This window comes from Vitis riparia, chromosome 10, assembly GCF_004353265.1.
Source record: "Vitis riparia cultivar Riparia Gloire de Montpellier isolate 1030 chromosome 10, EGFV_Vit.rip_1.0, whole genome shotgun sequence".
In the NCBI taxonomy this organism is placed as follows: Eukaryota; Viridiplantae; Streptophyta; class Magnoliopsida; order Vitales; family Vitaceae; genus Vitis; species Vitis riparia.
In genome coordinates this window covers 6,769,369-6,913,547 of record NC_048440.1, presented here as the reverse complement: position 1 = coordinate 6,913,547, position 144,179 = coordinate 6,769,369, and the positions used below count along the sequence as shown (strand labels likewise).

Here is a 144,179-nt window from a genome sequence, read left to right as displayed (position 1 = left end):
TCAATACACCAAAGGGATAGCAAGGGCATAGTTAAGTCAAACTTTGTTACATCATGTCTTGCTTTTAGGGGCTTAATCCCAACCAACTCTTACTAGCCCCAAAAGTAGACCGTGCACTATAGAAAGACTCTACTCTACGGTCATATTACCTCCTTGTACTATCTCATAATAAGGTAACACTTCCCCTTTATGGATTTTATCTTCTAGTGGTACTTCAGTTCTTTAGACCATTCCACCGTCCAACTATTATCACATAAGAGGATCTTAAATGATATCGCCAAAAGAACCACCCATAAGACAAAAAGCTTCCTTTGTTGTTATGGAAACAACAAAAAACCACTTAGAGTGTCAACATAACCAAAACTAGACTTGCGAGAGTCCTTATTAGACTGAAGTCCAATTTCCTAGTACAAAAGGAGTACTAACTCATCACAAAGACTCACAAACATATAATCCTTCATTATCCAAAGATACTAGAGTATATGTTTGACATCTGCCCAAAGTTCTAATTAGGAAATGGACTAATATCCACTCACTATTCCTATAATAAACCAAATATTTGGTTTAGCACATAGCATCGCATACTTAAGGCTATTCATTGCAGAGGCACTAGATATGACTTTAACACGATCTCTCTCCTTAGATGTCCAAGGACATTATTCCTAAGAAAGACAACTCCAAATTCAAAGAGTAACAAACCCTTCTTGGAGTTTTGCATCATGTGTTTGACCAAATGTTTATCTATGTAGGTGACATGACACAATTTTCCTATTCTTGCAATTCTAAAGGACCCTTAACCCTAAGAATATATTGTCTTCCTCTAGATTTTCATCTAGAACTGAGTAGACTACTGAATGTTAATTGATGACAATATCCTTACTTCACATCCAATGAGTAGATTGTCATTCACTTATAAGATCTTAGAACGTCATCAAGCTTTCTTATGCCTTCTTATACACACAAGGCTCTTTACTATGAAAATGTTTGGTTGTTGTATCTCACAAATGTGACACACTACAATAGATAGGAGTAATTTGATGGATTTGAGTATGGCCACTGTTGAAAAGGTTTTTTATAATTAAAACAAGGTTTTGAACTATAACCTTTAGCTACAATCTTAGCCACATAAAACTTAAGTTTTCCATCTACTTTTGTGTTTCTCTTGTAGACCAACTTACACCTATGAGTTTTATCCTTTTAGGTGTTTCTATAGGAACCCAAACTATGTTGGAATACAAAGATTCTAACTATCTTTCCATAGCTCCTTACCACAAGTCAGCACAAACATTGCTCACCAGTTCATCATAATATGTGGGATATGAACCTCCCACTATGATAAGGCATTAGTGTACTAGAAATCATAGGAATTGTATTTCTTTAACCCTTTGGATCCATAGTATCCTATGCAATGTGGGACTATCTTCTAATATATCCTTTAATATGTGTCACTCTTTGCCTTATTCCTTATTATATAGTCTTTTAAAAAAATCTGATATTTGTGTCAACAAATATCTTCTGATGATCTTGGCTATAAAGGTGATAACCTAAAAATCCTCTTAGTTGTCTTATAAACTGATATACGTCCTAAGAAAAAGATGTATTACACAGTTTATAAAGCATATCCTTAAAAGAATATGAGAAAAGAGTAGAAACCTATCCATGATCTCACCATGTCCAACCAAGTTTGATATCTTCTTTCCAACTCTCCATTTTGCAATGGAGACCCTTGTGCACATGACTAGGAAATAATCTCATGCTTCAATGGGAAAAATCAAACTTACTAGGCATATCACCTTGATTTAATTGAAGTGATTTGGTATACCCAAAAGGTTATCTGATTCCACCTTAAATTTAATGATTGTATCCAAGGCATCGGATCTCCTATGTACATATCCAAACCTAGAGTAGTCATCACTAAAAGTGATGAAATATCCATTTACCCTCCCTATGCATGGACACTAAAAGTTTCATACGTGTCAATATGCACTAACTCTAAACATTCCTTGACTGTAGTCATCTTGGTCATTTTACCATCTATATAGGATTTGTAGATTGAAAGATCTTCTGGAATCAAAGAGTCAAGACTTTACTATTCTTTGGATCCTCTTTAGATTAATATGACTTAGGTCTAGAAACCAAATGTTTAATTAGTACTAGGTTTAATCCTAAGATCTCACTGTTCTCATCACTTGGCAAAGTAATAATGGAATACATGTAAAGGAAGAGGATATTATCTCCCACTAACTTGCATAACTAACCTTGCATTTGAAGCTAAAGTAATTATAATCCCATCATTTAACCTTTTCACTTGTTGAATATCCTATAAGGACTTAGAGACAATGGGCCTAAAATCTATCCACCATAAATGGTAAAATCCTCCACTAAATATTCAACAATGAGAAAATGATGTATACTTTCCTTTTTCCTTCAAGTAAATTGGGCATTCCTTTTCTAGTGTCCTGAAAGGTCACAAAGGAATCACTTACCCTTGAGCTTGCTCTCTTATTCCTTCTCTTGAGCTTTTCTTATTTGGTATTGTTCTTCTTCTTCTTGAGAGATGAACCTGAAGAACCTTTGACTTTCCTTATGAACACCTTATAATCTTTGAGAATCCCCTTAACCATCCTAAAGGAAAATGGAAAGGTCTCTAAGATCATATGAATACTAGTGTTCATAACAATTTTAAGAGTAGCTTATCAAAGCTGACCTACCCTTATTACCAAATAACCATTGCAAACTAGAAAAAGAATACCAAAGTCTCTAGTAATAGACATGTGTTGCTATTGCAACACATTATCCAAAGATCCAAGTATTAGACATTTGGTTTTCTAATCCATCTAATACCACTTTGATATACCACTCTTTCCTTTTGCTAGGCTAGTTCATAAGGAATAGCTAGCTCTACCTAAACTAGTTTTATGCAATTAGTTACTATATCCAAAATAAAATTAGTTCAATTGATTAGTTGGGCTTAGCCCGTTGTGAGAAAGAGTGATAGTGAACTAACATGATATCCATAACAAAGAATATAACCAAGCATATGACATAATTAAGCATTCATGACAATGGGTAATTAATTTAGCAAAAATGTAGCGCTCTCAAACTACATGTCCTTTTACAAGATATCCTAGTGTCATAAGAATTAAGTCTATGTAAGGCAGGTCATGACCTTATTACTAGTTAAAGATCATCTCTGATTGATCTCCTTGCCTTGACTATAAAGGTATCTAAAGGCAAGATCAACATACCTTTTATTTGGCCTATAGACTATGCATGTGGGATCGTGTGAGGTGATTCTATGACTTCATACCCAATATCAAGTGTATAACCATTTTCCTTGAACTATCAATGTCACCAAGTAAAGAACCCCACCATGGGGTGGTCGCTCCCACTACAAACATATTTAGTCTCATCCATGTGGAGAGTCCATATCTCTTAATTCTTTGAGCTAATCCACCATGGAGGTGGTGATGAACCCAAATCAAGATAGACTAAAAAATAGAGGTCGTGGGCTTGCTTAAGGCCCTCTCCCACTTTATCTTTTGAGATAAATAAGAACATTTTAAAAACATTAGTAATTTCCCTAATGAATAAATTATCTACTTTGAAATTTTCAAAAAATATTTATTTCCTAATTGGAAACCTAGTGCAATAGGAGAATACCAACATGAAAATTTTAAATTTTCTATGAGATTAATTTTTAAAAATAATTTTGATAAAATATCCACTCTCAAAAATTTTAAAACTATTTTCATACAATTTTCCTTGTATACATAATTCCAATTAGTGAATATTTTATCTTGGAAATGTTTTAAAGAAATTTATTTCCATCAAATTACTAAGCCTTTTTGTAATAATATTTTAATGATAAATTATCTCTATTGAAAATTTTCAAAACATTTATTTTCCAAATTGGAGACTCTTGTGTAATAAGGGAATTATCAATTTATGAGATTTTGAATAATTTTGAGAGAACCTTATCCAAGAAAGGAACATTTGTTTCTCATATTCAAAAATCCTCATAAGATTTACTTTCCTTATTCCTTACACTTTTCCAACTTAATAAATATTCCAATGGCAATTCAAAAATAATTTATTCCATTGAATATTACCAAAAATAAACCTTTTAGTAATTCCTTAATAGATAAAATATTCTCTATGAAAAACTTCCAAAAATGTTTATTTCCAAAAAGGAATTAAATAATCCATTTTGGAATGTATTTTCAAAATATTTTATATCTTAATTAAATTACTAAAAATTTCCAAAGTTGTTTTTTAACCTTTCTTATCATAAATTCTCTATCATGAGATTTTCCAAATCCATTAATTACTTTTAAATAAGGATTCCTATGCTAAAAGAATTGTTCTCTTATTCTTTATTATTGAACTATCCAAACAAAATGGTTTTCTCCTTTCTAGTGGGGAGAGCCTAGAGGACCAACTATAGGCATAGTTTTCCTTCTTTCACTAAGAAAGAATAGGAAAACCTCCTAAAGTTTAATAAACAGATAGTTCTAAAGAAATAACAATCTTCTTAACAACAACCAATTTTAAAAGATAATCTTGGAAAATATCTTATGAAAATTTACTAAGAATACCAAAAAACTTTTCTTTTGGTTCTAATACTTATTTTAGTAACCATTCTTAATTATAAATTATCTATCATGAATTTCCAAAATTAACTTATTCTTTTTAAATCGGAATCCTGTGCAAAATAGGAAAACTACTATTTTATAAAGATTTGAAAAAATAAGAGTTTTTCCTTAAAAGAAAGATTTTATTTTTAGGGATGTCAAAGGTTTGAAAAGATTTTAAATAAAATTAAAATATCTAAGAATTAATTTTTAAAAAAGCAAGAAAGCTCTCTTTCCAACTTATCTTTTCTTTAAAATAAAATTTCGTAACCATGCACATTCCAATTTAAATAAGTTTTCCAATTTTGAAAAAAAACATGAAAATTTATTTTCAATTAAGAATATCAAAATATCTTAAGGCCACATATGCAATTAATCAAGAGCATATAATAAAACAAGGGAATAAAAAAAATAGAAACTTTTTCCATGGCCTTTAGGGATCTCATTGCATATTTGGTAATTAAAATTTGGATAAAATTCAAATTACCAAAAATAGCCTACAACCAAAAATTGGGTTAGTTAAAATAGAAAACCCGAAAGGCCCAATTTCCACCAAAAATTAAGCCCAAGAAGAGGCCCAAAATTCAGCCCAAACAACAAAGAAGAATTGGACTAATATGCAATCCTGTAATAGCATTGCTCTTTGTGTAGTACAACTTCGATTGGTCATATCTCCCTTATTTCAACTTTGAATTGTAATATGTTTGAAGCATTGGATTCCTGAATTCCGAAGTGTCAAAATCATATGTGATTTTGCCTAAGGAAATAACTAGAAGTAGCCCCAATTTTGGCTCAAAGTTGACATCACTGTGCTGCCATGCACTTTGTGCAACCTTGCTTCATTTGACCATATCTCCATCATTTCAACTCCAAATTGCAATCCGCTTGAACCATTGGATTTTTTACTTCCTAAGCTTCAAATTCGTAAATGGTTTGCCCCAAGAAAATACTAGGAAGTAGTCCCGAATTTTAGTTCAAGTTAATGTCACTATGCTACCAAGGATCTCAAACCAAGAACTTCCAAGAATGCTTATTTTTTATTTAACCACCATAGAATCTTAAAAAGAACCTTCAAGATTCCTTATTTTCTCTTGGATCACCATAGATGGCTATAAAAAACTAAATTTTTTACAATAATAAAAATTCATGTGCTCCTTTAATGGAGATTACAACTCATATATTGAAAAACAAAAATTTTTACAACCAAATAAAAATCCCATACCCCTTATGGGGTATACAACCCAATCTAGAGAACAATAAGGCATAGATCATATTCATTCATATTCATTCAAATGAAAAAAATAACAATCAATCATAATTAGAATCATCGTATTAACATTCATTTAATTGAACAAATAAAAAACATCTCATTCATTCATCCCTTTAGGCCATGACATGAATAAAACAACCTTGCAAAACAGAGTTAGCACACCCTAGAACAGATCTAACATGCTAGAACCTACCCTAGGGCTCTGATACCAGTTGTTGGGAACCTTGGATTACTCTGTTCCCATGCCTTGGATCGTGTAAGGTGCATACCAATCTATTCTAAGCTCTCTAAATAAATTAGAGAATAAAAAGGTATTTGATTCATGCCTAATTGGTGTCTCAGCTGATTCGTGTCCAGCTGGTGCTCCTTGATTGAGGGATTAATCAACAAAATTTATAACCTATTACACCATATACTAGGGTAGCAAAGACAAAGCTACTATAGCATAGTGGCTCTAGGATCGTTCACTGGGATGGGTTTTCACTTCACAAATGATATTATTTCAAAGATGAATTGGTGCCTTTTCATTTCAAAGTTAGCTTTAAAAGAAAACAAAAGGATGTTTGAATGAAAAAGGTTTGGTTTTAAACTAACCAAAAATAGTAGTAATTGGATTTTACTTAGAAAAGTGTTTCTTGGAGTTTAGATCACTGGGCTCAGATTCCTTGTACAAAAAGGAGAGTTCCGGTCACTTGTTTCTTTTCCTTGCATTAGAGAATTAACATATAGTTCCTTCTCCAACTGGTGTTGTACAGATGCTTCCCATTAATGGGTTCAAACACTAAATCCCTCTCACTGATGCACCTTGCAATGACTCATACCTCTCACCTAGCACTTGCCATTCAAGGTGATCTTTAACCTTGGATTACCTGTCAAAAGCTCGCAAGAGATAATTAATGGATGTCTCCTTGGAGTCCAAAAGCTTACCAAGTGTTGGCAATTCTAGAAAATCCTACCTTCAAGTCACCTCCCAGAGGCTCGCAAGGGGTAAACTAGTGAATCTCCATGGACGAAGATCACTTGCCTTACCAAGTGTTGGCCCAGGTGATTTAAAGACGTTTTAAGTTAACTAAAAAGATAAAAACCATTAACGGGTCACTCTTTCTCTTCATTAAAAACTAAAACAACAAAACTTCCAATTTATGCATGTGGAAACTTACCCGGCTTTCCTCACTCCAAGATACAAAGGGCCTAGCCTCTCATCCTCTGAGGAAAAATCCTCAGAGTTTGATTGGCTAGAAAGAAAACTAACGAGAAAACACGAATATATAGGAAAAACAGAGCAAGTGCTCTGTTCGTTGATTCTATATATGATATATTATATGATGGATTATATTTTTTACAATGGATGCAAGGGAGTTTATATAGGAAGGTAATTTACCCTTCCTTGGATACTTCCTAGCTAAGGAATTACATGAGTGGCTGAATACAAGGAGAAAATGGAAATTTAGACACAAAAATATCAGAAGAAAAGATCTAAAAGAGTCAGTGCACAACTATCGGGAAGCTTCAGGACCGTTGCACTGGTGAAAAAGAGGTCTGCGAAATTTCGCAGACAAACACAAAGGGCTGCGAAATTACTTCGCAGCAAAAGGCTGGTTCCACACCGCTGCGAAGTTGGCTTTCATCTTGTGGTGTTTGGCTTCCATCGCGGCGTGAAACTTCAGGGGAAATCCATAGCACTGTGCAAAAAGGCTGCGAAATCATTCCGCAACAAAAGGGTGATTTCGCAACACTTTGCTGAATCCTTCCTTCAGCTTGGAGCAGTTGTCTTCCAAAGGCTGTAACTTCCTCATTTCAGCTCCAAATCGTGCACCGTTTGAAGCATTGGATTCTTGACTTCCTGAGCTTTGAAATGGTATATAGCATGTAGAAAATGGACTTCGGTAAGTACTCCAAAAGTGCGAAGGAAGACTGCAGCTGCTGTCCTCTGTTTTCTTCTTTGCTTTTCTCCTCTTTGCTTCTCTCCTTGCATTCCGGATTTGCTTATGGAAAAGGACTTCAAAGCTTTGGTTCTTCATGTTTCTGAGCTTTCCATTGCTTTGCCAAGGATTCCAAATAACTCTCCTCAATCTTGGATTGCTTTGGTGATCAAATTACTAACAAAAACACCAAAACTTACACAATTTGATTAGAATTGATTGCAAGGGTCCTTAACATGTTAATTGAGTTAAAAGGTAATAACTACTACTCAAAAGTGTTTAAAAGAGTTAATTACAAGCTATGAAATAGCACTTTTTGAGTAGTTATCAGTATTCAAAAACAATATGGATACTATAGAAAACATAGATATAGAGAATAAAGTCACATACCTTTGATCTAGATGTTCATGGATCAATTCCAATTGATGAAGATAACTCCAAAGTCATAATGGATCTCGTAAACACCATCATTCCGCCCAACGACTCTTCTTTGTGTCTAGGCACTGAGATTGTGGAGATCTCAAGGTTGGGGGCCAGGGTTCTCTCTCTGGACTAGAAGAAAAAATGGCAAGACTTGGAAACTCTAACCTTTAAAGGGATATTTATAAGCTTTCTACTAAGCTTAAGTGACTTAGGCTCACCATGGGCTTGGGTCACTTAATCTAACCCAGAAAGGTTGCCAATTGATTAATTAACCATATAAGGCCTAATTAATCAATTAGCCCAATCCAGAGATACAACTCACTTATCCCTATGCAACCTTGCATAATTACCAAAATGTCCTTATGCACAAAAGTGAACTAAAAACTCATCCAACCCCTATAAGTCATGCCAATAAGGAATATGAGCTCGGAGTGAAGACCACTAGGACCCATAGGAGTACTAGATCCCTTATAATCAAATTTTGAAATTGACTCAACATCTCACTATAAAGAGTCACTCTAGTACCCTATGTATATTACAACGAGACACCAAATGCTCTGGTCCATGACCTACTATCCATTACATGCAGACTCCCCATGAACTAGTGTCCATATCTAATAAGGTAGTGCTATCACCTATCAAGATTACCTTTCAAATCCTTGAGTTATAAATCTCACTTATTATGTGATCAAATGACATACTCTAGCTCTAAGAAGCATATGTCAAAGTCCACTAAAAGAATTATTATGGCCATAGATTTCATGATCACATGTCCTTTGGATCACTCAATGGGATACACTATCTCAATCCCATGAGATATCATGGTGCCTTTATTGAGAATACCTATTGCCACTAGCCTCTATCAACAATAACCCAATCCATATATATATATATATATATATATATATATGATCATTTTAGGGTCTCATCCATATGTCAAAGCCTTCTATTGATTTTGGCACAAGCTTAATATCCTCTCAAGGTTGAGAGTCCATGTAATATAGTAGCTTGGTGAATCATGATAATTGATAGCCTTGTGTCATGATTCACTATAGGTCTTGTCTAGTGTATATCACATACACTAGTATACTCACCATGGGAAACCAATTCCGATGGCTAAGACAAGCAATCCCTCCAATTAAGAGGTAGTGCACTATAGCCTCTATTGGATTGCCCAAACCTATGAACCAAATGTGGACAACTTATCTACTTACAAGGAACCAATGACTTGTATCTTTCGTGTAATTCCTAATGCACCCAAGTCATGTACTATGTAAGAGACATGAGTTGAATGCTCAAATCAATGTCAATACACCAAGGAGATAACAAAGAGATAGTTAAGTCTAACTTTGTCACATCATGTCTTGTTTTTAGGGTCTCAATCCTAACAGGAGATATACCCCCAAAATTTTTGTAATTAAATACACATTCTAGATATTTTTCTTTTTTAGGATTTGTTTTATGAATTTTCTTATTCTGATTGCATGCTGAAATTCCCATATAATGCTTGTATTGTTATTTAATTTGGTGTTGTTTGGTATATTTCCACTTGATCTTGACTTTTATATTGTAATATGGACATAATGAGGATATTACTTAATTTTTGTTTTGATGAAATAAGCTTGCTAGATATTTATTTATGAATTATTTTGTAATGACTACTATTATGCCCAATTAATGTTAATTTACTTTCTTTTAGAAATTTGGACACCTCTTGAATATGCTCATGCTTTCTTATGATTATTGATTCATATTGAAGATGAATTATACATATTATTTAGACTTTTCTCCATATTAAAGTTATTGATTTGCATTTTATGTGAATTAATAGAAACATATGAATTAGTAAATTTCAAATTTGAAGACATGATTAATGTAACTTATTCTCTTAAATTATTCATTGTAATTTTTCCTTGATTAGAGGTATATATGCTATGTATATATAGCTTTAGTCTTTAATCTTTAAGCTCATTATTATTCATTGTGAATTAACCTCATTTTTGTGAAAGCGCTTCATATGCTATCAAGGTATGTTGTTCATTCTCTTTTTGTTTCCATTAGTATGTATGTTTAATTCTTATAATTGATTTACTTTTCTTTGTTTGATTCTAATTTTTTTGTATTTATGCTAGGAATGACAATTTTGCGGGTAAATTGGGTCACCCCCCTGCCTCGTCCCTATTGAGATGGGTATGAGAGTGTATTATTCAAGTTTGGGAAGTATGTAAAAACTTGAATCAAGTTTAGGGCCAATATGGGTTTTGCAGTTACCCATCCCGCCCTACCTTGGATATGAAATTACTAATTTACCCTTATAACATTATAAAATACCCAAAAAGTCCTCCATACATATAATCATTTTTTCTAAAATTTCTAAGGTTCTTTTCGTTTGTAAGATAGTAAGAGAGCTCTTGTTTTCTCATTTCTTTCTAAAATTTTTCTTCTCATTTTCACCCTAAAAGCACACCTTTTGCTATAAAATTATAATATTAGATTTGTAGACAATAAATATTAGGGTTTTTGTGGATTCCTCCCTTCCAGGTAAGCAAACCTTAAGTTTTGAGGCTTTGTTAGAAATATGACTTGTTTTTCATATTTTTCAAGTTTTAGTTGATGGATTTGAGATTTTTTAGGTTGTTTATTTGTAGATCTTTGCTTTTTGTTCTCTTATGTGCATTTTTGGTTTTCATCTTATATGCATTTTTGATATCAAAGAATATATCTCCTAAAATAATAAATGATGTAAATAAATATACTTATTAAAAAAAATTTCTAAAACACATGAAGAAAGGTCGTCAAAGATTAAATTTAAGCCTTTATGGCAAATAAAATGTTATTATGATTAAAGTGTATTCAAAGGATTTCAGAATATTGTAAGAGTTCAGCAAAATGACATCAAATGAAAGAATTTTTTTTTCCATGCCAAGTGTTGGTTCTAATCCAACTATAGGTAGTACTTCAACTACTAATAGAACATTGGCTTACAGAAGAACAAAACTAACAACGATTGTTTCTAATGATTTTGAGAAAGTCATAGTAGATGGATAAGATTATGCTATTTGTAAATATTATAAATCAAGGCTCAAGGCCAATAGTAAGAATGAGACTAAACATTTGCATATACATATAAATAGGTGCATCAAACAGAGAATGTTGATATTAATAAATAATTACTAGCATAGGATAGAAATAGTTATGGAAAAGTGAAAATTGGTGGTTTTACATTTGATTAAGATATCTCAAGAGCAAATCTTGTTTGTGCAATTATATTGCATGAGTATTCTCTTTCAATTATTGATCATGTGGGCTTTAGAGATTTTGCTAGTAGCCTCCAACCTTTGTTTAAGATGGTCTCCCTCAATACAATTAAGGATGACATAATGAAGATTATTAAGGTCGAGAAAGAGAAAATGAATAGCTACTTGGAAAAGCTTGAAAGTAAAATTGCTATCACAACTGATATGTGGACATCTAATCAAAAGAAATACTACGTGGCTATTACTATGCATTATGTTGATGAATCTTGATTACTCTAATATCATATTGTAAGGTTAGATATGTTATTTGTTTAATTTTTCAATTTAATTTTTTTTTATCATTTAATGATATCACTTATATTAATAATATATTTTTTATATGTTGTTTAATGTAGTTTTGTCTATGTGCCTCCACATACAAAAAAAGTTCTCTCTGATGTGTTCTTAATTTGGAATATAGATAAAAACATATTTATAATTGCTGTGGATAATTGCTCAAGTAATGATGGCACGATTGATATCCTCTTAAAGAAATTATCTTTGAGTGGTTTGCTTTTATTGAATGGAAAAGTTTTTCACATGCAATGTGCAACACATGTCATGAACCTAATTGTGAAAGAAGGTCTAGATATCATTAGAGTAGCAATTAAAAAAATCCGTGAGAGTGTTACATATTGGTTAGCAACACTATCAAGAGTGGAAAAGTTTGAAAGAAGCTCGCCAATTATGTCTTCCATGTAATAAGAAGTTATGTCTTAATTGTAAAGCACAATGGAATTCTACATACTTGATGCTATCAATAGTTATAACTTATAAAGATGTGCTCCCATGTTTGTAAAGCATATTTGAAGCAACATGAAAAACTTTACACTACAATGCCATAAGAGGAAGAATGCAATATAACAAAGGAAATATATGGACGGTTGAAATTATTTTATAATATAACAAAGTTGTTCTCAGGATGAAATTATCCCACTACTAATACTTTTTTCATCAAAGTATGAGATTAAAGAAGCATTGTATGATTAGATGTTTTCCTCAAATAAAGTTGTAAGCACGATGGCATCAAGTATGTTAGAAAATTTTGACAAATATTGGAGTAGGTGTCATATTGTAATGAAACTAGCAATTGCATTTGACCTAAAATACAATATTAATATTTTAAAGTTTTATTTCCCAATAATGCATGAGTCTAAAGCTTTGAGTGAGACTGAGAAAATTCGTCAAATATAATATGATTTGCTTTTTGAGTACCAATCAAAGTCTAAGATGGGTCAATAAACTTCATCCTATGGTACTTCATTTGGTTCAACTCTCTTGGAATTCAACTATGACGAACAAGATCCTCTTTCTAAGTTTGATTTATTTGTTCATAGTACAATTGGAAAATGTTGTATGAAGTCTAAGTTAGACTATTACTTAAAGGAGCTTGTTTTGCTAAGGATTTTAGATTTAGATGTTTTGAGTTGGTGGAAAACAAATGTCATTAAGTATTTGACTTTATAGATGATTGTTCAAGATATCTATGCCATTCTAGTATCTATAGTTGCATTAGAGTCGACCTCCAATGTAGATGGTAGGATGGTATCAAAACATCGCAATAGACTTCATCTAAATACTTTTGGAGACCTTAATGTGTGCTCAAAGTCGGTTGGGGAATGAAATGGAAGTTAACCAAATTTTAAAATATTTTCAATATTATGAATGTTTTGTATTGAATTTTTTTTAATAAAGTTGCTTATATTTTTGTTATTCTTACTTATATTGGGTAATTATTTGATTGCTAACTCAAGAGCTTATCTCACAAATTATGGATGCAAATGATGAATACTCATGCTTTAGGCTATTTTCTTGAGATGGAGTTAGTGTTGGATATATATTTTGGGATGTGATTCATGAGATGTGAACAATTTAATTTTAATGTATATTTTTTTTATCTTGATGTTGTTATATTTTTTAATATGATAGGAACAATTTATGTTTAATTCTCCCTTTTGTTTTAATGTTGTTTTATTTATGGAGTGATTTTCTATTTGTATGTGTTGTAGTTTTAGTTTTTGATGTGTTGAAATGTTGAACTTTGAAGTGTTTCATTCCTTGTATGTTCTTAAATTGGACTTTATTTTTATCACTTATTTGGGCATGAGCACAATTTCAAAGTGAGATGTGATCTAGTTTTATTCATTAAGGCAGTGCAGAAATAGGAGCTTTCAAATGGAGATATGATCCAATTTTTAGGCTGATTGCTTTAACTTCAACAAGTTTATTTTTTATTCAACTTTTATCACTTATTATGATTGATTACTACTCAAAAAGTGCTATTTCATAGCTTGTAATTAACTCTTTTAAACACTTTTGAGTAGTAGTTATTGCATTTTAACCCAATTAACATACTAAGGACCTTTGCAAGCACTTCTAATCAATTTGTGTTAAGTTTTGGTGTTTTGATAGCTTTTTGATCACCAAAGCAATATGAGATTGAGGAGAGTTATTTGGAATCCATGGCAAAGCAATGGAAAGCTTAGAAACATGAAGAACCAAAGCTTTGAAGTCCTTTGCCATAAGCAAATCCGGAATGCAAGGAGGGGAAGTAAAGAGAAATCTGCCATGAAGCATTTTTTATGACAGTTATATCAGCCACTTTTGGAGTACTTTCTGAAGTCCAATTTATGCATGCTATATGTCGTTTCAAAGCTTAGGAAGTCAGAAATCCAATGCTTCAAACCGTGCACAATTCGGAGCTGAAATGAAGGAGTTACAGCCGTTGGAAGCCAAACACCGCAAGCTGAAAGCCAACTTTGCAACGCTGCGAAATCAGCCTTTTGCTGCGAAGTGATTTCGCAGCCCTTTTTATGTGTCTGCAAAATCTCGCAGACCTCATTTTCACCTGCGAAATGGTCCTTAGTGCTTCCCGATATTTGTGATAGACACTTTGAGATATTTTTCTTCAGATTTTTGTTGTCTAAATCCCCAAACTCTCCTTGTAAGCCACCAATTATAGGATTCCTTAGCTATTAAGTTAGGAAAAAGGGTAAATATCCATGTAATAATTATTATTGTAATTTTCATATAAATAGCTCTCGGGAGCCTATTCCCGGGGAGGAGGACGAACCTTTTGTAAAAGTTTGAAAGAAAGTAAAATACAGAGCCTTTGCTCTGCCTTACCTTCTCACTTTGATTGTATTTTTCATTTACTAGTTATGCACTCTCTGAGGAAGTTTCCCTAGAGAATGAGTAACTAAACCTTTAGTTCTTTGGAGCTAAGGTTGCCGGGAAAGGTTCCAAGTGCAAGAATTAGTAGCTTTGTGGTTTCAGCCATGAATGAAGAGAAAGTGTGATCTTTTAGTGATTTCTATATTTTTAGTTAACTTAAAACGCCTTGGAGTCACCTGGGCCAACACTTGGTAAGGCAAGTGATCTCTGTCCATGGAGATGCACTAGTTTACCCCTTGCGAGCCTCTGGGAGGTGACTTGAAGGTAGGATTTTCTAGAATTGCCAACACTTGGTAAGCTTTTAGACTCCAAGGAGACATCCATTAGTTATCTCTTGCGAGCTTGAGAAGGGAAGTCCAAGGTTAAAGATCACCTTGAATGGTAAATGCTAAGTGAGAGGCACGAACCATTGCAAGTTGCATCAGTGAGAGGGAATTAGAGCTGAAATCCAATTAAGGATCTGTACAACACCGGTTAGAGAATTGACTATATGTTAATTCTCTAATGCGAGGAAATGAACCAACTGACCGGAACTATGTTTTTGCATGAGGAACCTCCCCTGTGAACCTAAATCTCCAAGGAATGTTTTTTTTCTTAAGTAATTTCCATTACTTATTGTGCCGTTAGTTTAAATCTAAACCTTTTTCAACCAAAGTTTGTGTTTTATTTCTTAAGCTAACCTTGAAATGAAACAGCACCAATTCACTTTGAATTGGTATCATTTGTAATTTGAAAACCCTTCCCAGTGAACGATCCTAGAGCCACTATGCTATAGTAGCTTTTTCTTTGCTACCCTAGTATATGGTGTAATAGGTTATAAATTTTGTTGATTACTCCCTCAATCAAGGAGCACCAACTGGACACGAATCAGCTGAGACACCAATTGGGCATGAATCAATGATTGATTTCGATTGTAAAATTTTACAGGTTGGTTGCTTAAACTTCAACATGTTTATTTTGAACATATAGCCTTATCTTAGCTAGGATGGATGTGTTCTATGGTGCTTACTCTGATCTATCAGAACTCTAGTCTTTTTCATTTTGTTTTGCAATATACATTGATATGATTGACTTTATTATAGGTTTTTTTCCAGAGGTGTTGACAATGAAATGGTTGTATTGATGGCCACAAGAGCATTAAGGTTGGAGAATCAAGATACTATTGATGCTATAATTGTTTCAATGTCGGCTGATCTTAAGAAGGTATTGGATATCATTAATTAGAGTATTCATGCAAGTCTACTTAGGAATTGTTTCAATTGTTACTTCTATAATGTGTTGTCTTATAGATCATTAATTCACTTTTATATAAGTTGTGGCATATTTCTATTTTGGATAATGTTTACTTAGCTATTGTGAATTTCTTATAAGCATTTTTATGGCAGTGTTATGGCTATGCAATTTGTTCACAAAACTCATTATGTGTTTAGTGCTAGAAAAAATCACCTCATTATGTGTTAAAAAATATAGTTGAGCAATTTATTCACAATGCTCACTAAATTTTTATTTTTATCCATGTAATTAGGTTGTGACTAATGTTTAACAAATGATACAACAAATGTTCGAGTTTGACCTTGACAATGCATTTGAAAATAGGTATACATTTAAAGAAGAACTTCCAAATAAGGAAACTTTGGCATTGGCTGGGAAGAAAACTAAAGAAACACTGTCTGCAACAAATTCAATTATCGATGATTTAGATACAGTAGATGATGAATTGATGCGTATTTTAAACATAAGGTACAAACATATTCTATTTAATTCTAGACTAGTTAATGAGAAACATTATGGTTTTGCTACATGTACGGTTGTCCAAGAAAAATAGTAAGAAAATAGTTGTGATCATGCCTCAACATTCATGGTTATCTCATGGATTATAGGTTTATTAATTTATAATAAATTGCAAATGTTTGGAAATTGAAAGTGGAAACCATTAGAATTGGCTTAATATTTTGTTGTAGATTTTTCTTGATGAAACCGTGTGTTGTTAGGCATCTGGTAAAGCTTTTTTTTTGCTATTAGATTACTGCTATCATTGTTTCTGTCTTTTTTTTTTTCCAAACTTTTGTAACATTAGTGAATCACATATCATAATTCATTGGTTGTGTAAAAATTGAACTTCCTTAGACTTGTTTGTTTTACAAACAACAAGCTGTTGTTATTTAGAGGATATGTACCAAATTAGAAAAACTTTTGTGTATGCTTATGATATCATTAGGCATTGTAGTCATGGCTACTGCAAAGATTCCCAACCTTAGACCTCATGGGATCTATCTAACAACATTTAAGGTGGTGGATTTTTCCTATGCTTATGCAACGTTCATTTTATGTTTTCATGTATTGGACTTTCAAACATGGCCCTAGATTTGAGGCAAACACTAGAACAAGTTGAGGTTTTTTTAGTAGAGAACAAAAAGTTGTAAAAAAAAATAATTTAAGTGCATTGAATACAAGTTTTGATCACAAAGCATTGATTTTCAACTTGCCAATGATTTTCAGTTTCTTTCATAAGACAACTTTTTTCATGATTTACCTCTCTGTATGTTTTTACTCTTTTATATTTTTAAGTTAAAGACACTTGACACACTAACGATTCATGTTTTGGATCTTTATTCCTCCGACTTTGTCAAAAATTTATTCTTGACCTGGTAATCAAACTTCCTTTATGTCTACTTGTTGCAGTCATAATGTTTCCAAAGAGGGTTAGGGTTAGCTTCTAGTTTAAATCCTTTTCCATTAGGTATGGAAAGGATCCACACATTCTTACTTATATGAAACATTATTGTTCACTAACACAAATGAGCTTGCATGTAATAGGGAATTTTAGAAGGAGAAGTATTCTCATTACCTTCTTAGATCATATATTGAAGACAATAGGAAGGTATATCTAAGACTTGAAACCCTTCAATTTTAACATTTTACATATGCAACGACCCATCAATCTCAATTTTTATTTTTGCATTTATTCCCTTAAAAGTTTCTATGAAAATTCATTGTTACTTAACTATCTAACTATTTATTTTTATTCAAGTATTTGAAAAATGGGTATTGCTTTGAATACCACTTGAATAATAGTCGAAAGTCTAATAGGGAACACCCAGAGAGGGAGTGAATGGGTGATTTAAAATTTTAACACAATATTTGTAAGTTATAACCATTTTTTTTTTATTCTAAGAGATAATAGAGATGTCCCAAATAAATAAATGGTTGTACCTAAAATCTTTACGTACTCAAAATTATGATTTTTGACTTTTAAGGATACCCTATAGTTGGTTAGGGATAAAGATAATATAATTATTAATATCTTAAATATATGTTGAGATATGTTAGAGATAACAATAACCATTATAATAACCAACCTAACAAATTCAACAATAATACCAACAAATTAATCAATAATTGGTTATAGGTATAACCATCAAAATATTAACCAATCCAACAATCTCAACAATTAATTAACCAATCAATTCAATGTCATCAACCAAAATATAAGCATGAATAAATAGATATGTACCTTTTTAAGAAAATCCTACAATATATTAGGATTAATTAATTTGACCTATTCTAGGAAATTCAAACAAAATATAAAATATAAATGATATAAACAATGGGGCGCAACATTTCTACACGAAAAACCCCCACAATCTTATGGAAATGAAAAACCATGAGGTCTAATCTAAGACCTACCAATCTAAATCCACTATTTGAAATCAAGTTACATAAAATTACCTAGTTGTTTTACCTTAAAGACTTACTCTAGATTATCTACAACTTGATCTATGTCTGTTACTCTAGTAGATTCTTTGGTCCCTCCGAAAGGATTTAGGTCTCCAACCCATAATTCAAATAATCGAATCCTTGAATGAGAGATCAAGAATGGTGTGGTAATAAGACTTTCTCCCAAGGAGTCCTTTTATAGAATAAGAAGTCTCTAAACTCTTAAATCTCTATGATCTTTAATGTCATAGCCTAAATCTTTGACCCTCAAAGGGTTACAAGAGAGGTATTTATAGGCAAAAGTCATAAGGATTTCAATATTTTAAGTTTCCAAATTTGAGTATGAGTGAAATTTATTTAAAATCTATTTCTAAACTTGGTAGAACAGTCATGACTACTTGAGCATACTTAGACCGCTTAAGCACTCTACTTGAGCGGTCTTTACCATTTGAGCAGGTTGATCGTTAGAACGGCCTCTACTACTTTTGAAAAATCATTTTAAAATATTTTAAGTTCAAAAATGATATCAAACCTTTTATACCTTAAATAAACCTTTTATGCCACAAGTCAAACCTTTTTAGATGTACATGTGACTTTCTGGTTGGACAAACAACAACCTTTGATCTTCAGTGGAGAGCAAGTCACTATTTAAAAAGACTTCTATGACCAAACATAAATTGGAATAAAATTGCTAACATATAAACAAAAGTCAATGTCTTAATAGTATTTTCCAAGCATAAGCCAATATAATTACTTTTTTAATGTTCAAAAATTTCAAATAGTAATTTGTTTAGGATTTAAGCATGTGATTCTTTCAATAATTTGATAAATTAAAGGGGATCAATTTGGGTCCTTTTTGGTACTTTTATTTTATTTGAGATACTAGAAACTACACCTCTACTTCAACATGTTGTGTTTTTGTGGCAGATTCCCTCTTTGGCCATATGCAAAGTTGATTGCAACTTGTTGATTGGTCATACCTTACTTCAATAGTGTTGCATATGTTTATGAGAATTTTGTGAGATCTTTCTTTGTTAATCCACGAACTATTAACACCTGGTATGTTCAAAGGAAGAAAGATATCTTCAATAAACTAGATGACACTCTAACTGCTATGGAGAAATACATTCAAGAGCATGGACAAGATGCATTTGAGAATATCATTAATAAGGTAAGCCAATAATCATACTTAGTTTTTTTTTTTTTTTTTTTTTGGAAATTTTGCTTATGCATGCTTTTGAGAACTACAACAATTATTGAAAGTAATGAACTAGTAAAAATATTATTCGATGGATTAGGAGAATCATCCATTTCCTTAGTTTATAGTCCTTGAGGTTGAAAAAAAAATGGCAAAGCATATGTGTTAACATGTATAAATATTTCTTTTGACCTAAATTCATCCAGTTTTTCTTAATTTGATGCAAACGAATAAGAAATCCAAGTCTAGGGGTAGCAACCATACTATTTTTTACGAGGACCATAGATATAGAGCCTTCTAGTCACAATATGTTTTATTGTGGCCTAACATCCCGACTGAGAGAAACATTTGTGTCCTGTTGTTATAGTTGTCTTATGTTCCATCTTTGGTTCTTCTATGTCTATAGTCTAATATGGTCTTCTTTCAAAGAATTTTAAATTTTCTTTTGTTATAGAATGTAATTATTATGGTTTGCCTCTTTATCCTTTAATCATCCACACAACTTTTTAATAAATTATGGAAATACAAATACAAATACAAATATGTCAACTTTAAGAAGGTTGCATGTGTAAATTCATCCATCGTTGGCTATGGGTTTTCTCAAGTAGAGAACAATTAGAGCTACCATATTTTGCAATTCTTTTTGGGTGAATTTCTGGCTCATTATTGACCATGTTTGTTAATAATGTTAAAGTGTTTATTCCTACCATTAGGTTGGTAAAAGGAAGCCTTGCAATCTATCAATAGCTTTGTAATCTTTTAGATCTTGAAAATACCTTGTCTTATTGCTTTTTATTCTCCTTTGTGGAATCCTTAATGAACTTTTTTTCACTCTTTTTAGCTACATAACATAGATTTTTTATTTGTGTTTGAAAATTTTTATTTGGGGTAGAGAGGATTGGAGGATTAGAAGAGTGGTGTGTGTTTGTGTAGGGTTTGAATTATAAGTGCACTTAACCTGATGCAATAGTGAGCTCTCTAGATATATTAATGGGTCAGTCAATGTTGCACCTAGTCAATACTTGACCCGCCCCGCCTCAGCCTACCCTAAAAACACATTTGGGACAAGGATGGGAAAAAAAAAAAATTATATAATTGGAATGGGAATGGGGTAGGGGTGGCCAGTCCCAAACCGACCCCATTGCCATCCCTAATCAATGCTCCTTGATTTTGAGTGAAATTCATTTTATGTATGAGATTATTGCTTGTGAACTAACACTTTTGTTTTACGGAAGTGTTCAATATGCTATTAAGGTATGCTATTTCCTTTCCTTGATTATTGTTGTTTTTTAGTGTGCATGGTTTATTTGAGTGTTCCTTGATTGTGCTTTGATATATTCTTTGATTCATAGTATCCACAAATTTACATATCAATTGCCATAGTTACATTAACTTAAATAGTTACGTATCCACTAATTTATATATTAATTAACATAATTACCTTAATTTAGGACTTAGAGGGGAGCTACCTTATAGTATCTTCCCAAAGAGTAACCTGACCCTTGGACTTGGATTTGGTTTTCAAATACATGTTTTTCCAAAATAAGGAGTCATTTTTTTTAGGGTTTTATTTCTTATTTTGTTTTCCCTTAAAATAAAATAAAATAAAATAAGTAGTGACTCCATTTTTTTTTTTATAAAAATACGTTTTTCACTAAAAAAAAAAAAACATCTTATTAGTGAGTAGGGACAAACATGAAAAATACGGGTCCATAGATATAATATAGTAATTGAGGTAAATATTTGTATGATTGAAAAAGTATCATTGGCATTGTATTTTTTTTTTATAGGAGATGTCCTACTTATTTGGGCCTTAAAGAAGCAATTTATTGTGACACTTTGATAGGAATCTTGGATTACTCCATTCCTAGGCCCTAGATCTCATTAAGCGCATGCAACTATTCTTAGGGTCACTAGATTCTATGCATAACGGAAACAAACAACATTAAAAAATTTAATAAGATCTAGATCTATAAGTTAGCAGTGGTTACCAAAGATTTGGATGTTCCCAAATTTGACCCTTGAGGTAAAGAGAATCGTTGAATGTCACGATAGTCAAAGATGATCTTGTAAACCCTTAATCTTCTACCCAATGAGTCTTCCTTGAAGCTTGGCATTGAGATGATGGAAATCTCTGAAGGTTAGAGACTAGGATTCTCTCTCTAAACTTATGAGAGAGAATAAAAAAAGCAAAAGTCTAAAGCCCTAATCCCTATGAGTGAATTTATAGGCTTCCCATCAAGCTTAAGTGACTTAAGCCCACCTTGAACTTAGGTCACTTAATCTAGCCCAAAAAGAGTTTCAATTGATTAATTAACCTAACGAGATTTCAATTAATCAATTAGTGCAGTTCAAAGATATCATTCGCTAACTCGCGTGTAATCTTATGTAATTACCAAAACACTCTTATGCACATAAATGAACTAAGAACCGACCCAACCTTCATAAATTATGCCATCAAGGTAAATGAGTTCAAGCGGGGACCACTAAGACTCATAGGACAATATTGGTTCCTTTATAATCCAATTCTAAAGTTGACTCAACATCCTACTATAAAGAGTCAACTACACTCCTTTACTCTATGCATATTATAATGGGACACTAAGTGTTTGAGTTCGTGACTTGTCATCTATTATTTACAGTATCCTTATGAACTAGTATTTGTAATCTAATAAGGTGAAAGTTATCAACCTCTTAAGATTACTTCTATTATTATTGAGTTATACATCTTCCTATTTTGTGATCAATTGACATGTCCTAGCTTATAAACAACTTATGTCAAGTTTCACTTAAGGAACTACTATGGCCATAACTTACCCGAACACACTTCCTTAAAGTCACCTAAGGAGACACACTATCTCAAAGTTCATGAAATATCATGGTTCCTCTACTGACAATACTTGTCACTACTAGTTTATCAACTATGACTTAATCTATAAGCAATATATGATCACTCTAGGATTTCACCCCTAAGTTATAGCCATTGCTAACTTCGGTACAAACTTAGTATTCTCTCAAAGTTGAGAGACAATACAACATAACAATTATGTGAATTTATAACTATCCAATAAACTTACATCATGACTCACCATAGGTCTTGTCTAATGTGTAACCATACACATTAGTGCATTCACCATAAAAACCTTATCCCAATGACTAAGACCATTCCTCCTTCCAATTAGGAGGTAGTGCACAACAACCTCAAATAGATTGCCTAAGTCTACAAATCGACTGTGAACAATTCATTAACTTGCAAAGAAGTCATGATTTGGATCTTCTGTATAACTCCTAATGCACCCAAGTCATGTACAAGGCAAAAGATGCAGACTTGAATGCTCATAATAATATAATGCATGAAATAAGAATATATAAAAAGTGAAATTGGAATATAATTAAATAAATAATGAACTCCAACAATTTGTTACATCATGTCATGCTTTTAAGAATTCTATTTTAACAACTTTCAACCTAGGACGTGGAATTTGTTTTGGCAACATCATGTGTATGTTGTGCAATTTGGCTCAAAAAATTGTTGAACGAACATGATTTTCCATAAGAGGAACCTACAAAGATCTATGTGGACAAAAATCAGAGATTGCATTCTCAAAATATCCAATTTTTCATTATCAAAGAAAATACACTGATACAAGATAAGCTTATTAGAGAATCTATTATGAAAAAAGAAGTGCAATTAAAATATGTAAAGTTGCATGATCAAGTTGTTGATACTTTTAAAAAGCCTCTTTAGTTTGAAGATTTTAGAAAGTTAAGAATACTACTTGGAATTACAAATATTCAATTTTGAGGAGACATGTTGGAAAGTTAAATTACTTGATTTAGAAAGTTTGTAAAAAATAGAATTTAATTTAATTTATAAGTTGATTAGAACATATGTGTTTATTTTGAGTGTTTGATTTAATTCTAAAAGGTTTTTATATTTTTGTTACTAGGAGTGTCTATATTTTTATTATTAGGAGTTTCTATTTTGTTAGATTTGAGTATATATAAAAAAGATATCACATAATATTTTGAATAAGAGTGATGGAAAAAAATAATTTTTTTTTTCTCAATTACTTATCCTTTTTTATGTAATTATTTGTGTGTTTCTTTCAACTTCATTAGTTGACTCTCTCTCTCTCTCTATATATATATATATATATGAAAGGATTGCTATGTGTTTTTATGTTTTTAAAATACACTATCCTAATCCTTGCTGGTTTTAAACTTAATTATTGGGCTTCTGAATGACCCCTCCTTATTTCATGTTTTTCAAATGAGGACATTTCAATTGGGCAGCTAGACTCCTGACTGTCAATGCAACTGCTACCTATTTAGAGAAGTAGTGGAGTGGATGACTATATTATGTCATGAGGTTTGGGTTGGGCTTTTTTGGATTATTTCAAGCCTCTTAAGCTTGATTAATTGTTGTTCCAGTTAATAGACACTTCGTCTATATTATCCTTTTTGTCACTGATTTTTGTTTCTAATTACCGTCTTGCTGGAGGCTATGGGTTCATATTAAGCTTGGGTATGGTTGAGCTAATGACCACAATTGGAACGACCCGCTCCCAACCGTGTAGATATTGTCCGCTTTGGGCCCAAGGGGGCCCTCACGGCTTTAAAACACGTCTACTTGGTTAAGAGAAGCCTCTACATATATAGTGCCAGAAACATTCTCCCCTATCCGATGTGGGACATCACAAACACCATCCCCCCCATATAGACACAACGTCCTCGTTGTGTCCCATGGGATTACATGGCCAAACAAACAAACACCCCTTATGGGCCAAACAAATCCCCACATCGAGGTCGGGGATCGACTCTGATACCATTTGTAACGACCCGCTCCCAACCGTGTAGATATTGTCCGCTTTGGGCCCAAGGGGGCCCTCACAGTTTTAAAACGCGTCTACTTGGTTAAGAGAAGCCTCTACATATATAGCGCCAGGAACATTCTCCCCTATCCAATGTGAGACATCACAACAATGGTCGTCTGGGTTAGAGGTTTGATATTAAGGCCCATGTCTTAATGTGGTGGATTTGTGAAGTTCCTTCTAGACTTGTGCTTTAGCAACAGATATGGATCTGTCTTTGATCTCCTAGCTTAATCTTCCTCTCAGAAAAGGGACACCAATGTGGAACCTCAAATAAATAAAGAGTTGAGTCTCCTTGTAGATGCCAACAGACAAGCTTGAGACATTCTATTCATAACACAACCTTAGGTACTGTTGGGAATTTCTAAAAGGGTTACGAAACTATATACCCATTTGGAAAGCAAAGTTCAACCTTCCCAGATTGTGATAGTCTTACAGTACTTCAGTGATGCCAATCACGTGTAACTAATATTGTGTGTTACTAACAAAACAATCACAATATTTTCCACAGTTCAAAAACCTTCTTAGAGGGTCACTAGGAGACTAAAACAGATTGGAAATTTTGTATTTCAAATAGTAGGAACTTATTATCGAATTCCTTCTATTATACTTTAATGTAAAATAAAGCTTTCAAGTTACCTTTTGAGATGCCCAAGAATCTCCATTGGTTATTTCATTAACCAATTTTCTTGCCTTAAGTTAGGAATGAAACTACAAATATGAGAACTACTCTATTTCCATAGTTCTTGACTTTTGTTTTCATAGAGAAAAAAGGAAAAAAAACTTCAAAAGAGAACCATTTTTTTAGAAGTGTGTTCTTTTAGATTGTCAAAGAGAGAGAGTCTTCTCACATACTTGATAGAAGGAGTAATTTTAATTGTAGAGGCTCTAGAGATGACAATTAGATCAATTGTGAGTGATGAATAGCTCGTTTGGTAGTGATTTTAAGAAGTGTCTTCAATCTTTCTATAACTTAAAAAAAAATTATCATTCAAGTGTTAAAAAGTTTATAAACGTTTTCTAAAATTACTATCAAACGCACTTGCAGTTTATCTCAATTACTTGATAGTAATACTTCTATTCATTTGAGTTTCAACTTAAGCCCATTAATTATTGATGCTCCTTTGGGACAAAGCTCCAAGGAAAAAAAACAAAACGAGTCCTTCACTTCTGACAGATACACAAGGACATAGAATCCCATCCAACCCAACCCTAATCTATATGGAGTTTGTTGAACTCGTCATTCCATACTACTAGAGCACTTTCTTTGTACCTAATTAAGTTGTAAGGAATGCAACTTGAGCATAACCTTTTCATGGCCATAATCATCAGATGCCTTTGTAATCTTCTCCAAAATCTACTTGTGTTTGTAGCAGAAGTTAATATGTGGTCTACCAATCTGATAGGACATTGATACACCCATACATATGACTAGCTGAAATTTCAAGTCTAGCAGTCTTCAGAAGTACAAAAAATTCCTCCCTGTGATATATTAAGAGGCTCCTGATAACAATATGACCAGAAGCAGTGACAGAAGTTCATCACCAACCTTTTCCCGTAGTGCCATGGTGCATGGATACGGTGGGATTTACAGGAGAAGGCATTAGGTCACTGGCCGATGCAACAGATATTTATCTTGACTGCAAAAACTCTTATCTATCTCTTTGAAATCCCAATCTATTGGACTGCTTGTGGATGCCACAGATGTTTGAGTATCTTCACTCAAAAAGGTGCTTGTCATATCTTTGAAATCGCAATCTGTTAAATAACTGGGTTTTGATGTAACTGTACTTACTTCAATGTCTCCGGAAAGCATTGCAACAACACGGGACATGGTTGGCCGCAACATTGGTGATCCCTGGGTGCACAAGAGAGCCACTCTTACCACTCGACTGACTTCATTTTCATCCAATGCTGTTAACATCGGATCAACCAAATCCAAACTTTGATTGTTTTCATGTAATGTCCATGCCTGAAAACAGTATAGAGATCACCACAGAGAAAGAATACGTTATTTAGCGATGCTGTTTTGGAAAGGTCATGAAAAAGGGAAAATGAAACACCATTTTTTATATACCCATTCAAGAAGATAGATCTTTTTGGCATCCAAGCTCTTGTCTGTGTTTGGCCTCCCACTAAGGATCTCTAGAGCAACGACACCAAAGCTGAAGACATCAGCTTTCTCTGTCAGGTGCCCAAGCATTGCATACTCTGGTGCTAGATAGCCACTGGAAGGTTAAATAACAATGGCTTAATTGTATAGTTGAGATCAGTTAGATGATAGTTTGTAGAACCACTAAATTAGGAATTCAATAATGACCCTTTTAAGTCTTATATACATTAGATTTACCAAAAAGGGGGAAGGAATTCAAATTTCATACCATCATATATCAGAATTTGATTTCTTTTTATTTTCTGGTGCATGACCCTCAATTTGATAATAGATAGAGAAATGAAATAAATCATCCTCAAATTAGATATATATATATATAATTCTATGGTACCAAATCGTTACCTTCCGAATCCCTCATCTCAACCTTTTAATATATGCAATGAAATTTAAGTTAATGGATGAGGATACAAACAAATGAAAACAAAGTATAACTGTATTAGTAAATGACACTAGAATATAAAGCCATGGGACTGAAGAAAAATTAAGGTGTATACATGTGGTGCATTCTCGATAAGTACAACAAGAAGTACCATTTACTATTGTATTCAGATGCTAATACAAGATCGACATAGTTTCATTTCTGTTGAGAGACAAAAGATATTGTATATATTTGCATAGTTTCATTTATTATTATGGAGAATAATATAATGCTAAATTAACAAGTAGAATTTGTAGAAATGGTCCAAGGAGCTTGCTTACATGGTTCCTGCAATTTGGGTGCTGATGTGTGTTTTCTTGTCATCGTACAGCTTTGCTAATCCAAAATCTGATATCTTGGGACAGAGTTCTGCATCAAGCAAAATATTACTAGACTTCACATCCCGGTGTATGATTCTTGGATTTGATTCCTCATGAAGATAAGCAAGTCCTCTTGCTGTTCCCAAGCATATGCCGAAGCGGGTCGGCCAATCAAGAACCAGACCACATTTTCCTGCAAGCAATACTCCCTAGCTGATCAGAAAGCCTAAAATGAGTCATTACAAAGATGAGGGAAAATCTCGGACACCAAATTCATTTGCAGCAAAGAATACTTTAAGATTTTCTGAAGAACATGTGAGCACTTAATAATCATATGTACTTCAGACAGATCTTGAAGAGCATGACAATTATCAGACAACTTGATAGCTTTCATAATATTGGTAAATTGGTGAATTATGCAAGGTAAAATAAGCTAATGTAGAGTTATGTTTACGCTTTCTGTATCCTCTATTTTTGTTGCAAAGGAAACCGACAAAAAATGATCCTCAAATCTATTTATTTGTTGTCCAAAAATTTTTCACCAGCCATGTACGCAGCAGAAACGAATCAGTTTTAATTTGAGGCTTCTCATGAATACATAGAAAATTAAATAGTGCAATAAATAGTTTAACAATTTTCCTTACCAAAGAGAACATGATCAAGGCTCTTGTTTTCAAGATATTCATAAACCAGGAGCCGTCTACTCCCCTTGATGCAGAATCCATACAGTTTCACAAGGTTTCGATGTTGAACTGCAGATATGGTAGCAATTTCTGTAATAAATTGACTTTTTGCTTGATAAGACGCTATTGAAAGTTGCTTCACAGCTACAGCCCTCCCATCAAGTAGAGTGCCCTATGAAAAAACAACAATTCAATAATATGAAAAATTTTCTTTGTTTGGTCAAAAGCTCAAATTGGCTTCCTTAAGCAATTATCTCACTAACAGAAGCTATTGTCATGCATTATTTGAGTGTATAGGAGATTACCTTGTAAACAGTTCCAAATCCACCCTGCCCCAGCTTATTTGCAGGACTGAAGTCTTCTGTAGCAGTTCGCAGCTCAGCATCACTGAAGGTGTTCAGCTTGGGGCCTATCTCAAGAAGCTCTACAAAATTCATACAAAATTATTGGTAACATTTGTTTTCCATCATGATAGATACAGCAAAATATTTTCTTTGTCATACTTTTCTAGTATGATAGACTGAACGTTATCAAAGGATTTTCCAAAGATAATAATAATAATAAGGTTGTTCTCTTCCTGCCAAGTTAATTATTTGGTAAGTACTGTCATCCTGAGTGTAATTAAGCAAAACCATTTTCCCTTCATTTTGGACAAGTATATATGTTTTCATACCACGCACTAACCATGGACAATGAATATGTAACACAAATTACATAAGAGAAATGTGGAAAACCGTGCCTACCTTAATGGACCGGATAAGATAAAGATTCAATTGAGAATTGTATGAAAACTTATAAACACAAAGAATTTAAACGTCACTCTTAATATCCACACCCAAATACAAATTCAAACCACGATTACTTCCATGGATGAAACTTAGATATAAATTTAAAACAAGGTTAATGAAAAAAACGAAGTCTAGTAAGGAAAAACTTAGGGGGTGAACAAGTGTATTTTAAAAAATTTTAAAAATTAACTAATACCTTTACCCAAACAACCAATTATGAGATTAATTTAACCCACTTTAAAAATAACTTAAGCCTATATGACAATATGAATAATCAATGCAAGAAACAATCACATAAGGGACATAATTTTTTATATGGAAAACTGCTACACTAATTGTGGATATAAAAAACCACAGGACTAAAACCTCAAATTTGAAGTCTACTATATAATATCAAGTCACACATAATTACCTAATAGCTTACCCCTAAGACTTACTTCTAGAACTTACAACTTTATCCATATCTATGACGCTGTCATCTCTAATTACTCCGATGAATTGTCCTTAACCCAGTTGAAGGGATGTAAGTCTTTTAACAACCCAAAATTCAAGTATTGGATCTTTGAGGGAATTTGGAATGATATGACAAGTTAGGGTTGAACAATTTTTGAGCGATCCCCAACTTGAGGTATAAGGTTTATATATGACCCAAAGCCCTAGAAGACCATACCTAGAATTTTCCTAAAAGATTTTCAATAATTTTCCAAAAAGGGGAAATCTACATAAATGGTAGATTCTGGAATAGCCACTCGAGTGGCCTTACACTACTTGAGCACCTTGGGTGCTCGAGTGCTAGGTCCAACGCTTGAGTGCTTTGGTAGTTTTACAAAACCACAATTTAATTCGATTTAAATTAAAACTTAACCAATCCTCATAAACCTTATTAAAACCACAACTTGCCAAGGACACTTACCAATTTAGGCATACATGTGACTATTCGATTGAGCGAGCAACAACCTTGAATCTTAAAAGAGAGTAAGTCATTATCTAAATGGTTCCTATGCTAGAAAGTATTAGAACAAAATTGTCAACATACTATATGCTAGATCCATAGTCCTAATAATTATTGTCATCCATACCTTAAATTACAAAAAGTAGACAATTCAAGTCTCACTTCTATGTTCTAATATCTACATCTTAATTGAATAGTAGACGATTGAAGTCTCACTTTCAACATCTGCATTTGAACTCAAGCCATGAACAAACTCATTTTCCATACTTTTAAGCAATGAAACAAACTTATATCCATACCTTAAATTAGGAAGAGTAGTAGACAATTCAAGTCTCACTTCTATGTTCTAACATCTACATCTTAACTGAATAGTAGACATTTGGAGTCTCACTTCTAACATCTACATCTAAGCTCAAGCCACATGAACAAACTCATGTTTCCATACGTTTAAGAAATGAAACAAACACTTATATCTATATCTATATATATATATAGATATATATAGGTGTTTCCTTTGTCTTTTTCATGTCTTCAACTTATGTTGTCAAGTTATTTCTGCAGTTCCCTCTTAAAGCATTAGAATATGTATAGAAATTTTAAAAATAATTTCTGGTTTGTTAACAGATCTTGTATATATAAACAATTCTATCCCCACAGAAAAAAAAAGCTCAAGGTAAATTTTGAGTTTCAAGAAACTCTAAATAAAAGTGATTCCAATAACATTTATATAAACTAAACGAAAGGAAGATTTTGAGACATTCTAACTATCTACATTGTGGCTCCCCTCAATTTAAGCTTCCATCTTTCCTACTACTTCCAGAGATCAAGGCTGTATTGTCTTTGATACATTATGGCCAAGGCCAATAATAGCTACTCTCCAGAAAAATTGTCTTAATAGTACTCTTTGTTCTTTCTCAAAATGATCCTCATATAAATGCCTCACCCAAATACCTACACTTATTTTGGATAAATGTTTTTCACCAAATTAGTAACTTGAGATGGCATTCAACAACATATTTGACATTAACAAAATACCTATAGTTCTTAGTGCTCCCAGCACAACTCAGAGCTTTCATTTTCCATTCGAAGCATATATTTGTGCCAAACACCAGATAATAATAATTAAAAAAAAAAAATCCCATATATATTCTCAAACTGGCTATATTATACCTATATCCTCGTTTGCATGTAGACCTTTCCTTTTCATATAACAAGCTACCAATACAAGCATAAAGCTTACGATCCCAGCAGCGGCTGCAAAACCAATAATCAACCCGGTCTTGTGCTTCTTTGGTGGAATTCTTGTTAAATCTTAACCAAATAACGGTACCCAGTTGTCAGCCATGATAAGAAAAAAGGAGCATCATTCAGAAAAGTTTTTACATTAAATGAAAATGATGAACCATCATTCAAGTGCATTACCTGGTACAACCGTAAGGGCCGAAATGGATGGTCCATAGTAACCTTGGACAGGAATACAGCAGGTCCCTTTACCAGCCCAAAACAGATGGATTTCAAGATAGTTCTCTGACACAGTAGCTTTGAATTTTTTCTCTAGTGCTTTCTCAACCCCACCTGCCTCTCTTGATATGTCAAAGTCCTTATATTCAAGCATCCCCTACAGAGGCAATCAAGAAGGATTGAAACAGATCTTCCTCTTTGCATCTGTGGAAAGTTCTAAAAGGTTACAGTGAATGGTGTTAAATATAGTTCTTGCCTGAATATAAATATCAAAAACACGCCTTCCTCGACTCTGCCATGTTTGTGTACTCGGATCTTTAAAAGTTGTTTCTGCAAATAACAAGCTTACAGTGTAAGGTCCATTTACCAGGCCTAGGCCATAGTATCTAAGTGAACCCGGCGATATCCTTGAAGTCTCGAAAAGTTTGGGGTTTCTAGTGCCTTTCACTTGTGACAAGGCCTTCTCTACAGATGACGTATTATATTCAGATCTGTCATTATATAAGCCCACATTGCTAACTGCCCATCTCTCCATTCTGCTTACAAAATACAATGCTGAAGTGGTGCCAATAGTAATTGAGTTATCAGCCTCAAAGACTGTTCCATCTGAGGTTCTCAACTCTGGTCCACCACACTTGACCGAGAAGTTAGTATCTGTAAAATAGGAATTGATTTTACTTTAAAACCAAAAAGCAGATCTCTTAGAAGTTGTAACTTTTAACACTAACAATGGAGTTGGGTTTTCTCATAGGCCCAGCACACAGCAGTTCATAGGTTTGTTGAGTGCAGATATCAGCGAAGGAAAGAAATTCTGTTACTCAGTAACGTGCCTCAACCCTCTCCTTACAGTTTCTCATCAAATTTGTACACCAACAGTATGGATTTTTTATTAAAATTTTGACCTGAGATTTGCATGTTAAAGTACCAAGATCATGTTTTAGATTACCAAAGCAAGTTCACTCATTGAGGCAATCCCTTAGAAAGGCAAACTGAAAATGATTGTCTCATTATTCTGAAAAAGTTCATTATGCTGGTGCTGGAGGAAAATGCCATCCCTGCCCAGTTTCCCACTCTTGTCGGTCTAGCAGTATCACTATTAGAAAGAATAATGATGCTTGAAAATCCATATTAATCAACCTAACTAGGTAGCCCGTCACATTAAATAAAGAAATATAGTTCAGTAAAAATCACTTACATTGTGGAGTGCCCTTATTGCATGGGAAGTCTCTCTGAAGACAATTCAATCCTTCCAAAATACTGCAAGCAAAAAATAATGAATGCTGTTCATCTACCTTGAAAATTAAAGTCCGTGTTCAACTTTGGAAACTATATTGCACCCCTACATTGCTTCTCATATTTGCTGTTTCTCTGAACTTCCCTTCTTGAAAAACATTAAAGATTAAACAACTCACCTGCTGTTTGAGCTATCAAATGTGAAGTTGTTGGCTACTAAATTCCTGCATAATGTACATTAGTAGTCAATCAGCACCTAGTGAATCTTCCATAACATATATTGAAGCAAAAAGAATTAATTAGAGATACTAGTTAGAGCCATAGATAGGAACATGATTTGATTGTGCTTCAAATCATAATGTGTTCTACTTACAGGTTATATATAAGTTCCACAGGGTAAAATAAGAAATTTCATATTCATATTGGCAAGAGCATTACAGTTTATTAAGACAAATCAAAAGTAATTAGATATGAAAGGCTGCCACATTGATGGGAAGCAAGTCCGATTGTGATAAGGGAATTCCTAATGCAATTCCACCGGGGGTGCAGGAGTCCACTAATGAAAGGCCCCATGACCAGCAAGATGAGATGGTGCTGGTTGCACAGGAGTACTAGAGGGGAAGCTCCAACTAGATGGAAGGCTTTGCTTGGCATGGAAGTTCTAGTTTAGAGAGGAGTCAGGAACATCATATGGCTGTCCAAGGAATTGAAGGTAGCTTATGTCAACAAGGGCGTCGACTCCTTTAGGTGTGGGTTGGTTTGTCAGTACCCGTGTCCTCATCCGGACACTAATGCCACTAAGGGTCCCATGGGTGGGTATCTTGCGCCCATGAGGGAAGCCCTAAGGGAAGGAACAAGATGGTGGAGGGTTTGTGGCATCAAATAGACAGAAGGGTTGCAACACTTGGGTGGGTGCAAGGAGCCAAGTGCACAGGCCACATGCATGGAGCACATGAACAAATTGCATGTACAGGGGCGTGAACATAACAGGTTGCGTGCACAACTGGTCAAGTGCACGATTGGGATGCACGCATAGCAATAGGAGGCTTTTTGGGAAAATTATGGATTTTTGGGAATTATTAAATAAATCCATTATTCCTCGTCAAACATGGATGATGTCTCCTCCAGAAACTTCCAAAACAACTTAAAATGCTCTTTAAGGTGGGGAGAGGGGGGAAACGATTCATAAGAAAAGACAAAAATCCTTTAATGGGATAGGAAACTTGAGAGGATCGACAAACTTAAGAGAGGGATTCAAAATCTGAGGAAGCGACTGGAAGGGAAGCAACTGGGCTAGACTGCTGATCTTCTGGAGTAGTCTGAGCCTAGGAAAGAGAAAGTAATCGCCGACAAGAGGAAAGATATTGTGTCGGGTGACTAGAATCCTCTAAGGTTAGCTGAACAGGCTAACAATCGGCAGTAGCTAACTCAAGGTGAGGCATGGTGGCTTGGGCGTCACCACACCAAGGGACCTCGGTGCAAGGCCTTCAACACAAGCAAGGCACACGGGGCAAGACTTTTTTGGCACCCACACATGGGCTCCACGACATGTGGTGGTGTACAACTAGTGACTGCAACGGCACAGGCTCACATGTAAACTCCCCTCCTGATAGTGGCACAAGGGCACAATGCCATGATCTATTACTTGGATGCAACATGGAGATGTAGCAACAACGAAGCTAAGTCAAGACTTGATGTGGGATGCGACACTTGAGGGCATAATGCCTCATGCATGAAGATTCATGGGCTCAATGCCATGACTCGTTGTTGTGCACCAAGAAAATGAAGGAACATGGAACAGTGCCATAGCAACAACATGAAGGAGTGTGAGCTTGATACACAAGCAAGGGATGGTAGTGACTCTTGCTAAAGCACACAATCATGGGCAAGGAACCAGGATTCAATGCAACCCATGAGTGCAATGACATGGGGCATGGGCATAGAGATGGATAGAAGCCTCGACATGGATATGACTCAGATGTGTGAACCAAAGGGGAACTTGGAAGGTGCATGAGCTATGTATAGATGCATGGGCAATAGCATGAGAGGGATTCCTGATGCACGAGATTTCTAATCATACTCAGAGTTCTAATGGGCATGATTGGTGCCACAACATATGAGGAAGAGTCCTAGTCTAACAAAGGGTGGATGGTAGCCACTTTATAAAAGGGGATGAGAGAGCCTCCTTTAACATGTACATTCACACATACACACAATCAGAGGGCTTTAGAAAGGGAGATCTTGAAAGAGCATAAACTCACCAACGCTATTTGTGGGAATCTTGCTAATCTGTCTTATATTCTTATTCAATGAAGCAATAAAATACAAGTTGGGGTTGGTGCCCTTTAATTTGGTGTGTGCCTGTGTTGGTTCCTTGATTTAATCTCATGTGCTTATTAGAAGGCTGGCTTAGAGGGGTGTCTAAGCATTGCACGAACTCAAAAAATTATACGAGAGTTTTTACGTTGTGATAGTTGGTATCAGAGCTTGATGACTGCGAGGAGTAGTGCCATGGAGGCAATTCGTAAATAGATTGCACACCCAAAGGCATACATGGGGAAATCTCTTGATAGAGACACCACTCTATTGGTAAGAATGGTTAATGCCTCCAATGAACTTAGTGTTTAACGGGATATGCTTAAGAACCGAAATAAGTTGTTGGATGAACAAATGATGACCCTAACAACTATATTGAAGGGGTTCAAGGGCAAGATTGAGTCTCTTAAAGGGGAGATTATGATTCTGAAGCGAGTTGTCGTTCAAAGAGCACCTATTGCTTCAGAACCAACCCTACCTAAGGTGCGAGTTCTTGAACCTAAACCCTTTAACGGGGTACAAAATGCTAAGGATTTAGAGAACTTTCCTCGGGACATGGATTAGTATTTTGTTGTTTCCATATTCCTTCAAAATAGCAAGTGACTCTCACCACCATGTATCTCTCTAGAGATGCGAAGCTATGGTGGAGTACAAGATCGAACAATGATGCTGAATCAGGAAGGCCAAGGATTAACACATGGGAGACCCTTAAAAAGGAGTTGAAGGATCAATTCCTTCACTCTAATATGGCTTGGATGGCTTGGATGGCTTGGGAGTTCCTTAAAAGGCTAAAATAGATAGGAATTGTTAAGGACTATGTCAAAGAGTTTAGCTCTTTGATCCTCGATATCAAGGACATGTTATAAGTTGATAAGTTGTTTGACTTCATGCCCTAGCTGTAAGACCTACCTACAGCTATGGAGGCAAAAGATTGCCTAGTTGATTATCGATTGGATGCTTTGCCTTCTACAAGTCACAAAGGGAAAGGACAACAACAGTAGAGACAAAGCAAAGGGAAATCCAAAAACTCTAAGGGGGTGTTTGGTACAAGGGAATAGGGAGTGGGAATAGACATCTCATTCCTTTTCTCCCTTATTCCTATGTTTGGATAAATGTTAAGAAGGCGGAAATGAAATAAAAAATTATTTCGACAGAAATCAAATTCAACTTATGAGTCGGATTTGCATTCATTAAAAGTAGGTGGTATTCTGATTCATTAAACCTATTTGATAATATAAAATAACCTAAATTACTATTTTACCCTCTTATCTTGTTCTTCAAACCCGATGTTTATCTTCTTTGTAAAGGTAGAGATCCATTCATCATCCACTTCTTATCTTCTTTGCAAAGCTAGAGACCCACTCATCATCTAATTCTCTGCAACAAGTGATTCTTCCAAATTGAATCAATTAAACCTTTCACGATATTTAAAAAAAAAAATCAATTTCTAATTTATAGGGTTTTGGATGTTCATTTTGATTGTTGGATCTAGGATTCGTCATTGTTTGCTGCAACTAGGTTCTGAAAACTCCCTTCTACATCTTCGATCAGGTTTACCTTATTTTCTCTTTCTTCTTCTACTTCTTTATATGTGTTTCTTCTTCTCTATAAATCGATTATTTTTTTTTTTATTAATTTATGTTTGGAATCTTTGATGTTTCTTTATCTTGTATTAATGAAAATTGGAGAGAAAAATTGAAATGGTTGGAAAAAGATTTTTCGATTTCACGTGTTTACAATATTCTTATATTTTTTTCTCTTTTTTTCTTCTTAGTAAAATATAATTCTATAGCTTTTTTTGCATGACAAATTATTTAAAATTTTGATAAAAAAAAACGAATATTTAAAATTTTTTAAGGTTATGGATTTTATCGGATATGATACTTGTTGAAAATTAGAATAAATTTGAATTCTTTTATTTCCTCTTTTGAAAATAGGAAAAACATTTGCTAGCTTTGAGAATTTAAATATTATAATAAATAATTTTTTTTTGAAAAATATAATTTTATAACTACACAAATTATTCAAATTTTTAATAAAAATAATAATTGAATATTTGTGCATTAGGGTTATACGATTTTTTAGGTTAATTTTTTATTTATTGAGTGTATATATATTTTTTAGTCTTATTATTTAATAACAAAAAACCTCTCAAATTTTATTTTTTAAAAATAAAAGTAAAAATAAAAAAATATTTTAAATTATATGTAAGGATATTATTGTAAATTTATTTATTTTTCATTTCCATTCCTATTATTATCAAACATTGGAATGGAAACAAATAATCATTCTAATCTTACATTCCTAAGTTCATCCAAATGCTAGAAATGGAATCATCAAATTCATTCCATTCTACTAAGAAATAGGAAAGGAAACAAAATATTATTTCCATTCCCTATTCCGACGTACCAAACACCCCCTAAGAATAATGGAGGCAAAAAGAGAAACAAGGTTAAGGCAACTCTAGCCTAGGTGGTAGAGAAGTCCACTACGAGACAAGAAACCAAGGTAGTGGGTTGTTTTATTTGCAATAGTTCACATCGGGCTAAAAAATTTCAGATGACTTTTCCATATCTTATTTTTTATTTTGAACTTTCTATATTTGCAATGTGACAACTAATCAAATTACACTTATCCCATTCTTGTATAATAATCATGTTATAAAAAATATTCAGGACATCCTTAGCAATAGGTTTGTGATTCCCCTCAATCTTCCACTTTTGACATGGTATCAAAGCTATATATGTCAATCTTGCCTATGTGGTAAGAGCCATCATGTACCATTTGGCTAGTAGAGTCTTCCAAGCCTAATCCTCTCGATCTTGTTTATATGTATGTCTGAGGACCCTTTCTTATCGATTTAGTCCATAGTTTTAGTTATTATGTTACTTTTGTTGATCATCTTACAAAATATGTTTGGATGTACCCATTGTGTTTGGTTGTACCCATTGGGTCTTAAATAAGATGTACTTTTTACTTTTCATCAATTGAAATCCATTGTTGAAACCTATTTCAAAATGTTTATTATTTCTATTTATTCTAATGGTGAAAGAGAATATACTACACTTAAATCTTTTTCTAGTTCACTTGGTATTCAACACCTTAAAACATTGCCTCTCACATTCCTTAACAAAATGAATTTGTCGATCAACATCACCAATATATTATTGAAATTGGTCTCACCTTATTTTACAATGGCTCTTTTCCTTCTTATTATTGGATATATGCATTTCAAATTGCATTATCTAATTGTCTTCTGATTCTCCATAACTCCTCACAATTTCAAAGGTTGTTCCAAAGTTGTGGGAAATTAAAAGGTTTTTTATTGCTTATGCTTTCCATGGTTGAAGCCATACACATCAAACAAACTTGAACAAAAATCTGAACCTTACATTTTCTTAGGATACTCTCTTATGCCTATTTCTTCTTAGATCCTAAAACCTAAAAAATATAACATCCTATCATGTCCAACTTGTAGAATTAACCTTTCCTATATCTAATCTTTTTCCCAAGTCTCTTTCCTCTCCTCAATATGTAACTCTCATTTCTTCTCTTATTGCTCTTATCTCAACCATCTTTCTAATCCCATGTGTGCCAGGCACCTCAGCCATGTCCCATGCTAATGCTACTTCTTTGCTTGTGTAAAACAAGTAGTTGCCATGCCCTTATCCAATCTCTTTCTTTCCATGCTCAGTGACATTGCTACCATTACCATCCCCTACTCCTCTAACTCCCAAACAAGGTATTACCATGTTGCTCATTCTTCCATCTCTAAACCTACCATACCTACTAGGACCATATCCAACCCAAAACCTTCCCATTGGACCTATTCACCACCTCTCTCACCAAGCCACAACATGGTAACCAAACCTAAAAGTAACAATTTTCAAACCTAAAACTCTCACTGCTCCCGAACACCTTATTTTGGAATCTACTTAACCTACTTATGCAACTCAAGCCCTCCACTCTCCTTATCGGCATCAAGTAATAGCAAAAGAACTCAATTCTCTCTTTCACAATGACCCTTGGGAGCTAGTCACTTCAAGTCCCACTCAGAATGTTGTTGGTTGTAAGTGGGTCTTTTGCATCAAATGAAATCTCGATCGGTCCATTTCCTAGTACAAGCCCCACTAATGGAAAAAGGATTTCATCAATATCTAGGATTAAACTATCATAACACATTTAGTCCATTTGTCAAGCCCATCATAGGATGACTTATTCTCAATATTTCACTCTCTAATGGTTAGCCTATTCATTAATTGGACATCAACAATTAATGCTTTTCTACATGGTACTTTGTCTAAGGAATGTTTCATCAAACAAGCTCCTAGTTTTTTGGATTCTACCTATCCATTACATGTTTGCAAGCTGACAACAACCATTTATGGTCTCAAATAGGCATTGAGGAGTGGTACAATGAACTAAAGGGCTTTCTTCTCTCTTTCTAATTTATTAATTCAAGCAATAATGTCTCCTTATTTATTTATAGATTTACTATTGCTACAATCTACTTTCTTGTCTATGTCAATGATCTAATTATCAAAGGACACTATGAGAGTTCACTACCCATTTTCTAAAATCTCCCTACACCAGATCTTTTATCAAAGACTTGGCTGATCTTCACTACTTTCTTAGTATTCAAGTGTTCTCTACACCCACTCGTCTTCTTCTCACTTAACTATATTCATGACCTGCTCCACAAAACTAACCTGTTACGTGTGAAAAAAGTCACAACACCCATGTCTACTTCCCTGCCACTTACACTTCATGATGGCTCACCTCTTTCAGATCCTACTTAGTTTTTTTAAGTAACCAGTGCCTTAACCTTACTATAATGTGCCTTTACATGTCCTATATAGTAAATAAACTTGCCAAATTCATGCTTTCAGCAATTGAAACTCACTGGCTTGAAATAAAAGGTGTACTATGGTATTTGAAGCATAAATTCCAACATGGCTCATTTCTCAAAAGAAATCATGGTCTTCACCTTACTGCCTTCTTAGATTCCAATTGGGTGGAAATTGAGATGACGACACCTTGACAACTATATACATTGTTTACCATGGTGGCAATGCTCTTTCATCGTGCTTAAAAGAAGCAAAAATCTGTTGCATGGTCTTTTACAAAAGAAGAATATGAAGCCCTAACCTCATGTGCTAGTGAAGTTCTCTAGCTTCACAATCTTCTTAGTTAACTTGATGTGTCTCTAACTTAAAAACCCACCGTCCATTGTGACAAAATTGGTGTTACTTATCTATTAGTAAGCTTGGTGTTCCATTCCAAAATGAAAATCATATCTAGATAGCTATTATATTGTATGAGACAATGTTGCTCGTAGCTCCATTGGCTTGTCCTATATCTCTTCCAAAGATCACATGGCAAATACTCTCACAAAGCCTCTTATCATCTCTGTTGTTCTAGTTTGTACACACTAAGATCAATATTGCTCATGGGATGAATGTTTTGCAAGGGCATTTTAGAGACTCTCATTCTAGTTCCTCAACTCAAGGGATTTGATTTGATTTTAATTCAATTGTGGTTACATTTAATTTGAATTAGTCCATGTGATATTCTTTGTAAACTAATTTCCTAGTCTTTAGGCATGTATTCAAAAGCTTACTATAAATAGACTATAGCTTTAATATAAACATCTAGGCATCATCGAATGAATTGCATAACATTTTCTCAACTCTCTGATTATTATTAGATATACGCTAATGATTCTTCATTGACCAAACTTAGCTAAGGGAGGACCTATGATCTCTGTCCAACCCAGATGAGATCTTGTTTGAGTGATCTTCCCTTCTTATTATGATTTTCAATTGTTGTGTATAGCAAGTTAGGTTTATTTTCTCCAGAGTGCAATCAATGATTGTTAGGTCCTTCTATATGTTGGTCAGTAGAAGATGGTGGCACAATTGTAACAATTGACAATGTAATAATGTTAAATGCATTCAATTATTGAGGAGGTGAACTACTACACTGGGGCGACAAGCTATGATTTCTAGTGACATTTAGATAATAACTAAGATGATACTCAGTAAGTGCTGAGCAGTGAGAGATAAGAGGGCACGTGTAGCGGTGAGCTTCATATTTTCCTTCACAACTAGTGAATTTCACTTCATCAACTGTAAAATCCATGGATTTTAGCTCACCACTTCATCAACTATAGCTGGATGACGCCTTCTTCATTAAGATTAAGATTTGAGATTGAATTTTAAGCTTTACAAGCCAGTAAATTGATAGGTAAAACAGCTTGATGAAGATCAAGATGCTCTTGTCTCAAGTAAAATCAGTGCAATAAAACTAAGGAATAAGAGTGTACATCAGCACACAATACCTCATTAAGAGAGCAAGTTATAGTATATATCTAGAAAATTAAGATGAAACAAAAAAATGCATCATGAGTCAGGAGACATACAATTGTAAATCTGAGTTTAGCCAAGAAGGAAAACTCCCTGATATTTCATTGTATGACAAATCTCTGCATGCAAAAAATATATTGAGAAAGTTAGTAGGTCTATAAGTGCGGCATAAACAAGAATATTGAAGATATTTGCACAAAGGTTGTATAGCTTCTACAAAAGAGAACAAGTCAGAAAACTTGGTCAAATGCTGAAAAGATATCTGAGGAGCTGGATCTACAGTATTAATGAGGACTAGTTTCAACATCCAACAGTAACAGAAGCAGTTCATTTTGGTCTCCAGATCATTTGGTGAAAGTAATCAAATTCTAGAATTGAACCATTGTAGAATAGGAGCTGCTACCATAGTTACAATGTTAGATATCAATTAATTATTGCCAAGTAACATAATAATCTGTATCGCAAATGGGAAAAGGAAAGGAAATTGAGAGAGAACGTATGTATTCATCTGCAACCAATATATTAACATCTGTCCAACGGAGTACATATTATGCCCTGAACATACTCACGGTGAAATGGCATTAGAAAACAGCACTCACATAATTTGAAGTTTTTCACTCTTCTGTAGAGGAAGTGTTCCAGTTAGTCTATTGTTTCCAAGAAACCTGATGACCATTGAAAGAGTTGTAGAAGAGAAATCAAACAGAAGAGAATGCTGAGTAAGTGGCATAAGCAAAATCTTGCAGCTGAAGCAGGAAGGATTTATTTGATTCTTACAGGGCAGTGAGATTATTCAGCTTGAACAAAGAACTTGGGATTCCTCCTACTAAGTTGTTGAAACTCAAATCCCTACAAAGGTAAATTTAAGAAAGTATATTAAATAGATAAAATAAAACCAAGTTTGGTTAATAATTGACATTTTGAGGGTTAAATGTGCATTAGGACTTACAGTGTTTGTAAACTTTGATATTCTCCAATATAAGATGGAATACTGCCAGATATCAGTGTGTTCCTTAGAACTCTACAGGAAAAAAGATGTATTAGGGATCAGCTTAAGTCAGCTAATCATGTGGATAAGGAATGGACGATTTTCATACAATGAGGTTAAGTTCTTCAAACCCTTAATGGAATCAAGGGATGAGCTCACTTCGTATATATCGCTTATATGCCTACAAGATAGCTCATTAACATCAAAGAAACTAGTCACAGAGAGAGAAATAGAGAGATCAAAAAGGAAAATTTTGAAATGATTGAGGAAAACTGACAGAGTCTGCAGTGAGGTCAAGCTAGAAAGACTGGATGGTATTGGGCCTTCGAAGGAGTTCCCTTCAAGTCTCCTACAAAAACATTTGAGAGACTCCTCACTGAAAACAATATCTCTACTAGCTAGCCATATTTGTCTTGAGAATATGGCTGAACTCTGGAGAGAATAGGAAGAAATTTTGCCATATCATCTGCAAAAAGTGCCTTTAAAAGTTAAAATCAATTATTTTTCATGTAGCTTACAGAGACCAAAGCTTCGTCCAGTTCCCTATGAAGTTTGGTATTTTTCCTGTGAATTGACAGTCTGATGCCCACCTGAAATTGAAAGAGGCTACTCATACTAGGATAGGAAAAACACAAAATTCATATATAAAAGAGGAATTAAGCTTAAAATCAGAAAGTAATATGACTTTCTTACACGGTTTCCAGGTTATAGAGGTTAGCAAATGTTGATGGAATCTCACCACCTGCTCCACAGCTATTAATATAACTGTTGAACTCACAAATCAACATATATTTAAATTCTAATCATATATATCTCCTCCTGAAAGCGAAAGTGAAATATATTTTTAAGAGATGTGTGAGAGAGAGAGAGCGAGACAGAGCTTACATTTCTTGAAGTTTGGCTAACTTTCCAAGCTCAGGCGGAAGAGCTCCAGAGAAGTTATTGGAACCAAGAGCCCTGCACCGAATAAATCAATAAGGTAGGTAGCACAAAAATTCTCAAGATCAATACAAGGTTTCAACCGGAATTGTTGTATTATAAACTACTTCTATAATTTAATTATAAAAATTATATTTTTTAAATTCCTTCCAAACTTAACAATGCGTATACCTTTTATCTTGCTCATAAAAGCACACTGAGATATAGACATTGCAGGTCATGTTGAGTAAATTATTGAGTTAATGCTGACCAACAAACAGGTTTAACAAATATAAGGTTGTGTTTGGTTGTTTAGCTTTTCTTTTTCTTTTTCTTTTTTCTTTTTTTAAATATGAAATCTGGATAGAGTTGACTTGATAAGTGTTTAATTCATTTTTCTTCATTGATGCTTAATATTAAATACTAAATTTTATTAATGTCTGATCGCCATTAAGTGTTAAATATATTTATTTTTAAATGTCAAAAACATATCAATGATGGGATCAGTCATTATTTTTTTCTTTATATAATTAAATTAAATTTATTTAAAAATTAACTAATAATTTGAAAAAAAAAAGTAATTAATATATTTTCAAATATTTCAAAATATTGAAATTTATTAAAACAACAAAATTTATGATAATTATTTGTGTGATTAGTAAAAAAAAATAGTAATATATAGTAATTAGGGTTTTTAATTATCGGTTTCTAAGAAAGTGTTATAAATTAAATTTTCTAGGTTAAGTTTTATTTATATTCACTCCCTTTTATATGGTGTTTGTTCATATTAATTTGTAGATTTGTTATTAAAATATATTTTTTATTGTTGAAATTAATTATAATTTTTGGATTTTCAATTTGTAGAAGTATATCAAACCCTAACTTTTAATTTTTTATAATTACAAAAAATTATTGATTCTAGTGGATATTTAAAAGAGTATTAGTTATATTATATTTTAAAGTTCTAATAGGAGAAATTTCATGCCCTCAAAGACAGCAGTATGATCTTAGTATTCTTTTTAGCCTAACGATCTATAGTGTTCTTAGCAAAACCTTGAGAAGAATAAAACACCTTTAGAAAGCACCTAACTAGGTATTCAAAAAGAGTTTCTATCACAAATCTAAAGCAAAGGGATAATGAAGGAACATGGGGTTGGAAAGGAATATGATGAATTTTTTAGCTCATGCATCAATATTGTACTACTAAGCATATATACATATATCTAAAGCAAAGGGAAATAAAGTAAGGAATTTTATTTTCAACTCCACTAATATTAATCTCATAATAGGGAAAAGTAGGTTTTGAGTCACTAATATGAAAATATATGCAAAAAAGAACCCCAAATTTTTTAAATCAATATTATCTTCATCTATTTAAAAATAATTTGAAATACATACACTCTTTAATGAGTCATTTAATTATTTTCTAAAATGTCTCTTTTACTTACCATGTCATTAACATCAATCGACAACTAAACTCTTCCACGTAAATATTTCTTTTCCTTTTAGATTTATTATTATTATTATTATTTTATTTTAGATTTTTTTCCCTCCAAAAACAAACACCTTATAGGAACAAATATCCCATGCCAAAAATGAGACAATTTGAAGAGTATGGGCATTAGAAGTAGTGAAAAAAAGTCTCAAATAAAATAATAATAATAATAATAATAATAATAATAATAATAATAAAATGAAGCAAACATTCACATGGAGGAGTCTAATTGTCAATTGATGTTGATGATATGACAAGTAAAAGAGGTATTTTAGGGAATAATTAGATTACTCATTAAAAAGTACATGTATTTTAAATTATTTTTAAATATATGAAGATAATGCTGATTTAAAATTTTTCAAGTTTTTTGTTCCATATATTTTCATATTAGTGAATCAAAACCCACGTTTCCCCTCCTAAATTTGTTTTCACTAATTTTGATTCATTGACTACACTTTTGTGATTTGTGGAGGTGAGAATTCCATTTCAAAAGTTTTTAACTTTTGCAATAATGTTTTCCATATCATGCCCACTTAAGCTGGTGAGGGAAATGGAATGAATATTCAACTTGGATCAAAATTGAGGAAACAATTAAATGAAATGGCTTTGGTGAATACTTTAGATATTTGATCATGTGATGAAACAAAGAGAGTAAGAAGACCTCTAATAGCAACCTTTTCTTAAACAAAATGGTATCCAACTCAATGTGTTCTGTAGAATAATGGAACACGATATTGATAGTTAGGTGTAAAGAACTCTTATTGTCACAAAGAAGGTACGAAGGTTGAGTGAGATTGACAGTTATATACCTTGAAGCAAAAAGGATAACTAAATGAACTCAACAATCGTAGATCCCATAGATCAATACTTGACTTCAACACTTGACCGAACTATAGTAGGTTGCTTATTTGATGACCAAGAAATATGATTTGCACCCAAAAATATAAAATAACCAGTAGTAATTCTCTTGATATTTGAACAACTAGCCCAATCTACATCACAAAAACTAGATTGTGAATGAGTTTTGAGCAATATATTGTAAGCCATGTGCCAATTAAGTTACCTATTAAGGTAATGTAAAATCCTTCAACTTCATTTAAGTGCTGAAAAGTAGGAGATTGGAAATGTTGGCACACTTGTTTGACAACATGATAAGATTTGGCTATGTGAAGGTGAGACATTGAATTGCTCCTACAAGACGTCAATATTAAATTGCATCCATAGTCTTTTCATTTTCAAAAGAGAAGAAAGATTTAGTTGCCATTGTGCAGCCATATAAGAGCACTAGCAAAGTTTAAAAGATCCTTGACATATTTTGTTTGCAATAAAAAAATTTCTCCTAAAAAAAAAATAGTTTGTCGAGTTCTTTTAGAACAAACTCTTAGTTCACAAATGAGTTGATTAATAAATACCTCATTGTATTTAGTAAGGATTATATTAGCAACAGATATTTAAAAGAGCAGAATTGTATGATAACTTTTAAACACTAAGAGAAATGAATCATCCTTACAACAATGGAAACAAAACTACAAGAGAAATTGTAATAGTCAATCAAACAAGGCTTATGGAGCTTGTTCAAGCCTAAAAATGATTTTTTTGTAGAAGACATACATGATCTGGAAGTGATGACTTTCAAAAGCCCGAAGGTTGTTCTATTTAGACTATCTCCCTAAGATGTCCATGTAGAAAGATATTTTCTTACATGAAGTTGATGAAGATTCCAATGAGAAGTCACAACAATATAAATGATTAAAAAGACTGTTGAAGGCTTCATAACTAGACTAAAGGTTTCATTAAAGTCTTGTATGAGAGTGTTTAAGAAAATAATTGCGCTAAAAGCCTTGCCTATATCAGTCCATCATCCTATCTTCTTTATATGTAGTTAAAAATTAATAATAATAATAATAATATTAACCCATTTTGAATTGATCACATTAGTGTTGATAGGTCATGGAACAAGAACCCATGTGTTTTTTTTATGCAAACTATCAATTTTCTCTTCCATTACGAAGAACAAGGAGGAATTTTAAGAGCTTACTAGGCTCAACAGAAAAAGAAAGAAGCATCATTTGAGACACCATCTTTGGTTTCATGTGAAGCTTTTACCTAGTAATCATTGGGCGAGTATTGATATAAGTGGGAGTTGTTGGAGCTTGAGGAGTAGGAAGGTCTTAGGAAAAGAAAGATGATCAACAATCAATTAATCATCTTTCCATTAGGATTTTGCACATTGAATTGAATAGAAGAATTGGCATATGAGTTGATGGTGGAAGGAGTGGACTCATTACTAGGGAGCTCACTTATGAAAAAGATTGCATCATTCACCATTATATGTAAAGGCTAATCATTTGTAATCTCATGATTTTCAATGAGAGTCAAGAAATCTATGGATGAATTATTGACTCCGATGCATTCTCTTTAAGCAAAGGTGAGGCATAAATCAGATTCCTTAATTGGTTTGATGGCTTTCATAGGCGATTCATTGATTGTCTAGTCATCTAAATTTAGAAACTTAACTATCTCAAGATCTTCCTACAAAGAAGATTATGAAGAATAAGGAAATTTGTTGTCATCAACACAACATGGCCGATTAATAGTTGGGTGAAGACATGTATATTCTTTGTGCTAAGATCTGTATCCAATACAAATACAACGCAACTAAATATATTTTCTCCATAATTAGGTAAATAAGAATAGTAATGATAGCTAAAAACCCATATTCCATTGTAATTGCTTGCCTTTTATACAACTTTTGAAAATGAGTATTTGGGTACAATTTTGAAGATGTTAATTGATTGATAATATGCACAATAGTTAAAAAAGCATTAACCCATAATTTTTGTGGAAGATTAGCATGAAGTCAAATTGTGAGTACCATTTCCACCATAGCTCTATGTTTAAGTTTAACAACTCCATTTTGTTCTAGATTTCCTAAGACAAAAATTTAATGAACGTTTTCCACAATTACTTAAATGATCATTGAAGCCTTTACGCTAAAATTCACACCCACCAACACTTTGAAATTTTTAAATATGCCTATTAAACTTATTTTCCACCATCTTTTGAAATTCAAGAAAGCATTCATAAATTTCTAACTTCCTTTTCAATGGAAAAACCAAGTATGATGAGAGTAATTATCAATAAATACTTCATTGTACTTTTATTTTTATGTAGAAGCAACAAGAGCAGACCCCCATAAATTAAAATGAATTTTGTCCAAAAGAAAAGTTGAAAGTTGAAATTTATTACATAGTGCAAAGTGAAGCCTGCAACTTTTTCTAGCACAAACAAAAGGGTTATTAATCCAACTAGAAACATCAATAACTATCTTTTCTTTCTAGAACTTTAAAAGCATTGAGCGATGATGACCCAAGCTTAGATGTCATATTTTATAATAGGCTTAATTTCTTCAGTCTATGCTTACAAATGCCTTCTTATAGTCTTCATTTAAAGCATATAGTTATCCTTGTTTATGCTTGTCATCAAAAAAATTTTATTGGGATCCTTTATCACAAAACCATTAGATGAGAACTCAAAAGTGCAAGAATAATCATTTGTTAATTGTCCAACTCACAACAAATTCTTTTTTCTATGCCTGGTATCCAAATAGATATAACCAATATGAGAAATACTAAGCTAGTTGTCATTACCAACGTAAATACCATCTCATTCCTTATAAGGCTGGAATTGCAAATTTTACCTGGGTTGTTAGTTAAATGTGCAATTGACCCAAATTTGCATAGAACTTTGAGTTTGATTCTTCCTTCAAACTAAGATTGCCAAGTACTAGTGAGACATCCTTCACTTAATAAGCATAATCAAACTTGTGCCAACATTTTATAACACTGATTAGTTTTTCCACAAATTTGACAAATTAGTTTACCATTAATATTTTCAGAGATTTGACTTAACAAATTGTTATATATCCTACTACTTGTTTGTATTTGGATTCTAAGCAGCATTGTTAGCTAGGGGTGTTTGCAAGACTTCAACTCCCTATAGGTGTAAACCCTCTCCCTTGTGAACTAAAACACTCTCCTCCCCTTCCTCTTGTACCTTGATTATTTTGTCTAAGAATGGCTTGATTATGATTCATTTGGCTTTTATTTTTTTTCATTCATTGCTACCTAAAAATTGTCATGGTTTTGTAGATCCATTGAGAGTTGATTGAATGGTACATTAAGGCAGTTTCGTCAGCATGGCTATTTGAAAATGACTGTACTTTAGTTTGAGTTCTCTACAAAAAGCAAACATTGTGTCTAGATCAAATAATGATTTGTTGATGTCTACTAAACTATCCCTATTCTACTTGAATTTTCATTGGTATTCTTCCATCGATCGAGATCCTTTACTAAAGATTGCAAGTTGATCTTTTAAATGGAATTCTTGTTCCTTTGTCATTGGCAGTAGTTGGTCTTCTGCCAATTGCCATACTTAGAAGGTGGTATTGGTTCCCAGGAATAGACTCAAGGTTTCTTTGGTCATTGTACCTAGAAGCCATGAGGTGAGTAACCAATCCTTGTTAACCGACTTATGATAGTCCGGGTTTGGTTGAGGCTTTCCACCATCATCATTAATCTCCTTGGATAATTTTCTAGCATAAAAAATATGGTGAAAAATATCAAGGTGTTTTAACATTGGCTAAACCTGAGAACGCTAAAGGGTGCATTGAAGGAATACAATGATTTTTTTCGTTCATAGATCGGGTATTGTAGAATCAATATCTATCTATCTATCTCTCTCTCTCTCTCTCTCTCTCTCTCTATATATATATATATATATATATATATATATATATATATATATAATAGAAGACATATTACACAAATTTAGGAGGCTCATAAGGAATTTTATTTCCATTTCCACTTATTTTAATCTCCTAATTTTGCTTCATTGACTATACTTCCAATAATTTGTAGAGTTTAAGATCCATTTCAAGAGCTTTAACTCCTACAATATTATTGTCCTTATCACTAAGAACACTCTATTGACTAACATCCAAAGAGATTTACTAAAGCAAATATTTTTCCACAACTTGACATCACCAATCTAGGAAGAATGCCACTATCATTTCATAGATCCTAGCTAGTATGCTTTCCAGCCTAATGATCTCTATAATGTTCTTACTAAAACCATGAAAAGAATAGAACACTTTTAGAAAGCACCTAAGTTATTCGCATTGTTGAAAAGAGTTTCCATAATAAATCTAAAGCAAAGGGATGATGAAGGAAAATAGGATTGCAAATTTCTCATTCCTCAAGCACATGATACAATAATCTAAGAATCACTAGTATTTTAGGTGATATCCGGATTTCCAAAATAAGTATGGTTGAGAAATATAGAAGAATCAACTCTCAGAAAGGGCTTAAAGTAAAGAATTGGGGAGAATGAACCATAGAGATCCAAATCCAAATACCTTTCATATAAACTCGTGAGTAGAGGAGAGAGAACTTTCAAAGCGTATTTTAATTAACACCTCATAGCGAATACTCATGGAAATTGGAAACTGGTTCAAAGTCTTTTGTAAATAAAGGGTTCAAACTTACACCTAAAAATTTTGAGGCCATCTAGTTTTACCTTGTGAAGTCCTTTTTGAGAATCCCTCACTCTTTCTTGATGGTAGTAATGTCAAAATTGCCTTTGCTAATGCCTAGGTGGATGAGATAAAGAGCCTCCCAATCATCCTTCCTTGCTACTTTCTTTAAATTAAACCATCCTTGTCATCTTATGACTTCTTTTAGTCTTTCTCTAAAAACTCTTATGATTTTTTGAACCAATTAAGCAAGGGCTTTTTCCATGTGCTATTGAGGAACTTGAAATTCAATGAACCCCATTAATATCTTCTTTAATTAGTGTAAAGCTTATATAATCTCCATAAAATGCTTTCTTACCTCTTCACTACCATTGCATTCACTACAATTAACAACTACTTCATTAATTAGTTTGAAACTTCATTGTCTTGACCATTTTTGCTTATTTGTCATACCAAGGACTTCTCTTAGAGGGTATAGTACTTCATTCATAGACAAGCAAGTTTCTAGACCATGACAAAAAAACCTAAAGACTAAGAATGAGAAATATGCATGAGATCTGTCTAAATAGATTAGTTACAACTTACAACTTGACCTCGCAAGTTTTAATGGTTCTTCAATAACCAAAAAATAAGGTTTACCTTCCAAAAATATTTTGGTTCTCTTCCCTACTTTCCAAGTCCTACTTCCACTGTCAGAAAAACATGGTACAATGCACATCCAATACTTGAATAATTTAATTTTCATTTGTGTTGATCCAGACTTAACTAATGACCAATGATTTCTCCATGTAATTAGCTGCCTCTGCTGTTTGATTATCATAGTGGTAATACTCTTTCAGAAAAGTATTGCAAGTTTTGTTTTGTTTTCCCACAATATTTGATAGATAGTTACAAAAGAAAAATATAAAGTTCTCAAAACTTACAGGATTTTTAGCTCTTTAAGCTTTCCAAGATCCTTTGGAATTGTCCCAGAGAATGCATTGTGGGCAATTGAACTGTTCAAGATGAAAACAACATAAGGCATCCACAGATCCAAAAAACAATGTTAAACAGAATTGTAATTTTAAATTAATTGGGCATTCTTTATTGCTCATCAAACAAGCACAATACTGAGAAAAATACATTAGTACTTACTATACATATCAAGTAGGGATACAGATGCGTATTAGAACTATGTCCATAACATATATAGATCAATGCCTCACCATGATTAAAATATACATGACAAAGAAAGATATATAAAGCAGGAGGATCTTTATATTTCGACTGGGAAACTAATAAAATTGCATCTGTACTTTCACTGAGAGGGTAGCCAATAGGAGAAATAAGAAAAGGAATCTCCAATGTCTTTTTTTTTTTCATTTCATGGGCTACAAGATAATTACGAATACTTACTCTTGCATGGCAAACAGTTCTATTGTTACAGATTAAGGATCTTTATTGGTTTGATCATTTGGTCATGGAAACCTTCACCTGGGTATTATATAAGCTCACATGATCTGTCCAAAAGTTGGTTTTCCCCTAAATTATGGATCATTTATAAATGTAGAAAATTGAACCACTCTCTCTATTCCTCAACTCTCTAAAACTTCTCTCAATTTTTCATTAGTTTGTGCTATTATTTTTTATTTCTAATGCAATTGATCATGACAGAGTAGTTAATTTGAAAATTTTCTTCACATGGATGTCTGCAATGCTTTACCTTAAAGTAACTATCGGCCATCAATACTTGCAGCATAGCAGGGAAGATTTTGACTGGCTATGAGGAAGACAGTAAAGATTTATAAAAATATGGTTATCATGTGTTTCTTTGGAAGTAAGTAGTAACCAACTTTTATTACTTCGAATTTATTTCAAGGAAAATTACAACTCCCCCTCATGAGGTTTGTCCTAATACATGAATTTATCTTCCCAAAATTAATCATCCCCTTCTCCAAGATTCTGACCATATAATATGACCTTTTCTTTTCATCCAACTAACCTTAATTAACTTATATGTGCTACAAAAGCTTAGAAGATATGAGGAAGTGTAGGTGAAGAAAACACTAAAAATGGTGTCTAACAAAATCGAATAATGCATATTTCAAAACATTCATATTAAGGAAGAACTAAGAAGGAAAAGATGACATTGGAAGAGATCATCTTCATCACACCACCCACAAAACGATCATCTTTCAAGGTATTATCTTAAGTCCATGCCGTAGATGACCTCTTTTACAACCATAAACACTGATATTTTATTATGACAATTTTAGTGCTAAATTATTAAAACAAAATATCTGTTTGTAGCTGCCATTGGAGACTTGTTAAATCTGTTTAATAGACTCAAACATGATCAAAATAATTCGTATTTGATTAATGAAGTATACTAACAATTTCATTATTATGGTAAACCAACCCACATCTTTTTGCTCCTAAGTCCTAACTGAAAAATAACCTAAAGAGTTTACCTGATTTTGGAATTTAGAGGGTCAGGTTTCCTTCTTTCTTAATAGGTACTCTATTAAAGAATATAAAAAAAAAAAAGTTTCTAAAAGAATGAAAAATCAAGTAAGAACTTACAGAAACTGCAAGTTAGATAAATTTCCAATAAATGGAGGCAAGTGACCCGTGAAGGAATTTCGATCAAGTAATCTGAGAAAAGGAAAAAAAAAATGTTAAAAACCAACTAACACCAAACCATCCATGCTAATTAAAGAAGTGTCAATTTTTTTAAATTTCCAAATGACCTTTCTCACACACTCAAAAGGGAAATCCATTGAGCTTGAAACTTTTCACTACTTCATCTTAAAAGCCATAAATTAATGAGCAACAAAAATTGAGAAAAATATTATTACAAATAGGTAAGGTAAGTCAAAGCTGCGAGCTCTTCAGGAATTCTTCCCCTTTTGTTCAAAGCGTATATTTTCCTGAAAAGACAAAAACATATTCAAATAAAGAGGAATAGTTAGAATGCAATTTATATTTGGAAGACTCTCAAACTAACGGTGTGCTAATAATTTAAGGGTCTAAGTTGCATAGAGTTGTAATTATCCTAGTGTAACAACTCATTCCCTCCCATCTAGGTATTATCCACTTTAGGTGCAATATGTCAATACAGCTTTAAAATACATCTACATAATTAAAAAAAAGTCTACCACATGTACAGTGTATGAACTTCTTCCCCTAGTCGATGTCAGATATCACATTAACTCCTACCCATGTAGAAAAAATTCTCATTGTGTTTTATAGGATTATGAGGCAACTTAGATCAATAAACACCCCTTATGGGGCCAAACAGATAGAAGCCCACATCAAGGTAGATGATTCGCTTTAATATCATTTGTAATTACTTACTCTCTCTCATGTAAATATTGTTTACATGATTACAAGATATCTACTACATGTAGTTCGATGAACTTCTTCCCTTGACTAGTGTGGAATATCACACCTAACTTGCTAGATTAACCATAATTATGAATAAACTCAATTTAATAATGAAAGTACCTTTTTAGATTCCTTTAAATTGATTTGTTTCAAGTTATGTGCTAGCTAAATATTTCTTTCATGATCCTTTTCAAGGAAAATAGATATAAACTAGAAGAAAATCAACTAAGAGGCTAGACAGTAATATTACTCAAGCTTTAGAAAAATCATTTGGGTATGCTATGGTTTCAGAAGTGTTATGAGTTAAAAAATTAATATTTATGTGTGTTAATGTATTAATTTAGGTTGTCAAGTTTACTCGTCTGTCTACCTATTAATTTAGGTTGTCAAATTTACTCCACAAACCAATGGTTCGAAACTACATCAGTTCTAAGATCTTTACATGTCATGTTCAAGTTGAAGACTATACAAGTTTAGGTAATTATATTTCAAATTTGAATTTAGGAAAAAATAATGGTGTGCTAAAATGCACATTTTAGTCCTAATCAAGCATGAAAGACAAGCAATGGACACTTGAAAGCAACCAGAAGCTATATATAGAAAAATTGCACGTGAAGTGAGGAAAACTTTGTCAGACGCTCAAGCCCCACACAATATTTTTGTCTTGAATTTTTTAAAAGAATTGCTAGAAATTTTATACTTTTGTAAGAAGGGCTTTTTTAGTTTGACATGACTAAAAATTTAAGATTTTTCTACAAAAAGAAATTGAAAAACATGTTGTACAACACCCTTATAAAATTCTTAAAGGCATCATTATATTGACCTGGTTTCTAAATTGTCAATCAAGAATTACCAAAGGAAATCTTGAAAATATTTTTAAAGAGAAAGGACAAAAGTTGAGGATTTGATCCATTAAGCCTAAATACAATTTTGAAGTGATCAATTAAGGAGCACAAGAGTCTATTACATCACAAACATGAAGAAAGATAGGTTTTAGATGATATAAGTCTCATAAGATAGGTAACATCCAGACCAAGTAAATTATTTAATTAATTTTCTTTCATATTTAAGGGATTATGGTTGCAATTAATAGACTTGTTATTTTTAGCTTAGTAGAAGTCCAAAATAGTTCTATAGGTGATTTTCTACGTATATTTTGTGACAAGTGTGTGGTTTATGATTATTGGTTTATTTGATTTATCATTGAATACCTATAAGGCTATCTCAATAATCAATTGATGTTTCTTTAGAACATTTTTTCTATTAGTTGAATTTTAATATCATAATATTACCTGAACAAGAGTTTAGATATTACCTCAAGGATCTATAATTTTCATGATGATTTATAGTGGCCTTAAATTTTGATCTTACTTGATCTCTAAAATTTCTACCCCAAGGTTTTTTAATTTTCATTAATAATTTGCAACATTTTTCAAGGTTTAGGTGCACTAAGAAATTTAGTTTCCCTCAACCACTTAATAAGAACAAACTAGATCTTGAAGAATTTTTGGCAACATGAAATATATAAAAACACATAAACAAGGCTAGGGTTTGGAGAACTATGAGAGAAGACTTTGGAATGAGATAAAAATAATAACAATAAATAAATAAATTCTAAAATTTCTTTCTCACTTCTCTTATATAAACAATCCAGAGAGTTGCCCCAACCCACAACTTTATGGATCTTTCCTAATCCAACTAATATTCTATTTATTTTAAAATAAGATACATATTTTTCTAATGCAATATGAACTCACAATTAAACTAACTTGAAACCTATGTTGAAATATTTGATTTGTTCCCTGAGAACAATTTGTAAAAGTCTCCAATTCAAATTTTCAAATAGATACTTACCTTTATGCAAAAAATCAACAATTTATTTAATCAATCCATAGATAAATTTCAACAAGATCTCTCATGTCTAATCCATACCAACACCTTTCTTAACCTTTACCAGCATATTTGAGGAAAAAAAATGCCATATATGAATATAAAATTAATGGAACTAAGAAGAAATCCACCTCTACTAGTGTGGGGACAAAATTCACTAAGTGTACTACATAAAATCCACACCTTAAATTTGCCTAAGGTGAATTTTGCTAGAAAATGGGATGGATTTGGCTGCTTCTTTTCATTTCATCCCCCTTTGATTACAATTGTGATCCCATGTGTTCTTAAGTGTCCTCAATAATCCTCTATGCATCTTCCACGCATAAACATTATTTCAAAACCTCTGTATAAGTTGTGCACTAAACCATATGAAGACAACTAAAGATCTAATCGTCCTCTTATGTTTTGATTTTCTATTGAATACTAACATTCTAACCAAACTTAATGGTCTTGTTGGTACTAATAATAAACTACAGACATATTCTATTAAAATGTTGTGGTCACATTCCAACACATAATGAAATATAATGCTAAGAACCCACTTGTTAGATAAGTAGAAGCATACCCCTTCATGATAATAATCAATGTAAGGGAGTCTAGAGTTATCTTCTTTATTAACTTATTACCCATTCATTCTTAAATCCATGTCTCAAACATGTATTGTCACTAACATAGAACTCAAAATCTTTTTTTAGAAACTATGTATCCTTTATATGTATAATAGAAAAAAAAAATCATAATCCATTTTCCCTATATGACACTACTAAACTCAAATTTATATGAACATACATCACAAACCAAAAGCATATTTCTTGCATGGATTCATTATATGAATCTAAGAAAATAAGGCTAATCTTACATTAGGAAAACACCCAAGAGAGGGGATGAACTGGGTTTTAAAAAAATCTTTTTAAACACAACAAATTCAAGCAAAAGAAGTACAAATATAAAGAGATAGGGTTAGAGAAAGCAAACACATATTTTATAGTGGTTCGACACCCCTTGTCTACGTCTACTCTTCATAAACTCCTAACCGAGTGAGGGTTTCCACTATCCTTGAAGCTTCAACCAAGCTTCTAACATCTTTACACTTGGATTCCAGCTCCAATGAGCTCTTACACAATCCTTTAAGTATTAACCAACTTGAAACTCTGTATTCATACAATCTCATTTAAAAATAACGATGGAAACTCTCAACCTAGCTCAATAGAGGCTCAAATACAACATAAATGCTAGGACGAATGACAACGGTGCACTAAAGAGTATGCAAGTGAGGATTTAATGCACCAAGGAGAGAATGAGAGCTTTTAAGAGAAGAACAAGTAGTTAAACAATTGAACGCAAGTGTTCTCATACTCATAAATAAAGTGGAGCTCTCAATTTATAGGTTTCTAGTCTCAAGAGCTAAAACTACCAAAAAGTAACCTTGATCGGTCGCGTTGTAGGTCAATCAATTGACTATTCGTTGGGCAATAAATGCATGGCAAGTGACTGTTGGGCCTCGACCAATCCTTGACCAGACCTCGATCGGGAATACCTACCCATAGATTGGGAATGAATAGCTACTAGAAGAAATAGAAGATTTTTTGCATCCCTCGATTAGTTCTCGATCAAGAAGGCATAACCAATCGATTGGTACCCTAACCGATCGAGCCGGTTGACTAGTCCCTTGACCAGTTCACCTACTTTGGCCCGAAAACCTATCTTTTTCTATTCCTTTCACTTCTAACACTTAGGCAAGGTCTTTAGGAGTATTAATAAGACAAATTTGAAACAATTTGCCTAAAATTTGTATAAGAAAACTCAGGTTTTAATGGAAATTTGACTTTAATGCATAAACTGAGTTTTTAAAGATGTATAAAAAGATATGAAAATCCTAAGTGCACCCATGCATTCATCTTACATATGTTCCCTAAGATTAAAAGGTCTTCTATATGTCTTGATCTTGCATCAATTGGGTCATTTGATGAATTTCTCGGATATCCTTTTGAATTTCCAAACTAAAACTTTAAATTCTTTAAATTCAAAATAATTAGAAACTTAACTATGGTTTGTTATTATCAAAACACAATTAGGAGAACCCTTGGGTTAACAATCTCCTTTTTTTATGATGACAAACCTTGGTTATCTAGGATGAAAAGAATCTTCCCTCAAACCCAATGTTTTCAAAAGCAGATCAGACATTGAATCGAAAAAGTTACTGGTTCATAATTCACTATTTGGACCAATGGTCAAACCACGGTCGAACCAGTGACATCATAAATATATAATTTTTATTTTATTAAAATTAAAAACAATTATAAGAAATTGAAATATATGTCAAACTTTATATTACATAAAAATTAAAAAACATACTTATAAGGAGAAACAGGGGAAATAATATCTTATAATGAATAGGATAGGAAAGCTTATGAAAAAACTTTGGCTTGGGAAGCTTACATCATGAGAGAGGAAGAAGAGAGAATGAAGAGCTTAAGATGGAGAAAGTGGGAAAATTAACCGTGCTTACAACTGAGGAACTAGCCTCCTTGAATAGTTGAAAGTAAGAATCTTAAATAGTACAAAGTAGATGACAGGGCCCTATATACTCTTTGACTTTGGCTAGGAATAGTAACCATTTGTGAAGTGAATAGTGAACAGTAAAACTGACTTTTACTATAGCACTTTTGACTTTTCGGCAAATGAATCTTGCTTTCGATGGAATACTGAGGGCTGTCAGACTGTTTTTGAACTGTAGAATCACATGTAGGAGACAAACATGCTTTTGGTGCTGAAACGGCTTAAAGCTTGTTGGTGGAGAATCACCTTGTCAGTAGAGAGTCACGAGAAAACTTGAATAAAGTGTGCTTAAGGGATAATATAATCTCTACGATGCTCCTCAAGTAACTTAACGTCTTCAAAAACAGACTCGGTTGGTAAATGATCATTTTTCTTACTGTAGAAAATCTGATGAAAGGAATCTGAAAAGATGAGATAACCCATATTCTTAAGATATGCCTCAAAGTCTCAGCTAATAATCCTAGCCCTCTAGAATTTGATATGGTTAATAAGAGGTTCAACACAAATATCCAAATGTTCAAGAAGGCAAGACAATAAGGTTGGTCTTCTATTATGATATTATGTTGCACTGGTAACAGACAACCATCAGAAACCCATTCAGGAGCTTTGTTAATGATGATGGTATCAACAAATTTTTTGTTCATCTTAAAGCCCTGTAAAAAAACCTAGGGCTAGCTTTCTCCCAAAATTAATAGTTTGACTAGGATCAGAACAAACCAGTTGATGAACTAGGCCATAGTCCAAGAGTAATTCTGGGGTTAGGATTAAATCTTCACCTCTAAAAGAGAGACTGATTGGCTTATAATACTATAAGTCTAAACAAACCCGACTAATAGGGAAATTCGTGTTGTTTTTGCAGAATAGTTGTTTTGAGCCTTGCCGGTAAAGAAGAGGATCTTCAACAATTCGACAAAACTTAGAATTGTCAAATTCCATATCTTTGACCAATTTTAAACTTGGGACACGAAGACCAGGGACGACTAAGAGGTAAATATTAAGATCTTGAAGATATGAGGAGATAAAAACTTGTTTTTCTTCTACCATGGCCTTGATCTTTTCTTGGATTAAGAAACAAACATCCTATTTAAGATAATACAACATCTCTTTCTTATGAAAATACATCCTCATTTTAAAGTTGTTCCACTCATCCTCACTTAATTTCACTTCATCTGCCAGTGGGGTGGATTGCTTATTTCACCATTTTCCAGTGGGGAAAAAGGGGCTTAAATCTTAAGCATATTTTGCTGACCTTGGAGAAAGTCAACCATTTCTAGTTCCCTTTCCAAAGTTTTACATCTTTCCTGCAAATCACAAAGACTTTTGAGATAAACAAATAAATGGTTAGTATTATTAGATGATTGATTTGTAAGGAAAGAATCCTCCATAGAAGGCAGAGAACTCAAACTTGCTCTTTTATCCCTATTAAGGGATGAGGAAATCTTAAGAGTTTCTGAAGGAAGAGAATCTTTGGAGAAACTATAGGATACTACAACATCAAAATGTTCATAGTATAATGACATGAATTTTTCAGAAAGAGCTTAATGAGACTTTTTAGAGTCTGGGGATTTCTTAATAGGCTTAAGAGGTTGTTTTTCTTTTTTGGGGACTATGGTCTTATGAATCCTACAAAAATTCACGAGTAAAGAAATCAAGGATTAAGTTATTTTCTTCTTTAATATACTCAATTTGAAAATCAAAATTACTTAAAATAGCTTGTCATCTAGCAAATATATGCTTAGAAGCTACATTCTTAACATTCTTTTGTAAAAATGATTTTACAGATTTGTAATCAACTCTTAACAAAAATTCTTGGTTTAAAAGATCATCTTGAAATTTTGAAATGCATAAAACAATGCTTAAAATCTCTTTCTTGATGGTGTTGTAATTGAATTGGGCTTTATTCCAGGTTCCTGAAGTATACCTAACCAATCTCTTAAGATTACCATCTTTTTGTTTAAGGATTCCATCATAACCTATATCTAAAGCATTAGTTTCAATAATATTAAAGATTTCAGGATTAGCTAAGGCAAGACATGGTAGTGTCTTAACTCTAGACTTAATGGTCTTAACAATCTTAGTGTGTTCCTCGTTCCAAGGAACTGGATTCTTCTTAAATCTTTGTCTTAAAGGGACACATAATTGGATTATATCCTTAAAAAAATTTGATACATAATTAAGGCTTCCTAAGAAACATTGCATTTTTTTTTTAATCCTTAATTTCATCAGGAAACTTATCAAAAAACTCAATTGACCTTTGAATTGGGGTAATGGTTTCTTGGTAAATATGATGACGTAGGAATCTAATCTTAGTCTGAAACAGGTTAATCTTAATGGTTGACAAGCTTAAACCATTACTCTTAACAATCTAAACGAACTTATTGAGATTTTTCCAATGTTCCTCTACAGAAATAGAGTAAACCAAAACATCATCAATATAGACAATGATGAAATCAGAAAACTTGTTAAAGATTTCATTCATTATGTTCTAGAATTTTGAATGGGCATTCTTAAGACTGAATGGCATTACGTTCCATTCATAATGTCCAAAGGGTACTACAAAGGCAGTCTTATATCTATCTTTTTATGCAATCTGGATCTGCCAAAATCTTGATTTCATATCAAACTTAGAAAAAACTTTATACTTAACTAACCTTTGAAGTAGGTCTTTTTTATTTGGAATAGGATACCTAATCCATATTAATGCATCATTAAAAGGCTTGTAGTTGATAACTAGTCTAGGTGTTCCTCTTTCCAATTTAGTTTGTTTCTGAACATAGAATGTTAAACAACTCCAAGAAGACTTAGACTTCCTTATCAACTTTTTATCAAGAAGATCCTGGATCTCCTTTTCATAGTAACTTAATAATTCCTTATTCATTTGGATAGGTCTGGCTTTAGTGGGAATATTCTTCTCACTAAAGTCTGGGTCATAAGGTGACTCTACCTCATGTTGCTTTTTGTGCCAAAATGCATTAGGAATGTTAGAGCATATTTCTCCAACAATCTTACTCTTAAATTTTTCTATCGCATCTTGAGTTTTCTTAACTTTTAATTGCTCTTCAACTCTTACAAGATTAATTTCTTGTTTTAAAAGATTAACTTGGTTTTCCTTAGCTTCAATCACTTGATCTCTTAAAGTACTTATATTTCTTTCATCAAGTGGATTAGTGAATTCAAATAAAACTTCTTTATCTAAGAGCATTGTTCTTAGACCTTGCTCGTCTACCTTAATAGGATAGATAGAGTTCGAAAATGGGATTCCAAGAAGAGTTTTTTCTTTTAAGTCTCTAACTAGGATGAAGGTTTGCTTAATGCAAATGCTCTAGTTACAAATGTGAGTGTTTGACCACTTATACTTAATTGTAAGTCTTTTACCATTGGCTCCTGAAAGAGTTTGCCTAGTTTTCACATAAAACTGGGTTGGTATAAGACCTTCTTGTAGGCAATTCAAAGTTGTTCCTGAATCAATCAAAGTAACAATATCAAGGATAAATTTATCCTTGATTACTATAGTTAGGAAGACTTCCCACCTTTGGAAAATAACGTTACTAACTTTATTCAAGAATGCTTCTGCCATTTCATCATTAGCTTGTGAAGATTCTGGAATTGCTTCAAGGTTTTCCTAGTTATCAACAATGTTACCTTGATTAATAACAATCCTATTAATTTGTTCTTGGAGGTTTGTAAAACCTAAGCTTGTGAATTGTCTTAAATCTTTAATTTTCTTCTTATACTGTCTTACCTCTTCTTGAAGATCCTTAATGGTTAAGTCTTTGGGAGACTTCTAATTAAATCTTGTCAAGATTTCATTTAGATTATAAGGGCTTACTGTCTTCTTAACCTCTAGCTTACTGACAGATTTCTTAAAGACTTTAAAAAGTTCTTACTTAACTTTTTCATCTTCTACTTTTCTTAAAACATTTAAAACTAGTTCTTGATCCTGGCTTATGACATTTATAGTCTTAGGTTGGCAATCAGAATTACCCTTAATGCAATCATCTTGATCACTAGAAGTCTGGCTTGAAATCTCATCACCACTATCTAGTTGATTAATATCGTCTTCACTATCTAAATTAGTCCTTAATTCAGACTCTAAGGAGTTTAACATTACTTCATAAAGCATGTCTTTTAAGTCTTTTGAGATATTCAAGTTATTAATTTTCTTTCTAACCTTACAATCTTTCTTATAGTGGTCTACCTTACCACACTTAAAACAAACTGGCTTAGATTGTGAAGGTTTCTAACTTTTTCTAGGCTTCCTTGTTCATCCTTCTTTGGATGTGTGTTGATCTCTTGGTTTCATTCATTTTGTACTTCCCATGAGTACTTCTTCTGTTGTGATAAAACTTTTTCTTACTAGGCTTTCTTCCTATTTGTTTTTTCTTGCATTACTTAGAGGGAATGTTAGTTTCTTTTTGGCTAAATCCAAATTGGCTACAGAATGAACCAAACTCATTCTTGTAAATCCTTTGTTCATTTTTCATCTATTTCTTAAGCTTAAAGTCATTGCATAGGTTAATTCCTTATGTTGTGACAATGCTTATAATTTCTCCATAAGTTAGCTTATTATAGGCAATTTGACCATTAAACTGATCCCTTATCTTAATCCTAATCCTTTTAGAGAAAAGTCTAGGTAGTCCTAAGATGAATTTTTCTTTCCAAAAGGACTAATTACACTCTGATCTTAGCATGACTTTGGTTAAGAAAACATCCCTATGCCATCTAAAGTCATGAAGCTTAGGACACTTAAGGTTGGTTAAGAGATCTGTAGTCTTGTCCTTAATCTTTTTAGGATCTTCAATGAAGTGGTTTGATATTGAAAAGATTAGAGTAGCCACCGCATCCTCTATATCTTGTCCTTCTTCATCCTTCACCACTTCATTTTTCTCATTAATCCTATAGGCTTTTAGGATACTGATTACTACTCAAAAAGTGCTATTTGATAGCTTATAATTAATCCTTTTAAAACACTTTTGAGTAGTAGTTAGTGCCTTTTAACCCAATTAGCATGTTAAGGCCCCTTTCAATCAATTCTAATCAAATTGTGTAAGTTTTGGTGTTTTTGTTAGTATTTTGATCACCAAAGCATTATGAGATTGAGGAGATTTTTATGGAATCCTTGGAAAAGAATGGGAAGCTCAGAGGCATGAAGAATCAAAGCTTTGAAGCTCTTTTGCCATAAGCAAAGTGGGAATGCAAGGGGAAGCAAAGAGGATCCAGCCATGAAGCATTCTTGATGACAGTCACTGCAGCCACTTTTGGAGCACTTCCTGATGTCCAATTTATGCATGCTATATGTCATTTGAAAGCTTAGGAAGTCAACAATCCAATGCTTCAAACCGTGTGCAATTTGGAGCTGAAATGAGGAAGTTACAGCCATTGGAAGCCAATCACTCCAAGCTGAAGGAAGGCTTCAGAAAAAGTGCTGCGGAATCAGCACTTTTGTTGCGGAATGGTTTCGCAGCCTTTTTGTACAGTGCTATGGAGTTCCCCTAAAGCTTCACGCCGCGATGGAAGCCAAACACCACATGATGGAAGTCCACTTTGCTAAGGTTTTGAAGCAGCTGCCTGCTATGAAGAAATTTCGCAGCTCCTCTTGTGCACCTGCGAAATTTCGCAGACCTCACTTGTCACCTGCGAAGTGGTCCTGAGTGCTTCCCGATATTTGTAACCGACACTTGGAGATATTTTTTGATTAGATTTTTTGTTGTCTAAATGCCCAAATTCTCCTTGTAAGTCACCAATGATAGATTTCCTTAGCTTTTAAGTTAGGAATTTGGCAAAATATCAGGGTAATAGCTATCATTGTATTTTTGGTCTTAAGGAGAGCCCGAGGAGCCTGTTCTGGGTGTGTTAGAGTTTTGGGTTCCAGGAGATCCTTTGTACAGTTTTGGGAAGGAAGTAAAATACAGAGCACTTGCTCTGTTTTTCCTATATATTCTTGTCTTCTCTTTCATTTTCATTTTCTTGCTAGCCAAACATTCTCTGAGATGTTTTCTCAGAGGATGAGAGGCTAGGCTCTTTGTCTCTTGGAGTAAAGGTAACCGGGTAAGTTTCCTCATGCATAAATTGGAAGTTTTGTTGTTTTAGTTTTTAATGAAGAGAAAGTGTGACCCGTTGATGGTTTTTATCTTTTTAGTTAACTTAAAACGCCTTTAAATCATCTGGGCCAACACTTGGTAAGGCAAGTGATCTCCATCCATGGAGATGCATTAGTTTACCCCTTGCGAGCCTCTGGGAGGTGAGTTGAAGGTAGGATTTTCTAGAATTGCCAACACTTGGTAAACTTTTGGACTCCAAGGAGACATCCATTAGTTATCTCTTGCGAGCTTGTGAAGGGAAATCCAAGGTTAAAGATCACCTTGAATGGCAAGTGCTAGGTGAGAGGCACGAGCCATTGCAAGTTGCATCAATGAGAGGGATTTAGTGTTTGAACCCATTAATGGGAAGCATCTGTACAACACCGGTTGGAGAAGGAACTATATGTTAATTCTCTAATGCGAGGAAAATAAACAAGTGACCGAAACTTCCCTTTTTGTATGAGGAATCTGAGCCTAGTGATCTGAAACTCCAAGAAACACTTTTCTAAGTAAAATCAGTTACTACTACTTTTGGTTAGCTTAAAACCAAACCTTTTTCATTCAAACATCTTTATGTTTTCTTTTGAAGCTAACCTTGAAATGAAAAGGCACCAATTCAGCTTTGAATTGATATCATTTGTGAAGTGAAAACCCATCCCAGTGAACGATCCTAGAGCCACTATGCTATAGTAACTTTGTCTTTGCTACCCTAGTATATGGTGTAATAGGTTATAAATTTTGTTGATTAATCCCTCAATCAAGGAGCACCAGCTGGACACGAATCAGCTGAGACACCAATTAGGCATGAATCAGATACCATTCCTATCATCAAATGTAAGATAGTTATCTCACCATCCTTTTATCTAACCTGTAAACCCAACAACAAGTGTCTGAGCTACAACATGATTTGACATTTTATTGTTTAACTTATAGGTTGTACTAACCATGGTCATTTCTTGAAGCTTAGTGAGTATGTTATACTTGGTCATACCATCTATGTTCCATTCATAGATGGTTCCACTAGTGTAGGAAGCTTGAGTGTACTGATTCCTTTCCTCAAACTGCATATCAAGAAAGGTTGGCCTAGGGTAAAAATTCCTAGTCTTAGGGGCTTTTTGGTTATGGATAATCCTCAAAACTCTTTGATCTGGTGGTTCCTCAAAGATTTTGATTAGTTCATCAACCTCTGCTTCAAAACTAATTTCTTCCTTAATAACATTGATTCTCCTATGAGATGGCTAACGTGTCTTAGGAACAATTAAGTTATCTTTAACTTTTTGGCTAATCCTTTCTATCAATGCTTGATCAATATGAGGATTTTCTTGGAATTTTTTAGAGAATTCAAATGGCTTATTATCATTCTTAACAAACAATGTCTTAATGTGGTCTTGGGTTTCAATGATTTCCTCAAATCTGTTGAGTTGATCACCTAGAGTCTTAAGTAAAATGTTAGTATAAGTGTTTTGTTCTATGATTTTTATAACGTCTATAGCACCAACAGTTCCTTTATTCTCAGGCTTAGTCTTAAAAGGTGAAGATTTTATTATAGTTCCATTAATATTATTTTCTATCTTAGCTTCTAGAGGGTGAATGGATTTTATGACAGTGTCTTCACTAGTTTTCCACACCTTAATTTTTGTGGATGTGTTATTAACATGCTTACCTGGGTAATCTAGGTATTCCTTTTGTTTGAAGAGTTCAAACCAGATCCAATACTTAATATTTTTCTTTTCTTGTCTTAAGTATGTGTAGAATTCTTCTTGGTATATGGTTCTAAAGACCTTAGGGACTCTACTAAAGAACCAATCTCTTCTCTCCTTGTTGGCTTCAAAGTAGAAGTTTTTTCTTAAGAGATCCTTGTTAATCTCAAAATCCTCATTGTCTAGGCTTACAATATTAATCATTTGTGAATATGTGGGAGACATATCCGGAGATTCATCCTGATGTGATCCTTAGGTAGACTCATTTTTCGTCGTGTAAAAAGGTCTAGCAAGGTTGGTGTGACTTCTAACACCTGTTAGCTTAATATTCTTAGGATTTTCTGAAGAGGATCTTTTTTCTATTCTAGTGGTTCTTACTGGGATAGATGAACTCGAAGCTTTAGAGGGTTCATAACCTGAAATTCTTGGATTACTAGAATGTCTAAAAGAGTTAGAGAAAATCAAATCTCCTCCTCCATCAGGATACAGAACAATCTGTTCTACTTTTTCATATCTTTGCTCTAAGTCTGGAACAACATTAGCAAAATGCCAAGTTTCAAGAAACTCAACCGCATTCCACATGATTCTTTTGGGGATTATGAAATTTGATTTGTTTAGGACATCCGAGTGGATGAGAATTGTTTCACCCTTAGGATTGGTCCACAGTGCTCCAGATCCAACGCTTATGGTCATACTCTTATAGGCAAATCTTATGATGATGGAAACATGATTATTTTCTTCCTTGAATTTAAATCCATGGGTCTTAACATGGAAGACAACTGGAAGTAAATAGGACCATCATTCAATGGGTCTTAACATAACTGTTTTAACATGGAAGACAACTGAATCTAAGATGTCGGCATCTCTTAATCTAACTGTGAAGTTAGGGTAACACTGGAAGTAAATAGGACCATCATTCAATCTTGCTTGGACAACCCCAACAATAGAATCTCGATAATCAAGATGTCTATTATCCCTTAAACATATGACAATTGAGGTATTTAAACCTATTATTGTCAAAGGCTTAGCTGCAACTTGATCATACCAAAGTGTATGAAGTTGTAGTCTTTCTTCTATCTCTCTATGGATTTACTATCAAGAGTCTTATCACTTGATCTTCTTGTTCTATGCTTATGATATGTTCAAGAGTCTTGATGGTGTAATCTGTAAAGAACTTAAAGGTTTCTTATAAATTTCTTGATTAGATACCATGGGTAACTTCCAATCATCTAAATCATTTTAGGTCTTAAGATAATTGACCTCTTCACTGTTTACTACAGCATCTTGAGAATTTGTGAATTTCCTAGACATGATTCTGAAAATCGAACTCATTTTAAGGTCTTAATTAATAGCAAATTGACAATCCTAATGAGTAATCACCCCAACCCTTTTACAGCCCTAAAAATGCCTAACATAGGCTAACAATGGGCTCAACCTGGCAGGGATCGCCTCAGGCAGACTACTACTTTTCCTAGGATATATTAAAAACTTAAAACAAAACCCTACTTCCTTTCCCGTGGCTCTGATACCATAGACACCTAAGACTATCACACACGCATCCCTTAGTTGGGCTTTGAACCCGGTTGCCCATACAACCACCAAGGAGTAGCTAACGTGTGTCAAGAGCATATCTAGGTACCTATCAAAGTCCTAGGCAACCCCCGTCAGAGGAATTGCCGTCACCAGTGGGCGGAGAGCCCCACTTCGCTCCAATGACCTCTAGGTCATGGGTGAGAGTTCTTATTGGTGTCACACTTGAATTTGGCAAGTCAAGTTGAGGGCTCTGATACCATAGGCAACTTCCCTTCCCGTGGCTCTGATAATGGAACTCTCACCCATGGGATATATATATATATATATTATTAAAATTCTTAATAATATTTCAAATTTTATATTTGATATATTAAATTAAAAGATAAAGATAAATATAAATGTATTAATATGTTAAAATTTATTAAATGGAATAGGTATAATATTTAAATATGAAGATGAAAAAAAATTATAATATTTAATTTAATTATATATCTATATTTTTTATTTTAGAAATTATTATAATTTATATTATTTTCATATTTATCATTAATAATTTTATAAAATAAATGTAAGTATAAATATTTATATTTTTTTGGATGGATAAAAATTTAAAACAATCATGTATATAATTTAGATCTTTGCCTAATTAGATAACAAAGGGATGAGTAGCAAAATGGTTCACTACACATTTTAATAGTAACAAATCCTAGGTTCAACTCCCTACAGTGCAAAGTTTCCTTTTAATAAAACCAAACTACCTGTCCCACATCGAAAACAAATGGATTCCAAGTGTGGAATAAATACACAAGCCTCCTCAAGCTAACTACAAGTGATGTGTTAGGCTTGCAAGGACGAGCTTGAAAAGAAGAGGAGTGGGGTTTGTGGCTCCTAAAGCCCAATAGAATTCTGGTTAACCAATAGTTGACCGGTTTGTTGGGAAATGGACAGTCCGTCCAGTTCAATGGTCTGACCGTTGGTTTAAGCGGTTCAAAGCTGATTCAGTTGTTGAATGGTCCCACACTCCAAACCAGACCGAAAATACCACCGTAGACGGTTGAACTAGTTGGACCAACCAGTCCAACTCGGTTTTCAAAATAATGTTCGAACCAATCATAAATCATTTGATATTAAGAAAATTTAAAAACAAAATGATTAAGCATGTTAAAGATTATTGCAACAAGAAATCATCAAACAACAAGTCATCCAAGCATCCAATGTAAGTCATCAAATCTATATATAGGCATATCATATATATTAAGTGTATCAATCAATACATCATATGTCCAACAAGCTAAAATATCAAGGATAGCTTGTGTTATACAAGGGTAAGCAATACCAAAAAGCATATGTCAAAATGAAAAATGATGATATATAAACATGTATCCATCCTATCCTCCTAAAACCTACTATATGTCCCCCTTTGGCAACATAAAAAATGAACAATGGGGATCACAACGAATTCTCAATGTTGTGAAGAAATAAGAGGAAACACAGAACGCAAGTAGGTCATCATCTCCTCATGCTAACGCTCCATGCGATCATCAATATGATTGATCCTCTACTATAGATACTCGAACTGAGAAGTGAAGCCACTATGATACTGATTCATCCGATCCTCCATAGAGTAGAAGCGGGTGTCATTTATCATTGACAACTCCTCCATACGAGTACCAAGTGAGCTAATTTGGGTCGATAAGTCCATCCAAGGAGCATGGTTAGAAGCAAAAGGTGCCTGAGGTGATGTTACCTCAATAGAGATGGGCTCGGAGTATGCTGGTCCAAAGAAGATAGGCTCAATGTACGATGGCTGAGTGAATGGTCCCTTTGTAAAAGAAGGCTCAATCATCATGACTAAAAAAAGGCAAACTCAAATTAAACATCCCCAATCTGTGAAGGAATCTTTGTCTGAAGTGGGTGGATATTAAACTTGGGCTTACTTTATTGGTCACTCTGAGGGTTTAGGCCTCCCTAAGGGTTTACCCCACCCTCCATCTATTGAATCTCTACCTTCTCCTCAACTCCAAGGTGTCCTTGTCCCTATCCCTATGGCTCCACAGGTGCCTGTGCCTATGCCTATGTCTGTGTCTGTGCCTGTGATGGTGCTTTATCTACTTTCCTAATATAAGAACCGTCTGAAGCCTTCTAAAATTCCATCATCCCCATGAACTGATCATTATACATGTCATAGATATTAGGTGCCTCAAAGTCCGTTTCTCTACTCAAATCTATGTCGGCCTCCTTAAATACTATAAAGAGAAAGCATCCATAAGGGAACACCCTGGTCATGCTCTCACAACAAGTGATCATATGCATCATCATAAGGTTTCTTAAATGAAGTCGTCTTCCTATAAGGATCGAATCCATTAAGAAAGCCTCATAGTAGGAAACCTCATCTTGGTGTCCACACCGTGGTAAGAAAGTGAAGCATAACATATGATGGATTACTCTGCATATGACAATTAAGTTGTGTGTTGACCGCTTGCCCATGCCATGGACATCGGGCTATCCACAAATCCTATGAATAGCCTCCTTAGGCTCAAATCCCAAAATAGTAGGCCACACCTTGGACTCATACATCTTCAATCCAAAAGTATCATAGAATCCGGTAAATATCATCCTCATCAAGCTCAATCTCAACTCTATCAAGGTACATGAAATCAGACCTCCAACGCGATACCTCGCCTGGCGTAGAATGCCCAAACAAAATTTAGAAAGATAGGCTCAGATAGTGACACAGTTGGAAGTCATCCCATCCTTATGAGAAAATCATGAAATCTAAAGTAGCTCAGTTGAGCGAAGTCGATATCTCTCTCGAGTACCACACGCTTGTGAGAGAAATGTTGCTTGTACCACTGGTACATCTCCACAGCATTGAATAAGAAGTTTTCAAAGCGCGTCTTTCGGCATGCTTCCAATTGGGAAGGCTCAACTAGGCGCTTCCCCTGAGCTCTAGTAGTCGTGAGTCTCATCTAAGGGCTATGGAGGACACAGCTAAAGCAAGGAGAAAAAGAGAAACTGGGGGAGAGAGAATCTCACACTTGAAACCTTAGACACACTAAAATGGATAGGAATCGGAGCCAAAATTGGTTGTGAAGCTTATATGGTGGAGAAAACGACCCAAATCCAAAACCCTAACCTCCAAACTCCTTAAATCTCTCCCCAAATCAGGTTTATCAGTCCAAGGCACACTAAAAATAGTCTCTAGGAGCCAAAACTGATAAAACCCTTGAAGAATGGAAGAGAAAAGTGCAAAGGAAGAGGCATGGAAAGGCTCTTAAAATTCCCAACCCCGACAAACCGGTCGACCGGTTGAGCCTAGTCAACGCGGTCAACGCTCCTTGACTTTCCAATTTTTTTAGGTTTGTTCACTCTTTGATCCTTTCCCTGCCTATTTCAAATGGATTCCCCAATATTTTATGCCCAATGCCAAGAGAATTTTGATTTTTGGTATAAAAAAAATTACCATTTTCTAAGCATGTGTTATATGATGTTCTATATGATACATATGACATGAAATTTCAAGCAATCAAAAAGCATAGTCCTTAAACATTCACAAGCAAGCACTAGATCATAAAGCAATCACCCCTAGTTGTCTTCTAATATCAAAAAATTGTTCTTCACTTAAAGGTTTTGTAAAGATATCGGAAAGTTGATCTTTAGTGCTCACAAATTCAAGTGTTATGTCACCCTTTTGTGCATGATCTCTAAGAAAGTGATGTCCAATCTCTATATGCTTAGTCTTAAAGTGTTGCATGAGATTTTTTTTATATACTTATGACACTAGTATTATCACATTTAATAGGAACATGCTCAAAAAATAAACCAAAATCACTAAGTGTATGTTTCATCCAAAGAATTTGAGCACAACATAAATCGGCTGCTATGAATTCAACTTTCGCCATTGACAAAGCTACCGAATTTTGCTTCTTTCTATGCCATGGAACAAGTGAGTGTCCTAAGAAATGACATGTGTCGCTAGTACTTTTTCTTTCAACCTTACAACCGGTAAAATTGACATTCGAAAAACCAATTAATTCAAAGTTATTACTCTTAAGATACCATAAGCCTATGTCCATTGTCTCTTTTAAATATTTAAGGATTCCTTTTACGACACTTAAGTGAGATTATTTAAGACAAGATTGAAATCTAGCACACAATCATACATTATACATAATATCAGGTCTACTAGGGGTCAAGTATAGCAAAAAAGCTATCGTTCCTCTATACATAGTTCAGTCAATAGATTTACCTTTCTCATCCTTATCAAGTTTGATGGATGAGCTCATTGGAGTCTTCATTGTTTTGGATTCCTCCATGTTGAACCTTTTGAGAAGATCTTTGATGTACTTTTCTTGATTGATGAAGGTTTCTTCCTCTAATTACTTGATTTGAAGTCCAAGAAAGAAGTTGAGCTCTCTCTTCATGCTCATTTAAATCTCACTATGCATGAACTTAGCAAATTCTTCACAAAGAGAGACATTAGTAGCACCAAATATGATATCATCAACATATATTTGAACTAAGAGTATATCCTTTTCTTTGGTTTTTGTGAAAAGAGTTGTGTCAATTTTACGCATTTTAAAACCATTTTCTAAAAGAAATTTATTCATCTTTCATACCATGCTCTTGGTGATTTTTTCAAACCATAAAGTGTCTTTTTAAGTTTAAAACCATGGTTAGGAAAATTAAAACTTTCAAAACTGAGTGGTTATTCAACATAAACTTCCTCATTTAGAAAACCATTTAAGAAATCATTTTTCCTATCCATTTGATATAGAACAAAGTCCTTAAAACATGCAAAGGGAAATTGATTCACCTTGCACTTGTTAAGGAGGGGGTAGTGTCAATGGTGATCTTTCTTCCTTGGGATCCACTTCATTCTTCTCTTGTGATCCTCTATTTTCAATTTCCAATCTTCCCATGTAGATATCCAAACCTAAATCATCATCAACACTCTCTCTTTTTTGGAAAGAATTGTTAGATTCATAAAAAAATAACATGGATGGACTTCTCTACAACCATGCTTTTTTTTGTTGAAAACTTTGAAAACTCATAAAAGACTTCATTATTTTGGCTTAAAAACAAGACTTATGTATATCTAGAGAAGTCATCAACAATAACATAAGCATAAGACTTTCCTCCAAGACTTGGTGTCCTAGAGGGACCAAACAAATCCATATGCAACACCTCAAGTGGCCTAGTTGTGGACATGAAGTTTTTGTTTTTTAAAAGAGTTTTTTATTTGCTTTCCCACTTGACAAGTTTCACAAAATTTATCTTTTTGAAAATTTGTTTGTGAAAGGTCTCTCACAAGTTCATTTTTGTTGAGTTGTGAAATCAGATTCATGTTAGCATGTCTCAATCTCCTATGCCACAACCAAATTTGATCATGCATGCTTGAAAAAAATTTATCATGGTCATCATATTTTGAAATATTTATAGTGTAAACATTATCACATCTATAGCCTATGAAGATGGTTTTGTCATTTTGAATATCCTTGAAAATGCAATGAGATGCTTCAAAAATCACTTTAAAACCTTTGTCACAAAGTTGACTATTGCTTAAAAGATTATGTTTTAAACCATCTACTAATAAAACATTTTCAATGAGAAGATGTGTTAGCACCAATGTTTCCTTGACCAATGATTTTTCATTTTGCATTGTCTCTAAAAGTAGCATATCCTCCATTTTTCCTTGCAAGGAAAGCAAACTTGGATTCATCTCCAGTCATATGTCTTAAGCATCCACTATCCAATAAAAACTTGTCCTTCTTTGAGCCTTACAACATATAACTCAAGTTTATTTAGGTACCCATGTCTTTTTGGGTCCTTGAGGGTTAGTGACCTTAGATTTTTTTAACCTAAATCTTCTTAATTTTTGCATTTAAATTCTTTTGAGAACCATTTCTTAGAGAGCATGTGCTACTAATGTGTTCTTTTCCACAAAAGTTGCAAGTAGTGGAAGGACTTGCATTTTGGATTCATTTACAAAATAGTTCTTAAAATACTTTTGATTCTTTGAGGATTTGAATATTAGCCCTTTTCTTTTTTTATCAAAGATACATTTTTGGCTAGTTAGTATCATTTCAAAATATTTTTGTCCACAAGAAAAGATTGAAAGAAAGGAAGTCAACCATTCATTTTTCTTTCTTAAAATCTCGTTCTCTTTTTCAAGATACGTTTTAGAGTCTTCAATATTTGAAAATTTTTCTTTTACTTCTTTATGTTCCTTTCCAAGTTGTTGGACTTTCTTTTTTAGAGAAGTATTTTTCAACCCAAGTTTTTCAAAATCCTCATACAACTCTTCAAAAGCATCATGTATATCATCATAACTAATGTTAAATTTTACCTCATCAAGTTCATCTATTTTCATGAAGCACATGTTTGCCACGTCTTTCTCTTTTTCTTCTTCAAATGATTCATCTTCATTTTCACTTCAAGTGGTCATCATTGTATTCTTCTTTCTGTTATTGGCTTCACTTTGGTAGAGAAGACAATCATATTTAATATTTCCTGGTTTCTTGCACTTGAAGCACACTAAGTTCCTCTTCTCCTTTCATCTCTCCTTCTCACCATTGGATGAAGATTCCTTTTTAAAGGAGTCTCTTCTAGAAGTGAACCTTCTTCCTCTAAAATTTTCACCCCTCATGAACTTGTTGAACTTTCTTGTGATGAAGGCTAAGTCTTCATCTTCTTCAATTTCTTTTTCTTCTTCAAATTCTTCTTCTTCCTTAGTAATAGCCTTGAGAGCTATGCTCTTCTTCTTTTTGTTTTCCTTTTCTTGTTGCTTCTTTGCCAAAATGATCTCATATATCATCAATGACCCTATGAGTTACTCCAAAGGTAGCTTGGTCAAGTCTTTGGCTTCTTGAATTGTGGTGGCCTTTGCATCCCACTTTGATGGAAGTAACCTTAAGATCTTCATCACCTTCTGCGATTCCTTATAGGCCTTTCCTAAGGCTTCAAGACTGATTCATGCCCAGTTGGGTATTTTACTCAAAAATATTTATAAATCCTATGACCTTATACTAGCGTAGCAAAGCTACTATAGTATAGCAGCTCTAGGGTCAAACTTTGGGATGGGTTTTCACTCTACCAGTGATAGACTCAAGATTAGAAATTGAGTCTGATGATTTCCTTTGTCAAAAACTTAAAGTTTAAAAGAAAATAAAATTTGTTTTGAAAATGGTGTTTGGAACTAAACTAACATAAAACTAGGTGAAAATGGAAGAAAGAAAGTCTCCCGGAGCTAAGGGTTGCTAGGATCAAGTTCAGAATGCAAAGTGGGAAATTCCGGATTTTTCTCCTCGTATTGGGGACAACAACATAAAGGATGGTTGTTTCTTGAACCGGTATAGGTTTAACAATGAAGATTTAATCCATAAAAAGTCAATAGAAATGGAAGTCAAGTTCCATTAATGGCTTTAGACACTATGGGTCTTCACCTTGAGCCACTTTCCAATGGCTCGTACATGATAACTAATGGTCTTTTGTGGATCTAGCAATAAGTATCCACAGAGACCTAAAAGCTTATCATGTATTGGCCATTCAAAGTGATTCTAAGGGATTTAAAGCAAAACTTTAGATTTAAAAGCCATTTATGAACTCCAACTACCTGTATTTAATGTATGAGAGTTTTCTACCTTTGCATCTGGACTTTTCACCTAGCTTCCTTCACTCCAAGAAACCAAAGGTTTAGCCTCTCATCCTCTGGGAAAACATCTCAGAGGTTGTTTGGCTTCCAAGAAAAATAAAATAGAAGAGAGAAAAGGAAAGAAAAAAGAGCTCTATATTTCACTAAGTGTAAAACATATAATTGTTGGTCTCTTGGAAAAAACTCCCCAGAGAGTGTTCTTTAAGTGCCTACAAGAGAGTTTATATAGGAAGGTAGTTTACCCTTCCTTGAATACTTCCTAGCTAAGGAATTACATGAGTGGCTGAATACAAGAGAAAATGGAGATTTGGACACAAAATATCATAAGAAAAAGAGTCGGCACAAATATCCCAGTTTCGCACGTTGCATGGTGACTTGCGAAAATTTCGCAAGTTGATTTCGCAACTTAGAATCCACTTTCGCATGTTGAGATCCAAGTTCGCAAGTTGCAAAATCAACTTCCGCATGTTGGGCTTCACCGCAACTGCACAGCTGCCATCCACTTTAAATTTCGCACGTTGAAGTTCCAATTTCGCAAGGTGCGAAATTGTCCCTCAACTTGATGCAGTTGTCTTCCGAAGGCCATATCTTCCTCATTTCAGCTCCAAATCTTACACGGTTTGAAGCGTTGGATTCTTGACTTCCTGAGATTTGAAATGGTATATAGCATGTAGAAAATGGACTTGGGGAAGTGCTCCAAAAGTTCTAAGGAAGACTGCAGCTGCTGTCCTCTGTTTTCTTTACTCTGTTTTCCTCTCTCCATTGCTCTTTCCTTGCATACTTTGAACGACTAAGGCAAAGGACTATGAGGCTCCAAAGCTTGGTTTCTTCATGAATTTGAGCTTCCAAAAGCTTTTCCATGAACTATATACAGCTCTCCCTCATTCTTAAATTGCTTTGGTGAGCAAAAAGCTATCAAAAACACCAAAACTTAACACAATTTGATTAGAAACAATTGCAAGGGTCCCTAACATGCCAATTGAGTTAAAAGGTAATAATTACTACTCAAGGGTGTTTAAAAGAGCTAATTACAAGCTAAAAAACAACATGTTTTGAGTAGTAATCAAAGACCATTGACAATATTGATGAACCTAGGAATCATCTCAACAATAGTTTAATTATCTTTCATCAAAAGCAATTCATCACTATGAACAAGTAAATTGATTTTTGACTCTTTAACTTGATTTGTTCCTCATGAGTTACTTCAAGTAATCTCCAAATTTCTTTAGTCGATTTGCATTGACAAACTCTATTGTATTTTTAATAAGAAACAACACATGTATATGTTGATAGAAAATAAGTACAATAGAAAGATGAGGAATCCTCCCACCAGAGATGAACTAAACAACACAAAAAGATAACAAGGCACTATACTAAGAAAACTACGAACAATCTCCCTTGACTAAACCATCCTGTTGGAACTACACACTGCTAACCAATCTAGTTGTAACACGATAAGGGGAATGCCCTTAAAAACCGCGGAACAAAAAGCCCAAAGAGAAGCAAGGAAATTAATTGAATCCCAAAGGTTCTTTGAATTCCTACCTTTGTCCTCAAATATCCTATCATTTCTTTCCCTCCACACAACCCAAATTAAAGCTATGCACACATTCTGCCACAAAACCATCTCTCTCTTGGAATTGACAAAACCTTTATAGTTGATGGACATCATGTCTGAAATGCTTCTCGGAGGAACCCAATCCATCTTGGCTAACTAAAATAATTTGTGCCACAACCCCAACGACACAAAACAATGAAGGAAGAGATGATCTACTGATTCTCCTTGCTTCATGCACAACTTACAAATGTCAAGACTAAGAGCTTTGTGGGGTCTCCTCAATTGTAGCAAGTCATTAGTATTTACCTTCTTGTATGCCACAGGCCAGAAAAAGGCCTTAACTTTGAAAGGGACTTGAGAATTCCATACAAACTTAGTAAGGAAAAGTGGAGATAATCCGGGCATTTGTGACAAGGGTATAAAGAATGATTTGACTATGAACAATCCTGAAGAAGATAAGGACCATGATCTCGCATCTGAAGCCGAAGTGGATATATGCATACAATCAAGAGATCGCATGAGACGTTTTAGATCTTCTATCTCAGAATCAGAAAGATTATGACGAAAATTAAAGTTCCATGCAAAAGGGCAATCAGAACCGAGAATTGAAGATATAAGAATATTTTCATCCATGACTACTCTAAATAGCCTTGGATATTGGACTTTGAAAATCTGATCCCCCCACCACAAATCTTCCCAAAAACGAATTCTTACCCTATCTCCTATGACAAACCAATACTTGGAAAAATCTTGAAAGACTTGTGCAATAGCCTTCCAAGGACAACGATGTGACCATCTGACTAAAGTGTTGGCATCCCAACCATTTGAGTGTGTCCCATAAATGCTTTGAATGACCTGATGCCATAGAGTTCTACTCTCCGTAGGAAACCTCCACAACCACTTCCTTAAAAGGGCACAATTCCTTAAAGGAATCTTCCCAAACCCCGAACCCCTTTTTACCATTGGCTTACACACCACATCTCAACTAACAAGATGATCTCTTTTACCTTCCCCAACCCCTAACCAAAGAAAATCCCTTTGCAATCTCTCAATTTTTGCAACCACTAAAGCGAGAATCTTAAACAAAGAAAGAAAGTAGCTGGGAATATGGGAAAGGCATGAGTGGATAAGAGTTATCCTACCACCGAAAGATAAAGAAGTCTTTTGCCACTTGTCTAATCTCCTAGAGATTCTCTCAATCACTGGGTCCCAGAATCCACAAGCAGTTGGATTCCCTCCCAAAGAAAGACCCAGGTATAGTATAGGTCAATCAGAAGCCTTGCATTCAAGCAACAAGGCTAATCTAGAGAGATGATTCTAATCGAGGTTGATTCCAGAAAGATTACTCTTGTCAAGATTGACCTTAAGCCCAGAAATTTTCCCAAACACTAACAATAAACTCTTGAGAGTTTACAGTTCCTCCGCGCAAGAGTTAGCAAAGAATATGGTATCATCTGCAAATTGCAGATGGGTCACCCTAACTCTATTTCTACCTACCCTGAAACCCCCTAACACACTTCTTTCCTCAACTTTCAACAACATTCTACTTAACACATCTACAACAATAGTGAACAGGAAAGGAGATAAAGGGTCACCTTGCCTTAAACCTCTAGATGTCTTGACCCATTCTTTAGCATTACCATTCACTATAATAGCATAAGAGACCGAAGACAAACAACCTCTCATCCAACTCCTTCATTTAGAACTAAACCCCTTTTTCTCCAACATGTGATCCACAAAATCCCATTTCACATGGTCATAAGCCTTTTCAAAGTCAATTTTGATTATAACTCCTTCCTCCCTTGATTGCATTTTCTCATCCACTATCTCATTGGTTATAAGAACTGCATCCAAAATTTGTCTCCCTTGAACAAAAGCACCTTGAGTTAAGTGGATAGTCTCATGTAGAACTCCTCTTAATCGCCCTGACAAGACTTTTGCTATTACCTTATAGAGGCAAGTGATCAGGCTAATAGGTTTAAAATCCGAAATCTTCTTTGACTGACTCTTTTTGGGCAAAAGAACTATGAAGGAAGCATTGGTGTTTTGATTAATAATCCTGCTACTATGAAACTCTACGAACACCCTTACTAAGTCATCCTTGATCACATCCCAACAATCGTGAAACACTGCAATGGTAAAACCATCAAGCCCCGGCGTCTTATCCCTATCTAATTGAAAAATGGCATTAAAGATCTCTTCTTCGGAAAAAGGGGAGTCCAGCCTATAAGCACTTTTTTCTAATATAGGGGACCAATCAATGTCTTCTACTCTCCAAGACTCTCCAGGAAGACTCGAGTAGAGCTTTTTGAAATATAGTAATATCTCCTCTGTGATGCTCTCAGAATTATCCAACACCAAACCTCTTTCATTCTCCAAGAACTTGATGAAATTCCTATTTCGTCTTCCTTTAACCACTTTGTGAAACAACTTTGAATTGCAATCCCCGTCTTTAACCCATTTCACCTTAGCTTTTTGTCTCCAATGAATTGCTTCCCTCAAAATTAATTCCTCTAGCTCCCCTTTTCTTTCAATTCTTTGAGCAAAAAGATCAGAAAAGAGAATCTCTTCTTGTTCAATGACATCAATGTTAGCTATCTCATCCAAGATGGTTTTTTTGCTTTCCTTTAGCAATCCAAACGTATTCTCATTCCAATCTTTCAATTTTGCCTTAAGAAATTGTGACTTCCTCATGAACTTGTGACCTTCCCACCAATTTCCATCAAATTCTCTCCACCAACTACTAAAGCACTCTTTAAAACCTGGATGTTGCAACCACATATTCTCAAACCTAAAAGGTGTTGGGCCCCACTTGAAAGAATTGGTATCCAAAACAATTGGCCAGTGATAAGAAATCCATCTAGGAATAACTTATTGAAGGCTTTGAGGGAAGGAAAGCTCCCACTCCTTTGAATATAGAAATCGATCCAATCTCTTGCACAGCAGTGACTCTTGCACAGCAGTGACTCTTGCATATTTGACCAAGTAAAAGGGGCATTCTGTAATGGGGTCAAATAGTTCACAATCTCTTATAAAACCATCAAAATCCCTCATGCTAGAAGCGACACAAGAGCCACCCAGTTTTTTAAAACTACTCTTTATAACATTAAAGTCACATCCCACACACCATAAAGGAAAAGTAAGGCTAAAAAGGTCTAACAGCTCCATCCAAAAATCCTTCCTAACTAAGGGGCTATTTGGGCCATAAACTGCGGACAACCACAATGGTCCGCATCCATCCAAAAAAAACTTGACTGAGATAGAAAATGATCCAATTACCACCACCTTACTGCTCATTTTCTTTGAGTCCCAAATGATCAAAATCCCTCTTGAAACTCTGCACGCAAAAAAAAACCCCATTCCTTATTCCTAATCGACTAGACACTACCTACAAACCTTCTATCGCACACCTCTCTTTTTGTTTCCTGAAGCATCACTACATCTGGATTCTGGAGCCGTAAAAAATCCTTAACCACCATTTGCTTTTTCCTAGAACCCAAACCCCTAGTATTCCAACTTATGATCTTCATAAAAACACCACATTGTCCCTAAACCTCCAAACCAACGCCAACAGATCTCAAATATTTGTGGCAAATATGTTCTTCCGGCTTGAATACACCTTGATGTCCAATGATCTTAAGACCTCACATACTGTGGCCATTTTGCTGGGGGAGAGACCTTCTATTTGGAACCCACCCATCGAGGGTAACTCTACAACCCCCTGGCTAACAGTACCCAGGTTAGGCGTACTGGGCTTGGTCTTAACAGATTTAAAATTCTCGGGCAAAATATTCAAACTAGCTAACTAGGACACCACAACAACACGGTTAGGATTGCCAACAGACCCAAGACAAAAAGGCCCAATGTTATTTTTTTGAAAAAATTTCAGAAATTACTCGATTTTTCGTAGAAAACTAAGAGTGGAAGGCTGAAGTGGGAAGATCGGGAATAGAAGGACTCGGATATGGAAGAGCCAAGCCAGAGAAAGGAGAAAGAGGAGGCATAGATGGCTGAGAAAATTGATGAGAAAATACCTCGGAATTTTCCACTGTCGTCTTTCCACAGTACCCTCCCCCTCCCCAAAGTTAAGCCCTTTTTCACTAGTTGTAGGAAAATATGGAAAAATAGTGATTGAAGATCCACGATGAGAACAACCCATAAAACCCTTAATACCTGTTCCGTCTACACCTTTAGATAAATTGCACATTTTCTTCTTCCCCTTCGAAAGAAAATGAGCCTTAGGAAGAGTCCTTTGATCCCCATCTCTCCTCATCGATGACGTTCCTTCCTTAGAACACCTTTTTCGAAACCCTAACAAACATCTTGGACTCGCAATGAAGCGTTGATTACTACTCAAAAAGTGTTATTTCATAGCTTGTAATTAACTCTTTTAAACACTTTTAAGTAGTAGTTATTGTCTTTTAACCCAATTAACATATTAAGGACCTTTGCAAGCACTTCTAATCAATTTGTGTTAAGTTTTGGTGTTTTGATAGCTTTTTTATCACCAAAGCAATATGAGATTGAGGAGAGTTATTTGGAATCCATGGCAAAGCAATGGAAAGCTCAGAAACATGAAGAACCAAAGCTTTGAAGTCCTTTTCCATAAGCAAATCCGGAATGCAAGGAGGGGAAGTAAAGAGAAATCTGCCATGAAGCATTTTTTATGACAGTCATGTCATCCACTTTTGGAGCACTTCCTGAAGTCCAATTTATGCATGCTATATGTCATTTCAAAGCTTAGGAAGTCAGAAATCCAATGCTTCAAACGGTGCACAATTCAGAGCTGAAATGAAGGAGTTACAGCCGTTGGAATCCGAACACCGCAAGTTGAAAGCCAACTTTGCAGCGCTGCGAAATCAGCCTTTTGCTGCAAAGTGATTTCGCAGCCCTTTTTGTGCGTCTGCGAAATCTCGCAGACCTTGTTTTCACCTGTGAAATGGTCCTTAGTGCTTCCCGATATTTGCGACCGACACTTTGAGATATTTTTCTTCAGATTTTTATTGTTTAAATCCTCAAACTCTCCTTGTAAGCCACCAATTATAGGATTCCTTAGCTATTAAGTTAGGAAAAAGGGTAAATATCCATGTAATAATTATTATTGTAATTTTCATATAAATAGCTCTCGGGAGCTTGTTCCCAGGGAGGACGACGGACCTTTTGTAAAAGTTTGAAAGAAAATAAAATACAGCTTTTGCTCTGCCTTACCTTCTCACTTTGATTGTATTTTTCATTTACTAGTTATGCACTCTCTAAGGAAGTTTCCCCAGAGAATGAGTAACTAAACCTTTAGTTCCTTGGAGCTAAGGTTGCTGGGAAAGGTTCCAAGTGCAAGAATTAGTAGTTTTGTGGTTTCAGCCATGAATGAAGATAAAGTGTGATCCTTTAGTGATTTCTATATTTTTAGTTAACTTAAAACGCCTTGGAATCACCTGGGCCAACACTTGGTAAGGCAAGTGATCTCTGTCCATGGAGATGCACTAGTTTACCCCTTGCGAGCCTCTAGGAGGTGACTTGAAGGTAGGATTTTCTAGAATTGCCAACACTTGGTAAGCTTTTGGACTCCAAGGAGACATCCATTAGTTATCTCTTGCGAGCTTGAGATGGGAAGTCCAAGGTTAAAGATCACCTTGAATGGTAAATGCTAAGTGAGAGGCACGAACCATTACAAGTTGCATCAGTGAGAGGGAATTAGAGCTGAAATCCAATTAAGGATCTGTACAACACCGGTTAGAGAATTGACTATATGTTAATTCTCTAATGCGAGAAAATGAACCAACTGGCCGAAACTACGTTTTTGCATGAGGAACCTCCCCTGTGAACCTAAATCTCCAAGGAATGTTTTTCTTCTTAAGTAATTTCCATTACTTACTGTGCCGTTAGTTTAAATCTAAACCTTTTTCAACCAAAGTTTGTGTTTTATTTCTTAAGCTAACCTTGAAATGAAACAGCACCAATTCACTTTGAATTGGTATCATTGGTAATTTGAAAACCCTTCCCAGTGAACGATCCTAGAGTCACTATGCTATAGTAGCTTTTTCTTTGCTACCCTAGTATATGGTGTAATAGGTTATAAATTTTGTTGATTACTCCCTCAATCAAGGAGCACCAGCTGGACACGAATCAGCTGAGACACCAATTGGGCATGAATCAAGCGTTGATCTAACTGTGTTCCCACTTCAAAAACATCTTCCATTGGAAGAACATCGATAACTGACTGCACTCTCTCAAACGTTAGAGGCTCGCTTCGACTTCGACCCCCTTGTTGGCATTCAGGACTTCGAGGGAGCAGGGCATTCCACAGCTTCTTTGAACCACACTTCAAAGCAAAGCCCCTCAGTTGAGCTTCAACGTCCTCAAAGTCTACCTCCGCCTTCCCCTTTGCAAAGAGATCAACACTGTGTAAAGGGCCCTTCGCAAAAAAAGCTTGATTGTCTCCCAAATCTCGACCCAACAACCGAATCGGGTCTTTTAAAGAGGCTCACCTCTTCTAGCCCACGTCAAATTTAGACAGTGGACTGGGCTTGCGAGAAGATTGGGCCCTTCTCACATGTTTGGAGGCCTAAATCCCTACCTCAATAGTTGACTGGACTTTGTCCCCTCCAGTCCATGCTCCACCAGCCTGCCTTGGCTCATCAGGCCCTACTCTCAAAAAGTTTGAATTCAAACTGAAAGACCGTGGAGATTGGGACCATCTGTTCCCCACTATCGGTATGTTCACTCCATGTGTCCCCATAGGAGCATTTTCATCCTTTTGACAAGTTGTCCCCTCCTTCGTACTACCAACTGCCCCAATAGAAGACCCCTTTCCAGCTGTTGATCTAGCCTCCTCAGCCCTCTTTTTGCCATTTGTCCGCATGTGAAACTCAGATTTCTGCCGAGTTGACTCACCCATCTCTCCACCTTGCCTGTCGTCTTCCTTTCCAGCCACTGCAACTGAAACTGTGAATTCCCATCCCCCATTCAACACCTCAATCAAAGTAGGGAAAACTGTGAATTCCCATCCCCCACTACTCCATTATTTTCTTCAAGTGTACCTCAGACCATAAATAGAATGGCAAACCTCTTAATTCTATCTAATCTTCCTTGAATTTCCCCTCTACTTCTGAATTTTCCTTTGGCGACCATCTTCTCAACAAGATTGTAATCCCACCCTTAATCCTGATGAACCTTGAAACATGTAGTGAGAAAGCTTCCTCTAATGTTTCTATAAAAAACAAACTTTTTCCACCGGCGAAGGGGACGATAGTCACCACACCTTTATGCCCTAGCCTTTTCGCCATAGCCCTACCGACCTCAACCCAGTTAACAGAACTACTAAGACACTAGCACACCACAATCCTCACCCATCTCCCAACTGGAACAAGGCCACCTTTCCTCAGTCCTTCTTTTCTTACTACATTTGCGAAGATTTGGTACAAAAGACCCGCATGTCTGTGAAAAGTCCCTTTTTTCCTGCATCTATTTTCCTTCTTTTCAAAACTCGAGGAAGGGACCACTAGCATTAAAGACAACGCGGACTTTAAGTGTTGCCATCCCCTGCCATTCTCTCCCTTGGGTATTATCAGGAAAGTTGACTTCCAGTTTGAGGCGAACTCTAATAACCTTATAAACCTGCCATGAACATTGAAACAAACCTCCAATAAATGGACTCTAGTCTTTCCTCTGAATTTCTTGTTGAAACCCATAAAATTCTTCATCTCAATGGCCTTCATCAAATGTTCTATCAACCATCCAACATCCTCCTTTTCAAAGCCTAAGGCGAAAACAGAGCCTTTACTGTGCTCTGTTATCAAACACTAGCTTCCCCCGACCTCACCATTCTTTTACTTTTTAGCAGAATTATAACTTCTCACTCTTGATATAAATTTGACAAACTCTATTGTATTCATTTCAATCTATACCATATTGCTAAGTATAAACAGCTCTAGCATTCAATTGAACATTTCTTCTATCACACTCATCTCATTCTTGTTTGGGTTTTAGAACCATGACCCCGTCAACAAGTTTTGAAGGAATAGATGGGTCATCTTCATTAACATTCCATAAGTCTAAATTGGTTGATTGTAAAAACCAAGTCATTTTAGTTTTCCAATAGGGATAATCAATTCTTGTAAAGAATAAAGGCCTATTAGATGCAAAACTTTCAATATGAGATGAGTTTGACGAATTATCCATTACCTCTTAGATGGTTAAGTCTTAAACAAGAGGCCCGCCTTTGATACCAATTAAGAAAATAAAGCTAATCCTAATTAGGAAAATACCCAAGAGGAAGAGTGAATTGGGTTTTTAAAAATCTTTTAAATACAACAAATTCAAGCAAAAGAAGTACAAATATAAAAAGATAAAGTTAGTGGAAGTAAACATAGATTTTATAGTGGTTTGATACCCCTTGCCTATGTCCACTCTCCTCAAGCTCCTATTCGAGTGAGGGTTCCACTATCCTTGAAGTTTCAACCATTCTTCCAATGTCTTTACACTTAGATTCTAGCTCCAGTGGGATCCTACACAATCCTTCAAGTATTCACCAACTTGAAACTCTTTATTCATACAATCTCACTTAAAAAAATGATGAAAACTCTCAACCTAGTTCAATAAAGGCTCAAATACAATTGAAATGCTAGGAAGAATGACAAAGGTGCACTAAAGAGTATGCAAGTGAGGATTTAATGTACCAAGGAGAGAATGAGAGTTTTTAAGAGAAGAACAGGTAGTTAACCAATTGAATGTAAGTGTTCTCATACTCATAAATAAAGTGGAGCTCTCAATTTATAGATTTCTAGACTCGGGAGCCAAAATTGCCAAAAAGTTGCCTCGATCAGTCGAGCTACGAGTAGACTGGTTGACTAGTCGTTAGGCAATAAATGCATGGCAAGTGATTGTTAGGCCTCGACTAGACCTCGATCGAGAAGACCTACCCATCGACCAGTAATGCATAGCTACTAGAACAGATAGAAGACTTTTTGCATACCTTGACCAATCCTCGACCGAGAAGGCATAATCTTTACTAGTATCCTAACTGATTGAGTCGATTGACTAGTTCCTTAACCAATTCACCTATTTTGGCCTGAAAACCTATTTTTTTCTATTCCTTTCACTTCTAACACTTAGGCAAGACCTTTGGGAGTATTAATAAGATAAATTTAAAACAATTTGCCTAAGGTTTGTATAAAAAAAAAAAAAAAAAAACTCGAGTTTTAATGGAAATTTGACTTTAATGCATAAACTGAGTTTTTAAAGATGCATGAAAAGGTATGAAAATCCTAAGTACACTCATTCATTCATCTTACATATGTTTTCTAAGATTAAAAGGTCTTCTATATGTCTCGATCTTGCATCCATTAGGTCATTTGATGAATTTCTTAAATATTCTTTTGAATTTCTAAACCAAAACTTGAAATTCTTTTAATTCAAAATAATTAGCAGCTTAATCATGTTTTGTTATCATCAAAAAACGATTATGAGAACCCTTACGCTAACAAAATTAACAGACCCATAAACCTAATTCATTGTATACCAAACAAGGTATGACCATACATCTTACTAGTTGCATCAAAGTAAATACAACTATCTTGGACTAAGAGCACTTATTATTGTCAAAATATTGTGTGAATGGCCGAATACTTTGGCCTTGAGTTTTGTATATTATATATAGACTTTACAAGGATGCTATACATGGGAAGCAAATAAAAGCAAATAAATTCCCACATGATTCTAGCCCTATACATGTAAATTATAATCTATCAAATAATGTATGCTAACTGTACAGAAAAATAAATGGAGAAATAAGGAAACGATTGTGGGCTAAAATAAGGAAATAATTGTGGACAGCAAAGTTGTCTTTTGACAACCCCCCTCAAATTGATGCAGGTTGATCAACAAGCATCAATTTGCTACTTAGCAAGCAATGTCGATGACGAGGGAGAGCCTTGGTGAAGATATCAGCAATTTGTAAGTCAATGGAAATATGTGGAAGAGTGATAACACGAGCTTCAAAGGCTTAACGGATAGAGTGACAGTCCACTTCAATATGCTTTGTGCACTCATGATAGACAGGATTGGCTATTATCTTAATAGCACTTGTATTATCGATATGTAGAGGTGTAGGATCAGTCTCAGAAAAATCTAACTCCGCAAGCAAACCTCGAAGCCAAATGATTTCAGAACAAGCAAGAGACATTGCCCGGTACTCAAATTCCATAGATGACTTAGAGACTCTGTCTTGCTTCTTACTTTTCCAAGAGATCAATGCATCACCTAAGAACACACACCAACCAGTGATGGAGTGACGGGCATCCGCACAACCAGCCCAATCAGCATCACTATAAGTAGAAGGGCGAGTAGAATTGCCTGTAGGGAAGAACAAGCCATAAGTATAAGTGCCTTGAACATACGTATGATCCTACGGACAGTAGCCAAATGAAGATGACGAGGAGTCTGAAGGAACTGGTTGACTTGTTGTACAACAAAAGAAATGTCCAATCTAGTAATGGTGAGATAAACAAGGCTACCCACCAACTTCCTGTATAAACTAGGATCAGCAAGTAAGTCACCCTCCTCTTTGCAAAGCTTGACATTTAATTCCATGGGAGTATCAACAGAAGTAGCCCCTTGTGGACCAGCTATAGCCACCAAGTAACCCGCATAGTTATGTTGATTAAGGGAAATACCAGAGGGACTATGATGCATCTCAAGACCAAGAAAATATGTGAGAGACCCAAGATCCTTCGTATGAAAGAACTCGGAGAGATGAGTTTTGAGTTGACCAAGTAAAGCAGAATCGAAACCAATGATCACAATATCATCAACATAAACCAAAAGAACCATAATACCCATGTTTGATTTTCGAAGAAACAAGGAAGTGTCATACTTGCTCTGCCTGAATGAAAATTGTAATAAAGTGGTGCGGAATTTATCAAACCAGACCCTCGAAGCCTATTTGAGACCATAAAGAAAGCAACGAAACTTACACACATATGAAGTCGGAGAGGGAAACAATCCTGGGGGTGGCTTCATATAAATACACTCTTTAAGATCCCCATGAAGAAAAGCATTTTTTTTACATCCATCTGATGTAGTGGCCAATGACTAGAAGTAGCAAAAGCTAGAATCGTACGAATAATAGTCATTTTAGCCATAGGAGCAAAGGTCTCTTCATAATTGACACCATATTCCTGATTATTCCCAAGTGCAACAAGTCGAGCTTTGTAACGATCCAAACTTCCATCAGATCGGACCTTGACTGAGTAAACCCATTTGCAACCCAGAGGAACAATAGTGGGAGGATAGGGCTCAATGTCCCAAGTGTGATCGGCCTCTAGAGTGGCAATTGCTTCCTGCATAGCTTGTGGCCAACAATCATTCTTGGCAGCATGTGAGTAGCATGTGGGAATATCAAAATTGGACAATGCAGCAGTAAGGGTTGAAATAGAATTGCCAGAATTGGAAGAGGGAAATCCATACCTATTCGGAGGTACAGACACTCGAGGAGAGCAACGTACTAAAGGTGTTGGAGGTGCTGCAACTGACTAAATCTGGAGTGTGGTAGGATCAGATATCGGGTGAGCCACCGAAAGAGACTGTGGACGGGAGTGTCTTGTATACACAATACCTGGTTGAAATCGAGAATTGACTGGATGAAGATTTGAGAACTGCTGCTCAAAGGAGAGGAGGACCACAGTAGAAGATGATACAGGAAAGAAATGTTGATTTTCAAAGAAAATAACATTCCTAGAAATATGTGTACGATGTAATGTAGGATCATAGCAAACAAATCCCTTTTCACACATATTATATCCTAAGAAAGCACATCGAACAGATTGAGCAAATAATTTATGTTGCTCATGAGGAGGTAAATGAACAAAGCATACACAACCAAAAATACGCAGGTGATCATAACTACATTGCTTAGCAAATAAACGGAAATAGGGAGACTCCATATGTAGGACTTGAGAAGGTAAACGATTAATCAAGTGAGTAGCAGTTTTTAGAGCCTCTACCCAAAACATGGATGGAACAGAAGATTCTAACAAGAGAGTACGTACCACATCAAGGAGATGACGGTTTTTGTGTTCGACAACTCGATTTTGTTGAGGAGTAGAGGGACATGAACGTTGATGAATAATACCCTTAGAAGCCAAGAATGCTTGAAACTCAGTAGACAAATACTCACCACTAGAATCTATGCGTAATGTCTTAATAGAAGTAGAAAATTGATTGTCAACATACGCTAAAAACTCAGTGAAAGTATGAGAGATCTCAGATTTAGAAAGAAGAAAGTAAACCCAAGTAAATCTGGTATGATCATCAATAAAAGTCACATAATATTAAAATTTCTCATGTGAACTAATTGGGGAAGGTCCCAAACATCACTATGGATAAGATCAAAGTAGTGAGATGCTCTACTTGCATGCAAATGGAAGGGAAGAATTTTAGTTTTACCAAGTTTGCAAGAATCACACTCAAGAGATAAAGAAGAACGATCCTTATTACCAGGTAAATCAGAGTTCAATACATGAGATAAGATCTGAGTATTGAGATGGCCTAAACGACGATGCCACACCATACTAAGATCTGACACATTATTACAAGCAAAAGACTTAATAGAAGAAAGTGGAGAAAATTTTGGAACAGGTAAAAATAGTGGAAACAAGCGCCCCACTTTAGGTCCCTTCGCCATCGGCTCCCCCGTTACCTAGTCTTGCACAACACAACCATTACTAGAAAAATTAATAGCACAATTGTTATCAACTAATTGGCTAACAGAAATAAGGTTCGTGGAAAACTGAGGAGCAAGAAACAAATCAGTGAACTTAGAAGAGGCATCACCGATAGTAGCTATGGGCAAAGAGTTGCCATTGGCACTCTGAATGGAAAATTGACCAGCGTAAGGCCGAACATGACACAAAGCGGTGGGATTATTAGTCATATGATTAGAGGCCCCCGAGTCCACGTACCAGAGTTTAGTAGAATTGTTACCTTGGAACCCCATTGTTGATAATGCTGAAATTAATATCCTTTACACCATTTCTAGGGTGCAGTAATCTGGTGCAGGAGGTGCAGGAACAAAGAACGTAGCTGAAGGAGAGTTGTGTGCTGCACAAGTTGCTATAGGAAGGACAATAACCGAAGTCTAAAATGCTTAGGCTTGACGATCCTGGGGGCGAATACGACATTCTTTGATAATGTGACTCTTCTTCTTACAATGAGAACAAAACTTCTTAGGACAAGTGGCAGCAATATGCCCATATTCCTTGCAGCAGAAACACTGTAAGTTTTTAGAATGCATAGGTGGTCCACGTCCTTGGGCAGCATAAGCTACAATTGTCATCCCAGAACTGCCATGAGATTGCTCCAGAATAGCTTGAGTACTAAGGCGTTGCTCTTCGCGAAGTAACTCACCAAAACAAATATCAAGAGAGGGAACGAGAGATCTATCTAGTAAAGAGAAGCGAACAGATTCATATTCCGGATGTAGTTTCATAAGAAACTAATCAAGCCAGGTAGTCGCGTGAATAGTCTAAATAGTTGAGAGAATGGCAATAGGAACATTCATTGTAACCAAATCAACATATTCATGCCAAAGAGTCAGAAATGCCGAGCAGTAGTCCTGGATGGAAAGACTACCATGTTGAAACATGGCAATCACATGTTCTAACTGAAAGCGACGAGCATCGTTATCCTGATGATAAACTTTCTTCAAGTAAGCCCACATAGATTGAGCGGAGCGATGGAGCCACAAGTGGGTGACAATATGAGGCTCCACTGAACCAAGAAGGCAAGACATGATGCGTGCATCAAGCACAGCCCATGAAGGAGAAGAGTCAACATCCTGAGATTTTTCAAAAGTGGATGGTTTTTCAACATCCGTGCCATAAATATGACCCCAAAGGTCTTTTCCCTTGAGAAAAAGTTCAAACTGAAATGCCCAGGTAGAATAATTTGTTTCTGTAAACTTAACACACACAGGTGTGGAATCCATAGAAAATAAATAGAACCCGAGATTAAAGGATGGACCAAAAAAATCCTAGAAGAAAACTGACCCACGACAGCCACAGAAATACCGAGAAAAATGGTTGTGGTTGGGTGTAGCACGGATCAACATAGACTTGATCGAAAGACACGAGAGGCACCTCCGAAACCGAGAAGACAGAAAAGAATTTGAGAGAAGAAAAATTAACAACCTTGCTCTAATACCATGTAAAAATATTGTGTGAATGGCCGAATACCTTAGCCTTGAGTTTTGTATATTATATATAGACTTTACAAGGATGCTATACATGGGAAGCAAATAAAAGCAAATAAATTCTCGCATGATTCTAGCCCTATACATGTAAACTATAATCTGTCAAATAATGTATGCTAACTGTACAGAATAATAGATGGAGAAATAAGGAAACAATTGTGGGCTAAAATAAGGAAAGAAGTATGGGCTAAAATAAGGAAAGAAGTGTGGACAGCAAAGCTGTCCTTTGACAATTATAAGAATCGTTTAGTAAATCTATCTATTAGGTGATCCCTATCCAACACACAAAGTCTTGATGCACAAGTAACGAACTAATAAAACCACACTTATGACTAAATGAGTTCATAATATAAGTGTAGAAACTAAATACTACAATTGACTAAATAGATTGTCCATTCTCATTCATAATTGTGAACAAAGCTTTAATTTGGAAAGAGGTAACAACCATGAACCTCAATATATATTCTAATTTGCACTATACACCAAAATATATACGATCCAATTAAACTTTAAAAACATTAGTGCATTAATTGCATAGGCATTAAAATTATTACACATTCACCCATTATATGCTAATTAATTCATAATAATCAAATTATTAATAAGATAAATTTATTTTGAGAGGCCTATAATAATCTTAACCATTTTTTTTCCTCTAGATAACTTAGTTAAGAGAAATAGTAACCTTTTGATGTAAAATTATTTTGAGTTTTCGTTCTCTTACAACTAACATTTTTTTAAAATTAGAATATCATTAGTTGATAAAAGTTATATTTTGATCAATATTTTACAGTTACATAGATTTTTTATTGTCTCATGGCTTTGAAGAAGAAATATAATATAATCTATCACTAAAAATGTGTAAGAGAGTAAAGAATAGTTGCAACAAATGAACCATGTCAAAAATTAAATCCTTGATAATAATTTTTGTCATTTTTAATAAAATAATTTTTTATGTTAATATTTGTGAATGTTTCTTATTAGTACTCTAATTCTTATGTAGAAGACATTTATAAGAGAGAAGAGGAGAGAAAGAGAATACATACAATTCAGTTATATGGCAAGTCATATGTGTATTGTAAGTACAATTACACTTGATAGCTGGGTTAATAGTTTGGTCCCATATATAAGTTTCATCTATGGCAGATCCGCTACATGGCTCCCCACTTATGTTCCATAGTTTTGGTGCTTTTGTACCCCATTGTTGGAATATTGAGTTTAATGCTTTTACTGTATCAACAATCACAACATTAATATGCACAATAAGTAGATGCATTCATATATAGTATTTTTACATGAAAAAAACCTCAAATATATTGAAAAACAAGTAAAGAAATATATTAAACAAAATAGAAGTGTAATAAAAAATTCTCAATTATATGAATTTATTTTTATTTCAATCCCCGTGGCACCTTTTAGAGGCTCAAAAGCATACCATTTTTGTTACTAATTTTTACAAGGACAATAATACATGGAGGCAAGCAACTCTTCATAATTTCTATAAAACATTTATAACACCCCCTCTTTAATGATCAATATTACCAAAAGAATATACCTTCTTCAAATCTTACTAGTAAAAACCTAATGAGACAAAAAGCTAGTGAAGGAAAAATAATGTAATATTCTTTTAAATTTTCGAATGCTTTAGATTATCAAGATTGTCTAATTAAAAACCTTGTTATTAAAATGTAATGAAACAAAACTTTTCCAAAGTTAAAAGATTGCAACACACTAAAATTCCTTAGTAATTCCTCCTCATGACAGCATGATTAAGTTTTCTTAAATAACTTTGCCTAAGAAATCTTATAACTTCCTCTCATGGTGTCATGACTATTGTTTCTTAAATAATATTTCTTAATAAATGTTCAAGTTAATGTAATTCAATGTTATGTATTACCTTCTTCAATACAATAGCAATGCTTCATGAATAAATATGTTGGATTATCACTTAATTATATCTATTAAACATCAAGTATGTTCTTATATTAGAATAGAAGAGTAAAACAAATTAGGTGAAATATGTTTCATTTTGTTACCTTTAATATATCTTCCTTTAGCATGGCCTACATTATCTTCATATAATATTTTAAAATTGTCTTTAATCAAGGATAATCTAATGATTTTCAAGTACTTCTAACCATCGATCTTAACCATATGCATTCATGAGTTATCTCATCAATTATGAGTATGTTTTAATAATTTGAAGAATTGACAACTATTGTTAGCTTTACAGATCTCCATAAAATGAGATTATTGGCATACATTTTCTTTTTAAGATTGTGTTTTGTGAGATCTAAAAGATAATTAGCTTGTACATATTTAGGCAACTAAGACTTTTGTCCATGTGAAGAACATAAACCTATATCAATTATTTTATATAGGTAGTCAATATAAGTTTATATTATTCCAATGTATTCAAGTTAATGTAGAGTTGTATCTAACAAGTAAACTAATATTGAATGCTATATCTAATTGTGTATAATTTACAAAATAAATAAGTGTGCTAATTTTACTAAGATATGGTACTCTAGGGGTAAATAGTTTCTTATATTTTTTGAAGAAAAAAACTCATTTTCCACATCAATTGCTTGAACAACAACTAAATAGCTTAATGGTTATGTCTTGTCTATATAAATGCACTTCAAGACTTTATTTGTATATGTTTACTAATAGGCTAAAACTCCATTTGGAAAATGTTCAATATATAGATCAAGAAAATTAGTTCTACTTTCAAGATCTTTTATTTCAAATTCATTTCTTAAGTAAGTAGCCATTGTTAGGAGCTCTCTAGGAGTTTAAATTAATAAGATTGAAATAATCTATTAGATTGAAATAATTTCAACTACAATAGTTAAGTTCTTAATCAACATACATGGAAAAATGAGATTACTCATATATCCTTCTTGTGAGGACTTTGAGTCTTGTTTGTATGTTGGCAATTTTGTTCATTTTAATATTTGGCCATAGAAGTCTTTTTTAGATAGTGACTTACTCTCCATTGAAGATCAAAGGTTGTTATTTATCCAACTGGGAAGTCAGAAAGTATGTCTAAAATGGTTTGGCTTGTGGCAAGTTAGGCTCCTTTGAGGTATAGAGAGAATCGGTTTTGTTTTTTTTTTTTAACCTAAAATGCTTTAAAATTATTGTTTTGAAAAAGGGTAAAACCGCTCAAGCGGCCTAAAGCGCTCAAGTGTTGAAAACTACTCAAGTGCCCAAGGGGCTTAAGTGGTGTTTCAGTTGGCTCAAGCGGTCATGCTGATTCTACTAAGATTTTTCACACAAATTTGATTTATAACTCTTCCAAAATTGAAACTCTTCGATTTTTTGCCTATTAATACCTCTCTATAACCCCTCAATGGGTAAAAGATCATTAAAAGATTGGATATTTTTCAGAAGAGTCTCCTAAAGAGAAAGCCTAATGAGCCACACCATTCACAATCTCTCATTCAAGGATTCAATCTTTGAATCTTAGGTTAAAAACCTTTATCTCTTCAACGAAGCCAAAGTGTATTCACTAAAGCAATCAAAGGTTGTTGCATTGAGGGCATGGATCAAGTTGTAGGTACTAGAAAGTAAGTCTTTAGGGTAAAGTGGTCAGGTAAATCTATGTAACTTGATCTCATATAGTGAATTTAAATTAGTGGTCTTAAACCCTGTGATTTTTTATCTCCACGGTTAGTGTAGGGTCTTCCACATAAAAATCCTTGTGCCTCATTGTTAAATCTTTTGATTATTATTATTATTATTATTATTATTTGTATTGCTTATATTTAATTGAATTTAGAATCCCTAACTACTCATAGGGAAACAAATTGGTAATACATATAAATATTTATTTAAATTTTTAAATACACCCATTCACCATCCCCCATCTTTAGCTCTTACTATATTGAACTTCAATGCTTTTTCAATTGGTATTATAGTAGGATACAAATTTATTTATTTTTGTTCTATTGATTAAAACTCAAATTTTTATTGATAATTTTGGTTTTTATTAACCATATAAGATAAAAATCAAATTTTTATTGATCCTATACATCCAGTATGGAATAATAAAAAACCAGGGCATCTTTGAATAGTCCACTTTAGTTTTATGGGAGTAACTATCCCCACTAGAAAGCCTAAATGAAGTTTTTTCTTACAATGCAAGGTGAACAGGTATAGAATTTAATGGAATATGGATGGTGAACCTCACTTATTCTAGATGTTCATGGAAGATCAACTAAATAACTAAAACCTAAATGAGATTGGGACAAAGTCGATAACGGATGAAGTGAAGCCAATGCTAGGGTTTTGTTTAGTATCTTCAATGGAGTTTATCTAGATGAGTTTCATAGGATTGAAAATTGTACTCGTGCTAAGGAAGCTTAGGATATTCTTCAAGTCACTTATGAAGGTAAGACTGTAGTTGAAGTTTCTAAATTGCAAATGTTTACTAATAAGTCGAGAATATTAAGAAGTATGAAAATCAAAACTTTTCTTCATTTTATTCTAAACTGGGTAATACAGTTAATTTCTCTTTTAACCTTAGAGAACCTATTAAAAATTCAAAGGTAGCTAGAAAAATATTGAGATCTCTCCCAGAGAGATTTAAACCTAAAGTTACTACCAAATAAGAGAGCAAGGATATTGATTTGATGATAGTTGATGAACTTGTTGGTTCCACACAAACATATGAAATGACCTTACGTAGTTCTCAAAAGCCTAAAGATTCTACGTTTAAGGCTTCTAAAAAAGAAGAAAAATATATTGAAATACCATATAACATAACTAGGGATGAATTGGCTCATATGGTTAAAATAATTAAAAAGGTCATGAAATTCAATAAAAAGTTTTACAAAAATTAAGAATCTAGAAAAGGAAAAAGACCTAATGATAAATCCTCTAAAAGAAAGGATAAAGATTCATCCAAAGGTCAGAAAGTTGAATGTTTTAACTATGGAGGTCTGGGCCCCAAAGATATCAAAAAGTCTATGCAAACTATGTGGAGTGATTCTGACTCTGAAGAATGTGGTTCCACAACTTTTGAAAATGCAAGGTACGATCCTAATGATTTTTTTAGCCTTTATTGTACCTGTGGAATATGTGCATGATGTGATTGTGATAGTAATAGTGATAATGAATTTATTGATGATCAAAAGGTTGCTTTCTTGGATCATCTAGTTGTTGAAAATGAAAAACTAATAAAAAAAAATATCTACGAGACCATGGTATACTTGAAGCTCATAAATCTAAGACTAGTGTGCTAAAACAAGAGATAACTAATTTACTTGAAAAAAAAAATAGATTTCTTAAGTATAAACAACATTCTTTCCTTGAGAAAAGTAATGCTTTCACTCAAGAGATGAAAAGTAATAAGCCTACTTCATCTGTGAATGAGATCTTTAAATGAAATACTAGATAAATGAAAAACCTATGGTGATAAAAGATGTTTGGTTTACATTAATAAAAATGAAACTCCCTCTAGTGGAGAAACTATGTTTGTCAAAGGGAAAGATGAAATCCCCAACCAAGTAGCATCCTTTAAAAATCCATCACTACACACATTGCAAGAAAACAAGGCACACTCAATATAGGTGTTATACTAAATTCCTAAAGATATTTGAATCTCAAATGAGTAGGCTTATGAATGATTTCAATTCTATTAAAAATAAAATTTTGAATCATGGGAAAGGGAATAAAACAAATCAAAAGCCTAGAAGTCAACAAATCTTACAATTTATCGTTTGATGGCTCTTTCCTAGACTTTGGCATATGAGAATGGTAGAATCCTCTTTGTAGGGACAAAGGCTAAAGCTCTCTCTTTCTCTCCCTACAAGACAGAATCAGTAAAAATGTTGGCATAAACCCTTAAGGGGGTTTCCATAAGTTTACTTGTGGGCTTAAATGACTTGAGCCCATCTTAGGCTTGGGTTACTTAATTTAGCCCAATGGGTCCTTATTAATTAATTAGTCCTATTTTATTAATTAATTAGTCCTATTAGATTCAAATTAATTAATTTATCCATTCAAAAAAGACAATTTATAAGCTCTTGTACAACCTTCCATTTTTATCAAAATGCTCTTATGCAAACATATGAATAAAAAACTCAATTATCCTTAAAATAATGTTCCACCTAGGAATAGGAGCTCAAGTGGGGATCATTAGGACTCATAGGAAAATATTGACTCCCTTAGAATCCAATTCTAAATTTGACTCAACATCCCACCATAAAAATTCAATTGCACTCAATATCCTATGATATTAAATTGACATATGGAGTTTAGATCCGTAACTTACTAACCACTACATGAAAGCTCCCCGTGAACTTGTGTTTATAATATAACAAGGTGAAAATGATATCAACCTCTCAAGATTACCTCTCCAATCCTTGAGTTTGAAATCCTCCTATTATGTGATAAACTTACTCTATCTCTCTTAGGGCATATGTCAAATTTCACTTAAGAAATTACTTCAACCAAAGTTTTCATAATCATATGTCCTTAGGATCATCCAATGGGATACACTGTTTCAAACCCATTAGATATCACGATGCTTATCTTGAGAAAAATTGTTGTTACCTACCTTAATCAATAATGACCTAATCCAAAGAGAATATATGACCATCTTAGGGTCACCCATAACTTGGATTTTTTGTACAACTTCTAATGCACCCAAATCACATACAATGTAGGTGAAACAAGGCTTGAATGCTTGATATAGATAATGCATGAAAAAAATCATAAAAGAAAAATTGGAATCACAATCTGAAATTAATGAAGACCATTTATTGTTATATCGTGTCATGCATTTAAGGGTTCTATCCTAACATCTCTAGTATCTAATACATGTAAGGTAAATAGTGGTGTTAGCATAAAACAGCGATTGATTCCTCTATAATGTTCTCATCTAACCTCTAGGAGTTGGCTCTCACGTGGTTTAATTAGGCACCATCCCACTCCATCGTAAATTTCACATACTTGGGCACTATCTTTACTACTTAGTATATCCATTCTATATAACAGAAGAAAAGGTTGTAGCATTATTCAAAGTATACAATTAAGCAATAGTAATGGCTTCCAATGAGGGGCTACCAAAAGGGTTGAAGCTATTGAGGTCACTTTCCAAATGGCTCTTTTTTACCATAGAAAGGTTATTCGTTAAGGCTAGAAAATATGCAATGCTAGAGGACTTGAAATTATTATGATCGCATTTATCAACCCTTGTAGTGGATTTATCCTCATTCACTCCTTGTGATGGAGGTCAATAAGACCATGGTACCTAAATAAAAGGAAGATCAAGAAGAAAAAAAAGGATTGCAAAAGATAAATGACCTATAGGAACACGATAAGAAAAGGGGAGGGCTTAGACCCGAACTTAACTATACTTTTCTAAAGATGTTGTATTGAAAAATCTTATAAAGGATTAACCATTGAGAATAATCCTTATAGAATTCAAGAGACAGCTGTTAACCTCGCCTATCTTAGCCAAAGCCAAGCTAAGGGACATCTTATTATTGTACCTTGCAATCTCCATGGTCATGGTGAATACAATTCTAGTTTGTAGGACCAAGGTGAATGCAAATGATTGTTTATTACATCAACAAAGTTCTCAATGGTGTTAAAGCTCAATATTCATATATAAAAAATGTGGCATTGTCCCTCAAGATAGCAACTAAAAAACTATTACATTATTTCAAAGAATACATGATTAAGGTGGTCTTTAAATACCCACTAAGGATAACCTTGCAAAAACTATACCTCTTTATATGTAAAGAATTCAAAGTAAAATATGTTACCCAAAGGGCATCATAGATATTAGAAAATGAGAGCAAAAATCATAGATACTAACAAAATTCTTAGTGAATTTCACAAAGGAAAAAAAAGGTATTGGAAGCTTTAGAAGATTAAATAAAGAACATATGGATACTCAAGTTTAAGGGTTCTCCACCATAGAATTTCCAGGAGCTGAAGTTTTCCTCAACTCACCTAATGAGATCCAAGCACAACAATCTATAATTCTAGCCCTTAAGGACACAAACAATTAAGTTGAATATGTTGTGTTTTTCATAAGATTTTGGTAGGTAGAAAATCTAGGAATGGAAAACTTGAAGATGTACAGTGACTCCCAACTAGTGATCAAGCAAGTATTCAAAATTTTTAAAACCCAAGGACCTACCATGGAAAAATATTTTTATCTGGTTAAATGAAAATTGTAAAAATGTGTTAATATGATGATATCCCATAATCTATAGAAAAATAAAGAACTTGATAACATTGGCTATTAGGGCCTCAAGGGTAATAAATGCTCAAAGAGTTCATTCTATTGGAGCTACTAAAACGACCAAGCATAGTAGAAGCACAAGGGATACACTATGTGTAGAAGATGATCAAGGGTAGAAGGAAACTTCTATCTAACTTTTAGATATAATTAAGAAGCTAAGGGGTTGATAAGGAACTAAGAGGTTGCAGAAAAAGGCCACTCGCTACACCTTGATCAATGGAGAATTTTATAAGTGAACATTCATTGGTCAACTATGTACTATATTAAGGTATAATAAAGTTGCTCTTAAGCTTGGGAATGAGTAACCCAAATTATGATTCTTACATTAGGTGTGTGGGATATGACGTTGAATGTTATAAAAGGTATAACCTACCCTCACTATTCACCACTTGGTTTTCAAATGAGATGATCAAAACCTAATCCAACAATTGGTACCAGAGAAAAAGGTCATGGGTTTGGTCATAGGAGCATCATGTTGGGAAAGGGATTGTTTACATGCAACAATACCACTCTTAAGCTAGGAGATGGTTCACTCAAATGATGGCTCTTAAAATAGGCTCATAGGTTGTGATGTTAAATGCCATAAAAGGTTTGACCTACTCTCATTGAAGATCTATTAGTTTTTGTATGAGATAATCAAAGCTCAATCCAACATATTGATGGATATCCATGAATTTATATGTTGAGAATTTTTTTATTTTTTTTTTAAAAGGCACTCATTGGCTCACTAAGCCCTTTCTTAAGGGTATTACTAATCAATCATGCTAAAGGATGTCAAGCCACATGTATAAAATTGCTATAAGAATCAAAGATTCACAATTATGTTGTGAGCGACTTTAGAAAAGCTCTCACCCCTAGCAACCCCTAGCCATTTATTCAATTGGGTTAAAAGTCATGGAAATACGTGTAATTGTCTCGAAACAAATATATATATATGTTAGTCACCACCAATATCTTTACAAAATGGGTTGAGGTTGAGTTTGAGGTTAAAGCTTATCCTCATATCAATGGTACATACATGAAGAAATTCATGTGAAAAAATAGACCCCAATCAATAATAATGAGGTTAGTTTGATTTCAAAGAATTCAAAAAGCTTTATTAAGTGCTCAAAATCATAAATCTCTACTTTAACCTCAAGTGCTAATGTTAACAAGCATAGATGATCATAGATGATCCTGGGCAAGGACAAGGTAGTAATATTTAAATTCATAGAAAGAGATTCAATAATCAAATCCTCTAGTCAAGAAAAATTTAGAGCTCAAACAAATCTATATCTTCTACCAAGCAAGGGACAGGGCATAAACTAAGACTTCTCCTTATCACCAAAAAGAAGAAATTGTGATTAGAGATTGATTTTTAGCTCCTTAAAATAGATCATACAAAATAATATTCCACATAAATGTCCTTTTTCTCCACACTAATAATAAGAGGATCATAGCAAAAGTAATGAGTCTCCTTCCTTAGTTGCAACATCAATAAAGCATGAGGAGGTCAACAAAGTGGGTTGAATATTGATTGAACTTCATTAGGCTACATTTAACCTCTTACTATTCTTTCAATGTTTCATAGATAATCTCTTATCGAAGGATGTGACCCTTAGGGATAAGCTATGAGGTGTCACTCAATTTCTTTACCTTCCTCTTCTTGGGAAGGGTACTAACCTCCCTTAAGCCCATTCACTTCCATGAGAAAAGAGAAATAAAAATCTTAAGGATTCAAGAAAATTAAGGATAAGGGTATCCATCTACTTAAGAGGAACACCCTTGTGGAGCTAAAAAATGAACTCTTCAAAGTTGAAAATAAGGCCAGGAGATGGATACCCTTATGGTAGTTCAAGTAGTTCAGCCATGAGTTAAACTCATAAGGACATGCTCTCAAACATAGGGAACCTTGCTAACTTGGTTGTTTAAGCTCTATTTGAGGACAAAGAGGTAGCAAGGTGTGTGGAAACTCATTACATGCCATACCTGATGAAAGTAATCATGGATAAGATGAGCCACTTGATAACCTTAAGACTACAAAAATAAAGAAGGTTAGAAAGCAAAATGAGGTAATGAAAAAACATATAGGAGGAGTGGAAAGCCATCCTACCTTCACCTCCCTCTCCCTGGGGCATCTATGGTAAGCTCCACTCACCTACCAAGCCCTCTTAATTTCCCACAATAGGCAAGTAGCCTTGTTCCTTCCATTTTAATTTCCTACTAGAAGCTAGAATTTGATTTTTCATCAAGGGAACTATACTAAGTGCCAATGTTATGCTTCCTTTTCTAGCATAGGAAAAGAACCTTTCCTAGGTTAACACAATATCATAGGGGTTAGGTTCAAGATTACCATGGCCATTAATATGTTGATGACAATATGAAACCCCAATAAAGTTGAAAACGTGTCACAACAAAGAAGGCAAGGGCAATCTCAACCTAGACTTCAAGTGCCTTATAACCCTCTCTTGGATTCAATGGTTACACTTATCCTTATTGAAGACTTTGAGCACTAAAATAGATGAGAGAATATGAAACCTCTAGATGTAACATGAGAGGTCCTCAATAGCCTTTGAAGCCATATCAAAGGAGAACTTGAGCAAAGAAATAACAAGTTGCATAGGACAAGAAATGCGAGAGATGACAAAGCAAAAGAAGAAAGTAATTCCAACATTTAACCTACTTTATATAGGCATGGGGTAGCATTTACATTAGTAATTATGAGACATCACTCATCATGGAGCCTCCATCTAATCTCTTAGGGGGTCACACTCACTGTAAAAAATATGCTTTGATTTTCCTGTCTAATCAAATTTCTCATACAAGAAAAGGGAGAAGAGGAGGAATTGCAGGAGCTAAAAAACCAACTTTACATGTGGTATCAATCACGATGAGCAAAAGATAGGCAATAAGAAACAAGAACTCCTTGAACTACCACTAATAAGGCTAGCCTAGAAGAACAAGCCATGGAGAACAATTATCCCCACACAACCCATCCCCCAACCCTCTTCTCAATCTAAAGCATTAATTGCAAAGTGATTGTGTTTAAATGATCCAGCCTTTAATTATATGTGCAAGAAGTCATGCCCTAAAATCAAGAAATAATGATTCATTACATGGGGAATATTAATTAATACTGTTGAGCTTCAATTGGGCCATTAACCTAACCCTATGGCACATCGTGATTGGACACCTAATATAGATAGCCCATATAAATATCATGGGAAACTCCAAGATATCTCTGAACACCTTTGCATAACTAATGCCCTTGTCTATTGTTCCCCTTACCTTAACCATCATGTTTAACCTTGTAGTCAAAGCGACAGCGATCGTCCTAGCCCCTCTCTATTGATCGTACCTTGTTTCCTCTATTAGTGTAATATAAGGCAAGGCAACCTTGAACAACTCAACATCAGTCGTGAGGCAGCACTTAGCAGACAAATTGGACACCATCCATGTGAGCATAAGAGCTGCCTGCCACTCTGCAATTTTAGCACCTCCATGCATTGGACTTCTACAATTTAAAACTTCCATGAATAATTAAATATTACAAAATTAATGAATTATTGTATAGAATTATATATATATATATATATATATATATATATATAATATTAATGAATAATTATTTATTACTACATTTTAATTTTATGGCATTCTTATTATTTTATTATAACAATTACTTAATGAACTATTTATTTGGGGGTTAGCTTATCATCTTTCTACAGCTACCTCGTGATATCTACTCCTTGATTATATTTGGATTTTCAATTAAGACTAGCAAGTCTGAACAAACCATAACTGACCATCCCTAAATGCAAGAGTTGGAAGGATTATAGAGAAGAAATTGCAGATGAAATGAAAAGCCATGGTGCTTAATTATCACACCACCACAAACCCAAAAGATTCACATTCAACCATGTTTGGAGAAAAAGAGATTGATACGTACCTTCAGATGGGTGTGTGGTAGCATTTTGAGCAGTGGATTTGTGAAACCAAAGGAGGAGGAAGCACAAGTGAGGAACAAGTGAAAGAACTGATGCCCTTATCATTCTAAGCTTCATCGTCAATGCTGTAGGTACATTCTCAAAAGATTTGAATAAGCCTGAGAGAGTGGGCGTACTTGAATTAGATGAAGTCAATGGTCCAAGGTCAAAGTGAGAAGATTTGAGGTTGGCGTTCCACCGAATATTTTCGTCGTGGTCAGCTTCAAGACTCGAATTTGTGTTGGGTGTACCTAACAAGCGGTGAACTCCTGCTTCCAGTTGTCAAAACAGTGTAAAGATATTTCAATAAACAGCCATTCACGCCGACACATTTGATTCCTTTTTGTTGACTTATTTTTCTTAGCCAAGAAAAAGTTTAGTACTACTATAAAATGAGTAAAGTAACATTACATTGAATAATTACTACAATGTGTAACTAATTTCAATTTTAGATTTTAAACTCTCTACCAACCTTTCTCCACAAGTATTTTTACATTTTTAATATTATTGAAAAGGAGATTAAAAAACAAAGTATTGACAAATTTTAAAATTTTAAAATTTTTATGAAAGTTTTAAGATCTTGATTAGGAATGCCTAGAGAGTGTGAACGGGTCTTAGGAATTTTTTAACCTAAAATTAATTATTTTTATTTCTTTCACTCTCTCGTTTGATATAGAGAATAATAAAAATAAATAAATAAGATATTAAGCTTGTACCAAAATCAATAGGAGACTTTGAACTACTCTAAGGTGGTCATAAATCCCTATAAATTGGATCACTATTGATGGAGGTTGATGATACGCAACAAGTATTCTCAATAGAGGTACCATGATATCTCGAGATTGAGACAATGTGTCCCCTTAGGCAATTCAAAGGATATGTGATCATAAAATTTATCATCGTAGTAATTCTATTAATGAAATTTGATATATGCTCCTTAGAGATAAAATATGCCAATTGATTATATAATAAGTAGGATCTGTAACTCAAGAATTAAAGAGTTAATCTTGAAGGGTTGATAACACTACCTTGTTAGATTACAAACATCAACCATGAGAAGTCTAAATGCAATGAATGGTAGATCATCGACCCAAACTTTGTTTTTTGTAATTTCATAGGATACCAGAGTGTAGTTGACTTTCTTAAGTGGAGTATTAAGTTATCTTCATAATTGGATTCTAAGGGAGTCAGTATTTTTCTATGAGTCTCAATGGTTCCTACTCAAACTCCTATTTCTTTAAAGGTATCTTTGGTGTGTAATTTCATAAGTATGTATAAAGGCATTTCGATAAAAATATAAGGTTGCACTAGATCTTATGAATTGTCCTTTTGGATTAGTATAATGTGTTAATTAATTAATTGGAGCCCATTAGGACTAGAACTCGAATGGGTTGGATTAGGTGACCTAAGCCCAATTTGGGTTCAAGTCATTTAAGCCCACAAGAAACCCTTTATAAACCCTCTTAGGGGTTTAAAATTCTAACTTTTATCACTTTCACCATTGTCTTCCAAAGAGAGGAACTCTAGCCACCCTCTAGAGAGAGAGAATCCCACCCTTCTCTCATGCCAGAAACTATGAAGGGAGAGATTGGGTGGAAGGCTCTTGTGTAGACAAGTTCTATGGTGCTTTCAACATCTCCATTGGCTTGGATTCAATCTAGGAACATCTAAATCATAAGAATGAGTGTTATATATCTAGATCTTTGATTAATAATGGTTTTTATTGTCATTTTGTTATGCTACAATAGACTTAGAGAATCTTAGGAATAGTTGCATGCACCTTATGAGATCCAAGGTTAGGTAATGGAGCAATCCAAAATTCCCAACATGGAAAGCATCACTAAAGTTAAATTTCCATTGATTGAAACATCTAGATTCCAAGACTTTTGGACATGACCATAACTCTATTAGATGGATGGACTAACCTTTTATGTAAGGTATTAGGACTAAATGAAACACAAGACCTATGGCAATAAGCATCCTCTTGTTGAATCAACTAAACTTTAACCAACAAAAGGAGCAACTAATGGATTCATAAAGGAATGAACAATTGACTTAGTATAGTTTTTAGTCTTGGGAATATGTAGCTTGTAGAGTCCATCTTCAAGATTCCCTTAAATAGCACTGGTGGTGTTCCTTATCCTTCACAAAACAAAAAGTTCAGAATGAAATCAACAAATACTTTGCTGTCAATAGTTAAACTAGTAATTCTTAACAAGCTCCTTTTAATATAAGGAACCAAAAGCATATTTCTCAAATAAAGCCAAGAGGATAAGAAAGGTATTTTAGCATGGCCAATTTGTAGTGAATTTATTATTGTTGTCAACTGCTAGTTTTTCCTCACCATGGTCTTCAAATTTCAGAGAGAGGTTGCTTAGTTTTGTAATAACATTGCTAATGGCTCCACTATCAACATTCCATGATAATTCAAGAATTAGCTTCGGTTTGGCAACGAATGTAGAAGCTTGGTTGTTTTTAGAAGTTTGGAATGCAAAGAATAACACCGTGCCCAACTTTATTGTAAACCTCGAGCACCTTGTCCGCATTCACCATGGCTTCCTTTGAAGTTGTTCAATTTGGGTACTCTTTAACTCTTCCATTCATGTTCCAGTTGTTGTTACCTCTAACATCCTAATTAGAGGCATAGTTAAAGAAGCATTTGACAGATCTATTGTTATCACAATATTCATTTAATCTATGCGACTCTCTTAGTTTAATAGAAAAGCTTAAGCTTCTTGCCAGGTAGTAGAAGCATGATTAACCACGACACAACGCTAGCCAAAATATGAAGAATGAGGTCCTTGTTTGATGTCAGATGTCCGACAATTATGAGGTTGTCAGTAAGCACCTTCATTTCGATAAGATAATTGTCAATGGACAATGACCCTTTTGTGGGTTGTCTAAAGTTGATTTTTTACTTGCAAAAACTCTAGAGCGAGTCTGGGATGCATACACCATTTCTAGTACCTTCTATGTCTCATGAGTTGTTGAGAGGCCCACAACTTTGGGCAAAACATTCTCTGAGATGGAGGACAATAGCTAACGCAATAGTTTTTCATAAGTTCAAACCTATTTCATATAGGTTAGGCTGATATTAAATCAGTTGTGGAGATTATCTTTTTTGGGATGGGTTGCGTCTAAATAGTGACCCTCCAAGTCATGCCCATTCACAGTTGGAATGATAGACAGATTTCCCAAAGTAGAAATTTATTCTGATCAAGTTTTATCGACAAGCTATAACTCATGACACTATTGAACAGAGAGGAGTTGTTAGCAGTGAAGGATTGAGGCAAGTCAATATTGGGTGCTAATTGAGTTGGATCTGTTATTGTCAAAGCTAGAGGAGGTGAGGAAGTTGAAGTTGTTTGAAGGTGCTTAAGAATGTTGAATTAGTCATAATTTTTTTATTAATGGTGCCTAGTGGCTTTGATACCAAACACAAAATAGAATTTGGAGCAAAAAAATTTTTGGATATTTGAATACAACTCAACATTAAGATGACTAGTCACTGTTCATTCTATTTATATGACAAAGAAGATGCTTTAGGGTTTCTACACCACTACAATCATGTATCATAAGGTTTCTATACAATTTTAATAATAAAAATAATAAATAAATAAAAAGTAAAAAAGCTTTAGGCTCAGTTAGAATTAACAAATGAAGTTGTTGGTTGTTGGTATTAGTATCATCTCAAACAATTCCAAGCATGGAGAAACAAGAAGGATACTAACCCATAGAAACAAATTATATCTTCTCATAATTATCGTCTTTTGTAGTGTTTTCAAATTTATAGGTTTAAAAGGTAATAAAAGGGTAGGATGATATACGGTGAAACCACACAAATGCAATGTTTTTGTTGAGACAATGCATCCCCCCATTAAGTGAAGGCAAAAGTTTGATTACAATTTGTCATTTTTTTATTTTAGTGTAGGTAATTCTCTTTACCCTTTTCCTTTCAAAATAGGGTAGTTAGACTATAATACCAGATAACATTTAGAGGGTGTTTGTCTTTTTTTTTTTTTTTTTTTACTTTTTGTTACAAGTAACTTATTTTCATACTTTAGATAGTTTGTTTGATTGTTTATTTGTTTGTTCTTTTTGTTACTTTTTCTTGACTTATTATTTATTTAAAAAAAAAATTGAGTGCATAAAAATATAACTGCAGTGAATTTATTGATTTTTCTTTACTTCTTAATACTAAGTATAAAAATAATATTAAAAAAAAACCTTAATACTTAACATTATTAAATACTATTTAATTTTAAGTTCTATTTAAAATTAAGTGAAAAAACAAACATCACCATTAACCCATGTTCATTTGGAGCAAGTTAAAATTTTTTACATTATCAAAATTTGTTCCCTTAAAAAAAATGCAAAATAAAATCTTATAGTTATCCAATCAATTATTTTGCATTGTTTGATGGTTCATTACTTTTATAATTATAAATCATAAGATAAATTAATTATAAAATATTTTAAGAACATAATCATTGGATTATGAGACTAGTTTTGCAAGGACATACATAATCCAATTTTTCAATGAAGGAAATAAGTTTTCATTTAGATATATTTCATATTTTTTTTTAGATAAAAGATATCCATATAAAAATAGAGTATTATATATATAAATTTACTTTATATTTTTTAATATTAAAACTTGAGATAGTATTTTTTTTTTTATACATCAATTTTTTAAGAAGCTTGAAAATTTGCGATAGTAAATTTTTTTAACACAAATTTTTTAAATAATTTTTAAAACTATAATTTCTTTTAATATGAGTTTTTAAGAGCTGTTGCCTCTTATATAAGAGTTACTACTATTTTTTATTTTAAAAATAGAAAATAGGAATTCGAATACAAACAACATCGAGTGACTCATCATACAAAGCACACAATTGTTGTACAAGGATTCTAAAGAAGACTTATGCACCATCAAGCTCTTCCTTCTAATGCACCTGATAATGTTGTGATGTAGAGAATGGGCATGGTACCAATTACATTACCAATTCATTATTGGGTTCTATTACTTACAAAAAAGGGGTATAGAAATAAAAATTTTGTTTTCATGAGAATCAAAATCTACTCATGTCAAGATTTTAATTCATCTTTTTTCACAAGGTATTGTGATTCCTATTCCCATGTTTGAAATGCACTCTCAATGCATAAGCAACGTTTTATTAGGAATAAGCTGCTGAGTTGCAGTGAGTTTACATGGTGAATAATCATAGGTATGAGAAATATTAGAAACATATAGAATACAAAATTGATCGTTATCCTCAAGGAACAATGGGTGCAACAGGATCGATTATTTGCTATGCTAGGGTTGCCCTTTTGCCTTTTGCATCCCTTGACTGCAGAGTGAAGCTTTGTGTTAGCAAGAGTACAATGAGAAAATGTATTCATGACTGTATATGATAAGAGGGGAGAGAAAAACCTGTGCAGTTGATTTCTTTGAATCTAGAAACTGGTTGTAAATGGTATACAATCTCTCCTTCTCAGCATCTGAGACGGATGGTCTTGCTTTGGAAGCAACAGATTTCAGAAGGGCATCCGTAATGACTGGCATTTTTCCAGGCTCTTTGTTATCTGCAGTCGCCAGAACCTCATGAACTGCTGCTAGCTGTGCATCGGAGAGAAGAGCTTGGAGATCAGCTCCACTGAATCCTTCTGTCATATAAGCTATGGCGTCCATGGCAACATCATCAGCTAATGGTAGCTGCATAATCCATAAAAAAATAAACATTACCGTATTTTGACATTAAAAATGGGATAAACCAACAAAAATGAAGAGTTTTATGACTCACTACTAGAATTTAATTTGTGTGTATATATATATATTTGTCATGACCTAGGTCAAGTGGGTGAAGCTTTTAGAATATAGGGCTACAAGTGATCTAGTAAGACAAGAATGAAGCAGAATAATTGGTTTATTATCCATCTTCTTACAGCATTGCACTATCTGATAACCTTATTCCTGGAAATATGAGAAGTAGCATTAAAAATTCAAAAATGGTAAGGTTACCTTTTCCTCATGAGGTAATAATATTATTAAATTTGATAGCAGGCAAATTAGAAAAATATTGTTACAGTAGTCAAAAATCAAAACAAAATTATATAAAGCCATGAATCTACCTTGTAATATATATCTTGGACCTCAAGGTATCATTGAAATGGTGAGCGTTTTTTTTGTCTGATTGATCCTAGGGTTTTGGTTTCTCCATTGTTTGGTTTCCAAGGAATAGCCAAGAAAAGGTGACAAAAACAAGATGAGGGCTGTGTTTTCTTATTGCTGTTTTGCTTTTTCTTAGAATAATAAACTCAATTCAACAGACCTTTCTTTCTTTACTTGTTTCCCTTTCTTTTCACTTGTTACTCAGTAAGGTTCAAGATTTGAAAATTTTGATTTTTTTTCTTAGTTACACTTTTCTTGGCAACCAAATGGAGCCTAAGTTACTTATTCGGCATTCCTTTTTTTTGTTTTGTTGCTTTCTAGGGTTGTTTGGTTGTTGAGGAAACATATGAAAAGGAAGGAAAATAGAACTAAATTTTATTGTATACAACTTCATGAGAGTTTTTGAGTGCTTATGCATTCAAATAATATTAGATTGGATGTATAATTTTATATATAATAGATAAGTGCAAAAAGAAATTCTTTCCTTTTGGTAATCCCTAGTCAACGATAGGCTGCATAAAACTCCTGACAATAAGGATTAGAATAAATGGGAAATAAAGATATGTGATAGTAGATAGTGATCTATCTTGATCTATATTTTTATACTTTTCATTAAATTTAATGAAGGGAAACAAAAGAAACAAGGAATCTTATTATTCTTATACATTCATTAGTAACATTCTCTTGATACTTTCCAAGGGTGTTGCTTATATTTTGCTTGTCCATAATGTTTTCTGATTCTAATAAAAATCTCATAAGAACTTGTTTTGTTATAAGCATTTTATTAGTAAGCAACGGTGTTGGACCAGAATTCTTTTTTGACTCTGCGCCAACAATTCCACTATTATTAGTGAGTAATAATGAAAAAAATTCCTTCACAGTATTTGTTTTAGTTCATTTTGTTAGAGTGCATCATATATATCGTCGGTCCAAATCCTATATGTTTAAGCTTTTAAGAAAATTTGTGTTCAACATGGTATCAAAACTTTATTTGGTGGAAGGTCAAGTGTTCAAACCTTGCTATGACCTTGCTATGCATGTATATTTACCCATTTTATTAAACCCACTTGCAAGCCCAAAAATGGAGGTTACAAATGAGGGAGGGTGTAAGAGTGCGTGATATACATTATGGGCTCAAATCCTATAAACTTAAGCTTTTAGGAAAATTGCATGTTTAGTAAGCTACGGTTAAATGGTTTGATCAACTAATCCTACATTTTATTAGTAGATGCATCAATATGCTTATCAGAACTGGATGTTTTCAATGTTGACTCCCTATGCCTCAAATACTTAAATTATGCATATTGTTGCAATGCTATTTTCAGAATTTTCACCTTTCTTTGCTAATTTCAACATTCTTTTCAAATCATCATTGATATTTTGATTTCTCCATGTTTTAGATCCATAATTTGATCAACATCAATAATTTTTTCACGGTTCACAGGGTTCCCACCACATCTAGAAAAATATGATTAAAATTAAATAGCAGCATGTAGAACTAAAATAAACTTTGGGATCTGATGCATATCATCCTGCATGAAATGAAGCATTAGTTCAATAGCCTTACTAACCTTTTTAGAAAGAACTGTAAGAATATCCAACCTCTCACGCCGAGATGGGAAATCACAGAAAAGAAGGCGATCTAGCCTACCAGGTCGCAACAGTGCAGCATCAAGTAAATCTGGTCTACTGCTTGGTATGAGAAGTGCAAAGGATCAATTTGTATCAAATACATGAAACTGGTAAAAGGAAAATAAAAATAATATAAACCTATGCTGCAGTGAAGAAAATTAGATATCTAATAATGACAATATCAGATAACCAGACTTTTGAATAGTTTAGAATACATTACAAAAAATATCCATCAATCAAACACATTCCTAATTTACTCTTTCTACATTGCCCATTAACATTGGAGTTTTGGCACAAACTATTCAATCCAGCCAACATGGATTGGGTTCCACCTAGAAGTATATGTGACATGATGACCATCTCATTTAGAGGTTTGGGGAGTTCCATCAGAGGTTGTTCCCTATGGCAAATCGCTTGTGTGATTGTATCTTGGATTGTGTGGCAAGAGAGAAATGCTAGGATCTTTGAAAAGTGGAGAGCAGTAAAGATGTTGTGGGATCTACTTAACTTCTATACCTCCTTGTGGGCCTCTTGTAACATCACCTTCGGTTTGTAAATCAAATGGGGTGGATTCTAGTTTTGAGGAGATGTTTACCTTTGTTTTTCCTCAAGGGGCCTAAACCTTTATCTACAGTTCTCCTTGTATAGTGGAGACGTTTACTCTCTCTTTGATCAATTATATATATTTCGTGGGGAGGATCCCTCATCCTTCTCTTATACTTTTTTCATAATTAATATATCTCTTGTTTCTAATAAGAAAAAAACAAATTGCTAATTTATGAAATCTCATTCCAATTGTTTCTCCTGATATTAGTTGGAATCTTGCGTCAGAGGGACGCTGTTTTTCTGGACATATAATTTATGCTATGCAATGACATTACAGGCCACCTCTTTTTTTTTTGTAAGAGAACATTTGCTATTTATTTTATGCCATGCAATGATATTACAGACCAGTCGTTTTAAGATTGATTTAATCAAACTAGTGTCATATGTCATGTTTTTATATTCATTTTAAATGTGTTTCTCAATATTTTGTAATCATGCTAAAAACTAGTCCATTGATCATGTAATATGGAAGCAACTATGCACGTCTAGTACAAGCATGTACAGAGGTTAAGCTGACTTAGTTTTCTTCTTTTTCTACCCTCACTTAAAATAGAGCTTCTATGTAAACAGTATAAAATAGTATGCTCAATATGGGGTTGCTTCTACTTCAAAATATGGAGACACAATAGAAACATGATAAAAAAGTATGAGAATAACATTACATATCACATACTGTTTATATCTTTATCAATATCTACAATTCGGAGACCAATTGATAAATAGTTCAACACAAATACCCACATTAACACCTATAATAGCATTGAACATATGTTTAGAATATTTTTGGATACTGAAATTCGTGGCACTAACTTGATCTGAAGCATTGAACCTTGATATCCATGTTTAATTTCTTATGTCAAGAAGCAATTAGTGAATAATTTTTTCTTTTTTCTCTTGGACACAGCTACCCCATCCATGCACAGCAATAGGTTATCTGACACATCTCATACCCATATCTATTGTAGTTTAAATCAGTAATTCACAGATTACGAAGAGATCAAGACAAAAGTTGTATATGAGCAAAACAGAGTCATCTAAAAACAAAATCTATGACTGCACAAGTGTTTTAGTTTAAGGTGTTGGCAATAGGAAACAAACTGAATATCCCCCGCAGCCAACCCAAAGTCAGATAAGTCTTTATTCAGGTAAGAGCATAAGAGATTCAAAAATTAACTAATAAATCATTAAAAGTTTAGAAACGAGTGAACTAATTGGTTTTTTTCTCTTTCTCTTGTCTCTTTTATCTATCCTGTATTTGTTCTTATATTAATATAGTCTTCTTCATTTCTGATAAAAAAAAAAAAAAAGTTGAGCTATTAATCAAAATTTAATGATCAAATCCAAATGTCTATAGTAGTGAACTTTTTGAGATAAGGAACATACCCCCTGTGCCTACCAGATATTTCAAGCAAGTGTTTTCTAATGATTATACCAGTGAGTACTGTGCGTTATCCTAGTAGTTTTGCGCCTCTACTAGGCTCACTTATAGCATGATCTTACATCGTGAAATTAAAAAATGAGCAACATCTTTAGGTAGGCTTATAAAAGGAGCTTATACAGCTATGGTTTATTAAAAAAAAACAACTTTTGCATTGGACTATACCCTTAACGTTGTTGAGATGAATGCCTTCATCATGAAATGAATAAATTTAATATTCAAAGTTGTGCAATTTTAGAGGTAGCAGCTTCCATTTCCACAGCTTGTCTTATTTGTTTCTGCTCCTTTCTTCCAAGACAGTAATAAACTACTAACATGAAAAAATGCTGTCTATTTGTCCCCAAAGTAACTCAGGTAATCTTCACACACTGCAACCGTCAAGCTTAATAACAATGCCTTCGAGTCGAACCATATCCATCTTTAATTCTCAATTTTCTGAAAATTAGCAAGTTGTTTGAATAATATATTGTTGAGATTATTTTCTTGAGTTTTTTTTCTGAAAAAATATCACTCGGTCATCCAATTCTCTCATCTATGAGTTCATAAAATCCTGCAGCACCCATTGATCGATTTGGGTAGTTTATCTCTGCCTTCCTTTTAATTGATCAAGTACGCAAAAATCCAGTTTATTACGGGACTTTATAATAGAGGATAGTTCCAATAGACCGGGAAAGCTTAAGTTAAAAAGGAAAACAAAACCACTTGAAAGTGATCCTAGGCCGAAAGCAATTTCTTGTAGTTAAGGGATAAAGTTTATTCTTGCCCAGGAAGTGCTTTCTAGAAACATAAAAAGCACTCATTGACAAGAAGCTAATTCCTGTCATGGCCCACTATGTTGACCAGTAGTCAGCCTCTATGGCCAACCCTCCACTCAGCAACTAATCACTATAGTTCTCGACTTTTGGTCATAGTGACTGATCAAAGGATGCCCTCCACCTCTCCTTTTCTTCTTGGTTCTGTCACCACAGTTCACTAAACTGTCTCCAGTCAGCTTTCACTATTGAACTAATCTTCTGAAAATAGATGATAGAATTTATGGTCATTTTCTTTGTAACCACCTGATCCCTGTAATATCTGTGTGCTTGTGTCTAATGTGAAGGCCCTGCTTATCCTTTCACCAACTATCTAGCCTAAAACCCATCTTATGTAACTGTAAAATCCAATTGTCATACTGGGTGTAATGATATTTGCAACCCCATTGATTATAGGCACTGATTATCTAAAGAAAAATCCTTGAACAATGCTATTACTCAGTAGAAAAACTGACCTAGTTGCAGCAAACACAAAAACACCAGTCAAAACTTCCACACCATCCAATTCAGTCAGAAACTGCATAAAATGGAAGAAAATCACTTCGAGAAAACCAATTGAGAAGATATCATAAGGAAGGGGAAATCAAAGAAGAGACTGACTTGATTAACAACACGATCAGTGACTCCAGTGTTGTCATGCCCCCTTTTTGGTGCAATGGAATCAAATTCATCAAAAAAGAGAAGGCATGGTGATGCAGCAGATGCTTTTAAGAATATGTCTCGAACCTGAAAACAAAATATGAGGCATTCAGTAGCATGTACTAGAGTTGCTGTTCTATTGTACACAATGGAAAGCCAGACATGCATGTATATATAACTGTGCTTCAGCTTCATAAATAAATAAATCAACATGTTTCCAGAATGGAATTCTGGAAAGCATTCTATTTTAGAAACTACTTGCTTAATTCTCGTGAAGCAATGAACAAATATTCCAATTTCTACCTACATTTTCTATATTGTTTTTAGGACATCCACATATCCAATTAGTTGTCCCTGGAAGATAAGTCACATGCTGTTCAGGAAACTACTCACATATCATTGGAAATCATATCAATCAGCTGAGGTATCAAATGGTCACCTTACATGAGTCAGAGAAACTCCAAAACCGCACTAAGGAAAATTCCTGATTTCAAGTACTCATTACAATAGACTTGAGATCAACAAACTCGAGATGACTTTCCTTGGTCATATTATTTGTGGATGATGCAATATCAGTTTAAGGCAGCAACAATAAGGTATATAAATAGTGAATTGGTACAGTCAAGAAATAGTTTTCCAATCTACAGGTTGAGAAATGTTGAACCTAAATAGCAGCAGTGTGGCATTCTATGGCCTCTGAAAATTGGCAATGAATGGCTAAATATGAACAAAAATATCAGAAACTAACATTATTTAGAAAGGAATTTAGGAAAATAGTAGTAAGGAAAGGTTAATTGCTCACTTACAGCTTGCTCAGAAGCACCAATATATTTATTCAGAAGTTCAGGCCCTTTCACTGATATAAATCTTAATGAACAAGCAGCAGCAGCAGCACCAACAATGTGTGTTTTTCCACAGCCAGGAGGGCCATATAAGAGAACATTTGACCGCAGCCTTAAAGGAGATTGTGCAAAGATACTTGGAAATTTTGAAGGTAATTCAATCATCTGAAATTCACATAAAGGGATTATAGATAGAAAATGAAGTTCTATATCAAACAAATATGTGCACTGGAGAGACAAGCAGAAAAAGTGCAAACAGCACAAGGATGACAGCAGGTTATGGCACCTATGCAGATTTACAAAACTAGAAAAAATATTACTTTACCAGTTTGCACAGTCCCAAAACTAATCATTCAATTGAAACCAACTAGAAGATAGAAGGCAAGTTCAAAACTATCTTTGATTCATTGAACAAGAGAAACCTTGAGGTATAAATAGATCCAAAGCATATAATGGGAAAAATTGTTCAGGAAAGCACAGGCCAACCTCATTTATGCAGGGTGACTGTAACTGTCTTATTCTAGTTTCACATATGACAGAGCATTCATCCCTAGCTTCACTGCATGTTCAGCTAAGAAACAGAAAGACTTCAGGCCATGCTTTATCCAAACTCATGGAATAAATGAGTTTTGAGATGAGCATTAGACAAGCTCAAATGTGTTCAAGCCCCAAAGCAAGTACAGGATCAGCTCACCAGTTAAAACAAAAAATGACCTCAGATAAGATTAAAGAGTTAAACAAAGCGGAAGTCAACTACCTTTTCTCAGAACTCCTAAGACCAAGCAATTTGACCCTCACAATGAAAATGGAAATTTTCTAACAGAAATCTCTCCTGATTGTTTCTATGCAAAGACCATATTTCCCTTTTAAATCTACCAAGATAAAATTAAATTAAGGTGTTACAAGGACTTGAGTTTTAAATGTCATGAGTTTTTTAGCCTCAAAAAGTTAGATTTGTTTATTTTTTAGTTTCATTTTTTTTTTATTAGATGAAACAACAATGAATTATATTAAATTAGAAAACAGGAAATACAAAAGAAGGATGAGGAATCCTCCCACAAATGAAAGCTAAACAAAATGAATACAAAAAGCAAAAAGCTATTTAGTAATTACAAAAAGCAACCTCCCCTTAAAGAGATGGGAAGACTTTTAACTGTGACTATTTTGGATAGTCTTGGAAATTGGGATCCCAAAGGTTGGTTCCCCCACCACAAGTCTTCCCAAAAATAGATTCTCTCCCCATCTCTTACCACAAACCGAGTGTACCTGGTAAAATCTTGAAAAACTTGTGCAATAGTCTTCCAAGGGCAACGATGTGACCACTTGACTATAGTGTTAGCATCTCATCCATAAGTATGTGACCCATATATGCTTAGAATGACCTGATGCTACAGAGCAGAACTCTCCCTAGGAAGCCTCCACAACCATTTCCCTAAAGAAGCATAATTCCTTAGAGAAATCTTCCCAAACCCTAATCCCCCTTTTGCCTTCGGTTTACACACTAAATCCCAATTAATAAGATGGTCTCTCTTACACTCCCCAGCCCTTGACCAAAGGAAATACCTTTGCAATCTCTCAATTTTTCCAGCCACTATAGTGGGAATCTTAAACAAGGATAGCAAGTAGCTAAGAATGTGGGACAGGCATGAGTGGATAAGAGTTATCCTTCCTCCTAACAATAAATAGGCTTTTTTCCACCCATCTAATCTCCGCAAGATTCTCTCAATCACTGGATCCCAAAGCCACAAGCCTTTAGGCTCCCTCCCAAGGGAAGACCCAAACAGTGTATAGGTCAATCAGAAGCCTTGCAATTAAGCGTCAAAGCCAACCTAATGAGATAATTTTTTTTTTTTTTTTTGATAAGTACCAACCTAATGAGATGATCCTGATCAAGGTTGATGCCATAAAGGGTACTCTTGTTAGGATTTACCTTAAGTCCAGAAATTTGCCCAAACACTAACAAAATAATCTTAAGAGTTTGCAGTTCTTCCACATGGGGCACTAGAAAAGAAGATGGTCGACACCCTTGTTCTATTTCTACCTACACTGAAGCCCTCCAACAGACTTCTCTCCCCTACTCTCAACATCATCCTACTCAACACATCAGCTATGATAATGAAAAGAAAAGGGGATAGAGGATCACCTTGCCTTAATCCTTTGGTTGCCTTGACCCACCCTTTGGCATTTCCATCACTAGGATTGCAAAAGAAATCGAGAATAAACAACCTCTCATCCAAGTCCTCCATCTAAGACTAAACCCCTTCCTCTCCAATACATGGTCTAAAAATTCCCAATCCACATGATCATATGCCTTTTCAAAATCAATTTTGAAGACTACTCCTTCCTTCCCTGAGCATCTTTTCTCATCCACTACCTCATTGGCTATCAGAACCGCATCCAAGATTTGCCTCCCCTAAACAAAAGCTCCTTGATTAGAATGGATAGTTTCATGTAGTACACCTCTTAATCGCCCTGATTAGACTTTGGCTATTATCTTGTAAAGACATGTGATCAAGCTAATAGGCCTAAAGTCTGAAATTTTTTTTGTCCAACTTTTTTTGGGCACTAGAGCTATGAAGGTCGCATTAGTACTTTGCTTAATTATCCCACTCCTATGAAACTCTGTGAACACCCTCACTAAGTCCTCCTTAATCACATCCCAACAATCTTGAAACAATGCAATAGTAATATCATCAGGCCCCGGCTCCTTATGCCTATCTAATTGAAAGATCTCTTTACAAATATCTTCTTCAATAAAGGGGTTGCCAAAATAAGACATTTTGGCCCACTAAAATACAAAATAATCTTGCCATCAACCAAAAACTATATTCAAGACTAGAAAACGCATACCAAACACCACTTAAGAAGCTCAACACTACCATGCATTCAGATGTGGATCCAATTACTTAAAAGGCAGAACCAACTAACAGTAGAAAGGAGAAACACAACCATTACAGAGAAGGAAGAGGACAGGATACTCTAAACAGTCTGTGACTGCTCTTATTATAGCTCACAATAATTTAGAAGCCATTATGAGGTATCTAATCACAGAACTGTTTATGGGGTTATTACTGAAACTGTTTACCCTTAAAAAGACAAGAACTTTTATAGAAAAACCTTAATACAGGAACATTTATCCCCCAAAAAATAAATAGGGGAAATAAAAGGTTTCATACCCAAAACATAGATCTTATGGCCTTTGCTTCCACCCCTAAATGAAAACCATACCCAGTCTCAAGATCCTCAGATGCACTGTGGAGTTGGGTTGAAAGCCCACTCCTTGTCTTCAGAATGGTGTCAAAAACTTCTTGTTTTGTTCAATAAAACAAGGATGATCTTGCACAGAAAATCCCCAATGGCTCATAGTGATTTAAGGGAAGAAATTTGAGGAACCAGTTGGAAAGAAAAAGGAGGAAAAGCAGCAACAGGAAAAAGAAAGATAAGGTAAAATAATTTATTCAACTTAGATCTACTTCTCTGATACCATTTTATTGTATTGCAAACACAAAGGAGAAAAGGGGAGAGAGCAAGAACAGAATGAACGAAAATTTTCCAAAACTACACTGTGAACCCAATATTTTGTAACAATTACAGCAATGTGCCAATTGTTCATAACATCTTCCATTAAGGAAATTACAAAATAAAATAGGTGGGAAATTTAACTCAAGTCATATGTTATTAGCATGTATCATATTTATCTTGAGGTTATTGAACTACAACAATGTCTTGTGGTTAGAAGAGGAGAATCCTTGAGAAAAAATTTCAGATCTGGAGAGATTTTTCCAGAAGCTAACCAAACAGACGTGAAAAGTTCTTCCCAAGCCAAGCATTGAGGAGACGAAGGAAATGAGAAAGAGAGGATTGGCTGTTCCTGCTTTAACGAAACTTGTTCTGGTTGCTTGAGACAAGGAGAATGAAGTGCAAAGCTGAAAGGATTATTGTGGAGAAAAAATCTTTTCAGGTAGAGTTTGAAGGTTCGAATGGTGGAACTTGGGTATCGGTAACAGAGAGGAGCCGAGGTTTCGTAGTTTCAATAGGATTTGACATGGAGGAGTTGGATTGGCTGATGGAGCATTTGAAGAAAGCTGTGGAGGTGGAGGCTTCTAGGGGTTTTGTACGAAAGATCAGGGGCAAGACTAAGACCCTCTTGATGGAGATATGCTTCAATAACAGAGGGCGGTTCATGAAAATTACAGAATTTGTTACAAAAAGGAAAACTCTTTTTCTTGTCGTCCCCGAGGGCGTCAAAGGGAAAGGATGGGAAGATCTTAGGAAGGCAATTCTATCAGTGCAAGAGTATTCTGAACGAGACGGAGGAACTTCGAAGGAGAAGAATGGTGATATTCGGATGAATGGGGACACTTTCAGAGGAGGACGGTCATATGCAGAAGTGGTGGCAAAGGCTGGTTTGAGGACTGGAGGTACGTGGTCAGCTAGAAAATGGGCCAGAGCTGTAATATGTGAAAGCCAAGAAAAAGTCCAAGACTGGACTCACGAAGGAAGAGCCATTGCGAGGATGATGGGGATGAAAGGAATGGTGTCCATTAACCCCATTTCTGCTTTTAAAGGATGTTTCTTTGTGAGTTCAACAAGGAGAGCGGAAAGGGTTCACGATCAGGGAAGACTTTTAGTGAAAGGAAGGACGATTCTGCTAAGGAAATGGTCGCCTAAGGAAAATATGGTGGTTCAAGGAAAGTTCAGGAGGGGCTGGCTAGTTCTGAAAGGTCTCCCTTTCCATTTGTAGGATGAAATCCAGTTGAAGTTCATTTTGAAGCAATGGGGGAGAGTAACGAAGGTGGCAAAGGAAACTTTGAAGTTGGTGGACTTGACGAGGGTGAAGCTGTGGGTGGAGATGCTTCCAAACGTCGTGTTACCAGCGTTGCTTGAGGTGGAAGATGGAGAATGGTCCTATACAGTAGCAGTTTCAGTCATCGGAGAAGACGACGATGCCGACGCTGTCACGTCTGAAATCAACCGTAGCAGGAACGAGTGGGTGAGAGTGGGTGGTTGCGTCTCTCAGTTGCCAAAAGTTGCAGAAGGGCTACGAGGCAATGTTAGGGACATCGAGTGCTACAGAAAGAGGAGTCTTCCCGGGCACGTCATCGGCAATCAAGGATGCGTTTGGCAGAGAAAGGGGAGATAGGAGGAGGATGGAGCAGATCGGGTCCAGCTGATTTTATTGGGCCTGAGAATGAGTCCTCCTCTAAAGCCCACAAGGTTAGGGCCCAAAGTGGGATGAGGCATAGCGGGCTTCAAGATGGCCCAGAAGATCCTCAAGCCCACCAGTCTGCATCGACGTCGTCCCTTTCTCCCCAGCGAGATGCTTCTCCTACAAGGGCGATCGCGAAGTTCAGTCCAGATGATGCAAGGGCCGGCGCCGAGGCTTTCTTTGGAGAAGAAGGTCGGGCCGTTGAGCTAAAGGCCCAGTCCCTTCCCAACACTAGGCCATCGTTAGACAACACCGTGGGCTGTAAGTGTAAAGGCCCGTCGGGGTTGGGCCAAATCTTAGGAGGAATGAAGTCCTCTGGTATGGAAGTCTCGTCGCGAAGGGAAGAGATCGAAGCGAGGAAGGGGAAAGCCCCCGTGGTTCACACGAGAGATGCTACGCAGGAGGAAGAGTCGGCAATCTCAAAGAAGACGTGGTCTAACCTCTTCCCTCCAAGCGCCGATCGACGACAGGGAGATCAGTGTCGCAGTGAGCCTATTCTCATACGGGGATCGTCGTCGTCAAGTGAAGACCGCATCATGAAAGAGGAGTTTGGGATGGGTTTTCAGATGGAGCGAGGAATCAGAGTGAATCCTCTCTCTAGATGTCCTCTGACTGGCAATATTTCGAAGGAGGACACCTCGGCGAGCTGCGTGGAAGTCAACCAAGGGCTAATGGGACGAGTGGGGTTTGATCCTCGTGGCTATTCAGACATGGTTTCACCTTCTAAGTCAATAACCAGAGGTAAAGGACCAATCTTTGAGGGGACTTGTGAAATTCCGGGAGCCAAAATCCTGGAGGTATGTCAGCCCTCTTCTTCTCAGCCACCCGAGTCTCCTTCTCTTCCTTTCTGTAGTCCGGATTCTCCCTTGATGAATCCCTCTGGTCCTCTTCTTCCCAATTCAGTCCCTCTTCCTCAGTCTCCTACGGAAAATCAAGGCATCTCAAATTTTTTTTATGAAAAAGGTGGTGTTGACTGTTTAAAACCTGGTGACATCCCTGACCGTGTTGAGGTGGAGAACCAGTGTGCTTTATCTAACCAGATGACCGAGTGTTGTACCCCTAAAGAATCTATTGTCAGGTCGCATAAGGAGGATTCGGATTTCCTTATTGATGGCCTGTCCCCCGGGAAAATGGCCAAAGTGCGAGAGGTATTATGCTCTCTTGACATTAAGGTATATTCTAGGAGGAAGAATAGAGGCCCCATAGGTTATTGAGACTTGTTGGTTTTGGCTCGGAAGGTTAGGGTCTTCGTGTTTTCCCATGAAAATCATTAGTTGGAACGTGAGGGGTTTGGGTTCAAGGAATAAGCGTAGGATGGTTAAAGATTTTCTTAGGTCAGAGAATCCGGATGTTGTGATGATTCAGGAAACAAAGAAGGAGAAGTGTGATAGAAAGTTTGTGGGAAGTGTCTGGACGATCAGAAATAAGGATTGGGTCGCTCTTCCGGCGTCTGGGGCATCAGGTGGGATTTTGATCATCTGGGATTCAAAAAGCTGTGTAGAGAGGAGGTGGTAATAGGATCTTTCTCGGTCTCAGTCAAGTTCTCTTTGGACGAATGTGGACCTCTTTGGATTTCTGCTGTTTATGGTCCAAATAGTCCCTCACTTAGGAAGGATTTTTGGGTGGAACTTTTTGACATATATGGATTAACTTACCCGCTATGGTGTGTGGGCGGTGATTTTAATGTCATTAGGAGAAGCTCAGAAAAAATGGGGGGTTCTAGCCTAACTCCAAGCATGAGGGACTTTGATAGTTTTATTAGAGAATGTGAGTTGCTTGACCCGCCTCTTCGGAATGCTTCATTCACTTGGTCGAATATGCAAGAGTCTCCCGTGTGTAAGAGATTGGACCGTTTTCTCTACTCAAATGAGTGGGGGATGCTCTTCCCCAAGGCCTTCAAGAAGCCTTAATCAGAAGGACATCGGATCACTGGCCAATTGTTATGGATACCAACCCGTTTATGTGGGGGCCAACACCTTTTAGGTTTGAGAATATGTGGTTACAACACTCTAAATTCAAGGAGAACTTTAAAGATTGGTGGAGTGGGTTTCAAGGAAACGGATGGGAAGGTCATAAGTTCATGAGGAGACTTCAATATGTTAAAGCTAAATTGAAGGAGTGGAAGAAGTTTTCTTTTGGAGAGCTTAAAGAGAAGAAAAAAAGTATTCTCAATGATTTAGCTAACTTTGATGCCATTGAGCAGGAAGGGGGTCTCAATCCTGATTTGTTAAGTCAAAGAGCCTCAAGAAAAGGGGAGTTAGAGGAATTAATATTGAGGGAGGAAATTCATTGGAGACAAAAAGCCAAAGTGAAATGGGTCAAGGAAGGGGAGTGCAATTCTAAGTTTTATCATAAAGTGGCTAATGGCAGGCGGAATAGGAAATACATCAAGGAGTTGGAGGATGAGAGGGGCTTAGTGCTGAAGAACGCCGAGAGTATCACAGAGGAGATCTTACAGTACTTTGAAAAGCTTTACACAAATCCTACAGGAGAGTCTTGGGGTATTGAAGGATTAGATTGGTCCCCTATTTCGAATGAGAGTGCGCTAAGGTTAGACTCCCCTTTCACTGAAGAAGAGATTTATAAGGTCATTTTTCAGTTGGATAGGGACAAGGCTTCAGGGCCAGATGACTTTACTATTGCCGTATTCCAAGAGTGTTGGGATGTGATTAAGGAGGATTTGGTGAGAGTGTTCGCTGAATTTCATAGGAGTGGAATTATCAATCAAAGCACTAATGCCTCTTTCATTGTTCTAATACCCAAAAAGAGTCTGTCAAAGAGAATATCAGACTTTAGACCCATTAGTTTGATTACTAGTCTCTACAAGATAATAGCCAAAGTGCTCTCAGGGCGTCTAAGAGGGGTTTTACATGAGACCATCCACTATACTCAAGGCGCTTTTGTTCAAGGGAGACAAATATTGGACGCGGTTCTTATAGCAAATGAGATAGTGGATGAGAGAAGGAGGTCAAGGGAGGAAGGTGTCGTATTCAAAATAGACTTCGAAAAGGCATACGATCACGTGAAGTGGGATTTTTTGGATCACGTGTTAGAAAAGAAGGGGTTCAGTCCTAGATGGAGGAAATGGATGAGTGGATGTTTATCTTCGGTATCTTATGCAATCTTGGTGAATGGTAGTGCTAAAGGGTGGGTTAAGGCATCAAGAGGATTGAGACAAGGCGACCCTTTATCCCCTTTTTGTTTACTTTAGTCGCAAATGTACTGAGTAGGATGCTTATGAGAGCTGAGGAAAGAAATTTGATGGAGGGTTTCAGGGTGGGTAGGAATAGAACTAGGGTGTCCCATTTGCAATTTGCTGATGACACCATATTCTTTTCTAACTCAAGGGAGGAAGAGCTGCAGACTCTGAAGAGTCTTTTGTTAGTGTTTGGGCACATTTCTGGGCTCAAGGTCAATCTTAACAAGAGTAGTATTTATGGCATCAATCTTGATCAGGTTCATCTTTCAAGATTGGCTGAGATGCTTGATTGTAAGGCGTCTGGATGGCCTATTCTTTATCTAGGTCTCCCCTTGGGCGGGAACCCTAAGGCGCGTGGCTTTTGGGATCCAGTGATTGAGAGAATCTCAAGTAGATTAGATGGGTGGCAAAAGGCCTACTTATCCTTCGGGGGAGGATAACTCTTATCCAATCTTGTCTTACCCAGTTGCCAAGTTACTTCCTTTCCTTATTCAAAATTCCCGCTTCAGTGGCTGCAAAAATTGAGAGGTTGCAAAGGGATTTTTTATGGTCAGGGGTTGGGGAAGGCAAAAGGGATCATTTAGTGAGGTGGGATGTGGTGTGCAAACCGAAGACAATAGGGGGTTTGGGTTTGGGGAATATATCTTGGAGGAATCTCGCTCTTCTAGGGAAATGGTTATGGAGGTACCCTAGAGAGGGTTCAGCTCTTTGGCATCAGGTCATTTTAAGCATTTATGGTGCACACTCTAATGGTTGGGATGCTAACACTCTAGTCAGATGGTCACATCGCTGTCCTTGGAAGGCTATTGCTCAAGTCTTTCAGGGGTTTTCTTTGATTACTCGGTTTGTGGTAGGAAACGGGGAAAGAATTCGGTTCTGGGAAGATTTGTGGCGGGGGACCAACCTTTGGGAATCCAATATCCAAGACTATTTAGAGTAGTTGTGGATAAAAACATTTCTATTTCTTCAGTTCTCGGTCCATCTCGGCCTTTCTTGTGGAATTTGAATTTCCGCCGTAACCTGTTAGATTCTGATATTGAGGACTTAGAAGGCCTCATGCGCTCTCTTGATGATTTGTATCTCTCTCCTTCGGTCCCAGATGCTAGATTATGGCCATTATCCTCTTCAGGGCTTTTTTCAGTCAAATCCTTTTTTCTAGCATTATCTCAATCTTCTGGATCTCCTCAGAACTTTCCTTCAAAGTTCGTGTGGAAGTCTCAAGTTCCTTTCAAAGTAAAGTCCTTTTGTCTGGTTAGTGGCACACAAGAAGGTGAATACTAATGACATGTTGCAAGTGAGAAGACCCTACAAAGCCCTTAGTCCTGATATTTGTATCCTGTGCATGAAGCACGGGGAATCAGCAGATCACCTTTTTCTTCATTGTTCCTTGACGATTGGGTTGTGGCACAGGTTATTTCAGTTAGCTAAGATGGATTGGGTTTCTCCAAGGAGCATATATGACATGATGTCCATCAAATTTCAAGGCTTCGGTAATTCTAAGAGAGGGGTAGTCTTGTGGCAAGCTGCGAGCATAGCTCTAATTCGGGTTGTGTGGTGGGAAAGAAACGCAAGGATTTTCGAGGATAAAGCAAGGAATTCAGAGTCCCTTTGGGACTTTATAGTTTTCCTTGCTTCCCTTTGGGCTTTCTGTTCCAAGGCATTTAAGGGGACTCCCCTTAATGTGATTCAGTTGGATTGGATAGCGGTGTGTTCTCCATAGGGATTGGTCCTTAGTGGGAGTTCGTTTGTTTTTGTGTTTTTTCCTGTATTTTAGTTGTCTTTGGTGGGAGGATTTCTCATCCTTCTTCTTGTACTTCTTTTTATATTAATATATCTTTGTGGCGTTTCCAATCAAAAAAAAAAATATTTATCTTGAGAAACCAAGAATATGGCAGGTAACTGAAAAGACCATTATACTTTCTGCAACTAAATAACAACCATAAAATGGCGTAACAAAATAATACCCAAAAGAACCAATACGAAATTGAAAATCAAGATCTAAAGTTCTCCCAACCATGAAAGCATGTTGTTTTTCCTTTTCAACTTAGTTGAAGGGAAACTTAGGAAACATAATAAAAGTGGAAAGATGTGATTTAATGCAGCAAGTACCAACAGGAAATTTTACCTCTTTAATAGCATTTCTAATATCAACAAGACCACCAACATCCTCCCACCCAGAGCGACCACCTTCAGAGGCAGATTTAGTAATATCGCGCATCGCAACTGGCAGAAACTCATGCATTGCTTGTGAAAAATCATCCCGAACTAATGTAGGCTTCTCAGATTTGTCAAAAGTTGAATTAGAAGGAAAAAAGCGACCAATAGCAGCATGAATTGTCCTATCAACCAATATTTCCTGTAACAATTAATTTGCTTCATAATTAAGATTGCTGTTTTAGGAGTGTATAAAGATACATGGGTACATGTACTAAGATCCTTTCTTCATTGATCACATGTTACAGAAATTTGCATATTGCAAACCATTCAATCAAAAAGATATCAAGAAGAAAACAAATAGATATAATTATGATAAAAAATATCAATAGATATAATTGTAAGTGTTGTATATAATGAATTTATAATGTACAATCTTTCCTTTTTAATATAGGTCACATGTATGGTAGTTAGGACTCCTAGCCTTGTATATATATATTTTCTCAATTGTAAGTAGACACAATGAATGAGAATCAATGTTTTCTTCTCTCTTTCTCTTAACATGGTATCAGAGCCAAGGGAGAAGACCTAATTCTTTCCAGTTTCCCCGTGTCATCAATTCCGGGAAACCTTCCTGTGACCATATTTCATTCCGGTCACCTTCCCCAGACCCCAAAGCTTTCCGGTCGGTCGAATTGTCGTCAGAAAACGCTTTCCGGTCGGTCGAATCGTCATCAGAAAACATTCACCGCCGGCGACTTTTCCGGTGAACTTTTCCAGCAACGCCTTTTTCCCACACCGCAAGGAGCGCCTAGAGGAGATCTCCAATTTTTCCCAAAGCACCGGAGCCAGAAAACCACCCACGCGCCGGCCACACGCGTTTTTCCGGCCGGCGACTGCATCTCACGTGCCTGGGCGTGAGGGCGCGTGAGCCACTTTCTGGCAACGCGCTTCCTCCTCCAACCTCGCTTGACGCCGACTAGCCACCCTTCATACCTGTTTCTGCCATCCAAGCCCTGCACGTGCCTCTTTTGGGGTTCTTTTGCCTCCGCTGGCCCTCCGAACAGTTTTTCCGGCATCCTCCAGTTATTTTTTCTCAACCCCAATCCCTGCACGTGCCTTGGGAAGTGTTCTTCTACCTTTCCGGTGGTGCCACGGTTGTTTTTCTTTTCCATTTGGTCTCTCACACGGGCGATTCTTCGATTTTTCCTTCTTCAGCCGCATCTGAAGCTGTATTAGGGCTCTCTTCGATCCAAATATACTTCATTCTCCAGATAAGTGGATATGACTACTAAAACTTCCATTTTTTCCTCTATCATATCTGGATCTCCTATGATTACTTCGGAGAAATTGGTTATCAGTGAAAATTATCTTTCTTGGTCTGCCTCTGTTGAACTTTGGTTTATGAGACAAGGATATGAGGATCACTTGGTTACACAAGAGGTAGATATCCCTGAGGTTGAGCGCGTACAGTGGAGAAAGATAGATGCCCAGTTATGAAGTGTATTATGGCAATCCGTTGATCCCAAGATCCTTCTTCATCTTCGGGCCTACAAAACTTGTTTTAAATTTTGGACTCAGGCCAAAGGATTATACACGAATGATATCCAGCGTCTTTATAAGGTGGCTTCTGCTATTGTCCATATCAGCCAACAGGACTTGGATCTATCTACTTATATTGGCCAGACTGCCTCTCTTAAGGAGGAGTTCTTGACTGTGATGCCTCTTACTCCTGATGTTGGGGCTCAACAAACACAACTTGATAAGTTCTTCATGGTCCTTACTCTTATTGGCCTCCGTCCGGATCTTGAGCCTGTCCGCGATCAAATTCTTGGTAGTTCATCAGTTCCGTCCTTGGATGATGTGTTTGCTTGCCTCCTTCGTATCTCGTCCACTCAGACTTTGCCATCTGATAGCATTTCAGATTCTTCTGTGTTAGTTTCTCACACTACCTCTCGAGGAAGACGTAGTGGTAACCGAGGTAGAGGCCAACATCCTCATTGCACCTATTGCAATAAACTTGGCCACACTCGCGATCGTTGCTATCAGTTACATGGACGGCCTCCTCGCACTACCCATGTGGCCCAGTCCTCTGATTCTCAGCTGCCTCAGCCTCCGAGCTCCTTCGCACCTCAAGCATCTCAGGCTTCTGTTGTCTCTATTGCCCAGCCTGGTAATGCTTCTGCCTGCCTTACCCACACATCTTCTCTTGGACCCTGGATTCTAGATTCTGGAGCTTTTGATCACCTATCTGGTAATAAGGATCTTTTCTTCTCTATTACTACTACCTCTGATTTACCTACTGTTACCTTAGCTAATGGTTCTCAAACTGTAACTAAAAGTATTGGTTTGGCCCTTCCTCTGCCTTCTCTACCTCTCACTTCTGTCCTTTATACTCCTGAATGTCCTTTTAATCTTATTTCCATCAGCAAAATCACTCGTACTCTTAATTGCTCTATTACCTTTTCTGATAATTTGTGACCTTGCAGGACCGGAGTACAGGGAAGACGATTGACATAGGACGTGAGTCTCAAGGCCTCTATCACCTCACCTCGGATTCATCTCCTACAGTTTGCATTTCCACTGATGCTCCTCTCCTCAATCACAGTCGTTTGGGCCACCCTAATCTCTCCAAGTTCCAGAAGATGGTCCCTCGTTTTTCCACTTTGTTGTCGCTTTCGTGTGACTCCTGTCAGCTTGGGAAACATACTCGTGTCTCGTTCCCAAAGCGTTTGAATAATCGGGCAAAGTCTCCTTTTGAGCTTGTCCACACTGATGTTTGGGGTCCTTGTCGGACTGCGTCTACTTTAGGATTTCAGTATTTTGTCACTTTCATTGATGACTATTCTCGATGTACTTGGTTATTTTTAATGAAAAATCAAGCTAAGTTATTCTCTATTTTCCAGAAATTTTATGCTGAAATCTAGACCCAGTTCAATATTTCTATTCGTGTATTACGCAGTGATAATGCCAGGGAATATTTTTCAGGTCCATTTACTTCATTTATGTCTCATAATGGGATTCTTCATCAGTCTTCTTGTGCTCATACTCCTCAACAAAATGGGGTAGCTGAACGCAAGAATCGACATCTTGTTGAGACAGCTCGTACTATCCTCCTCCATAGTAATGTTCCTTTTCGTTTTTGGGGGGACGCTGTTCTTACCGCTTGTTATTTAATTAATTGTATGCCCTCCTCTGTTTTACATGATCAGATTCCTCATTTCCTTATCTTCCCTGACCAACCACTTTATTTCCTTCCTCCTCGTGTCTTTGGTTGTACTTGTTTTGTTCATATTCTCACTCTTGGACAGGACAAGCTTTCCGCCAAAGCCATGAAGTGCCTCTTCTTGGGATATTCCAGACTTCAGAAGGGTTATCGCTGTTATTCCCTTGAGACTCATCGATACTTTATCTCCGCTGATATCACTTTCTTTGAAGACTCACCATTCTTTTCCACCACTTCTGAGTCTCTTCCTGTTTCTGAAGTATTGCCCCTTCCCATTGTCTCCCCATCTAATGTTGTGCCTCTTCGACTACTTCAGGTTTATCATCGTCGCCCTCGTGTCGCTGCTCCTCTCCCTTTTGCTGAGGCACCTGCTGACTCACTTCCTATCCCTTCGGCTTTTCCTGCCCCGGCTCTGCCTTCTCCTGATGATTTACCCATTGCTATTCGGAAAGGTACTCGCTCTACTCGTAATCCTCATCCTATTTACAAATTTTTGAGTTATCATCGATTATCTTCACCCTATTCTGCTTTTGTTTCTGCTATATCCTCTATTTCTCTTCCAAAGAGCACCCATGAAGCTCTTTCCCATCCAGGCTGGCGACAAGCAATGGTGGATGAAATGGATGCTCTGCACTCTAATGGCACTTGGGATCTTGTTGTTTTACCCTCTAGTAAATCTACAGTTAGCTGTCGTTGGGTCTATGCAGTTAAGGTTGGTCCTGATGGTTAGGTTGATCGCCTTAAGGCCCGCTTAGTTGCTAAAGGCTATACTCAAGTTTATGGTTCTGATTATGGTGACACATTCTCCCCTGTTGCCAAGATTGCTTCTGTCTGTTTGCTTCTCTCCATGGCTGCTATGTGTTCTTGGCCTCTTTATCAGTTGGATATTAAAAATGTCTTCCTTCATGGTGATCTTGCTGAGGAAGTTTATATGGAGCAACCTCCTGGTTTTGTTGCTCAGGGGGAGTCTGGTTTAGTGTGCAGGTTACGCCGTTCTCTATATGGCTTGAAACAATCTCCTCAAGCATGGTTTGGCCGTTTTAGTTCTGTTGTTCAAGAGTTTGACATGCTTCGCAGTACAGCAGACCATTCAGTTTTCTATCATCATAACTCCTTGGGGCAGTGTATTTATCTGGTTGTTTATGTAGACGACATCGTCATTACAGGCAGTGATCAGGATGGTATGCAGAAACTAAAGCAACATCTTTTTACCCACTTTCAGACCAAAGACTTGGGGAAACTCAAAGTATTTCTTGGGAATTGAGATAGCTCAATCCAGTTTCGGTGTGGTCCTTTCCCAAAGGAAGTATGCTTTAGACATCCTGGAAGAAACTGGTATGTTAGACTGTAAACCGATAGACACACCTATGGATCCGAATGTCAAACTTGTACCAGGACAGGGGGAGCCTTTAGGAGACTCTGGGAGATATCGACGACTCGTAGGTAAATTGAACTATCTCACCATTACTCGTCCAGACATTTATTTTCCTGTGAGTGTTGTTAGTCAATTCCTACAGTCACCATGTGATAGCCATTGGGATGCCGTAATCCGCATTCTTCAATATATCAAAAGTACACCAGGCCAAGGTGTGTTGTACGAGAACAGAGGTCATACTCAGGTTGTTGGTTACACAGATGCAGATTAGGTTGGCTCACCCACAGATAGACGTTCCACTTCAGGGTACTGTGTTTTTATTGGAGGTAATCTAATATCTTGGAAGAGTAAGAAACAAGATGTAGTGGCCAGATCTAGTGCTGAAGCTAAGTATCGAGCTATGGCTTTGGTAACATGTGAACTCATATGGTTGAGACATCTTCTTCGAGAGTTGAGATTTGGAAAGGATGAACAGATGAAACTCATCTGTGATAACCAGACCGCATTACATATTGCATCCAATCCAGTCTTTCATAAAAGGACCAAACATATTGAAGTTGACTGTCACTTCATTAGAGAGAAGATCGCATCAGGATGTGTTGCTACAAGTTTTGTTAATTCAAATGATCAACTAGCAGACATCTTCACTAAATCTCTCAGAGGTCCTAGGATTAAATACATTTGTAACAAGCTTGGTGCATATGACGTATATGCTCCAACTTGAGGGGGAGTGTTGAATATAATGAATTTATAGTGTACAATCTTTCCTTTTTAATATAGGTCACATGTATGATAGTTAGGACTCCTAGCCTTGTATATAAATATTTTCTCAATTGTAAGTAGACACAATGAATGAGAATCAAGGTTTTCTTCTCTCTCTCTCTTAACAGTAAGGATATTGATGTTGCTGAGATATGATTCATGATCAGCATTATAAACAGAAGAAATTGAGTGGACCAAACAAAGCTTTTTGATTAAGCAATAACTCTATCTCTTTTAACTGGAGGTTGGCATGGATGAAAATCAGCAACCAAAATCAAGTTGGTTTGAGCAAGGCAAAAGCCCTTTTATTATTATTATTATTGAAAAACAAACAAATCCATTGATACGAATTTATAAGTATAATAAAGGACGAGAAATTCTTTCAAAATTTACGCAAGCCTTAGAAAAGGAGAACATAAATGAACTGCACAAAAGGAAGAGAAAAACAGCTGCACAGCAAGATGCAATAAATGTATGGTCCCAAAAACTCTAAACAGGTGGGAAAAAGATCCCTATAAATAAACCCACTGCATCACTGCTTATTTCACTAGTTGATCTACAACCACATTAGCTAAAAGCGGAGTTTAGGAAGAAAGGGCAACTCAAGTTTGTAGTAACATCTACAATTTGGCAAATCTATCCATCATACTTCCACGGCCCTCCACCCAACATCCATGAGGTCACAAAAACAGAATCTTCTTCCACCAAAATGTTTGGGGGTCAAGCCCTGTACAACAACAACCCCTTTAAAAGAAAATTTCTATCTCGATTGCAAACACTTCTCTCACCCGGTATGAAGATGTCTTCAACACTATGCCCAAATGATCTCTAACCACACCTCCAATCCCTAGCTTTCCTAGGTTACCCAAAGTGCAGCCATCACAATTTAACATTATAAAACCAACTGAAGATGGAGTACCCACTGAATCAACTCCATGCCTAACCTCTAGGACCTACAAATGACATTTCAATCAAGCTGAAGCATAGCCAAAGAACCCACAAAAGCTTCAGAGGTAGAGGCCCAAAGAGAATAATAGAAATGCACTATTTCCTAAATAGTCATGGCCATCTTGACTAACATTCAATCATGTGAGATAATTAATGTTTAAAAGGAGGGTTTTAAGAAGATAGTTGAGTGTTAATCTTTCTTGCTAGCTCAAAGGAAAGCTAAATTCTTTTAATGGGACCCTTTTTTTTTATATGCACTTTTTAATGGGAGTGATTCCGGCACTTTTTAATGAATTGTGAAGTGTATTTTCAGCAAGTTATACAGGTATTTAACAATATTGATTTAAGGAAGTTGAGAAGATGCCTTAGGAAGTCAATAGGATCACTTGAGAGTGATTCCAGCTAAAAGGAACCCAAGGGTGGAATTTGAAGTCAAAATGGACCTTAGGCTGTTTATGAAGCAAAAAGGAAGAAGTTGTATAATGAAAAGGAACAAAAGGCGAAATTACAACCCTCAGTAGATCCAGAGAGCAGTTTTGAAACTACAAAGCGCCTTAAGTATCCTTATTTCCACCCTTGGAGTGGTCTTCACCATAGTTTTAAAAGGTACACTTCAAGTGCGATTAGGCTCAAGCCACTACCACTTCCTAGTCATATCATCTCACTTGCCAAAGCATGGGCATTATTGAAGAGACGCGCCTTGTCGTACGCCTTGTCGACTTTACTCTTCATTTTTAAACACTTTTATTCTTAAAATTTCTAATTGTATATTGAAATTTAGAAAATTTCATTACTTTTTTATTGAATGCTTCTTTTAAATGTTTGGAATCTTAAATTTATTATTGATTGGATTAGATTTTGAATCATATTTTATAAAATTGATATGCATCCTAAGTTGCATTTGATTTCACTGAGGTGTGCACCTTATGTTGCACCTTGCATTCTTTTAACTGTGGTCATCCAACTAATTATTGAAATTTCATCATTCAAAAAGTGAACTATGATCAATTTAAGAGCATTTAAAAAATAAAAATAAAAACAAATTTCAGCTAATATTTCAGCGAAATTTTAAATTTTGAGCCACTTTGATAGCAGAATAGGTCCATAAATTCGGCCAACCCAAAATGGCCAATATGTCACAAGTTTTCTTTATGATTTTAGTTTCTCTAATTTAATTGCGATTTGGCCTTTTACTCTGATTCTATTGCCACATTACCTCTTTAAAAATGAAGGAAAGGGGTACCAAACTCAAACCTTAGCTTCATGCATAGAGAGATGGAGGCCTTCACCACTAAGCCAACCGTGACTTTATTATTACTAATGCACATAAAATATATAAACTTTAATCTGCCTCCCCTAAAACTACATTATTAATCTTCTATCCATGCATAAAATAAAACTTCAATAAATACAGTTTTTGATAGGTAAATTTTTTTCCTCATTTTTTTTTTTTTTTTGATAGGAAACCACACAAGAATATATTAATAAAAAAAGAAGTACACAAGGAGGATGAGGAATCCTCCCTCAAAAAACTAAACAACATGAAAAAATAACAATACACTAGGCCGTCCCATTGGAACTATTGGAACTACACACTGATAGCCAATCAAGTAGTAATACGTTAAGGGGGGTGCCCTTAAAACCCGCTGAACAAAAAGCCCAAAAGGACGCAAGGAAATGAATGGAATCCCAAAGATTCCCTGAATTCCTAGCCTTGTCCTCAAATATCCTAGCATTTCTTTCCCGCCACACAACCCAGATTAACGCTATACTCGCGTTTTGCCATAGCATTACCCCTCTCTTGGACTTGCCGAATCCTTTGTAATTGATGAACATCATGTCTGAAATGCTTTTCGGAGGAACCCAATCCATCTTGGCTAGCTGAAAAAGTCTGTGCCACAACCCCAACGTCACTGAACAATGGAGAAAGAGATGATCTGCTGATTCTCCTTGTTCCATACACAACTTACATATGTCAGGGCTAATAGCTTTGTGGGGTCTCCTCAATTGTAGCAAGTCATTGGTATTCACCTTCTTATGTGCCACAAGCCAGACAAAGGCCTTAACTTTGAAAGGGACTTGAGATTTCCAAACAAACTTAGTGGGGAACAATGGAGATGAATCTGGCATTTGGGACATGGCTGTAAAGAAAGATTTGACTGTGAACAAACCTGAAGAACATAAGGACCATGATCTCGCGTCTGAAACGGAAGTGGATAAGTTCATACAATCTAGGGATTGCATGAGGCGTTCTAGATCTTCTATCTCAAAATCGGTTAGATTACGACGGAAATTAAAGTTCCATGAGAGAAGGCGAGACGATCCAAAGATTGAAGATATTGGAATATTTTTATCCATTACTACTCGATATAGTCTTGGATATTGGTCTTTTAAAGTTTGGTTCCCCCGCCACAAATCTTCCCAAAAGCGAATTCTTTCCCCATCTCCTACGATAAACCGAGTATACTTGGAAAAATCCTGAAAGCCTTGTGCTATGGCCTTCCAAGGACAACGGTGTGACCATCTAACTATAGTATTGGCATCCCAACCATTTGAGTGTGTCCCGTATATGCTAAGAATGACCTGATGCCAAAGAGATGTACTCTCCCTAGGGAACCACCACAACCATTTCCCTAGAAGAGCTCGATTCCTTAAAGGAATCTTCCCAATCCCCAAACCCCCTATAACCCTCGGCTTGCACACTGCTTCCCACCTAACAAGATGATCTCTTTTACCTTCCCCAACCCCTGACCATAGAAAGTCCCTTTGCATCCTCTCTATTTTTGCAGCCACTGAAGCTGGAATCTTAAACAAAGAAAGGAAGTAGCTAGGGATATGGGAAAGGCAAGAGTGTAGGAGAGTTATCCTACCACCAAATGATAAGTGAGCCTTTTGCCATCCGTCTAATCTCCTAGAGATTCTCTCAATCACTGGATCCCAGAATCCACAAGCAGTTGGGTTCCCTCCCAAAGGAAGACCCAGATAAAGAATGGGCCACTCTGAAGCCTTGCAGTCAAGCAACACCGCTAACCTAGAGAGATGATTCTGATCAAGGTTGATGCCAAAAAGATTGCTTTTGTCAAGATTGACCTTAAGCCCAGAGATTTGACCAAACACTAACAATAAACTCTTAAGAGTTTGCAATTCTTCCTCTCTAGGGTTAGCAAATAGGATGGTATCATCTGCGAATTGCAGATGGGTCACCCTACATCTATTTCTGCCAACCCTGAAGCCCTCCAGCAAATTTCTTTCCTCAGCTTTCAACAACATTCTACTCAGCACATCTGCAACAATAGTGAATAGAAAAGGGGATAAAGGGTCACCTTGTCTTATACCTCTAGCTGCCTTGACCCATCCTTTAGCATTACCGTTCACTAGAATAGCATAAGAGACCGACGACAGACACCCTCTCATCCAACTCCTCCATTTAGAGCTAAAACCCTTCTTCTCCAACACGTGATCTAAGAAGTCCCATTTCACATGGTCATAAGCCTTTTCAAAGTCTATCTTGAACACAACTCCCTCCTCCCCTGATCGCTTTTTCTCGTCCACAATCTCATTGGCTATAAGAACTGCATCCAGAATTTGTCTCCCTTGAACAAAAGCACCTTGAGTGGAGTGGATGGTCTCTTGTAGAACTCCTCTTAGACGCCCTGACAATACTTTTGCTATTATCTTATATAGACAAGTGATCAGACTAATAGGTCTATAATCCGAAATCTTCTTTGACTGACTCTTTTTAGGCAAGAGGACTATGAAGGAAGCATTAGTGTTTTGATTAATAATCCCACTATTGTGAAACTCTGCAAACACCCTCACTAAGTCTTCCTTGATCACATCCCAACAGTCCTGAAATACTGCTATGGTGAAACCATCAGGCCCCGGCGCCTTATCCCTATCTAACTGAAAGATGGCATTAAAGATCTCTGTTTCGGCGAAAGGGGAATCCAACCTAGAAGCACTCTCTTCTGAAATAGGGGACCAATCTATACCTTCTACTCTCCATGACTCGCCAGGAGGACTCGAGTAGAGCTTTTTGAAATATAGTAATATCTCCTCTGTGATTCTCTCGGAACTGTCCAGCACCAAACCACTTTCATTCTCCAAGAATTTGATGAAGTTCTTGTTACGTCTCCCATTAGCCACTTTATGGAACAACTTTGAGTTACAATCCCCCTCCTTAACCCATTTTATCTTAGCTTTTTGTTTCCAATGAATTTCTTCCCTTAAAATTAGCTCCTCTAACTCCCCTTTTCTTATAACTCTTTGAGCTACAAGATCAGAAGAGAGAGCCCCTTCTTGTTCAATGGCATCAATGTTAGCTATTTCATCCAATATGGCTTTTTTCCTTTCCTTAAGCATTCCAAAAGTATTCTTATTCCAGTCTTTCAATTTTGCCTTAACGAATTGTAACTTCCTCATGAACTTGTGACCTTCCCAACCATTTCCTTCAAATTCTCTCCACCAACTGCTAAAGCTCTCTTTGAAATTGTGATGTTGCAACCACATATTCTCAAACCTAAAAGGTGTTGGTCCCCACTTGAACGGGTTAGTATCCAAGACAATCGGCCAGTGATCTGATGTTCATCTAGGAAGTACTTCTTGAAGGCTTTGGGGGAAGGAAAGCTCCCACTCATTTGAATAGAGAAACCGATCCAATCTCTTACACACCGATGACTCCTGCATGTTTGACCAAGTAAAAGAGGCATTCCTTAATGGGGGATCATGTAATTCGCATTCTCTTATAAAACCATCAAAATCCCTCATGCTGGAAGTGACTCCAGATCCCCCCAGTTTTTCTGATCTTCTCCTTATAACATTGAAGTCACCTCCAACACACCATGAGGGATAAGTAAGGCCAAAGAGGTCTAACATCTCCACCCAAAACTCCTTCCTAATTGAGAGATTGTTTGGACCATAGACTGCAGACAACCACAATGGTCCGCTTCCATCCATCAAGAATTTGACTGAGACGGAAAAGGAACCAATTACCACCTCCTCACCTCTCATTTTTTTTGAATCCCAAATGATCAAAATCCCTCCTGAAGCCCCACACGCCGGAAGAATAGCCCACTCCTTATTCCTAACCGACCAGACACTACTTACAAACCTTCTGTCGCACGCCTCTCTTTTTGTTTCCTGAAACATCACTACATCCGGATTCTGAAGCTGCAGAAAATCCTTAACCACCCTCCTCTTGTCCTAGATCCCAACCCCCTTATATTCCAACTTATGATCTTCATAAAAACACCACACTACCCCTAAAACTCCAGACCATCTCCACCAAAGCTCAAATGCCTATGGCAGTTCTGTTCTTTCGTCTTGAGTACACCTTAATATCCAAGGAACTCAAGACTTCACATACTTTAGCCATTTTGCTAGGGGATAGACCTTCTATTTGGAATCCACTCATCTGGGAGAAATCTGATTCTCCCTTGCTTACAGCGCCCAGAATAGGGACCCCGTGAGGCGAACTGGGATTAGTCTTATCATACTTAAAGCTCTCAGACATCAGATTCGTTCCAGCCATCTGGGACTCCACTTCAACATGATTAGGAATGCCAACATACCCAAGACGATGATCCCCACCGTCACTTTTTTTTAAGCAATTTTCGGATAACACTCGGTTTTTCGTAGGAAACTGGGAATGAAAGGCTGAAATGGAGATATCGGGATCAAAGGACTCTGGTATGGATGAGCCACACCAGAGAAGGGATACCGTAGAGGCAGAGTAGGCTGAGAAGTATGATGAGCAGATACCTGGAACATTCCCACTTTCGTCATTCCGCAGTCCCCCCCAAAGATAAGCCCTTTTTCTCTGTTCGCGTGATGAGAAGGATGATCCGAGACTGAAAATCCACTATGAGGATAACCCACAAAGCCCTTATCACCTTCTCCTTCTTCTCCTGTAACATTATTGCGCATATTCTCCTTCTCTTTTGACATAAAAGGAACCCTAGGATTGTTCCTTTGTTCCTCGAATTCCTCCGTCGGCGCCGTTCCTTCCTCGGAACCCCCTTGAATCAAAAGAGATCCCACTTCGGCGGCTTCTTCCACTGGAAAAGAATCGCTACCTGTCGGCAATCTCTCAGTCGTAACTGGCTCCTCTCGGCTTCGATTCCCTTGTCGGCTTACAGAGCTTGACGGAAGTAGGATATTCCACAGCTTCTTTGAACCACGCATCACCGTGGGGTCCCTTCGTTGAATTTCCGAGTCCTCGATACCTACTTTCGCCTTCCCCTTTGCATCGTGAGAAGCTCTGTGTGACGGGCTCTTCAACGGACTGTTTTGCTTACCGCCCAACTCTTGGCCCATCTGCTGGATCGGGCTTTTCCCATGGGCATCCCTCTTCCAGCCCGCATCATTTTCTGACAGAGACCTGGGCTTACTAAAAGATTGGGCCCTTGACAAATGTTTGGAGGCCCAAATCTCATCCACGAGATTTGACTGGGCTTTGACCTTACCAGCCTGCTTTGGCCCAACACCACCTGCCTTCAGTCTATTAAAATTTGAATTGAAAAGCGTTGGAGGCCAGCTGTTTCCCTCTTCCGTCCAATTCATTCCACGTGTCCTCCCGGGAGCATTTCCAGCCTTTTGACCACCTCTCCACTCCATCGATCTGTCAGCTGCCCCAGCCGAGGACCCCTTTCCAGCCGTTGATCGATCTTCAGCTTCCCTCCTTCTGCCAGCTATCCCCGAGTGAGCCTCAGCCAAATGCCGAGTTGACTCACCCATTTTTCTAGCCTGCATGCCGACTTCTTTCCCTACCACTGTAACTGAGACTGTGAAGTCCCAAGCCCCATCTACCACCTCAATCAAAGCGGGAAGCACCGATCTTTCTTTCATAACAACTCTCACCCTAGCTTTGCTTAGATCAAAAATTTTCAGTGTACGCCAATCTATCTCTGTCACCGTCCCCCATTGCTCCATGATTTTCTTCAAGTGGACCTCAGACCATAAATGGAATGGTAAACCCCTTAACTCAATCCAACCTTCCTTGAATTTCCCCTCTAATTCTGAGTTTTCCTTTGGCGACCATCTTCTCAACAAGACTGTATTTCCTCCTTTAATCCTGATGAACCTTGACTCGTGTAGTGATACAGCCTCCTCTAAATTTTCTACAAAAAATAATCCTTTTCCTCCGGCGAATGGAACCACTGTCACCACGCCTTTGTGCCTTAACCTTCTCGCCAAAGCCCGGCCAACCTCATCCCATTTAACAGAATCATCGTGACATTCGCACACCACGGCCCTCGCCCATCTCCCTAAGGAAACAAGGCCGCCTCTCTTCGGTCTTTCTTCTCTGACTACATTCGCGAAGGACCGTTGCAAAGGACCCGCGAATGTGTGCAAATTCCTTCCTTCCCTGCTCTGCCTGCCTTTTTCGTCAAAACCCGAGGAGGGGACCACTATCATTGAATACAACGCTTCCTTTAAAAGTTCCCATCCCCTGCCATTGTCCCCCTCAGGTATTACCAGGAAGGTTGACTTCCTTCTGGAAGCAAATTCTGATAATCTTATAAACCTGCCATGTACGTTGAAGCCAACCTCCAATAGATGAACTCTGTTCTTTCCTCTAAATTTTCTGTTGAAACCCATAAAAATCTTCATCTCAATGGCCTTTGTCATTTGCTCTATCAACCAGCTAACCTCTTCCTTCTCAAAGCCTAAGACGTAGACAGAGCCTTTACTGTGCTCTGTTAGTGAACACCATCTTCCTTCGATCTCTCCCTCAAAACTAACCCAGAATGTCTTCCTCTCCACTGAGATCTTCAAGGTCCTTCCCATCTTCTCCATTTTTTTTTTCCTTCATTTACATTACAACTTTTCACAACAAATAGCCATTTGTAACAACTAACACATCTAAGTTCTGCAGTTTTATGCTATAACCACAGGATTCTTAACTGAACCACCAATTGTACAACAGGGACATCAAATAGGGGCCATAGCCGACCAGATTAAGAAAATATGCTACCATTCATCATCCAGTGAGCAAAGTATCACAAAAAAATGCTTTTTTTTTTCTTTTTTTTCTTTTTTTGATAGATGAAGACAAATTGAATTTATAGAACGCCAAAACAGGGGGCGCACCTACATATTCAGGCAGTATACAAAGATTGTCAAAACAAGGCTGTAAAAAGACAGAAAAAACCTAGAGGGGTAAAAGCTAGCCATCATGCCAACCACCTAAAAAAATTCAGAAAAGAGTGAGTCTCTAAATCCAAAAACTGCTCAGACCAATCTAGAAGAGACCCAAAAAAAGGTTCCTCAAGCAGAGGTCTGACATCTCTTCCTCTTGGAATGTTATTCGGTTTCGCTCTCCCCAAATACACCAAAAAAGACAAATAGGTGCCCATCTCCAAACTACTCTCCTCTTCTTCCCAAGCTCCTTAACTTTCCATTCCAAAAGCAAATTTCTCACTAAGGCCGGGAACACCCACACCAATCCAAAAGAAGATAGCAGCCAAGTCCATAGCTCCCTTGTCTTACGATAATGAATCAGAATGTAGTCCGCCAATTCCTAATTGTCTTTACAAAGGTTGCACCTATCAACCATAGACCAACCCCTCTTCATTAGCATCTCTACTGTTAAAATTTTTCCTCAAACTTCTTCCCATGCAAAAAAAGGAGTTTTAAGAGGGGCATACGAACCTCAAATCTCTTTGGCTGGAAATAAAAGGCTATTTTTAGCCCTTAAAGACCTATAAAATGATTTGACATTAAACTTTCCCCTCCTCTCAATCTTCCAAACTAAGGAATCCTCCTCTTCTTGAATCTTTACTGCAAATATATGTTCCAAAAAACGAGTCACCTCCTCTAATTCCCAATCTTGGAAGGATCTTCTAAAGTGCACCTCCCAACACCCGTCTCCACCTCCTTGTCTCCCCCAAAGGTCAGCCACTGTAGCAGAATTATGGTTTGCAATTCTGAACAGCATAGGGAAAAGACCCTTCAGCTTAGAATCCCCAACCCAAATGTCCCACCAAAATCTCGTGAGTATACCATTTCCAATACGGATACTAGTTCTAAGAAGGAAATCCTCCCAACCCTTTCTAATGTCTTTCTAAAGGCCCATCCCATAAGAATCCCTCACCTCTCTAGTAGTCCAACCCCCTTCCTCCTCTCCAAAATTTCCAACAATGACTTTCCTCCAAAAACTCTCCCTTTCTAGAGAAAATCTCCAAAGTCATTTTCCTAGCAAAGCTTGATTGAAAACCTTCAAATGCCTTAACCCCAACCCTCCATGCTTCTTATCTTCACAAATAACCGACCAACTTACGAAGTGGATCTTCCTTATCTCCTCCAAATCTCCCCACAAAAACTCCCTTTGAATTCTCTCCAATCTAACTCACTTTCTTTGGGATTACAAAAAGCGACATAAAATAGATGGGGAGGTTTGAGAGAGTACACTTAATAAGGGTAAGTCTTCCTCCCTTTGACAAGTATTGTTTTTTCCAAGTAGCCAATTTCCTCTTGAATCTTTCCTCTACAACATCCCAAACTCTACACGATTTATGAGGGGCTCCAAGGGGTAAACCTAGATAAGTGGTAGGGAACTTCCCTACTTTACACCCAAAAAATGCAGCTCCTCTGTCCACATCCTCCATGCCCCCTACTGGTATAATTTTACTTTTCTGCAGGATTATTTTCAAGCCTGATACCACTTCAAAACACATAATAACCCACTTCCAACATTCCAATTGTTCCCATTATCCTCACAAAAAAAAGAAAGTGTCATCTGTAAACAACAAATGAGAGACATAAACTCCTTTTCCACTTCTCCCCATTACCTTAAAACCCCTAATGAAACCTTTCTCCTCAACTCTTGCAATTAAACCGCTGAAGGCTACCATAATCAGCACAAACAAATGAGGTGAAAGTAAGTCCCCTTGCCTCAAGCCTCTAAACATTGAGAAGAACTCTGTAGGAGTGCCATTGACTAAAACTATCATTCTCACGATTGAAATGCAGAAAAAAAAATCCATTTTCGCCACTTGGGACCAAATCCCATTTTCTCCAAAACTGAAATAAGGAAACTCCAATTTACGTGATCATAAGCCTTCTCTATGTCCAATTTGCACACTAAACCTGCACTGGAGCTTCGTTTCCTTGAGCTAAAGGCCTCATTAGATACAAAAACTGCGTACAAAATCTGCCTACCCCCCCCCCCCAACAAAAGCGTTCTGGTTGTTTGAAACCACTTTTACCATCACCCTTTTCATCCTATTAGCTAGGACTTTTGCGATAATCTTATAAAGGCTCTCCACAAGTCTAATAAGCCTAAAATCCTACACGTCACTAGCCCCAACTTTCTTCGGGATGAGAACTAAGAAGGTTGTATTAAGGCTTCGAAAAACAATGTTCTACGTATGGAGTTCCTCAAACACCTGCATCATTTCCCCCCTAACTATAGGCCAACAAAACTTCCAAAAAGCCAACAAAAAACCATCCGACCCTAGCGCCTTATCACTCCCCAAATCTGAGAGAGCTTAAGAAACCTCCTCTAAAAATGGCCCCTCTAAAGTCTCATTATCCAAGGAGTCAAGAGTTCTAAAAAGCCCTAAATCCACAGCACGTCTTCTCACTAGAGTTTCTTCAAACAAGGATTTAAAATAGGACTCAATCCCCTCTTTAAGCTCCTCTACTTTATCCAGCCGAACACCCCCAATCATAAGGCTACTGATAAAATTTCTCCTACTCCTTGCATTAGCCATGCGATGAAAGAATTTGGCATTGTTGTCTCCCTCCTTCAGCCAAAGAGCCCTTGACTTTTGCCTCCAAGAAATTTCTCCAAGGATGGCACAATGACTAAACTCATCTTTGGTTGTTCGCTGACTTCTCCTATCTTCCTCAAATAGAGGTCTTAACCTTTCTAAACTGTCCCAATAGTTTAACTGCTCCAAGGAAGCATCCTTCCTAGTTGACACATTGCCAAGGGTCTCCTTCTTCCATTTCTTCAAGTTGTATTTCAAAGCCTATAGCTTCTTAGCAAGCACAAAGCTTGGTTTTCCCCTAAAATTGTAAGGTTGCCACCATTCTTTAATCTTATTTGTAAAACCTTCCACCCTTAGCCAGATGTTTTCAAATCTAAACGAGCTTTTGCCTCTTCTCACTCCACCACAATCTAACAAAATAGGGCAGTGGTCAGAAACTAGTCTTGGTAGAAGAATTTGCATTGCCCCTGACACAAGGTCCTCCCAGACTCTTGAAAACAAAAGGCGGTCTAATTGAGCCTTTAGGGAACCTCCTTCCCCTCCACTCCAAGTGTATGCACCACCGCCCAGTGACAGGTCTACTAGCTCAAATTCATCAATAAAGCCGAAAACTCTCTCATCGTGGTTGACATCTACCTACCATTGCTCGTTTCACCTAGCCCCAAGGCTATTGAGGGACAAGCCTCAAATATTCAACGGGTTTTAATGGCAATGGGCCATTTGTTGTCTTTTCATAAATATTTTTAAGAGGTTTAAGTCTTAATATTCAATGGTTTTAATGGGTTTTGTGTTTTTGTGGGGGTGGTTTTGTATAGATTTTATAACTTTTATCTGGGGTCACTTTGAATTAACATTCAACCCTTCAAATGTAGGGCACAAGGGTGGGGGATTAGGGGAAGAGATTGAGAAGAAAAAAGAAAGGGTTTTTGGAGGTTGCAGTGGTTAAGTTCATATATAATCATTATCTTATTAATATAAATAAAAGAGAGAAACCATTACAATTGAACAAAATTTCTTCCAACTCCACCTATTCCAAAAGCTGAGGGATTAATCCTTCAAAAGCTACAACCTCACCAAAGCATCCAACTTCCCATTATCCTTCAGTTCTAGTGTTTTCACCTCTCTAAGATTACGAAAGGTTTTTCTATTCCACCTTTCACAGTTTAGTCCTACATATCCAAGCTTTCACATAAATTTATAACCTTCCTATATAAAAAAAACAAGCCTCAATACAAAGTCCTAGAAAAAGATGGCAAAGCCACATATTCTCAAATCGGAACTCAACCATTATAGGGCTTTAACCAAATAGCAATCTAGACAAAACTTATTACACTATGTTAAGGAAAAAAACACTTTCCTTCATTGGAAAATAAGAATTTATAAGCATATTAGAAACAAGATTGCCCAATAAGAAGAAAATGCAAAAGACAAATTCCTAAGGGTGAATCAATTAATTCACTCCTAAGATTAATCTTGAAGCCTCCAA

The 144,179-nt window shown here is 35.6% G+C and overlaps 2 protein-coding genes across 3 annotated transcripts; both read right to left on the bottom strand.

Annotated features, from left to right (window-relative positions):
- Nucleotides 1–25,650: 25,650 nt before the first annotated feature.
- Nucleotides 25,651–103,219, bottom strand: LOC117923953 (probable LRR receptor-like serine/threonine-protein kinase At1g56140). 2 transcript variants are annotated; one of them, XM_034842468.1, is made up of 24 exons: nucleotides 102,928–103,219; nucleotides 91,783–91,966; nucleotides 52,989–53,060; nucleotides 52,714–52,785; nucleotides 51,075–51,146; nucleotides 43,091–43,162; nucleotides 42,899–42,970; nucleotides 42,724–42,795; nucleotides 42,483–42,554; nucleotides 42,315–42,386; nucleotides 42,167–42,238; nucleotides 41,995–42,066; nucleotides 41,817–41,882; nucleotides 41,274–41,336; nucleotides 32,716–32,760; nucleotides 32,499–32,560; nucleotides 31,560–31,957; nucleotides 31,265–31,460; nucleotides 31,013–31,153; nucleotides 28,408–28,526; nucleotides 28,064–28,274; nucleotides 27,381–27,612; nucleotides 26,586–26,736; nucleotides 25,651–26,480 (listed from the first exon to the last, which is right to left on the bottom strand). In XM_034842468.1, exons 1-24 carry the CDS (start codon nucleotides 103,040–103,042, stop codon nucleotides 26,112–26,114), a joined length of 3,072 nt encoding a protein of 1,023 aa, XP_034698359.1. In that variant the 5' UTR covers nucleotides 103,043–103,219; the 3' UTR covers nucleotides 25,651–26,111. The 2 variants fall into 2 exon arrangements, with proteins under 2 accessions (XP_034698359.1, XP_034698360.1); XM_034842469.1 differs by lacking the exon at nucleotides 102,928–103,219 and adding an exon at nucleotides 102,267–102,440.
- Nucleotides 103,220–108,103: 4,884 nt separating this feature from the next.
- On the bottom strand, nucleotides 108,104–125,901 carry LOC117923950 (peroxisome biogenesis protein 1-like). The gene is made up of 7 exons (XM_034842462.1): nucleotides 125,639–125,901; nucleotides 115,070–115,270; nucleotides 114,225–114,350; nucleotides 114,080–114,141; nucleotides 110,708–110,825; nucleotides 108,399–108,680; nucleotides 108,104–108,315 (listed from the first exon to the last, which is right to left on the bottom strand). The coding sequence occupies exons 1-7, from the start codon at nucleotides 125,753–125,755 to the stop codon at nucleotides 108,277–108,279; spliced, it is 945 nt and encodes a 314-aa protein (XP_034698353.1). The 5' UTR covers nucleotides 125,756–125,901; the 3' UTR covers nucleotides 108,104–108,276.
- Between the last annotated feature and the right edge of the window lie 18,278 nt (nucleotides 125,902–144,179).

Excerpts from the sequence above, each read along its gene's own strand:
- LOC117923950 (XM_034842462.1), bottom strand. The coding sequence starts at position 125,755 with ATGCATGAGTTTCTGCCAGTTGCGATGCGCGATATTACTAAATCTGCC. Across the intron at positions 114,142-114,224 it reads CTGATCGTGTTGTTAATCAA|TTTCTGACTGAATTGGATGG; the intron begins GTCAGTCTCTTC and ends CATTTTATGCAG. Across the intron at positions 110,826-114,079 it reads TTTGTGTTTGCTGCAACTAG|TAGACCAGATTTACTTGATG; the intron begins GTCAGTTTTTCT and ends CATACCAAGCAG.
- LOC117923953 (XM_034842468.1), bottom strand. The coding sequence starts at position 103,042 with ATGAAGCTTAGAATGATAAGGGCATCAGTTCTTTCACTTGTTCCTCAC. Across the intron at positions 42,796-42,898 it reads CTCTATAACCTGGAAACCGT|GTGGGCATCAGACTGTCAAT; the intron begins GTAAGAAAGTCA and ends TTTCAATTTCAG. Across the intron at positions 42,067-42,166 it reads TATCAAAGTTTACAAACACT|GGATTTGAGTTTCAACAACT; the intron begins GTAAGTCCTAAT and ends TTACCTTTGTAG.